The following is a 144,179-nucleotide window of genomic DNA, read 5'->3' on the forward strand; positions in this document are numbered from 1 at the left end:
GACAGACAGACAGATAGATAGATAGATAGATAGATAGATAGATAGATAGATAGATAGATAGATAGATAGATAGATAGATAGATAGATAGATAGATAGATAGATAGATAGATAATAATATAGATAGATTATAGAAATAGATAGATAAATAGATAAATAATTTGATATATATAGATAGATAGACGGACGGACGGACAGACAGACAGACAGAATAATGTGAAATAGCCTTCGCCGGAAGATCAATGTTTTCAGTTCAGATGACAGGTTGACGGTCTTACCGTAATAGCTAGTGTATACGCGCACCGCGAAATATAGGGGCGGCTAGTTTGACCGCTCATTTCGAGGTGGAGGCTGGCTTGACCGCAGTCCGCAGCCGATGTCGAACATAGTGACAGTGAATCGTGACACAGAGCTGTGCTTGGCCTATAAATTTGGCCTTTTGACTTTATTGTTAGGCAATCAGATTCACGCTGCAGTGTCTGTTGTGTCCCTCCAATGCTTTTGGTCTTGTTCTTGTTAACTTTATTGGTATGTTTTTCTTTCTTTCCTGATAACTCACCAACTGTGTTAACCTATATTGACACCAGTAATAATCAGCCTCTATTAATGTCTGTTCAGTTAAGGAGGAGAGAATGTCTCACTTTTTTGTTGTTGAGAAGTTTTAAGAAAGAAATTAAATTTAAGAGAGAAAATTGGAATATACATCTGTTATTTTATCATTAAAAATACTATTGGAGTTATTATTATTATTATTATTATTATTATTATGAATTCGTTTTTATTTTAATATTATCCAACTTAATTTGAATTTAGATAGTTTTAGTAATTTAGTTTGTTAGTTTTACTTTTGTTAGTTTAAAATATATGTATGTATATATATAGTTTTTATGTCAGTTTTAGTTTTAGTCATTTTAGTACATTAAGTACATTCATATTAAACCATATGAAAATAAGAAATGTCTGTATAAAACTTATAAAGTTTTATGAAATAAAGTTTTTTTTATATTACATTTTATTTCAATTTTTTGTTGTTTTGTGATTTTAGTTTTAGTTTACAATAATAACTCTGTCACACAGTGCATATTTTGTGGATTCATTATTTTCTGTGAGATAGACTGCATTGAATTAAAAACAGCAATCGCTACAAGATGGAATTGATGCGGCCCCCCCTGGAGCTGTGAGCCCCCCATCAGGGCCACCTTTTCACCCCATCACTGATTGCACAGCACACACACCCTTTATGTGGCTTCATCTCTTATCAAAATGTGGTATTTTACAGGATTCTCTTGTCCACTTTTACAACAAGGGATAGATGATATTTTAAGGTCAGAGTGACATGGTGGCTGAATGAATGACATTTAGAATATGTTTTCCCATTTTTCTCCATTTTCACTGAAAAGACTTCTCCCTGCCTCAGCTCAAAAAAAAAAAAAGAAAAAAAGAAGAAAACCTCATCTGGGAGATGAATGGCTACACCTGCCAGGCAGGCATTTTATATACACACACCAGCAGCTTTCACATAATTACACTGCAGCTGCCAGAGCACTGCTCTTACTCTCATTCACCTTGAGACAGAGCAGATCACACAGCACACACTCCACATGTATCGTCAACACACACATGATGCACATTCATGGAACCAGCTGCTTAGTTTCACTCACCTTGAGCTCAATCACACACAACTAGCTCTACTTTAAATATAATGTATGTGCAGAATTAACATTATTATTAATGTACAGGTTGAACTTAACTTTACAGTCTTAATGAGCAAAGTAAATGTATACACTCAGTAGACACTTTATTATTGCACATTACAGTTTTAATTCTTAATGTCACGGATTCAGCATGGTGTTTGAAATAAAGAGATTCTGCTATTCAAATTCATTTTGAATATTCAAAGGTGCTGTTTTCTGTGGAGGCCATTTAAGTTCACTGAACTCATTGTGTTGTTGTTATTGTGTATCAAGCAAGGAAAGTATGGGGCGCCGTTTGTAAAGAGGCTCACGCTGAAAATAACAGCAACATTTTGTCACATTTAGCTTCAAACAATGTTTAAAAAACTGGTATGAATTTTTGACGGTCACTTTTTACCACATTTACAATAATATTTGTCAACTTAGAGATATTTTAAATAGTTAAATCTAAATATTAAATGTTACACCTAAATGTTAAATGTTAAATGCTAAATCTAAATCTAAATGTTAAATCTAAATCTAAATGTTAAATCTAAATCTAAATCTAAATGTTAAATCTAAATCTAAATGTTAAATCTAAATATTAAATCTAAATCTAAATGTTAAATCTAAATGTTAAATCTAAATCTAAATGTTAAATCTAAATGTTAAATCTAAATGTTAAATCTAAATCTAAATCTAAATGTTGAATCTAAATATAAATGTTAAATCTAAATGTTAAATCTAAATCTAAATCTAAATGTTGAATCTAAATCTAAATGTTAAATCTAAATCTAAATGTTGAATCTAAATGTTTGGGTTGAAACTAAATATTTAACTAATATGCAAATTCAAAATGCCGGTAACAGGAAGTGCCAAAATAAAAGCTCGAGGTGGTCAGTGTGTGTTTATAGCATGGTTTATAGTGTCAAATAACGAATAAAAACCATCTCATCCGAGGAAATGGACTCTTGGACATAGATTATCGTGATAATAACTACCTAAAATAATAAACACGTTTGGAGAAACTGTATTTGAAGAGTTGGCTAGTGTCACTTTTATGAAAAGTGCGGGACTTATGACCTGTAGCCATAATAGCCAGCCACTAGGGGGCTCACTTTGACTGAATGTCATGTCATTACTCTCATCACGATACTCTACAGTTTCTCCAAACGTGTTTATTATTTTAGGAAGTTATTATCGTTATATTATAGTTATTATTATGAGATGGTTTTTATTCATTATTTGACACTATAAACCATGCTATAAACACACACTGACCACCTCGAGCTTTTATTTTGCCACTTCCGGCATTTTGAATTTGCATATTAGTTAAATATTTAGTTTCACCCAAAACATTTAGATTCAACATTTAGATTTAGATTCAACATTTAGATTTAGATTTAGATTTAACATTTAGATTTAGATTTAACATTTAACATTTAGATTTAGATTTAACATTTAGATTTAGATTTAACATTTAGATTTAGATTTAACATTTAGATTTAGATTTAGCATTTAGATTTAATATTTAACATTTAGGTGTAACATTTAATATTTAGATTTAACTATTTAAAATATCTCTAAGTTGACAAATATTGTTGTAAATGTGGTAAAAAGTGACCATCAAAAATTCATACCAGTTTTTTTAACATTGTTTGAAGCTAAATGTGACAAAATGTTGCTGTTATTTTCAGCGTGAGCCGCTTTACAAACGGCGCCCCATAGGAATGAAGTGTGCATTGCGATAGGCTGAGTTGTCCTGATGGACGTGGCCATTTGAGGATGACTGTGTTGAAAATGGATGCACATTGAAACAGCAATACGGGCATATGTGACATTTAAAGTTTAAAGTTTTTAAAGAAAAATAAAAAATGTGTCATAACAACACCCCACTGATTTGAATAGAGTGCTGCAGGAATTACATTTTTTGTAGGCTAGTTGTTGTTGTTGTTAGCCAAAACCTAAAAATAACTTTGGGTTCCATTGTCCTAAAGTCAAAGTGTGTTGCAGCCCGTTCTCATCCTAGGGCGTCATATATTGACGCTTTTGACATTTCGTCTACATCGAACGCTCATGGCACCCTTTAGCGTCAATTTGAGACGCAGATAGAAATGGGCCAGAAGGCGCCTCTTAGCGGTCTAATCGTAACCCTACACCAGACCTAAACCTACCCATAACCGAGCAATTTTTTTTAATGGGTTTTTGATTAAATGCCTGAATTTATACTTTATTGATTTAAAAAATGATGTTTTATTAACAAAGTTTGGGAGGAGCACGTTTAGATAATAGGCTACCCAATCAGTGCGAGAGGAGCAGACTTACGGACTTACAACATTTTTTCCAGCATCCCTCCTCCACTCCAACTCCTCACTCTCGATTATTCCTCTGGGTTCGGGCCAAATTATAGTACTTACAAATTATATGTAAGTGTGAACTCGTGAAAAGACTGACAGAGTTGTTGGTGGTGACACTGAAGCCATGATGCAACCGTGGTTTGCATAGCCAACGTTTAGCTTTTTAATTCTGGAGATTGCATTTAGGCTTCAAAATTCATAAAAGTTGTGTTAATTTTTGAAGATTATCATGATGAACAAAACGTGTTAGAATCATAAACTTTTGTAGGTCACAGAGCTTATTTTCTGTAATAATCTAAAAGCGTATGGAATGAACCTATTGAGTTTTTGTCGAGGGAACTATAGGGTAATGCTAACTTTCGGTTTGGCCTACAAAAATACATCATCACTGCAGCCCTCTGTTGTTATAAGGCGGGGTAAATTCATGAATTCATCTTCTCTTCATCAAATTTTGACTCTCATTTACATATTACATTCAAAATTGATATTGTCCAGCATTTGTGAGTCTGGTCATCAATTTCCTCACACCTTTCTTATTAACAATGTACTCAACCCATCTGCACTCAAGCTATGCATGCTGTAGCTATTTAGAGTAGCTGGATTATAGATATTTGTATTAACAAGCAGATGTAGGCTACTGAACAAGTCTATCTAATCAAATGGCTACTGAGTGTATTTAGAAATAAAGAAGAATACTGCCAGGGGAAGAGAGAGTAACACATATCTCTAACCTCCCAAAATATCCCAGCGTCCTCATTCCTCGTCATACCCAACACCATCTTGCCTTATTAAACTGATATGATAAAACGTGATATGTGAGGAAAATGGATTTTATTTTTCAGACGTGTAAATTGAATCATCTCAGATCCAGATGTTGGTCACACTGCATACAGAATTACCCAGTGAAGCGATATTTCTCCAGCCAATTGTCTGTGACAACAATTAAATTAAATTGATGTCAATCAATGGCTTGCACTACACTACACTCCCGCAGAGGAGCGAGTGTATTAACATAACATTGCGTTAACATCAATGGATCATTTGGTTTTATGTAACCACAGAGATAATGAGTATTTTAAGCATTCATATTAATTAAGTGATAAAGAGAAGATAAGACACCAGCTCTCTGCAGGTGTGTATGCTCTCATCAATACTGAGAGGAAGTGGCAGGAGAAATACTGTAAGTCCTTCTTTTCATGCATCATCTGAAATTAAAAAGCTATTAAGCGCCACATTTTCTTGAAAAATGCTTTTCATTTATCGTTTCAAACATTTAATTTATTCACAGTATCCATTTGTGGAATAATAATATTTTGCAGCAATTTCCTGCTGTCTTTCTGATGAGAGTGTGAAACTGGGCTTTATAGAATAGCTTTTCTGTGAGCTCAACCCACTCTGTGTTAATAATCTTAAAACATGCATTTTCACATTGAAAGCTCTCAGCAAGGGGTGCAACTGCAGAAAATGCTGATTCCATAAAGAGTACTTTTGCCCCCTAGTGGTGCTCATCTGTATGTGCGTCAGGTCAAGATTTGCTTATCAGAATGTGACAGTAACACCTGAAATCACATAGCCTGCATTGTGAGAAGAGGTCAACAGTCCTCAAGAGGAAACATCTTTACTAAAATGTATTTAATGAAAATCTAAAATGTGAGGGCTTGGTTTAGTGGAATGGGGGTAGAAAATATCACTAGCTAAGTATAAAAACGATAACTGTCAATAAAAAGTCCCCACTCTGATAGAAATCTCTTTTAAACCACATTGTAAAGTGGCCTGTTTTAGCATTTATTATTTTTTCGGCTCATTATATCACATTTGATCTCGTGCTGCATACTCAAAGGTTCAGGTTTTGTCATGTGCATGAATTTCATATATATAATATACAATTTAAATAGAGAAAGAGAGAGAGAGAGCCATCTGTTGGTCTTTGAAGATATATTTCCACTCCGTAGTGAATTTAGCATAATGTTAATATACCCTATAATAAAGCGTGAATGTGGGGTGCAAAATAACAAATTATAATGCATTTATTATTTCTTAAGAATATTTATTTACATTCTTAAACAGCAGATTCTGCTATAATATCACAATAACAGTGTGATAACCTTTTTAATCTTTGATACTTTCCTTATAAGTTTAATCATGTAAGGAACCATACAGAAGGAAGGTATTGAAGTATGTATAATGGACAGAGATCACATGATGAGATGAGAACATATAAAGTAACAGGCTGGGATGTAGATCTCATCACACTCTCCTGGAAACTTAGCTGATCACAGCTGGACTGGAAATAAACTGAAACAGATAAAAGTCATATAAGTGTATGTGTCATATAAGTAGTCATGTCAAGTGTATGATACTCTTAAAAAACAAAGGTCCATCTATTGGCATCGATGGTTCCATGAAGAACATCTAACATCCATGGATCCTTTTATTTAAGAACTTTTCACTAAAATGTTCTTTAGGGAACCAACAATGGTTCTTCTATGGCATTGTTTTGAAAACCCCCGTTTGGAACCTTTATTTTTAAGAGTGTTTCAACGATTCCTGATGCTGTTCTCTCACTTGAGCAGATAAATAAATTATTAAGCAGCATCATAAAATGAGGTGATATAGGAAATAGTTTCCTGACATATCAAAACACATTTGTGAATCTTACCATAGAAGCTTGAGGAAGGTAGCCAGCAAATTAAAAGACAGTATCAGCTGTCGTCTGTCTCAACCCCATTATTCTCTGTGTGTGAGATTTCATTGACATTGTCCTCTTCTTTGTCCGATGAGTCGCCTGATTCGGCTGATTTGGGTCTGTCTCCAGGTTTTTTGGATGAATCCACAACCTCAGTACCTTTACTTGAGTTGCACCCCATTGTAATATCCCAATATTCTTGTATTGAATATTTTGATGCTAAAAGACAACGATAAAACGTAGCGAAGTATCTCAGCAGATGTTGTCCAAAGGCAGTAAAGTGCTCTTTAGAAGTGCATCATATACAATCTCTGCCTAAGTAGTATGTCTCCTATAACAGTGTTGTGGAAGTCAGGGCTCTGGTTTCTATGACAACACAGTGAACTTCCTGTTGGCATTGGTGCAGGTACTGCAAACATACTTCAGCATGGTCACAATTAGCAGGGTTTGTTGATTTAGATTCCCGCAGACATTGTGTTTCACCTGCCAGGCAACGCGAGTTGACATTTAACCTGATGGCGTGTGAAGACATGGTTACTGATAAACACAGCAGGGCTGGTTGTCAGTCAGTGTCTGTCCATTGTAACAAATGAATGACAGGTTGAATAAGCAGGAAAAAGCCTCTTTCATTAATCTCTGTCCACAGGGTCAGAGCCTTATCTACACGACATATGACAACACTGACACACTGATTCATTTTAGAGGTGTTGAAACACTTCTTGTCGAAATGTTTATGATTCATTGATCACTATATAATGTTGAGATGCCCTAGAGCAGGGGTGTCCAAACCTACTTTTGGTGGGCTGTAGAGTTTTGCTCCAGCTTGCCTCAAAACACCTGCCTGGAAGTTAAGACCTTGATGAGCTGGTTCAGGTGTGTTTAAATGGAGTTGGAGCTAAACAGGACACCCCTTTAGGTAGCAGGACTGGACACCCCTAGAGAAATAGGCTGAGTTTAACATCCACTCGCAAACTTCCCTTGCACATCCCCTCGGGAGAATCCCCGTCGCCATTTCAAATGCATTCAACTTTGTCAAATGAATGAGGGAAGTTTATTTGTATCAATGGATTTTGACCGAAGTCTACTCATATGTACACTTCAGGCAGATTCAAAGACCATAATGTAACACTATTGTGAGGCCACAACAGGAACTCGCACGGAAGGCTCCATGGCAGATTCCAAGTGATAAAGGGCTTAGGGCAGAGGTGTCCAATCCTGCTCCTGGAGGGGCACTGTCTCCAACCCCAATTAAACACGCCTGAACCAGCTAATAAAGGTCTTAATAGGCATAATAGAAACTTCCAGGCAGGTGTGTTGGAGCTAAAGTCTGTATAGTGGCCCTCCAGGACCAAGTTTGGAAACCACTGGCTCAGGGTGTTCCATTTAAACACATTGCAAGGGATCTGACAGTAGCACTCGTCTAACGTTGTCTAAGCAATGACGTACATCTGAGTTAATGAGACAAAGGTACTCTGGGTTCGGGCCAAAATTCTGAGCTCGGAGTTCTCCCCTCGAACGGCATGCCAAATATGCATACCTTTTATTATCTGATTATTTGTAAGTGTTGACTCATGAAAAGGCAGTTTAGTAAAGCGATACTCTGATGCAGTTGAAAACATTCGCTAGAAGTAATCAAATGTAATCAGTTACATTAATAAAGTATTTGAAATAGTTACACTACTTATTACATTTTAAATAGGGTAACTTGTAACTTTCCCATCACCGTTGATTTGATATGAAGCTGCAAAGGGGAAAAATAAAACAATCAAGTAATTAGAAAATGTTTAACATCTGATTTTTCCTGTAGTAATCAACAACTTGATGCTTTCCCTTATAGTTGATGTACAACACACTGAATAGGTCAGCATATCATCATAATGGGCTGTTTGATTTCTGATGGGATTCGCAGAGATTCAGCTTTCTTGATTACAAACATCCTGAGGGAGAGAAACAACTGACAACAGTGCTGAAATCAGGACTGATCATGTTTCTGATTCATTTAATTTGTTTTCTTTGTACCATGTTTCACCTACAGGAAAGTAGCTTATGCCCTGCAAGCAACCCGGTCTGTAGTCATACATTCTTTCAATGTACTCCCACAATTCTGAAATATAACAATTTGCATACTTTTGCTTGATTAAAATGAACAAGCAGAAAAAAAAAATATTATATAATATTAATCCTCTTTCATCTGTTCTCAATTATTAGTAACATGTTGCTGAAAGTATTAAAGCACATCTAGTCAGTTGACATTTTACTTTTAGATAACACTACCTTCTGAATAGGATGATTAGATGTTATATAGGAAGCCCTTTAACTATATCATTATATTTATTTTAAGTTGTCCTTGTTTCGGTGTAATTATACTGAATAAGTACTGAGTAATATTAATTAACAACAATAATTAACAACACCTACAGTACTGGTTTGCTTTAGGGTTAGTTGCATGTATCTATGCATAATTTATAGTCGTCATTACTATAGTAACTACATGTAGCAAGGACACTGTAAAATAAATTGTTACCCATAATAGTCCATCACTTCAAACACACAGATTATATCAGTCCCATTCTGCGCTGTTGTTCCTAACAAGTGTCTTTTAATGTAATTCACTTGCTGTCAAATATTCAGTAACATGTTAGTTGATGTCCTTTAAAAACGCAATCAAACCAGCCCACTTTCATCACAGATTAATAAAAACATTTTTAGATGTTTTGATTTTAGACAGTTTAAGATTTTAATAACTGGTGCTTCAGCTCAAAACAAACAAATACATTTGACAAATTTCACATGAGACAAGATTTTTCTGTAGAGTCAGAATATGTTTAATAAAAATAATTAAACCTCAATTTCTTCTATAGAACTTCATAGAAAGTAATTCAATAAATTACAAACTTTTTAAGACATGTATCCTGCACTACAAGAAGCATTAATTGACTACACAGGCCACAACTTGCAAGTATTGCAACTGTCCAACCCAAAAAAAAAAAAAAAAAAAAAAAAAGAGGGGGCTTTAATTTCAAAATCTTACAAATATGAAACAGAATAAGCCATGAAAACAAATGAGTCGGTTTGTCAATTCAATCATTCACATAACTGAAAACAAACTTTTATTTGCAGTAGTGTATTTCTATTTCATTTGCTGTTGCATGGTGGATGCCATTGTCTTTGTGCCACAACGGCAAGTCTTGCCCTGATTCTGGTCAGTAGTCCATAATGCAACACATGAAATACAACCAAAATACTGAATTAATGTACACATGAAAAAGAAAGAAAGAAAACCAAGGTAAATGTCCAATTCTCAATAAACCTGCAATTCTTCTCAGAACATTATTCAGTTAAATGAGATGCTAACGCTGCAATGTCATAATAAGAGGAACTATATAGGTTTCATGTGCGGTTTTGGGAAGAAGTGGAAAGCAGCAATACCTGTACACAGTTTCAAAGTGCGTGGCTCAGCACGAACTAACTGGAAAGAGGAAGATCTGATGCCACAGTGGAGAGGAGAGGGCATTCAGAACATCTACTGAGGCAAAAATCACACTGAGAGAGATAAAAGTGAGGGCATCTGAGTGAAACCATGATGAATGTAATCATACATGCTTGGAAAGACCCATTAATATTACTGTGTTCACTAGTGAGACAGGCAAAGAGTTGCATTGTGCAGTGCATCCCGAAGAAATTTGCATCACAAATGGAAAACTTCAGAAGCCAAACCTGAATATGAACAAACGTGACGCAGCAGAGACTCGCGTGAATCAAATGAGCCTAACAGTCTAGAACAAGGGTACATCAGCACATGTAACAGAAAACAAATCACATACACACGTCCTGATTCAAAACGCCAATGAGGTTCATCGTGTTGGCCGAGGTGCTCGACTGCAATGAATCGTTCTATGAGGGACAGACACTGAAGTATGGCATAAGGACACTTCTAGATCAGTCATTTACATCTAACAGCAGCAAGGCGGCTATGTGGATCTGAACAATGGCGGACATATTTTATCAGACTAAAGGAACATGTAATTTTGACCTGTATAGTGTATTTAACCCTCGTATCAAATCTGAGGACTTTATGTGCCTAATAAAGTAACTGACATACTACTGCAAATACTTGAATTTCTCTCAATACTTTTACACGGATTACAAACATGGGTGATTTAGCAAGTGATGAACTAATGTGACAATACTGTAGCAGTCTGTGGAAAAAAAGAGGATATACGCACAGCTGTCTGTCGCGAGAAGGTTTGCATGTGAGGCCGACAGGACCTTGGACACATAGATTTTCATGCAAATTGAGGCAACAGTGTTCATAAGCACAGAACGCCACACACGCGCACGCACATGCGCGCACACACACACACACACACACACACACACACACACACACACACACACACAGTGCTGTCTGAACGCTAAAAGAAATGGATGAATATATGGATGTGAAGAAAGTGGTCTGTAATAAAAACTGTAATATTTGTTGGAAGCATGTTTCAGGCAGGGAGGAATGTGTCCCTAAAATAATGGAGTACAGCGTGTTGGCAAGGTGGATTTCCTGCACCCATGTGTTACATACAAAACTAAAATCTTTGGGTAAAAATAGCTGTATGAAAATAATTTAAAAGTAGGCAGGAAGGAAGGAAGGACAGACCATGGGCAGGAGGCAGAGTCCAGGACAGTAAACAGATGCAAAAAAATCGCAAAGAGGAGTGAATGAACAAGAACGTGTGTGATGAATGAATGAATGAATGAATGAATGAACAAATGCAGGGTCTCTACAGCTTCAGTGACATTCATAAGCTGCCTGTGTGTTATTGCTGTGGATCTGTAGGTATGCTCTGTGAAGTCTATGTGTTCAGGATCCTGCTCAAGTATTTACAAATGAAACCCAAACAGTCGATGTGTTTTTTCTCCCAAAAGAAAATATATTAATTATACAGCTCTGCAATGAGCAACAGCATCCTCATTTCTTTAATAAAATTAAATCCCGACATAGTTATAACAATAATGCCTTTTAGTTTTTGCTTCTTGTCTGTTGCAATTGTACATCATGGTGTAATACAATTTCACAAAGTTTTTTTTTTCGACATGCAAAACGTCTCTTCGAAACGACAATGTACCTAAACAAACACTGAAATCTCATTTCAGTTTCTCTAGAATCTCCGTTTTCCATTTTTTCCTCCGTTACACAACACTTTAGTTATTATATTTACATGGAAACAAAAAACATGATGTAGTAAATGCAGGATAATTCCTATATGTGTGTATATGTATACATTTCTAAGAGATGTATATAAATATATAATATTTATTTATACATGTATAAAGACTCAGTCTTCGTCGCTGGAATCGGAATCCTCGGATGACGAGGAGGAGCTGTCGGACTCGGAGGAGGACGACTCCGCCTTCGCTGAGCCTTCTGGACCACTGGTATCCTTCTTTTCGTCGGGCTCCTCCCCCTCATCGCTGTCTCTGTCCTCTGAGCGGCCGGGCCGCTGGACCGTGGCTTCAGAGGCAGCGGGTTGCAGCGGTGGGGTTGGCTGAGTGTTTGCAGCTTGCGGCTGGTTGGCCACAGGCAGGTTAAGGCCTGGAGTAAGAAGCATCCCTGGGTAGAGCATACTAGAGAGGAGAAGGGGGTTGAGGGCCAGTGAGTGGCCTGAAACAGAAGCACTTGTTTGATTCGAGTTTGTGGCCATCGAGGTGGTGGCTCTGGAGCTTTGACCCTCTGTCCTTTCCGCTTTGCCGTCCGGAATCAAAGTCTGAGCCGACGCTTTGTGCGTGGCGGACTCTCCGCCTTTCCTTTTTTTTCCGTCCTCCTCACCTGTCAAAGCTCCACCCGCCGCTTCCTGCGAGGGCTTTCCGAGGAGACCGCTCATCCCGAGGAGGTTCGGCAGGCCGGTCATTCCGGACAGCATCATTGGAAACATGGCGGCCATGTTGGTGGGGTCGTGAGGCAGTCCCATTAGGCCAGAGGTGAGTTGGAGAGACTGGAGACTCTGGAGGTTGTGCTGAAGAGCTTGAAGACTAGGCAGGTCCAGCCCAGTGAGGAGGCCGTTGGAAAGGAGTGGGTTGAGCCCCAGGGCGGCATTGGCACTGGCACTGGACATGGTGGCTGCTTTAGCCAGAGCGTTTTTGGGGCGTCGACCTCGCCGGCTCACCTCTTCAGGAACGATGGGGCCAGTCAAGATGCGGTCGAACATACTTTCAGGAAGGTAACCCTGAAAACACAAATGCATCTGTTATACAGCTAAGTAAAAACATCTATAAAGTTTTAGTTAATATATTGAGTTGGTACAGCAGCCCTGAACCGCAAAGTAAAAAACTTCTAGCATTTCGAGATTAAAGTTGAAATATTTCGAGATTGAAGTTACGAGAATAAAGTCTTCCGTAGAAGTTCTTATTTTTGTAAAAAAAAAAAAAATGCACTCGTGAAGTAGAACTGCTTTTGATGGATCGAAATATAATAGTAGCTTTTTACTTTTATCTGGGGTTTCAACAAAAAATTCTACAGGTGCTAATTTAACAACATGGCATTACCATTTGTTTTAGGACGCCTATAGACGAGCACGAAGACTTGAGTAGGTACCACAATCCTGGTCCAAACTTTGTGGTACGTTGACTCGAAGACTAAGTGTCTTCGTGCTCGACTATAGGCAACGCCATCTGGGCCGAGAACACTTAACAGTAACTGCACTGTCTCACTCTTCACCGTAAATCCTTTCTGGATACATTTTAAATGCATCATTCTGTATCCAATAATTTGGCCGGATCCCACGATTTCCTCAGATATAAAGTTGGATAACTCCATCCAGTCTGAAGAGTATTTTCGCCTGTAAAGTATATTCTGCCGCAGTATATATTTTGTAACATCCTAAAACAAATGGTAATGCAATGTTGTTAGCTTAGCACCTGTAGAATTTCCTTTTGTTGAAAGCCCAGATAAAAGTAAAAAGCAGTTTGACTTCACACACACACACACACACACACACACACACACACACACACACACACACACACACACACACACGGAACATCTACGGAAGACTTCTCAAAATTTAGACTTTGTTCTCAAAATATTACGACTTTATTCTCTAAAATTATAATTAAACTTATGTTGGGGCTGTCACTAGTGTTGTCACGATACTAGAATTTCTAACTTCGATACGATACCTTAAAAAATATCGATATTCGATACCATTTTCGATACCACGGAGAAAAAAACTGCCACAATATTAAGGGGGTATTTTTTTTATTTAAAGCTGAATATAACAAGTCTAGAACATGACAATGAGGTATATTTTACAAAAATGTCCTGCGTTCTATCTGTTAATATTTTTTTCATTGGACCAGAGCTAACATGAGCTATTGTATTTTTATTACCTACTGTTATCAAAGATTAAAATATACTGTAACAAATGGATTGTTTATCGGTCATAAATGCTGGTTAATACATTAACGTTATTTGATGAACAGATTTAAACACAAACGTGCGTGCATCACATGCAAAAACAATGCTCACTGGATCGACATGACCTAAGTCAAGTCACCTTTATTTATATAGTGCTTGACAAGATTGTGTCAAAGCACTTAACAGTATCAAATTGGAGGATAGAGTGTCAGTAATGTATAATAATAAGATTAAACATTCAATTTTCAGTTAAAGGCATTTCATTATTGAATTCAGAGATGTCATTGTCTAGCTCAGTTTAGTTTAATTATATCTGTGTAATCAAATTGATGATAATCGCTAATGAAGGCAAATTGCAGAATTAAATCATATTTTTTTGAATAAAGTTAAATAGGCACAAGTTAATTTACATTTGACCGCAGTTAAACTATTTACTTCTAAGATTCCTCAGTCAGATTATATTAACTTTAAGAATTACAGTGAAAAAACGAGACAACACACTCATAACAACAATAATAGGCCATCTTGGTTAATGTTTCAGAAAAATTCAAATGAGAAGTTACAGGGGAGTTACAGTTAGTTATAGGGGAATTCAGAAAGAGGTGACCCATTGATGCTGAGTAGCCTACAGTTACATGCTGCTAAATGGTCCCCCTGGAGCTTGTTCGTTAAGTCTGTTTTCACAATTTAAAAAAATGAGTGATGGGATATTGATAGCCAAACAATCTTTTGGGTGCCCGCAGCCCGCTTGCAGTGTGAAGCGCGTGTCCGCGCTATTCTCCGACATGCCCGCTCGCGGTGTGTTTTTAACACGTGTCCGCGCTATTCTCCGACATGCCCGCTCACGGTGTTCTTTATCAACCAAAGCCGGTCGCGAGAGCGCCGCACTCGCCATCTTTCCATACACTTCGCTTTTGCTATTTAACCAGAGCGAATGAGACGAGTGCGGTCACGTGTGGTGTTTGTCAACGCGCCTTTGGAGAGAAGTGAAAGTGACAGCTCGGCTAGTATGGGAATATCGATACTTTGGGACATTAGTATTGGTACCGTTCAGATATTTCAGTATCGATATTTATCGAAATATCGATATTTTTGACAACACTAGCTGTCACCATATCAGATTTCCAAAAAGAATAACGCGATAACAGTAATATCTATTGAAAAGAAACTTTGGATATTTTATGTTTTTTCTCTTTTTTGGCCAATGAATCACACTCAAAATAAGTTTAGGGAGAAAAACTATTGAAGATCTGTTGATAGGTAGTAGACTATGGTGTCTAACACCATGTTTTTTATTTTTTTGCGAAATCCCCCAAAAAATCACACATTTTTCCCCAACTTTTTCAGGTGCAGGCCTAGTTACTGGCCCTGGATATTTTCTTTTGTGTAGTTAATAGTATTATACATGTGTAGTGTGATATAAATATAAAAAAAATATATATCATGGTTAACAGAAATACCAGTATATTGTGACATGCTTAATATCTGTAAATGCACTGTATTTGGAATGGAAAATGTTTCTCTTTTTACTCACAGACTGTTTAACAACGTCAGCCCACTCTGGTGGGACGCCATACTCTGGATTCTCTTGCAGGAACCGGCTTAAATCTTTCAGAGGTGGAGCAAATGCACCACCAATCTGGAACAAAGAAAGAGGAAACAAGTATTACAAACAACACCCAGTAAAACAAAAAATGTGCACACAAAGTCTATAACTATCATAGACTCACCTTGCGAGCATTTCGCCTGTTGATAATCTGTACTCGCTCTTCTCCAGTCAGGCTGTTGATGTCAATTTTGTTGGGGTTTCTGCAGCGATGTCTCTTCTGTTTTGGTCTGCCATCTTGAAACTGCAGCTTGGTTGCACTCTGCAAAAGAAGTAATGATCAGAAACTTAAATCCATGGGTATTCTTACATACACAATTGATTTTTTACATTTCAAAAATTAAAAAAAAAAATTGGCCTATTTTATGACATTAAATTATTTTTAAAAATCCAGAGAATTATCTAGCATCTGGTATTTACAGGGATAAAAGCTCCCACATCTGCCACGAATCCCGGGTGCTCCTTCAGCCACTGGTCAAGATCTTTCCGTTTCGGAGCATCCTCTCCAGCTAGTCGAGTCCCATCTTTGAGGCTGATGACGGGAACGCGGCTCTCCGTATCGTGGGTACTGGGCCCCTGAGGTGTGCTCAGCCCAGGGGGAGCGGATGTACCTGCGACGCCACCACTCCAACCAGCAGGAACCTGCAAAAGTAGGGGGTGCATTTGCCTTATTGATACTAAAGAACGACAACTTTTTCTTGCTTTCTACATAAATAATTAAAATGTAAAAAAGCAAGTCGAACCTGCTCTGCCATCACAGAAGGCCTGTTTCTGTTCATGAACAGCAGGTCCATCCCCTCCACATTCTTCCGCCGTCCTCTCCTCCTCTTCACCACAGGCTGTCCATCAATCACTCCATTCAGTCGCATTTGCTCTGGCGGTACTGCAATACCACAAAGAACTTGCATTTCTAGTGTCCTCCAGAGTTGTACATTGTGTACAGTGTTATGCAGTTTGTGGGTAAATCAGGTATCTTGTATCAAGTATGTTAGGTTATATGTTACCTTGTGGATAGCTGTTCAGTGTTTTGGTGTAGTCCGCTAGGCTGGTATCAGATGCGTTCTGCAACTCTTGTAGCCGGGCTAAGTACTGCTGTTGGGCGAGAGGTCCCTCCTCACCCTCCAGGGGGCGCTTCAGAGGCAGGCCTTGCTTCTGGAAGGTCAGTTTAAGGCTGCCCTCCTGCTGCAGGTCACAGGCCAAAGGTCAGAGGTTAAGGACACATTGCTAATCAAGCAGTGTCCTATGAAGCCTATGATACTGGTATGAGACCAGTGAAGGTCTACTGAATAAACAAACCGTTTTTACAGATAAAAACACTCATGTGAGGTACTCAAATGACAAACGACATCAGACAGGTAGTTTTAATCAATATGTAAGTAATATAATTGTATCTCTAGTGGGTTGAGGCAACACAGGAACACAGAAAAGTTAAAGGAATTAAAGGTGATGTGTGTAATTTAATGCATGGGTTGAATCTATTTTAAAATGTAATTTATTTCTGTGATGAAAACCACATTTATTGTTTGAATTTCGTAAGAAAATTGACAGAATTTTAGAATTTGCAGTTGCACATGATAAAAGATTTAAGAAACCATATCATAACAGACTAAAATTGTGATATTAATATAGAGATAGACTCTGAACACAGTGAAAACATGGCATCGGAGAAGCGCTAATTAAACATCTGTTTCGGTCACTGATTTTGTCCCTTAAAAAAAAAAACATTTCGTTCCGAAACTGAAAATAGCTGTTTCGGCTGACAATTTTCGGTAGCCAAAATTTCGGTGCATCCCTATATAATATATGTAAAAAATATAGTAATATTATTAAATATAATAATATAATGAATATAATAAAACTAATAATTTGTTATAATTCAAAACTTAAATTTAATGATAAATGTCTGTTCGGATGTTTAATACAAAAATAAACATGGTCATATTATAGGCCTGATAACTGTACTGCATGGTAACATCTTGGTGCTTTATTATGTTTGTTTTAGCCAAACTTCTTGAAGTACTGAGGTACTGTGAAATTAATGTGGAAAAAATTTCCCTTTTGCTAGTTTCGCAGAAATTACACACTTCACCTTCAAAGCAAAGGACAGAGGCTAAGACTGATTTGTGTACTGGGTTTAGTTTAAATGGGAAAATGTTGCAACTTCAGTGTAGTAGATTTGAGTTGACCCCAGTGAAAGTCACAAGAATAGACCATTGGTCTCCAGGCAGGTATAGAAAGCAAACTTCTGAGAACAAAAACAGAAAATGAAACCAAAGCTGCAAAATTTTCAAAGCAAAGTCAAATGAAAGGAAGAAAGAAGCAAACAAATACTGGAAGAAAAGGGGGAAGACCAAACAATAAAAACAAACAAAACATGCCAAGCACTGCAATGACATTGCAGATTGGCATTTGTGGGGGAAAACTTAAAATAACATACGTTATTGATTTTGACTGAGAACTCCTTTTCTCTGTCTGCAACATGCTTCTTCACCTTTGAACCCTGAGGGGAGGCTGAGGGGTCTTCTGTGAGCGTGGTTGCGTTGTCCAGAAGTTTGGTGGTGTAGAAAGAAGTCACTGCATTGCCTTCATATGCACGACGAACCCCTGGCCATTTCCCCTTCAACACTGCCTGACATATACTGTCCAACCGGTTTATCATGACCCGGTCCTGCAATGAGAGGACAGAATTATTGTAAGGACATCACCAGCAAGGACTGTACTATAAGGTTAAAACTGTAAGATTATGGTGAGGTAGAGACACACATTATGTTCCAAAGTAGACTAATGTTTATATACAGTAGGTTTATCACTTTTTAATTAATGAAATTATACCGTTCTTACAGTGGAAGAGCCTAAACTAAGATACAACACTGACAGTGATGTGAAGATGTTGGCTTGGCCTGCTAACCTTTGGCCAGTAGGAGGCAGCAAGCATATATCCGCCCTGGAAAGGGTGGGGAGGGTTGGATATACCATTGGTCACATGACTGTCCTGCATGTCATCTTGTGTAGTGTTGAGTGAGGCAATGCTGTCTTCGTCAAAGCCTTTAACACCAGGTACTGCTGACGCTACCGGAATACAGACAGACCCATCAATGATATACAGGTCAAACACACTTTAAACATTATCCATTTTTACATTTTGCAAACTCAAACTCCACACTTCACATGAAAGTATTTCAAAAGGCTATGTTTGGAACTGCACACTTTCATATCATTATTTCTATTTTTGTAGCATGCATACTGTGCAAACACTCTGCAACAGAATACCCAGACAACCTACAACATTTGCAAAAATGTGCAATATACAACCAGGGCACACTGCACTGCGTACTGTTTAATACATAAGTGAGCTGACTCGACACCTGAATACTATTTGATACACAAGGGAGACACATATGTGCTAGCTCTCTAAAGCTGTGTGCTTATTACAATCATGTCTAGAGCCTGAAACCTCATCACCAATCAAGCATAGCTGAACCTAAGACACAAAATGCATCGTACATGGACTGGACTAGTGTAGCACAACTCAAAGATGCAATAAAATGCTTTACTTGTTAGGAGTGCTGAAGTAGTCCTATAGTTACTGCAGAGGCTGGGATAAAACTTAAGTTTATTAGAACACTTACCGTTCTTTGGTACCTCTTCGCTGTCACTGTCTTCTGAAGATGAGGATGAGGATGATGATGAAGACGAGGAGCCCGAAGAACAGGAGGAAGACGAGGACGAGGAACTGGATCCTGACCGCGATGAAGACGAGGATGAGGAAGAAGATCTCGATGAAGAACTTGACGAAGAGCTGGACGAGGAGCCATCCGAGTCTGATCCCGACCCCCTCCTGGCCTCCCTGCGGCTCCGCTTACTCAGCTTTTTCTGTTTTCGAGTAACTGAGTTCGGCGTGAGCGGTTTTGTTCTGGCCGCCACCATCCGACTCTCGCTCTCTCCCGCTCTGTTGACATTATCTTTCTCGTCCACTCCTGAAGGTGTGGGTGGTCTGATATAGGGTATCTCCATCTTGGGCTCTTGCTCTACACGCTCTTCTTCTCCCTCTGACATCAGCTCCTCCTTCAGTTCAGTTTGGTTTAGGAGTGGTGAAGCAGAAGCCTCTTTAGGCTGAATGTGTTGGAGGGGGGCCGGGATGTGACACTGTCCCAGCGAATGCGTCTGATTCTGGGCTTGGGCTTGTGATACAGTTCCCTTGTTCTGGCTGTAGTTCCTCTGGGCCGCCATAAAGCAGAGCTCTGGGTCACGGAGGATGTGGTAGTCTGTTCGACTGACTCCGTGCTTGGCCGCCCCAAGCAGAAGATCTCGATCGTGTGATCCTGTTTCCCACCACACTGGAAGATCCGGTCCAGGCTGGCACAGAGCGAGATGCTCATAAAGCTGCGGGTGACGCAACACCTGTTCTCTTATCTTCCGCAGCAATTCCACGCGGTATAGGGTACGGGACGCACGCTCCTCTGTGATTGGTTGAATAGCAAGAGAGGAGTCCACCATATCTGATGGAAGAGAAAACACAAACTGATGATGAAAGAGTACAAGCTAATGCATTGGGAGACTGGCGGAAAAGCAATGCAAGTGTGTGAGCATGTTTAGATGTTTGTGGCACTCACCTCCCTCTATAGCTGGTAGGCGGCAGACCCTCCTGCACATGGCAATAAAGGCACACAGGTACTTGTGAAGACTCTCATCAGTTTTCTTGTGCAGTCGAGCCATGGCTCTGAACTTGGTCCAGTCAAAACGGCCCAAATCCGGATCAAAAACTACCCCAAATGTTGAAACCACACGATAGAAATCGGCCTCCTCCCTCCGTGTCCACCTATTGAGAAATGGAAAAAAAAGGATACATTTTTAGAGTTATTGGCCCACAAACAGAATTTTTTTAGAAAAGATAATACATTTTACAAAGAGGTATGTTACAAATAGTTTCTTAACGGTAAACCTTTACACAAGTTTTTGTTGATTAACTCAGTTAAACAGCTGATTATACGAGGAGCCACCCACTTTATGTAAAATCAAATTCTAGGCCACATAATCTCATGTGGGTTTACATAATTTTAAACTGTTTTTTCAAGTGTCATTCATTTCTTTTTTTAAAGCAAGAAAAATTACTTATTTATCCTTAAGTTTAATTAGGATGGAAATTCCATATACGACTTTTAAAAATCTGCACAGATTTTAAAACATTAAGCATCTTACACTTGCCGACTTTGTTAATGGTTACAGAAAAAAGACATCATACACTAAATGACACAAATTTCCGAACACAACTGTGGCGAGCAGGACGAGGTCGAGGGCCGTGGGAGGACGGCGCGAGATCGGTGGCGTAATTGTGATGAGCTACACCTGTGAGACGCACCGGTCTCGCATCTCTCACGGAGGAGCGGAGGCATAAAGGAGGAGCGACGACAGTGAAGAGCGAGAGAGGACAGGCCTGATTTTTAGTTCATGTTTTGTTTCTGTTTGTGTCGCCAGCAGTCGTCCGTGAGGGGCTGCTGGCTTTTACTTTTATTATTGTATTTGTGTATTTTGTTATTAAATATTGTTGAATGTTCGCCGGTTCCCGCCTCCTTCTTCCCGTAACATCTAAACCTCGTTACACTGGTGCCGAAACCCGGGAAGAGGGAGGGACACGCTGTCGGAGAGCCCTCGCTGCTGGGAGGAATCGCGGTGCTGAGGAGGTCGGGCAGCACGAGGGAGCGTCGGCCGCCGATTGCTGCCCGAGGCGATGGTGCTGGAGCGATGGAAGATCTGGTGGGACAGAGAGCTCGACACCGTGCTCCTGGATCGAGGAGGGGTGGCTGCCGTCAAGAGGGAGCGGAGGAGTCGCTCCCGTTCGCCGTGGGCCGGAGCCTGTTGCCGTCGGCCATGATGGGGGCGGAGCAGGGAACGGGAAACTCGCTGCCGGCTGCCCTCGAGAGGAGTCACCGCCGGCCGCCAGGAGGCGGAAGGGCGTCGAGCCGTCCCCCAACGAATGTCCAGTACCATCGCATGGCACCGCGAGTGACTCTCAGCTGGTTGAGGACCGAGCGGCAGTGTGTCCGGGAACCGGATCAAGAATTTTTTTTTTCTCCTCTCTCCCCTCTCTCGTCTCTGTCGCTCCTCATGCTTCCGTCTCCTGTACTCTCGCCTCGTCTGTCCATACCCCCAGGTACCGCAGCCGCCGTGATCGGTCCCCCCGGGGAGGGGGGGAGGGGGAGTAGGCGCAGCCTCGGTGGTACCCCCCGGCCTGCGAGGGGCGATGGGGGTATGTGGCGAGCAGGACGAGGTCGAGGGCCGTGGGAGGACGGCGCGAGATCGGTGGCGTAATTGTGATGAGCTACACCTGTGAGACGCACCGGTCTCGCATCTCTCACGGAGGAGCGGAGGCATAAAGGAGGAGCGACGACAGTGAAGAGCGAGAGAGGACAGGCCTGATTTTTAGTTCATGTTTTGTTTCTGTTTGTGTCGCCAGCAGTCGTCCGTGAGGGGCTGCTGGCTTTTACTTTTATTATTGTATTTGTGTATTTTGTTATTAAATATTGTTGAATGTTCGCCGGTTCCCGCCTCCTTCTTCCCGTAACATCTAAACCTCGTTACAACAACAAACTCACACGGAAACATGCTCCTTGTTGCTGGAGCCGCACAACACATGAAAACAATACGTGTTCTAAAGTCGGCTCAAAATATCAAACATGTTTGATATCCTCTGACTAGATGGAATCAAAGTCTGAAGCAAAAAGTCTGTGCCCATCATACACTACATGATTTTTCTGTGAAATCTGTCAACTGCCGAAAATCTGCAGACTGGCTCTGACTAACCATTAAATAACTCACTATCACAACCTATATTTCTCATTAATTTAATTGGTTCAAACACCAGAATGAACTTTAGTTGAATCAGAAAATGTTATGATATTAGGATGTTTTCTAAAGCCTCTCACCGTTGTTGTCTTTCAATCTTAGCAGCAATTTTGGGATTGAGAGTGTCGCTGGCGGTGGGAGGCAGAGCGTAGAGGGCTGGGGTCGTAGCCTGCTGTGTCTGGTGGATTTGAAGTATCTGTCTGCTCTTGGTGAATCGCTGAGATGCGGTGATCAGACGCCGCAGTCGGGCCGTCAGCGTGGAGGGCGAGGGCCAGTACACCCCTGAGCCAGCACCCAGAGACCCACCTCCACTATCTAATACAGACCCTCCTTCTGCATGAACAGACAAACACACCACTGATGACTAACAATAACTTAATATTAACTCAAAACAAACCATGAGTTTATTAATAAAAGTGAATGGGAAACACTATAGTTTGTCTATACCTCCGCCTGTATCAGTGATGACCAGGTCTCCCGGGGAGGAAGCATCGTCCTAGAGGTAAGAACACATCTTAAGTCATAGTTTAATACTATAACACACACACGAAACACACTGAAAGCCCTTTAAAAATCCAGAATTTAACCAAAATTAAAACAAAAACAAATTAAATAAGAAATTCATAACTGCTGTAAATGTATGTGTTTCAGTATGAATTACTGTGTGTTACCATACACACCATGTGAGGTATTTCCAGAAACATTAGATGACATTTATAATATAATTACATATATAATAGAATTAAGCATTATATTTTATTATATTTATTAAACTGAATTATCTTTTCAATATATTTTTTGAAATCAAATTCAAATATTGATGTCAATTGTTTATAACATTATTTGAAAACATTTTGTAATACTGCATGGCTAAAATAAAATGTAAAAATAAGAAAAAATAAAAAAGAGAAAGTATGTCTAATCAGTTAGGAAAAAAAAAATTCTACACACCAGGGAACAAATAGGCTGTTATTTAGTGATTTTTTTTACTGAATTGAAACTGCATTCCTCTTCGTGTCATTCAAATCGAACATCCTATGGGGTGTGGCTTATTCAATTCAACTTATGAATTGTAAAATTTGCCCATCCCTGATGTCACACTAGTTCATATTATTTATGAGCTTGTGTGTGCGCTCGTGTGTGTAACAGCCTTATCAGGGCCAGTTCTCTTTCTTCCATTTGCGTACCTCCATATCGTCCTTTAGCAAAGCTGGAGCAGGCTTATACTCAGGGTCGTCCACATCCCTGCACACACACACACACACACACAAACACAGTTACAAACACCTCAGAGAGGCACTGCTGACAGAAACTGATAAAAGACTTCCTCTATCTGTATGAATGGAACACATGTTTGTGTCTCTTACCCATCCATAAAGTCATTTCCTCTCTGTTCAGCAGCGATGGCCTTCTCGTCTGGCCGCCCAACCCTTTCTAAGAAACACAGTGCTGGATCTGCACGAATAGTGTTGTACTTCTCATAACCTACGACACATACAGACATTAGTTAAAAGTGTGTATCCACAAATAAAGCCTTGTGCACATCAGAGCTGATCAGACTTACCGTGCTTATACACTCCTAATAGCAGACATTTGTCCGAGAGCATGTCCCACCACAGAGCAGGCATCTCTGAATGATCCGGCTCAGGAACCCAGATCTCGATCTCACTAACAGATAGCAAAGGAAACATATTCAACCAGTAGTTTTGCTATATGTTTTAGTCTACAGCTGTTTATTTCATTTTTCTATTTTGGAAAAGACCAAAATATAAGTCTAATATTGTCATTCACAGAAAATCTTCCCTTTTCATAGCTTTTCAGAGGTGTCAAGTAACGAAGTACAAATACTTCGTTACCTTACTTAAGTAGAAATTTGGGGTATCTATACTTTACTGTAGTAATTATTTTTCAGACGACTTTTTACTTCTACTCCTTACATTTTGACGCAATTATCTGTACTTTCTACTCCTTACATTTTAAAAATAGCCTCGTTACTCCTATTTAATTTCGGCTTGTCGTCGTAAAAAATAAAAATAAAAAAATTGGCCAATTACACAAACGGTTTAGACCTGACTCCCGAGAAATCGAGGCACATCAAATATTGATGAGAGAGAGAGAGAGAGAGAGAGAGAGAGAGAGAGAGAGAGAGAGAGAGAGAGAGAGAGAGAGAGATTTTTTTTCCTTACATTACTTTTACTTTTATACTTTAAGTAGTTTTGAAATAATTATTTTTTATACTTTTACTTGAGTAAAAAGCTTGAGTTGATACTTCAACTTCTACAGAAGTCTTTTTAAACCCTAGTATCTATACTTCTACCTGAGTAATGAATGTGAATACTTTTGACACCTCTGTAGCTTTTATACATATTTTGTGAAAAATGTTTTATGGTACTATGGTGCCTTTGTTGCAGTTCAACAGCTCCAGTCCTGAATAGTTAAAAGAGCATTCTGTACGTAAATGATGACACAGTTTTCATTTTTGGTGAACTGTTCCTTTAAATGCTGGTATTGATATTACATGCTAACATTCCTGAAGTTTCCTCAGCAGAACAGCAGATGGCGCTTTATTGTTTATCTTACTGACCAAACTGGCTTAAACTGACTAATACTGGAGTAGTTCAAGGAGCACCTACAGTACCGGTATTTATAATCCTAAAATCTAAAGGGATGCACAAGTAAAAGTCTTCTGAAACCTTGTACATTTTTAGATTTTGATCCATTTTATATGGTTCAAAATGAAATACAAATTACCAGCATGTAAAAAAAAACAATTAAAAGACTAATAACATTTGAATTTCTTACACTTTTCTACTCCCTCTCAAAAAATAAACTACTGGTACTGCTACTTTACCACTATTGGTACTACAAATGCAGAACACACTCCTGTTTATTTCCCAGACCAGTGAAGTAATAAGGTAAGAGGGTCCATGGCAATGTTTACCTGGCATCTATCCCATCCAGCACTTTTTGGCACTGTGCTCCAATCACCTCTTGTTTCAGATAGTACAGCATTCTGACCCTCAACAGCACCCTTCCAGACAAAGACACAGACACAGAGAGATTGAGGTCAAAGTGCACACGCACACAGAAACCCACAACACGTTCACCAGTAAATACAGTGTTCTCTTATGCATACAACTGTCAATTGCGTGAGTCTCACGCTGAATGAGTGAGAGTTGGCAGCCCTGCTCTCTCTGCTCAGTGTCGGTTATCCTATAGCCAAAATATCGCCATATAACAGAGGTAGATTTTTTTCTGGCCACCAGTTCAGTGTCCGTCTGCTCGGCATCCATCTTCACCTGTTCTTATTAGCGGTGTAGAAAATGGGCAAACAGCTCTCAGAGAGAATGGGTTGTCATGTCCACACATGCATTTATTTATTTAATAAAATCGCAGCATTTTGCGTCATATAATCGCATAGGATTGACGTACCATAGGATAGCGCAGCACTAGCTCAAGTGTACCGCTGAGTAAATATGAAACATTAATGTTATCTGAACATTAAGGTTAAATCCTAGGTTTCATAAACATTAAAAAATCTTACACATCCCAAACTTTTGAACTGTAGTGTAAATGTGCTTATGTGTACATACTGGTGTAACATGCACTGCCATGGCTGGTGTTCATGAGTGTTTTTCAGACACAAAGTGACCAGAAGTCATTCCTGTTTAATGCAAGTTGCTGTTTTTCAGAGGACATGAATGACAATGACAGTGAATGTTGGCAATGTAAATGTTCAAAAACCGTTCTTTCATGTGGATTACTCAGCATGACTTAGTTTTTCAGCTTGACTTAGGTTTTTAGAACTTTACATTCAAGCTTATTCATATGTGTCCACGTAATCACTGAAATGAGATATAATTCATCCTCTCTCATTCTAAAACTCACACTTTCACCCTAACATTAGTGGCATTCCAGGCCCAAGGGAAACTGCAGACGCATGCAAAGCTGACAGCTGTGTCCCAGGTCACCACACTGTGTGTGTGTGTGTGTTAAACAGGACAGCGAACTTAACAATGGGGAACTTTCTCCAATGGCAGAAAGCCCTGGATGCAAAACCAGCCTTACAGTAATAAACTCCCTCCACACACACATCCTGGTCCAGAACAGTCCAATTATCAAAGCACAAATTGTACAGCCTATTTATAACATGACATGATGTACAGTGTACATGATGTACATCCTCTGCTTTCTAGTGCATGAATTTACTGTACAAGCAACAAAAAGTGTTAACTTAGCACAGCCAGCCAGATTTACCACCAGTTTCGATCATGAGTTTAACAACTTAAGCAGTAAGAACTGTGTCCTGAAAATGACCTCTTATCTCCCACTCCCTAGGTGAAAAACCCCTGAACCAGTGTGTGAGAGTGGGCCAGTCAGTGTGTGCTTAAATGGGAGGTCCCCTTTTATCACTGCATCACACACTTCCTCCAGAGCAGCAGATTTCCATCTAATCAGGCTTTCACAAGGAGACAAGTTACTGTGTGGTTGAAAGTGGGCACTACTGTATATGCTAGATAGCCTAACGTTATTGGTTGGCGGCAAAAAGGCCATAACTTTTAAAAATGTTATCATAAATGGAATGTACTGATGGCAAAAAATAAATCAGGAATCAGTGATCTTGCTGCTAAACATGTTCTTGAATATAATTTGCAGCAGTCATCTTGTCTATGTCATAAATCATGATATAGACAAGATGGATGATTATGAATGCATGAAAACAAACTCATTCAAAATGCAATTTCTGATATGGTTTTTCATGCATCATCTATTTAAATTCGAAATGCCTGTAAGTGAGCAGAAATTAACCATATAGAACACTGAAATCACTCACAGTGATATTAATTCTCCTTCTGTCTTGCCAACACTTGACTACAGTATGTCACAGATGATGGATCTGTGAGCTTCAGTGTCTTCATGCCTTTGGTATGAAGTGCTATCATCATGAACATCACTGCTCATTTTTTTCTCAACTTTCATTGAAAACGAATGACTTCTGGTTGCTTTGTCATTGCACAATGCAGTATGTGTTAGTGCCCATTAACACTGCCAGCCATATGGCAGTGAATATTACATCAGATTGTGCAAAGAAGTGCATTTACAGTACTGTTTTTTTCAGCAAGGATGCATTAAACTGAAATTAGACAAATGCTCTTCTTTTGAAATTATCAGAGAATCCTGAAAAATATTTATCACCAAAAAATGAGGCAGTGTTTGTCACTGGTAATAATAGGAACGTTCATTTCATGAGCACCAAATCAGCTTATTAGAATCATATCTGAAGGATCATGTGACACTGAAGATTGTGCAATACTCACTTGTTGCAGTGGTGTTTCAGGTGTTTCTTGTACCCATCATCAGACAACATGTGTTCTGGGTTGTGTTTTCGGATCCACTCTGCCTTCTGGATGTCAAATGAGCTGGACTGAATCTTCATCTTCTTTCCTTTTCTGCCTCGCGGTACTGGAGTCGATAAACCTGCGCAAGTCACATTTAAAACTCTAAATGATGAGAGAATCATTATTCTCCTGACCTGATCAAAATGCAAAAGAGAATTGAATTCATAACACAGCTTCAGTCCTCATACCCAAATGGTTCTGAAGTTCCTTGGTCCTGCCGTCCTCCGTGGGAGCGATCAGATCCCACATGAAGCTCTTGATTTTGTCGTCTCCACGGTAATGAACGAGGCAGTACGCCAGGAGCGCCCTGCATATACACTCCACGTCACGCTCAGTCAGCTGTCGCTTAAAGCGGCCGTGAGTCAGAATGTCCTTCCAGCGGCCCCACCTATGACCATAGAAACAAATTCAATTTTAAAATATATTAAAATAGAAAACATTTGTTTTTAATTTATAATAATATTTCACAATATTACTGTTTTTACTGTATTTTTTATTAAATAAATGCAGCCTCGGAGAGCATATGAGACTTCGTTCTGTAAGAAAAATCTTACAGACCCCAAACTTTTGAACAGCAGTGTAGTTATTGTACTGCCATACACAATCACCAAAACCCATATCAGCAGACCACCAGCCATCACTCACCCATAAACCAACAGATTTTTCTCCACCCTGAAGCACTCTGTGCGGCCATAGCTGTTGAGGCGGTCATGTGGCCGGCGGAGTTTGGGTTTGTCATCTCCGCTGCTCTCCCCTTCAGAGAGCTCGGCTAGCTCGTCCTTAGTGGCGCTGAACGGCCGGGTCTGTTTCCTGACCCGAGGGGTGTCGATCACCAGACTGTTCTGTAGCAAAACCACATCAAAAGACACAAGTGAAAACAGAACCACTGATCCACCTTTGCAAAGAGCAGCGCTATGCATTTAAATAACGTCAACCGCCAAATCATTATGCACTCTTAAGTACAGCACTTACAACTAAAACACAAAAGAGCCCACAGAAAACAATGATTGAGTTATTTCACAAAGTACAATACATTAAACACCAAAATAGCTTTCCATTACTTGATTCCTTGTTTTTATTAACACAGATGTCAAGGCAAACCATTTTCAAAGTAATTCTGGCACTGGAGAGAATTTGCATACATATACACTTTGACCTGATCAGCCTGGTGGATGTGGGCTCCTCTACTCTACTGTGGAACTTTGAATTCATATGGAAGAGTTTGTGTATAACTTACTCTGCCATTGACAGTATCCATGTCAATCTCTGCTTTCTTGGCCCACTTGTCCCAGAAGTTGGGGTCATCTAGAGAGATGTCTGTTCTGTTCCCTGAAGCTACAAAACTGGCCTGTGGGCACAGAAAACATTATGTTAAACAATGTCTCTAAAATCACCCTTGCAGTTGAAAAAAGCAGATATGGAAGGTATAAGCACATACTGTATGCACACAAGAATTAAGGCTGCACAATATTGAGTAAAAAAATTAATAAAAATGATAATGTGATAAATACTGTGATATGAAAAAAATGTGAAATTACTTTTTATACAAATTATAATTCTAGAATGAATCTGGTCTTTTGGGGTGATTGGAGTGCATCTGCATAGAAAATAAAACATAAAAAAAAATTACTCTGAATACTTTTATTGACCTATTCAATATAACATAATCATAGTTTTTATGGTTTTATGGTATTATTAAATAAAAATATTAAACAAAATAATACATATTACTGTAATAATACTATTGTGCTGTAACTTAAAATAAAAATAGAGTATTTAACCTGTTAAGCTTCACCAGTGCGTCGGCGCACTGAAGCGTTTTTTATTTATTTAATTCAAAATTACTATCAGATTTAATGTTATACCTTGACAAACTATACATCATTAAAAAGATATAAGACTCAAGTTTCAGTATTTGACCACTATTGTATTCTGAGAAACTCATAGTGACAGTTATGTCTTAATTTGTGTCAGGAGTTATGAAATGAAAAAATGAGTCGATACCTTTAATATGAATTATGCGCGTCAGCCGCTCCCATTCATAAAAAACTCTGTGCTGTCGTCATGACAGCGATACACAAAACAACGTCCCTCAGGGCTTTAGCTCAAAAATGTGCAGATTTGGAGAAATATTGATAGATTCTTTTAGATTCACATCATATTTCTATAGACAGGAATAATATTTATTGAATTTATACCCAAATGCGTCAATGTAATCTTTATGAGCGTTTGGTATTCTAATTCACAGTGTTTTCAATTCATACCAATAGCCTGAGGGCGCTATATGCACAGTAATATAGTCCATATATGGCACATGAAGAAGAGCCATGATCATGTGACATTCCAGGAAGCCTCGAACACACACACAGCTAACAGAGATTGGCTGTAATCATGCAGATAAAAGATGTTTTGAAGACAATAAACATGATTGCAATGATATCTGATTTGCCTGTGTTCTTCAAGCCATGCCAGGTATTTTTATAATAATAGATTATATTTATAATGTAATGCTAATCTATATAGACTTCATCATTGTGCATAATACTATCAAATAATATATTTTCTGTCTGATTTTTTTATCTGAAGCTAAATTAGATCACAGAAGATTATTTAAAACATTCGGCTTGAGTTATAAAGTACGTTTTGAGCATAAATATGGTTTTAATCTCATATATTGTCGTGTATTGATGGTGTGCTAAGCTAACATGCTAGCTAGCCCTAACTGTTAGTCACATGACATGGTCTTGAAAAACATTTAACTAAATACAGAGTTTTGGGCTTATTATCTTCAGATTTTAAACAAAATGTTTAGACATGTGGCTTTAGCTGTAGTGCATTTCTAGATTGCTCCAGTGCCAATTTCAATTTTATTTTCATGAGGATGTTTCATAAAAAATAATTTCTAATAACTTTACAAAACTTTGAAGCTATTTATAACATTTTTTGTCATTACGACAATAATTAATTCTACATTTACAATAAACTGCCAGGTGTCAGCTTTCAAACGAGATCATACTTGTGCTTTTAGTACAAAGGGTTCATGAACTGTATCTGTTTTAGTTTGGGTATGTCATTTCTGGGGATTTTTCAAAAGTGGCGTTGCAGCTTAACAGGTTAATAAAAAAAATATTTTATAGAACAAAGGTAAAATTGCACTAATATTTGTCTGAATTTCTTCATTTTCAGATGTCCTTTTTAGTTAAATATGTGCAGCCTTAACAACTGAAAATTGCTTTTATAAGAGGAAATGTACGAAAAAAAATATGATCAATACTTTTAAACATATAATAAATAAAAGACAAAAGAAGAAAGTTGACCTTGGCAAAGGTGGAGCCCCGGCCCTCAGATTCAATAGTTATGGTCTTGGTTCTGCGTTGCAGGATTTGGTCAATGTCCTCTTCACAAAATTTAGCCCCCTCATCTTCCTCATCCATGATGGCACCGTAAGCTCCACGCCGTAGAAGGTCCTCAATTTCCTTCTTAGAGAGCTGCTGCTGCATCTGCTATAAAGATGAAGAAGGAAAGAGAATGAGGCCAATACAATATATATTTGACTAGTACAAAAAAACTGACTAGAATTGTCTTCAGCAGGGGTATTCAATTAAAGTTCCTCTATATTTCCTTCCCAGCGGATGTCCGGACGACACTGTTTTGGAACAGTTACACATTTCCATTGGGGAGGCCATGGTACTTTTTCAAGAAACAATTCTAAACAATCAAAATAGTAATCAAAGATGAGAATCTTGGGCCCCGAGCCAAAGCAGTGATGCCTACCAAATGTTACCAATATTTACCAAAAAATGTAAATATTTCTCCCAAGTGGGTATGAATATAAAAACGTTAGATCAGATGTTTTATTAGGCTATTATTATTTTTTCTTTTTACATTTAGACACCTTTGTGTATGGCACAAAGAAGGCCTTTGGACTGAGAAAACACACTAGGGGTGCAGGGTTTACCTCTTAAGAAAAGTAATGATCATTTTGCTCCAAGTAATAAACTACCAAAAATAAACAATGTACATAATCTACTAATCAAAACTCTCATCATGAGGACAAAAAGTTAACTTGTAATTTCAAAGTTTTCTGTCTTCCCTTGCCATTTCTAAATAACTTTCCAAATTATAATGTATATTTTATATTATGAAATGCTCTTAATAATGATAAATGTATGAAAAAAATAACTTGTTAACTTAACTTGTCACAAACCTGGTTTAATTAAATGACAGATAAAAATAATTGTTTTTGCTGCTCTTGTGGCACTTGAATGAACGGAAAGGGCTTGAATGAATCACGTTTGGCTCTAGACAAAAATATTAGTTGTAGCGGCAAAAGATCATTACCATAAACAGCCCTAAACACTTTTAGTGTGAACTGTTCCGTTGTTTTGAAGTGCTGCTCACTTAATCAGTAGAAACAGTAAAATGTCGCAATTACGTCCCGTGGTCCGGATAGAACCAAGCCATTTGAATACCACTGGGCCACAGCATCCATCATGCAAATCTCTATGTAGAAAACCACATCGGTTGACATTTGATGACTTACCCCTCCTCCTCCTAGACTGTTGTCCCGTCCACTCATGCTCTGAAGCACCGCTTTATCCAATCCCAGCTTCAGACTGGCTCTATCAAACATCTCTCGCTCATAAGAGTTGCGTGTGATAAGTCGATATACTTTAACAGCTTTATTCTGACCAATCCGGTGGCAGCGAGCCTGAGCCTGTGGAGCAAACAAGGGAAAAAAAAGAAAGTTGAGCCAACAGGAACATCTATGATGCTTTTTTTATTTTTAAGTGTGTGTGTGTGTGTGTGTATGTACCTGCAGGTCGTTCTGTGGGTTCCAGTCAGAGTCAAAGATGATACAGGTGTCAGCAGCTGTGAGGTTAATACCGAGCCCACCTGCTCGTGTACACAGCAGGAAGACGAATCGATCGGAGTCCGGCTTACTGAAGCGGTCAATTGCTGCTTGACGGAGGTTCCCACGTACACGCCCGTCTATCCGCTCATAGAGGTATCTGAAAAAGGTCAGTTTGACTTAGAAATTACAGATCAATGTACTTTATTGAGCACTTCCACACAGTAGGTGCACAAAAATCATACACCAGCATTCAAAAGTTTGAGGTTGGTAAGAGTTTTTTAATGTTTCTGAAATCTTATGCTTACCAAGGCTGAAAAATATAGTAGAAGCAGTAGTATTGTGAAACATTATTACAATATAAAATAACTGTTTTGTGTTTTAAAATGTAATTTATTCCTGTGATGGCAAAGTTGAATTTTCAGCAGTCTTCAGTGTCATATGATTCTTCTTCTGCTCAAGAATAATTTTGTTATTATTATCAATGTTAAAAACATTTGCGCTGCTTAATGTTTTTGTGAAAACCGTGATATGTTTCACTGAATAAAAGATCACTGAATAAAAATATTAATTTATAAAAAAAAACTATATTTACTATAATTTACAACTATAAATATTTATATTTACAATATAAATATACTATATAATATACTATATTTACAACTATAAATATATGTATCAACACATTCACATGATCCTCTATATTTCAGGTGTCATCCAAAACAACTTGCATATATTTTTTTGTCTTTACATAAGGAACTGAATTTGTTAACAGAATATTCCAGGTTCAATACAAGTTAAGCTATATCGCCAGCATCTCTGACATAATGTTTATCCAATAACAATGTGGCATCAGTACGTCCCTAGCTCACTCGTAAACCTCTTTCCTATCCCTAGTCATCCTTTCAGTGACTCTTTCTTTCATTCTTTCCACTCATGTCCTTGATCTCTTCCTCTCTTTTTATTAACAGTAACAATCTCCTATTTTTCCCTGTATCTTCCTGCTTTCTCTGACCCACTTTGGGCAGAGCTGTGCCTCTGGGACTGTGTGCCTGATGTGGGGTCCCTGGAGTGTCTGTGTCCTGCTGCACCCTAGCTGCATTGGCCAACATACACAACACTTTGTTCACAAATGGTACACTGTACACACTGTTAGACTGTCAAAGACAAGCTGAGGCAAGAGGAAAAATTAATGAGAATTTTTCCTTAGGAAATAAACTAATCCTAGCCACTGCATTGAACTGTCACGTAATACCGGTGGTGCTAAGGGGTTCAACAGCAAAGAGCTCTGTATACAGGCCTAGAGAGATAAGGAACACGTGAACACAACTCGAACTGGGGTAAGCAAACTGTGGCATTGAACTCCTGCCAAAAAAGCAGATTAGGCCACTTGTTAAACCTGCATATATAACCCTGTCAGCATCTAAAACAAATTCAGTAGGGTAGAACATCACAAAATGCAGTTAAACCCCATGAAGTTTGTGTGAACACAACGAGAGCCACAGCAATGAAATACACGTACCATACATTTTTTGTGCTTTATGATTATGTAAACTCTCTTGTTTTTGATTCCCACCTTCTCTGGATGAGGTAGTCTTCCAGGATGTCCAGGCAGCGCACCATCTGAGAGAAGATGAGTACTTTGTGTCCACCGGCCTTCATCTTGGGGAGCAGCTTGTCAATGAGAACGAGTTTACCTGCCGACTGAATCATAGCCTGCAGGTGGAAATCTACTGCTGTGGGGCTGTACACCTTGAAGTCCTCCAAGATCTTCTCCTCAGCCCCTGGAAGCAAAAGAGAGAGCGAGAGACTTCTTAGAACCTTGCCTATTGAAGGTGTGTTGGTTTTGACAGCAGTATGGTTCTGTGTGGTCGTACCTTTGATGAGGTAGGGATGGTTGCAGCATTTCCGCAGTTCCATCATGGTGTTGAGCAGGTTTGGGACATTGGCTTGGCCAGCTCCTTTAGCAAGGAACGAGAAGTTCTTCTCTAGTATGGCGCGGTAGTATTTCTTCTGGATGTTGGTGAGCTCCACTTCGATGATGGTCTCCTCTTTAGGGGCTAATTTCTTCTCCACGTCTTCCTTAAGACGACGCAGCATCATCGGTTTCAGGATGGCCTGGAGTTTCTGGACCTACATGCACACGCATATACAAATGGAGCAGAGTTAATATATACAGAACATACATATTAATTCATACACAGTAATATATAAAGTATGTACAAATGCAGCACCTGCTCCTCAGTCTTCAGGTCTCCAAATTCCTGCATGAAGGTGTTTTCAGAAGGGAAGCGGGTCGGCTCCAGGAAGTGCAGCAGACTAAAGAGTTCTTCTACCGTGTTTTGTAGGGGAGTGCCCGTCAACAACACCTTATGCTCCTACGGGACAAGAGGTCAACAGATATCAAGTTAAAAATTGGGGGGAAATGACATCTGTCATAAGGTGTAAATATGGGTGTAATATTGTCTCATTTGTACCAGACTCATAAGTTTGAAGCCCTCCAGTAGCTTGCAGTTCTTATTTTTGAGCCGATGGGCTTCATCAATGATGACACAGCGCCAGTCTATTGCATTAAGCTCTGGACAGCCTCCCAAAATCATCTCAAATGTTGTAATGACTGCCTGAAACCGGTATGCACCTCTTATCACACGACCCTGTTGGAGAGAGAGAGAGAGAGAGAGAGAGAGAGAGAGAGAGAGAGAGAGAGAGAGAGAGAGAAAGAGAGAGAAAGAGAGAGAGAGAGCGCAAAAGGGAGCATGGGAGAGATAATAAGTGCCTGTAAACATTTGCCACAGTTGTTTTTTGTGCTCCCTGAGGTTTTGTATGGTATGCCATTAAACAATTATTAGGGGTAAGTGATATGGCCAAAATCATATATCAGGGTTTGGGTATTTTTATATCATAGAAACAGTACATATCATGATACAGTTATTTTTGCAGGAAAATTAACAAAACTGCATAATATAATATTAACCATGTGGTTGTGTTTTAAAATTTCTACCAGCTGACACATTTCTAACATTTACATTTACTTTTTTTATATCAAGCATAACTATACATGGACATTCTCAGAGATACAATTAAATTTAGTTTGAAAAGGAATAAAATAACCATAATTGAGTTGTGGCTTGCTTTTTCCACCTCTATCTTTCTCTTTTACAAAACATGATACTACAAGATAACCAATTCAAAAGCCTTGAATTACAGTTAAGAGGTCTAGATCAATGTGGAGCTGGCCTTGTGTGTATGTGTATGTGTGTGTGTGTGTGTGCGTGTGTGTGTGTGTGTGTGTGTGTGTGTGTGTGTGTGTGTGTGTGTGTGTGCGCGCATGTGCGTGTGTGTGAAATCTCACCTGCGCGTCTCTGAAATACATCTCATACTGCTGCAGCATCTGTCTGCTGACCACACTGCCATGGTACACTATGACATTGAGGTGCGTCCAGGTTCTGAACTCTCTCTCCCAGTTAGTGATGGTAGAGAGAGGGGCGATGATGAGGAACGGCGTCTTTATCCCTGTGCGATAGATCTCTTCCAGAAACGTGATAGACTGGATGGTCTTTCCCAGACCCATCTCATCCGCCAGAATACAGTTACGCCTGAAAATTGAGACAGTTTTGTATTACATTTTTGCTTTTTTAATATTCCCACACACAATATACTAGGCTAACAAGACTATGTGTCAAATTCATTAGAAAATTTAAAAAAATTTAATAAATAAAATGAAAATAAACTGCAGAAAGCACAACATTAGACCTTCTTGATAGAGGTCCAGTAGAAATGGTGTGCTATGGCACACACACACACACAAACAACAAGCATTGTTCAGCATGTCAAAAACAAGGACTAAAAACAGAAAAGGCTGATAATATCTTTGAGTAACTCTTAAATGGCTTTCAAATTAGGTTTGTAAGTAGCTGTTGTACAAAAGCAATTTTAAGTCATTTAATTCATTTATCATTGCCATTGATGGTCTAAATGCTGTCCAAAGTCTGAATGGGAGGCTAGACTTCCACAACACAGCTATCCTGCCTATCTGCCATTCAGTTATCTAATCTAAACACACGTCTACAAATGAAAAGTACACCATATGCTGAAGTTCCACTCAGTAGTTTTAATGACATATATGAGGAAAGTTAAAGAAGAAAGATCTGTGTGCCAGGGCTGAGCTTTACTTACCTGTTGTACCAGTTGAAGAGAAGCCAGTTAACCCCCTCCAGCTGATAATCCCTGAGACAGTTTCCATTACAATACTCTCGCGATTGCTCCCGCTTCTTCCAGTGACTCGCTGGAGGACGCTCCTTAGATAAAGACAGCAAGGAAAATTCAGTAAACAGCATTTTAGCACCAAAAATTACTCACTATCCACCAGTGATGCACTTTAACAAGGCGCCATCTGCTTTGGTACACTAATTCACCATGCATATTTAAATACAGACACTATTGTTCTTTTCAGCCCAAACACATCTCCTTTCTATTTTTGGTGTCACGATATACTGGTATTGACGATAACCGTGATATTAAAAAAAATCAAATATCGTTATCGTGCTAATTAGGCTAAAATGAATAGTACACATATGATAATGTGATGTAAATTATCCAGCACCAGTAGCTGGTTGACATTCCAATGAATAGTAGGTGTCGGTATTGCACCTTAACGCTGATTGCGACCTTTCATAAAACACAAGCAGTCACAGCGCGCAGCTGGTACTGCCGCGTAAAAGCATGTCGTCGGATATGACAGACGAGACCCTCTACTCGCACTCCAAGGAGGTTAGCTCGCCAGTGTGGAAGATTTTTGGACTTCGCAAAAATGACTCTTTAATCACCCCAGTCTGCAGGACTTGTCGAACAGTGAGCACAATACCACAGACTTCACCCACCTCCTCCTCAGTTATCAAATCAAGTCATCTTTATTTATATAGAGCTTTTTACAATACAGATTGTTTCAAAGCAGCTTTACAGTGGTAACAGGAAAATAATGCAACAAAGTTTGTTTCGGCTCTACAGCAGATCTAGAAGAAAATAGTGTCATTGTCCAGCTTGAGTAAGTTCATTGTTGATTAATTTCCGTAGAAAAAATCATTAGTTTATTCGCCTTGCAATAAGTTATTCCAAAAATCATGGCAACGGATGTTGGTAGGTTTATGTTTATCCCAGCCACTGCACTAGCCATTATTTTTAAACGAAGGAGACGCAGACACGTTATCCAAGCATTAATGTCAAGGAAAGCCCCTTATACTTGGGAGCGGCACATGAGGTGTTTCTCCCTCCTATTTGCTTCAGGATCTTGATTAACTATGGCATTTCTTTGTTGTTTAGAATCCAGTATTCCCATAATTATTTTGTCTTTTATGAGTTTAATAAAGAACTCTGTCTGGTCTTCTGTCCAAACATACCACGCCTTCTTTAAAGAATGACTGACTTTTACATATGCCAAGTGACCTGAAAATGCGGGAAAATTTTCTTAAAAACAAGTTTCCATTGCAGTTTTGCGAAATATTCCTTTTTTGAATTGCCTGAAAAAACACCTCATGCAAAATATGGTACTTTTTGCGAAACTGACATGGTTCCATTATCCTGCTAACTGCTGTTGCATTTCTGTGTTTTATTATATGTATATCGCTCTGGGCTTTTAGTCCGAAAGTGTGCTCATTCAGATAAAAATGTATACGATAATCCATGTTTACTTCAAATATCTTTAGAGAGCAGTATTTTTTTTCTATTTTTACCCAAAATAGGACAATGTGATTGTGAGCATTATGCAGCGCTAAACTCTCACGTCATTTATGTTTCATTCATGCTCGACGCCGACGGGCACCCTCATGTAGAAAGTCAACAAGTGAGACTCATAGGAGTAATAAAACTTATGACGTTCCAGAAAATCCCTAATATGGACAATAACATCCAGTGATTGCTGTAGCTGAATAATACGCAGATAGAGACATTTTGACTGATTAAACATGAAGAGAATTAACACACCATTGTGACAGTATTTTGGTTTATCTGTGTTCTTCAAGCCATATTGGGTATGTTAAGGATAGTGTATATTTATAATGCAGTGCCAATTGACATAGCCTTTAGTTAAGACTGTATACAATACTATAAAATAATATCATTTCTTTTTAATTTCTATTTGACTGATAGCATTATTTATTTTTTCAAGATTTTTATAGATATCACGATATAGCGTTATTGTGAATTCTTTTGGCCATGTTAAACGTATAGTGAAAAATCTGATATTGTAACAGCCCTGCTTTCTATATTAATTAAAGTTGCTTATTATAGATGCTTCCCAAAAGAGAAGTTTGTGTACAATTAATACAATAATTCATCAAACAATGGAGAAGAGAGTTATAATCAGGCATCTATCTAGCTCAGCGCACTTCAAGCATAAATAAATATTTTAATATAATATAACACAATATAATAATGGTATAAGAGAGAGCAAAAGAGAGATGGTCTCACCACTCTGTTGGTGTGTGGTTTTGCTGCCTGCAGCTTTTTGAACTCTTCAATCTTACTCTGGTCCACGTCTTCATTCAGCTCCCATGTGCTGTCCTCGTATGGCAATGAGCACCATTTCACCAAATAATACACCACCGGCTACACATTCACACAAAAAGAAGGCTTTGAGACTTGCACCAAATGCCTGCCCAGATGAACAAACACACATACAATTTACAAAGCAAGCGCTACCTCTCCGGTGTCCTTGTCCTCACAGTATGAGACCTCGAGAACTCGGTCCACTTCTACATAGTCAGGATTGAATGGCTCCTCCTCAATCTTAAACAAACACACATACACATCATTAATAATTACGCATAAATCCTGTATGTCTCCCCAGTGATTATAATTGTCAGATGACTAAATGACATGGCATTTAACCTGCAAATCATCATACAAAAAATATTTTTTAGTGAGAACAGAGTGTTTGCTGAAGTTACAAACAAACACAGGCATCCTTACATCAGCAAAGAAGTGTGCTTTCTGCGCCTGTTTGATCTTGAAGCGCTTGATTTTCTGCTGGATCCTCTTGTCTTTCTCTAACTGCTGCTCCGTCGCCCACTCACAGTGAAGATACGAACTAGAACACACGCACGTTTACATAATTACTGAATGATCCTTACACACGCGCTAAATTATGCGTGATCAACACATGACTAAATTGCTCTCTGAGCTGCTCCTGGCTATTAGCAATATGAAAAAAACTATCTTTTACAGCTTGAAAGCTAACAGAGAGAACTGGAAAAGCTGACAAAATCAGTGCATAATTAACTTACTAGTTTTTGTATTTGACATAATACTCTTCAATTTCTACCATCACTCCAGGAGAAACCTGTTGAATGAAGAATAAAAATAATATTACAAACACACACACACACACACACACACACACACACACACACACACACACACACACACACACATATCCACACACACACACATAATGTCTGAAATCACATTAAAAATGTGTCTATATGTCTGTGTAAATCATATAGATCCTATTTACACCAGGTATTAATATCTATCGCGAGTGATCCTATGAAAAGTGGTCAGTGCTCATTTACAGGTAGTTGAAAATGAATGTGATTATATTGCACCTGCATCTAAGTGCTGTCTTAATGTGTCATGAAATCTACAAAAGTCCAATTAATATGCACAGAACATGTTTCAGTGACATAGATAACTTGCTTGGGATAAAAGCATTTGCTAAATGAATAAATAGATAATTTAAGTTTAATACAGATACTCAACTAAGGACCTGTTTACACCTGGTATTAAGATAAGTTTTGGTCAATCGGATCAGAAGTAGACGAAGGAGACACCATACCCTTTTACACCTGGTGTTTTAATCTGTCACTATTGTCCACTTCTGTCCTGATTTTTTCGAGGGGAGGGTCTATGAGCGGGTAAATAGTGGTCGACCGATGGCCGATGTAAAGCCGATATATAATATATATACTTTATATTTATTGAAATGAATATTTAATAAATTTGAAATAAAATCTTTGAAAATGAATAAAAAAAAAAAATCTCCAAATTAAACAGACTTACTTGATTCTGTATTACAGTATTTTTCACAAATAAAGAAATTGTTGGTAAAAATATGAATACAAACGTAAACATTGTAACCAACAGGGCACTCTGGTAAGTAATCTGGTAAGTTTGTGCGCACTGGGAATCATATTTTTTCAAACAAAGACAAGGTAAGAGCTTGTTTACACAGATCGCAGAACAGTGGAATGAGGAAAAATGCAAGGTCCTGAGTCGCGTTTTTTAAAAGTTGAGCTGATTTTAACTAGAGCACCACGCTTTTAGAATGGCGTGTCATGCGTGAGACGCTGCAAAAGACACAAGACACGGGCACAACGGTTATACACATCCGTCACCGTTTACATAGAAAAACAATGGAAAAGTAGCGCACTGGATTGGAAAAACGCGTTGTGTGAATGGCCCCTTATCGGCCGATATATATAAAAAACGGTCGACCACTAAGGGTAAATGCATTTTTTTTTCAGATCTTTCGATCTAATGGACAAAATAAGCTCTGGCAATTTAGATATGAACGCGCCAGGGGACACTGCAGCTTTCGTTTCTGCTCTAATGTGTGTTAGAAATCAAGAATGGTAAGAGAACATTGTGCTAGGAATGTTTTTCATCATAAAAACAAATTTGGGTTTCCAGCCGACAAAGTTTAAATCCCGTCTGGATAGCGTGCTTCCCATAATGTTTACGCATTAAGTCAGTAGGTGGAGAGTAGGGGGTCTTTTGTGGCTGTTGGAATGCATTCGACCACATGAGCCTTTACACTACGAAAGCAAACCGGTCGAATGCGTTTTTCGATTACCTCTGGAAATGGTCGAAAGTGGACAAGCTTAAAACATTTTGGACATTTTGAGAAAGAAAAAACACACTAAATAAAAGAGATTGAGGATTGTGGAACTCTTACCTCTTTTTTCACCACACGAGATGCCATGATTTTATCAACCACAGCAGCATCTTCCTCACTTGGGTTCTCCTATAAACCAAGATTAAGATTCATGAAGTTCATCATGAAGTTTCTTTATACATAATTCAAACACACAACATCTCTATCTATCTATCTATCTATCTATCTATCTATCTATCTATCTATCTATCTATCTATCTATCTATCTATCTATCTATCTATCTATCTATCTATCTATCTATCTATCTATCTATCTATCTATCTATCTATCTATCTATCTATCACACACACGAAAGGATGAACTGGCTTTACAATTGCTAAACATATCATATTATTATGTTCACGATCAGAGAACTGCTTGAGAATGCTGGGATACATCATGAGAAACGAGTCTCTGCTAACTGCGGTGTTCTCACCACAAACAGTTGAACTGCAGGCTGTTTGTGAGCGTTGGGATTGCTCTTCTTGGCTTTGACGATGACCTTCATTTCTTCATCAGACAGTCGAGCCTCACAATCATCTTCATACTTCTTCCTCTTGATCTTCCGGTTCGAACGGCGCTTCTATAAACACACATACGCAAGTGAGTGTGGTTTCAAGTGTATGTCTAGATTATTTCCTCAATGATCAGTGATATACACAAAAACATTCAAAGGTTTGGGGTCAGTGATATTTATGTTTTTGAAATAAGTCTCTTATGCTCATCAAGACTGCATTTATTTAACCAAAAATACAGTAAACCAGTACTGTGAAATACGGTGAAATATTATTACAATTTAAATATACTTTAAAATGTAATTTATTCCTGTCATGGCCATTACTCCAGTCTTCAGTGTCACATGATCCTTCAGAAATCATTCTAATATGCTGATTTTTTGCTCAAGAAACATATCTTCTTATTACAGCAATGTTGAAAACAGCTGTGCTGCTTAATATTTTTGTGTAAACTGTGATCCGTTTTTTGTCTTGGTTCGTGATGAATAATTTTAAAATATATATGTGCATGTGTGTATACACGTGCACACACACACCACATATTTTACCTAAATTCATAAATTTATACGAAAAATGCATACATTTATTAAGAATTTCAGAATAACTACACCTTTTTTCAAATAAATAAATAAATAAATAAATAAAAATCTATTTTCATTTCAGCACTTTTGATGAATGGCTAAACTATTTCTGATTTTGTCAACATTTGTGAGATTCAGTCAGTCAAAACAGTTTTGAGGTTAATTGATCTAATTTTGTGTCTCTGGAAAATTGTGATCTATGACAATGTATAATGTCGAGAAAAAAAAAATGTCTATTTGTTAATGAGGGGTTTGTGCAAACATCAATGTTTTTGGAGTAAAAGTTATAGTTTTTATTTTGAAGTAAAAAGATAAAATTAGACCCCTGGGGTCTAATTTGGCACAGAAGGCCACAAGTGGCATGTTGTTACTAGTGTTATTATTTTAAAATTTTATTATAATTAAAGGTTATTATTAAATATTTCCATGAATCATCACTTTCATTAAAACCTATAGGTTAATTGAGTAAAATCATTCAATTTGATTTCACAATGTTTCTATGACATATCTTCAATTAAAGTATGAGCAATTAAAAATGGAAATATGCCAGTACATAACTCATATAATAATTTTACCTTTCAGATAAATCTATTTTACTGGGATTCTACTTTGTCTGTCATCTGTTATTTAATTATTCAATTAAATTGTCCAAATAACATTTTAAATAGAATAGTTGATGTGTTTGTGTTGGGGGCTTTAGAGGTACCCCTCTTTTAATATTTTGTGCTATAATAACTAAATTAGCAAATGTTTCTATTTATTTCCTTTGATGACACATTGGCTGATGCATCATCAGCCTGCATATGCTAAACTTATATCTAAATATGTGACTGTTTAAAGGTAAATCCACATTGTCCTTAAGGGGGGCATTTTTCCTCATGTTGCCCTATTCTGAAAAATCTGATGTCATTAGGGGTGAATTTACCCCCGGAGGCTTCTTGGGATTTCAAAATATGTCATTTTGGGTGAACAAAAAGTGCGCATGCACTTCAGAGATGGCCATCAGGGGCCCTTTAATAAATTAGTATATATAGAGAGAGAGAGAGAGAGAGAGAGAGAGAGAGAGAGAGAGAGAGAGAGAGAGAGAGAGAGAGAGAGAGAGAGAGAGAGAGAGAGAGAGAGAGAGAGAGAGAGAGAGAGAGAGAGAGAGAGAGAGAGAGAGAGAGAGAGAGAGAGAGAGAGAGAGAGAGAGAGAGAGAGAGAGAGAGAGAAGAGAAGAGAGAGAGAGAGAGAGAGAGAGAGAGAGAGAGAGAGAGAGAGAGAGTCTGTCCTCCAAAATATAACATGACCTAAATGTGTATGAGTTAAAGTAAATGGATAGGATGAGAATATCTCAGGATGACCAAATAAAGAGCCACCCGCTCTGCCACGAGACCCCAGTGTTTCCCAAAATGCACATGGCTGCAGCTTTAACTCCAACAGCACAACTGAGTCATCAAAATCACACTGCTTTAATTAACACAGGGGGTATTTAAAGAGGATAATTATATCTGCAAGGGTGGATGGGTGGTATATCATGGATGAGAATGAGAGGTTCGTCATTTCAGAAGAAAGATAAGTAAATGAATTGAGGTACGGTACGGCAGTCATCGTAGTCTCTCTTGCTTTTGTACTGAACATACATATGCTGCAGGAAGCACCACTGCATTATGCAGTTTAAAGGAAGTCCAGCAACAATATGCATGTTTTGTGCTACTGTACCAGAATGATCACTTACAAATACTGTTCTTGTTAGATGTTTATATAAGACAACATAAAAGAGTCATCAATCGTATCAAGAATAGATCAAATCCAAAGCTCACCGAATCATCATCTTTAGAGGATCGTCGAGTTGGTCTGTCATCATCAGACAGCTCATCTGAGGAATCTGTCTTCTTTCGCTTCTTCTTTCCGAACTTTATAACGATTTTCCTGTAAAGGGGAGAACACATAAAGAGACTTGTTTTAACACTGTTTGTGTTTACCCACTGGAATTCATTTAGAACGAATTGGCTGCTTTGACCCACAAATGACCCACAAAATGGCTGCTTTGTTGACCGCATCAATCCATGAAAAAAAATATTTGATGCACTTAAATACTAGTTTATATTATATGATATTCCTTCACAAAGGTTCCCTTCCACAAAGTGGTTAGCGAAGGTCACTTTAAAGCTACACTGTGTAGGATTATCTCCCATCTAGCGGTGAAATTGTTTATGACCACCAACTGAATATTACTTTCTAGCCCCTCCCATTCCGAGGGCGTTTTAACTCCTACGGTGGCCGTATTATTTCAAATCTACCGGCAGTCGCGAGTAATCTCCCCCTCGCATTCGTCACGGTGCCACTGAGTGTGAAAACACGAAAGGCGAAGCTTGAATTTCCAGGTATGTCCCTCTTTGGCTAATGTATTTTCAAGATGGAGGCACAACATGACTGCCGCCATTCGAGCGACTCGCTCGTATGTATTCTAAATGGCAGATTCTACGTTTACGAGAATACTTGATTATTTGGTAGAAGTAATTACACATTAACGAGCACATATTTTGAAAGAACAGTGTTTTTTGCTAAGAATCAACTTAAAAAATGACACAGTGTAGCTTTAAAGGGTTAGTTCACCCAAAAATGAAAATTCTGTCAGTAATTACTCACCCTCATGTTGTTCCAACCGCGTAAGACCTTCGTTCATCTTCGGAACACAAATTAAGATATTTTTGATTAAATCTGAGAGTTGTCTCACTCCTCCATAGGCTTTCAGAGGGACCGAAACTTGCTGGCCCAGAAAAGTTATTAAAGAGATCGTTAATATAGTCCAAGTGACTCCAGTGGCTTAATCCTAAGTATATCAAGCGACGATAATACTTTTTGTGCGCAAAAACAAACAAAAACAACGACTTTATTCCACTATTCATTTCCTTCTCTCTGGGCCTCGTAGTGTTTTTGCGCTGCGCGTCTGTGTTGCACGTCATCACGCATCACACACATGACCCGCTTCGGCCAATTGTGAGCCTACGTGGTGACGTGTAACACAGACGCGCTACGCAAAAATACTACGTGAACCAACTAGAGGCCCAGAGAGAAGGAAATGAATAGTGGAATAAAGTCGTTATTTTTGTTTGTTTTTGCGCACAGAACGTATTCTCGTCGCTTGATAAACTCAAGATTGAGCCACTGTAGTCACTTGGACTATATTAACGATCTCTTTAATAACTTTTCTGGGCCAGCAAGTTTCGGTCCCTCTGAAAGCCTATGGAGAAGTGAGACAACTCTCAGATTTAATCAAAAATATCTTAATTTATGTTCCGAAGATGAACGAAGGTCTTACGCGGTTGGAACAACATGAGGGTGAGTAATTACTGACAGAATTTTCATTTTTGGGTGAACTAACCCTTTAAGGAAGCTATTTTGGCATTTGTAATCATGATTATGGATGGCAATGGCTCTGCATTTATTCTGAAACCTGAGGTAATCTACAGTATGTTTCCAAGAAGTTGTAAAACTATAAAGTCACTGTTTCATATGGTCACAAATAAAACAGACACCACACACACAAAGACTGGGCAACATAAACACACTCTCTCTCAGTGCTGTTATTGTTTATACCAACACATTTTGGTATTAAGCTTAAATTAAATTAAATCGAAATATTAGATAAATAAATTGAAACTTAGACCTGTCAACTAACTGAATTAAGGTTATGCGCTATAAAACGGGAAAAAAATAAGCTATATAGAAATATTACAAAAACCAAACAGAAATGCCAAAATAACATCAAATTTCTAAAACTTAAACTAAAATGAAAACTGAAAATATAAAAATAAAAGCTAATTTAAAATATTAATAAATACTATAATAGTATATAAATAATACCAAACACTGGTCTCTCTTAACTTCATTGTACATGTCATGTAACAAAGCCAACACTTCAGCATACACAAACATTTTCAGTCAAATGATTGTACAGTAGTGCTGGGCGCTATGACAAAAAAGATTCTGGCGGTTTTAAGGAATATTACAGTATTGTTTTCTTTTCATGACTTGACCGTTACATAGGTTTATTGTGGCTTATTTCACTGTCAGGAGTACATAAAATATAAAAACATTGTAACTTAAATTTTTTTTAAATAAATTATTAAATAATAAATTAAAAGTAATAAAATTCAATTTATACAAAAAATTTATAAAATCAATTTATAAAACTAACAATTTAGCTTACCCTTTCAAATGTAATAAATTTTACATTAACATCAAATATAATGTTTTATCAAATATTATTATTATTACTTTAAGAAGTACATTCTACTGTGCAATAGTAATATATTTCTTTTATGATTTCTTTAAGTTAGACTGAACTTTTTATTTTGGCAGGTTGTAATGAAGACATTTGAGTTTCTGTGTGTTTTAATAAACTATATTATTATTATTAATAATAATAATATTATAATTAAAATGATTAATTGAACAAGTACACTCTACTGTGCAATAGCTCTGTTATAATTTCTTCAAGTTAAACCAAACTTTTATCTTGAAGGGTTGTCATGAAGACCTTTGTGTTTCTGTGTGTATATGATATATAACGATATATAGTTTAATCAAGTGAAATGGTAAAATGCTCGTGAAGTGAACTTGCTCGCGAAGTGAAGCAGCTCTGCAGATCCTCCTTCCTGAAAACACCACGAGCGTCATGCTTGCTTCAGTATGAGTGTAGTAGCGCTCATTTACACAGCCGTGAAGAGCATGCAGACTTCAGTAGCTTATCATCAATACCTAATCTTATTGAGCTTTAATATTTACAGATACTAGTCCATATCGAGATTTGATTAATTTTACAGCCCTACTTTTATTCATCCAAAAATTCTGTTAAATTCCGCTCTATACATTAACTTCAGCTTGTGACTGGATTCCGTGATTCTGTCTGCATTTTCGGCATCATGGAAATCATAAAGCTCGGTATTTGCCATGTTAAAGAGACCTAGCTGCGTGGGTTATTTATTGTTGTTTTATAAGGTTATAACCATTAGTAAGAAGTAGTGTATGCAGTTAATAGAGGTCTCCTCTCAACATATCACTCGAAATATCGCTCTTCGTGGTCATTGGACAGACTGTTTCAGCTACGCACCAGTATGGCAGAATTTGAAAACATACATTACGCACGAGAAATTGAAACCAGAATTCTGCCCAGCACTAATTGTACAGAATTCTAATTCTTATGCTAGGCACTAATAACGGTTACACATCTGCAATCTCTCCTCAGTGCTGGGCACACAGCCCTGATAAACAGGAAATGATTCTCAGGACATAAGCTCTGTGCATCATTTGCTCTTTCACTCCTGTTCTCATTCTGGGTCCTCCTCTCTGGATGATGTTACACTTCACTAGTCTCCGGGACAACGTGACTTCCTGGTTGCCTAGCGACCTGATCAGAGTGAAGCTCGCGGCGTGGGTGGAAGCAGTAATGCTGTATCCTCTGAGTGACACACAAGCCCCACTCAGCAGCTGTGAAATGAGACTGAGAGCTGGACTTTACTGCGCTCTGCTCTTCTATGTGTGTGTGTGTGTGTGTGTGTGTATGGACAGAGCATGTGAAATCAAGAGGTAAGAAGGTTTAACAACCTAAACATCTTTCTTTTGCTCTCCTTTGTCGAGGGACCCAAAAATACACATGCACACACAGGGTCCAAAATCAACCACAAACTTTAAAAAAACACGACAGAATTTCTCTCTTATTTCTTATGATGCATCAGTTTTTAAAATCTATATGAATCAGAAGCAAACACATATACATGCTGCATACACACCTGCTCGACAGACAAAAGCGGAAGGTCTTTGGCACCAAACACAGAAGGCTGCATTAATATTTCAGGGTTGTAATCTAGGCTACATATACGCACACTAACTTATTATTTTCCCTAAAAACTCCTACCAACAAATGGTTGCACAAACATACCCATAAAAGGAGATTAAAATCATCATTGTGCCTGAAAAAAAAAAAAAAAAACTTTTTCATCTCTTACTTCTTTATTTCAATATATGTATAATGTAAACATCCAGTATCTGTTCATCTCCATCACACGCTCAGCATGTTACGAAACAACTAGTCTCCTTACATCACAATTAATTTGCAATGAATCACAGTACTATGATTGGATTAAAACTGCACTGAACGTGTGAGAGAGAATCTCAGTGAGACAGGGAAAGAGTGAATTTGCGGTATCAGTTTCAATCTGTCTTGCATGGTTCACTTTACTTTTATCCAATACTGCATCACCAACTCCACTTAGAAAAGTAAGTTTGAAAAGATATTAACAACCTGCTTCTTCCTTCATTGAACCAATGAACACACAGATATAGGACTGGGTTATATGGCCAAAAATATTATCACCATAAAATATTTAAGTCGATCAGTCAATATCGATAATTAATGTCAAATCTTTAATTCTTTCAAGTTTAGAGGCAGATTATTTTCTCCTGAGTGAAAGTTTTAGAAACCAGACCATTAATTGTGGTTTATCATCAGAACGTGACAAACACTTGCCAAATTCGTGAACATCTCACAAATCTGAAGTAGAATATTCAAAACATTTATAATGGTCCCTGTGGCACGGTTCAAATGAGTAGTGCTGTTTCATTCTGCTTTTGGTGCATAAGCATTACATCAAACATTTATTGAATTTTCGTATAATTGTATCAAGGAAAATTATATCACTGTATTTATCATTATTGTTTTATGTGTATATATATATATATATATATATATATATATATTCCCACAGAATTAGATTCTATTTGCGGTGGTGTGGTGTTTGGGGAGGGTGGGCTCTCACTCACACACACACACACACACACACACACACACACACACACACACACACACACACACACACACACACACACACACACACACACACACACACACACACACACACACACACACACACACACAAACCTGGAGATGGACACACTCACACAAACCTGGACCTGGAGATGGACACACACACACACACACTCAAACTCACACACACAAACTTACTGACACACTCAAACACAGGCTCACACACTCAAGCACAGGCTCACACACACTCACACATTCAAAAAGACTCACACACACAGATTCAAACACAGACACACACTCAAACACAGACTCAGACACACACACACCTGGAGATTTAGGTGGACAAAAAACAACACACACCAACCTGAACCTGGAGATAATAATAATAATGTCTAGTCTGGTGGCTGTGATACGTTATATATACTGTAAACCTACCAACGTCCGTTGCCATGATTTTTTGAATGACTGATCGAGAGAGGAAAAAATTACGTTTTAGTCGCATAACATCGGTTAATGGAAACGCTGTCATTTCACAATAGTTGTTTATCGATATTTAGAAAAAAAAAAAGAAAAAAAAAAAATCGCAAAAGTTTTGCACGAATCTGTAATGGAAACGCGACAGCGCTTAAAGGTGGTATCAGTGATTTCAGGCCCAAAAATATTTTTATCACATTCATCTAATCTTTCCTAACGATCCGCTGGCTGCCCGCCCCATAAGCATGCCGTCAAAAAAACGCGTCTCTGTAGGCAGCCTAGGCTCTGAGATCTGCACACAAAAACAATTGGTTTAGCCAAACACTCAAAACCAAAACAAATAGTGTTCCAACCAATCACAGACAGGGGTGGGTGTTGTGAGGTTTTGAGCCAGCTTTTTCTTCAGCTCTGACTTCGCGTGCAGCCATGCACGAGCACAAAACCTCACAACACCCTCCCCCTGTCGGTGATTGGTTGGAACACTATTTGTTTTGGTTTTGAGTGTTTGGCTAAACCATTTGTTTTTGTGTGCAGATCTCAGAGCCTAGGCTGCCCACAGAGACGCAGTTTTTTGACGGCATGCTTATGGGGCGGGCAGCCAGCGGATCGTTAGGAAAGATTAGATGAATGTGATAAAATATTTTTGGGCCTGAAATCACTGATACCACCTTTAACATAGACTAACTTCTCAGAGTTATGTTGAGCAACAGTGTTCATTACTAACCATTCAACTCCGCATTGATTCTGGAATCTTCGCTGGGGGACTAAACATTAAGCACCAGCAACAATCCGTCCTCTAACTAACGCATGCTCATGTTTTGATTCAGATGGGGCTAGTCGTGCCTCCGTTGTCAGTTTGTGAGAGAGAGAGAGAGAGCAAGCAGCACGCAGCTCTACAATAAAATACAATTTTACCCATATTAAATAGTTAAAAAATCTGAATCAATCCGTGGCGGTCAGCGTTGATATCGTGGCGGGCCGCCACAAATTAATGAATGTATGGGAAACCCTGATATATATATATATATATACACATATAACAATAAAAGTACTGAAGCAATAGCATGAGGGGGAAAATACAATATATGACTGTATATCAACACAGCCATAACCTGCAGACTGTTCAGTTATAAATACGGTTGTGTGACTGACTGCAGTCTCTCCTTAAGAGTCTGAGATCACATGGTCTGCATTAATGGCTGTAGTGTGCAGTTTGGTGCAAAGGAGGTCAGTATGTTTCAGTATATTATCTGGATGTTTTGGGAATACTCTTCTGTTTATAGTTAGAGCCCGACCAAATCCAACCTTGGAAAAGATGTGTGTCAGTGTGTGTGTTAGTCTTTTTGGTTACAGGTTAAGGAACAAATGGCATTATTGGAGATTTACTAAGTTGTTGTTCTGGACATGCTGGCGCTCAGCAACCCAAATCTGCGACCTGGAAGGTCACGACGTGCCTAACTTCTGTGTCCGAGTGTCAGCTGCGTAATCGATAGGAGATATGCTTCAGTCTATATGTATATGTGTGGAAAACTACTGTTTATCTATTTCTAAGCCAATGAGAATCATTCAACCTGAAGCAAAGACGTAGCTTAGACCTTGGTGAAGGGTATAATTGCTGTGATCCTTGTAACTGTAAACAGGGCAGCCTACAAACTCCTTGTGAGTCTTGAAGCAGACTTCTGCTGATGAAACTACAAACTATCTTCAGTAAAACTTTTCTTTAATTTATTATAATTCTGACTCTTGTCTTAATTAATGATTTCTGGTTCTGTGTCTTTGACTGTAAATCCCCTTACAAAACCCATAGAAGTAACAGTTAAGGTTATTATTTTCTTGAATTAAGTGGTTTGTTGTAACTGTCTGCAGATTTTTTTATTTATTTTTTAAAGAACGGTTTGTGAGTCTTTACCCACAACCCACAGCTTGAATGACTACAACCTCAAACCTTGATGTGGAACAATTTTCAATGGCCATGCCCCAAATTACATACTTGATCTGGACTTGCGGTCTTGTGCCCTTCATTTATACGTTCAAGAAGCCAATGAGACTGTAGGGTGTCCAATTGTCATTTTATGATTCAGAAGAGGTTTTTTTTTTTTACAGATGATTTTTTTTTACCCACTGCATTCTCAATGAGGCCTTTTGTGACGTCTGAACTGAAGTGTTCTCCGCAGAACTCTACTACACCAGAATCTACGCAACAACTCATATTGACCAGTGATAGCAGACAGGAGATATGTGGTGGAGGATAAAAATATGTCAGAAAAGAAGCATTCAAATAAGGAGTTAATTTTGATCCTAATAATAGATTCTCTCTGACCAATCAGTGATCTGCAGTGTTTACACGTCACATTTTAGAATCGGTACGGCTCGTTTAGAACCTCAACAGAGGTGGTACTATTTAAGCGAGCCGTACCGAGCCATACCATGCAGTGGAAAAGTGCCAAAGTGAGCTGTACCGAACCGTACCATGCAGTGGAAAAGTGCCAAAGTGAGCTGTACCGAACCCTACCATGCAGTGGAAAAGTTGGATAATTGAGTTCTAGTGCGTCTTGTTGATCTTAAACGCACAAATACACACATAATTATGTCAAAATATCTTTGTAAACAGTCGATTTTGCCTTAAGTGAACATAAACAGTTGAGAAAGAAAACATGTGTAACAGTATATTTGATCCTGCATGTCATTTTAAAGTGACAGCAGCCTAATAAACCTGCTGTCATCAGTACTGTTAATCAAAGAACAAAAGAAAAAGGACTGAATCACTTTTTTTCTTTTTAAAAAGGATTAATATATACTTTATTTATAAATAGAAATCTATGCAGTGTTATTTTACATTTGATTGCAATTTCTGTACCTGCATTTTGTTCAGTTGTATTTATCTGTGCTATTGCTAATTTATTTATTTGTTCTTATTTTATTACTATTTACTTGTCTTTAATAATGTTTGAAATTTATATTAGTTAGTCCAGTTGTTTTTGCTGTGGTATTTTTGTTAAAACCATAGGAACATTTTATTGTTCTTTAGGCTGCTGATTTCTGTTCATGGAAAAAGACACAGACTAGCCTAAATATGTTTGAAATAAATGTTTGACTAAATGTTTCCACCTTACTGGGATTGAAACTGGGAATCAGAATTGATATTAAATAAATATTAATATTCAAATAATACCTAACACTAATTAATTAAGTATGTTTCAATATAAAATATTGATATGTTTATAATAAATGTTAACAGCTTGCTATGTGAGAATACTATACCAGAAGCTTGCATAGCACAGATTTGATCAGAAATATTTAGGCAGTAGGAGTACTTTAAAAAAAAAAACATTTTTTTTTTTTTTTTTTTTTTTACATTTTATTATCTTTACTGTAAAAAGGTTAACCATGTGTATAATTGGTTCTAATCTTTTTTCCAGAGATTAATTACTTTTATTTAATTTTTTTTTCTTGGTAATGTTTTGCTGTCATAAAAAAAGGCAGGTCGTCACACTGAACATTTATTGTTAGAGATATTTAGAATATTTGTTTTAGAAAAAATGTTAACAAAAAAAAAAAAAAAACCCTGACAGAACAGTTTCCTGCACAATGTTGTAACTTGCATAATTCCTAATTTCCGTATGGTCAAGACACTACTACCTACAACATAACACTCAACCCTTAATACATGCCACTCACTTAGAGCAGAGCGGCAACAACGTAACACATTAGCCTGTCAGCAGAATAATGCTAGATTACAACACCCCGTTCACACTTGTGCTGCAAACCAAGCTTAATAAAAGCTTGCCAAACCAGAGAGGTAACTTTGAGTACTGAACAGGTAGAAGACGACCACTTAGTCTATTGGCAATCCAATATATAAAACTGCCCCTCTCATTTTGGAGTATCTGCAAACCGCCCATAAAAAACATCTGCTTCCCTCTGTCAGGTGTGGTAAATAATGTAATCTGTACAACAGAGGTGACTGAGCCGAGAAACTGTGTTAAACAAGCAAAGGAATTACCCAGTGAGGGGTTGAGTCTGAACATACATATGTCCGGTTCGTCTTGCCTTTACTGCTGAAGTATTTGGGTCAGTCAGACTGCTAATCCATTAAGCACGATGAACAAGTCATAAAAGAAATTCAACATACCACTTTTACAAGCACAGCAGGAATGTGTGTTTCAACATTTTCACGCTAGATTTGTAATCTCAGCAATGGACCATAATAGAGCATGTGGCCTTCTTAAGAACAAAGCAGCATCTAGACTGAACCTTAGAGCTGGAAAAGCCAAACAATATGGTGGAACATAGTTTGCTGAGGCCTTCACATAATGCACATGACCTAGAAATCTCATGTCACGTTCTTCCATTCAGTCCTCCATTAATGCAGATCAGATGACATCATGATGTCATAAAGCTCTGCATATTCGGTTCAGACTTATGATCTATTCATACTCTCCAGAAGAGGCTGTCTGTGTGAGCACTGCTGTTACGTGTGAGGTACATTTTGTAAAGGAATCATTAACCACAACACAAAATGGGACAGTATATTTAACACATGCTTGTTCCTTTGCCATATTTGTGGGTTACAAACATTTTTCATGCAACCCTCAAATTAGGGCTTTTCAAACTGGGGTCCGGGGACCCCCTTAGGTGGCATCAAAGGGGTAGAAGGCGGTTTGATTAAGACAAAAAAACACTATTTATTGTGAAAATGAATGAATATTTTTCAGATAAAAATACAACCATTTATTGAGGCTTTGGTACAATTACAACATGAAAGCCAATATTTTCTATAAAAAAATAACAATAACATAACATTATTTTTTGCAGACAGTATGAATAAGTTTTGAAATATATGGACTCCTTTATATTTTTTAAAGTGGGTCCTTTGCATCATATTGGGAGTCTTTGGCATTAACAATTAAAAAATTCCTACCTTAGATTACTGATTTAATAGAAACTGGTTCTGGATCAGAATTCATCCCTACTGATCTCAGTTTTTTCATACTAGTGAACAAAAGTCTTAAAATATTATTTAAAAATGGCCCCTATATTAGTCTCGGAAGAACTGCTAGGGCAGAATTTCTCATTTCTCATACAGTTTGGGGTTATTAAAAGGGGTCCTTGGTTCAAAATAGTTTGCTAGAAGGTTCTGTTACTGGTAAGATATGGTTAAAACAAACACTCGCCATGCATGATCTGAGCTTCTAGGTCCAAATACTTCCTAACAGCTAAAGACAGAATCATCAGCATGACATTAAAAGAAAATATATCTGTAAACATCTAATGGAACGTTGGCACTTTTGTAAGGCTAAATTTTCTTGAACTTACAGAGTTAATATTTTACAGAGAATTTTGCTGAGCTTGCCATCTTTGCAGTGGTAGAATGTTGTACCCGCCAGAGACTATTGTTGGGTTTCCAGCTAAAGTTGTGCTCAAAAAAACCTGACAGGAAATTCTTGATATGCGCATTAACTCTCAACATTTGCATAAAAGTCTATGCGTTAGCCTGAAGTGGATTTTTTCTAGTTTTGCACAAGTGGAAGGGCACATTAAGGTGAAAGAAATGGCTGACATGCAAATGACGTGTTTTGGCGACTTAGGCATGTTTTCACACTTTCTCAAAACATGGCATAGGAGGAGTGAATTTTTTGAATTGCTTTTAGTCAAGAGATGGCCCCTCTCAAATATTGTTCACAAATCTGTCTAAATCTGTGTTAATGAGCACTTCTCCTTTGCTGAGATAATCCATCCACCTCACAGGTGTGGCATATCAAGATGCTGATTAGACAGCATGATTATTGGACAGGTGTAACTTAGGCTGGCCACAATAAAAGGCCACTCTAAAATGTGCAGTTTTACTGTATTGGGGGGGTCTGAAAACCAGTCAGTATCTGGTGTGACCACTAGTGTTGTAACGGTACCAAAATTTCAGTATTCGGTACCAATACCAGTGAAAATCCCCGGTTCTCGGTACCAATTTTGGTACCAAAGCTTAATTTAGATTAAATTTACATAATTATATTAAAGTGTATATCACAGTTAGATAGAAACTGTAGTATTAAAAACACTTTACAATAAGATTCCATTTGTTAGATAACATTAGATAAAATGACCTAACAATAAACAATAGTTATATACTGTCGCAATTATTCTCCTTTAGGGGTTCATTTAAAAATACATTTTTAAAATCAAAAGTTAACATTATTTCTGTTAACATTATTTAATGCACAATGAATGAAGTGAACAAACATGACCAATCAAGTGTTTGTATTAAATAACATTCACAAACATTAATTAATGTAAAAATATATTGTTCACTCAATGTGTTATGTTAGATAACACATTAAGTGATGTTAATGAATGGTATCTTATTGTAGCGTTACCAAACTATACAGGAGATAAAACGTGTTTTATGACTTGACTGTACTTTTATTTAATCCAAAACTGCATTCATATTTAATTTTAAAAGGGCTTTTTAAACCTGCTAGGAGTTATCCAGCCAAGAATAAGCCTAGAACTGCTTTTCTGATGGGCTGATATTAATGACGGCTTTTTATTTCTCATCTCCATAAATATATCTAGTAGTAAAGCTAATGCAAGGGCTAGAAATCAATTAATTCTTTGCTAATACTTCCTCGTCATCATGGAGAGCGCAGTTCGCACTGCTTTCTCCTTTCCACAAGCGCTTGTTCTCCCGTGGCGTCTGTTGTTGCTATGCATCCATAGGCGCGCATGGAAAAACGAGCGTGCCGCTTCTATTATGAGCGCGCTTGCCGCGCGCCATTTGAAATAACGTATCTGCACGCGCAAAAACATCAGCACCACATCAGCAGCACCGCCAGTCTTTTATGAAGCACTTTTATGAAGAGGACGCAACTGCACGCGCTTCGGGCATGCACGCGCATCAAGTACCAGGTTTGAGAAAACCTGGTACCGTGACGTTTAAAAAAATTTAGTACCGACTTGGTACTGAAGTACCGGGTCTTTTGACAACACTAGTGACCACCATTTGCCTCACGCAGTGCAACACATCTCCTTCGCATAGAGTTGATCAGGTTGTTGATTGTGGCCTGTGGAATGTTGGTCCACTCCTCTTCGATGGCTGTGTGAAGTTGCTGGATATTGGCAGGACCTGGAACACGCTGTCGTATACGCCGATCCAGAACATCCCAAATATGCTCAAACGGGTGACATGTCTGGTGAGTATGCTGGCCGTGCAAGAACTGGGATGTTTTCAGCTTCCAAGAATTGTGTACAGATCCTTGCAACATGGGGCCGTGCATTATCATGCTGGAACATGAGGTGATGGTCGTGGATGAATGTCACTACAATGGGCCTCAGGATCTTGTCACGGTATCTCTGTGCATTCAAAATGCCATCAATAAAATGCACCTGTGTTCGTTGTCCATAGCATACGCCTGCCCATACCATAACCCCACCGCCACCATGGGCCACTCGATCCACAACGTTGACATCAGCAAACCGCTCACCCACACGACGCCATACACGCTGTCTGCCATCTGCCCTGTACAGCGAAAACCAGGATTCATCCGTGAAGAGAACACCTCTCCAAAGTGCCAGATGCCATCGAATGTGAGTATTTGCCCATTCAAGTCGGTTACGACGGCAAACAGTCGTTGTTGAGAGCTTGATGAGGACGACGAGCATGCAGATGAGCTTCCCTGAGACGGTTTCTTTGGTTATGCAAACCGATTGTTGCAGCAGCTGTCCGGGTGGCTGGTCTCAGACAATCTTGGAGGTGAAGATGCTGGATGTGGAGGTCCTGGGCTGGTGTGGTTGCACGTGGTCTGCGGTTGTGAGGCTGGTTGGATGTACTTCCAAATTCTCTGAAACACCTTTGGAGACGGCTTATGGTAGAGAAATGAACATTTAATTCACGGGCAAAAGCTCTGGTGGACATTCCGGCAGTCAGCATGCCAATTACACACTCCCTCAAAACTTGCGCCATCTGTGGCATTGTTCTGTGTGATAAAACTGCACATTTTAGAGTGGCCTTTTATTGTGGCCAGCCTAAGGCACAACTTTGCAATAATCATGCTGTCTAATCAGCATCTTGATATGCCACACCTGTGAGGTGGATGGATTATCTCGGCAAAGGAGAAGTGCTCACTAACACAGATTTAGACAGATTTGTGAACAATATTTGAGAGAAATAGGCCTTTTGTGTACATAGAAAAAGACTTAGATCTTTGAGTTCAGCTCATGAAAAATGGGGGCAAAAACAAAACTGTTGTGTTTATAATTTTGTTCAGTGTAGAATATAAGTAAATTAGATTATTATTATTATTTTTTTAAATCTTAATTTGAATATAGTTGGATAGAATGAAATATTTGCTTTTTGGCCCTTCATAGTAAAACGTTCAGGCGTCTCTGCTTTAGTCAACAAATGCTCTTAAAACTGAGAAACATCAATGCCCTTTACTCTTAACTATATTCACAATTAGGGGTGTAACGGTTCACAAAATTCACAGTTCACAATACGACACAGTGGTGTCACGGTTCGGTATGTTTTCGATACAGCAAAAAGAAAGAAATGCCCGAGAAATTTCTTTAATTTTAATTTTGTATTTATTTATTAAAACTAACATCATAAAGTATGATCTTTTTTTTACTTTGATCAATGATGGAGCTATGACCCATCTTCTGGGGTGTCGTCTCAGCAGCATATAAAACAAAAACAGCTCCTTATATAAAAAATTTATGTAATAGTGTAGTAGTTATAAACAAATACAAAGAAAATAACAATTTTGCTTTTATATGGAACTCAGTTCTCAGTGTTTTTACTCAATTTTTATTTTTTTTTTCTTCAGAAAGATGAGTGTCCACTAAATGCTGTGGGGATAATCTGTAGCGTGTGTGTTTCTCCTTGTTTTCGTCTATTTCCGTTTATTGACACACTGGGGTGATGTTGGCGTTTGATCTACGGTTAATAGCGGAGACATTTGAATGCTTCTCACTAGATCTCGTAGCGATGTTATTAGTTCAGTGGCGAATTCAAATGCTCTCTTTATTCGATTTCTTAGCGCTGTGCCACTGGTCCAAACTCATAAACGGTCAGTAGGGCAGTTTTGTTCCGCTTTCATATCATTCGGTTTGTAATGTGTACCAAACCGAAAGCCTCGTACCGAACGGTTCAATACGAATACGTGTATCGTTACACCGCTATTCACAATATTGCACAGCCTCTCATGCCTTGCAAGGGTCGGCCAACCTTTTTGTCATGAAGTGCCATTTTTAAGTTTCCAAGTTAATCACTGTGCCACAACACCCCCTTCTCTTTCGGTCTTTTCATGATTGGATGGCTATCCGATCAGAGAAAACACGAGAAGTGACCAGGTAAGCATGAACAGAGTTTCCACATGCATCACAGTTATTTCGATGTGTGTGGAATGTTTAATAAGGACTCAGTATACTTGGTTGAATATCTCAGAAATTTGCAGCGATTAACCCTCCGCGTCCCAGTGTTGGCATGCGCACAATAAGTTGCTGACCCCTGCCTTAGTGCTTAATTAAACAGCTAACAGCATTTAATATGACATTCAATGCTCCTCACACTCTGATAAAGCGCTGCATCTTTAAGAGAGCTTGACTCTCATCTGTTTTAGACTTGGCACACAAAAACAACTTAAGAAAGACCACGTGTAAGCAGGAAAACCTCTTTAACTTGCAGTAATTAGCTGCATGGCTAACAACACGCAGGTGAAGTTACAGAGATGTTCTTGGATGAATTGAAGAAGTCATCACAAATCATGACGGACACATCTGTATGACATTTCCCCTCCCACTCCCAGACAAAGAAACAAATTAATGAAAATGTGGGAGGATGTCACAGTGGTCTTACCCAATTTTAGCCTTTTGTTTGGGCTTTGATGACGCCACAATCCGGGCCTTCTTGGAACTCTTATTCTTGCCTCTGGATTTGGAGGAACCTGCCCTGTGACTGCGGTGCTGCGACGACGAAGACGGAAAGCATTCGGGACTCATGACGCGTGGAATATTTTTCTCTCCCCTCTCTCGTGCTTTGGCGATGGCCTCCGAGATAATTCGATTGGCCTTCTGTTGTTTATCGTCCGAAAGAGATGACTCCATCTGCTGCTGCTGCTGTTGCTGCTGTTGCTGATGCTTCAGCACCCTCTTCTCAGACACGGATACGTACGAGGATGATGAAGAGGAAGAAGAGGAGCTGTTTTTCACTGGAGGGCTGAGTACCCGTGGCTGGCTGCTGGGACCATTAGTGTTCTTAGGAGGCTGTGAGAAAAGAGAGGGGAAAAAGATGTTACCATCCAACCATGATATTAATGTTCTCCATAAGACTAGCTTTGTCTAGAATTGTTGTGTAGGCAGGACTGTACAGGAAACCAATAGATAAGTTTCTATTTCAGTATTCTGTAATTCCATATGCTAAACCCATGATGAACAATAAACTATTTAAGATAACCATGATGCCATGTAGACTAGTCTTCCGGTCAATTTGAGAGCGCTATTCGACATGAAACAGGATGATGAGCTGAGTTCCATGAACAGCCATAACATTACTCCTCTAGTCATGACCTAGAAAACTTGGACTTGAGCGGATGTAAATACTTTAATAGGTTTCTTATTAAGGGGGACAAAGTCAGTACAGTGAAACAGCTACTCTGCACGTAAGATTAAAGGTTCTGTAAGTGATTTAAGATGTTTCGCTAACTTCCACCATTATGTTAACTTCAAGCACACAACCTCTCTCCAAAACCCAGACCTCCAAAGAGATGCCAGACAAAAATTATTCACAAGCAGGGTATTAAATTAACGACCTACCAACCAAATGCTAGTAGTTTTACAGACAGTGGTAGGTAATTTTGCAATTGAACGCTTGTTTGTTTATAATATAGGCTATGCTGTGAAGGCAAAGCTCTACAGGTTCCTTTTGATAATGTCTGATTTAAAAAATTGGGCTCAAAACAAAAAATATAATAACAGTGTCAATGAAAAGATAACTGAGATCTTAAAGTCGCAATGTAATGAAAGTAGAGATAAATCTTTTCTTTTTTTTTTCATATTGTGACGTACATCACAGCAGTGCAGCGGATTAACAAAAAAGAAAAAAAATGTTGGGCAGGGACTTGATTCTTTTCATCAGTTGTTGATTGAATGGAGGCAGGATCTGAATGCGGATAAGAAAGGGCTGGGGTTTAAGCAGGCTAAATGATTGGAGAAGTCCAGCATACGTCACAAGAGAAAAGTCTGTAGTTTCACTGGAAGATCCAGTTATGATGTTTTGATTAAAAATTATAGGCTCAAAAAAAAAAAAAGGAAAAAAGAAAATGAAATGTATGCATTTCATTCAAAGTAAGACTAATAACATGAATTTGGAAAATAGATAGGTGAATTTCCATTTCATGCTGATTTTAATTAAATTAAAAGAAACCAGGGATTGTGTTAGTCCAAAAAAACAAAAACAAAAATTTTTTTTTGCACATTTTATATAGGCCTATATATGTCATATATTTTGAACTGGGAATTTCACCAGCCTTTGTGCCTGGAAGGCAAAAAAATTAATTTCATACCTTGTTGACAGGCTAATAACATTTCTGATTGGGTAGTTTACTGATTGCTAAAACATGTCTCGCTCCCCTGATTCTTTTTTGCAGTTACAGTGTCTAGGGCTGTTACTATGACAGGTGTGATTTCTCACTACACCTTTTACAGTGAAGCCTGTCAGGTAGTAGAGGCACTTTATGTGCTTACAGCTCAAATACCGTTCAAGAGTTTGGGGTCTTTCTTTACCCAGCTCAATATAGGTTGAGAATTTAATAAGCACACTAGGCATTTCATGACCTCGCCAGCAGACTAAACATACAGTAAGAGGAGGTCCAAGATAAAAATCCTTGGAGATCCTTTCTCAATCTGATAGTAGCTGAAGCAATGCAGCATGGTAAGCCTGAGTCCACCCACACATACTGGATGACAACATGGGAAATCCTCCATCTTTGAACTGCTGCATCATCATTGTTCCTAAAGCCTGGGTTTCATAATATTCACTGCTCTCCAATCACGTGGCCAACCAGCTATAGAGGAAGATAAAGGAAAGATTTGGACAACTGCACAGGCAAACGCAGAACACCACGAGGGCTGCACACTCATGCACGTATTTATAACTTTATCACCAATTTAAGCATTTAAATATGATAGATATTATTTGTAAACATTCAGAATAGAGGTGTTAATAAGTCACAGTTCATCAGAACGGCATCACCCACTTATCAAAGGTCAAGAATTGAAACAGTCAACCTGAGAGACAGTTTTTTTCACACTATCCACCCTCACCCCATGAAATAAAAAGACAGACATGTATAATTCACCGCACGATCATATAACAGGCCGAGACATGCCAACTTTTATTATTCATGCCCATTTCGCTGACTCTCTAATTCCTTAAATTCTCACACTTTTTCTCACCAGGAAAGCAGATAAAGTGAGTTTGAACCCCATAAAGAAGGAGAACAAGATCTTATCTTTTACTTTATTAGGTTTTATTTTGCACACTTGCTCTTTATAAACAGGACACACGTCCAAAGCAATGTTCCAGTCATGCCAATAAAGCTTTGTTGACTCTCAAAAAAAGAGATACATAAAATGGGATCACCCGGCCTGCGCTTTCCTGATGGCTAAATAAAAGGGAATTATCTGGAAAGAGTGAAACAAAAGAAAGAGTGGGGGAGGGTTATAAACACTAACTCATTCGGTGGCTAAACATGAGCCGGAGAGCAGAGTGAGAGAGACTGAGCTCTCCTGAAATATTCACACTAATCCGTTCGAGGCATGAAGGGGTAAATCAACAGGAATGGAGACAAGGAGAAAAGCTATAGGGGAAAGGCGGGAGGGCGTATGTGAGAAAATGAGTAATAGAGAGAATATGACGTGAGCGAGCAAGAGAGAGAGAGCGAGTGAGGGGAAAATGCAGCAAGCCATGAGCACTGCAGCTATGTTACACATCTATAAATAACTGAAATTACAGGCTGCCAGCGCTGCAGCAATTTCAATCTCTCTCCTCTCTCCAGGTCATCAACGTCTCCGCTTATAATGAAACCATATTGAAACAGAAACGTGCATGCGGCGCTGCCACACAAAGCCTGATGCGCACACGTATGTGGCACATCCCACGGCCCTGAAAACGAAACAGGAAGAAGAGCAGACAAGGCACCAAAAGCTAGCTAACACAGCATTCCCTGTTAGCATGCAAGCTAGAAAATAAGAAATGGAGAGAAGCAGTTAGCACAAGATGGCGGCGATTGTGTAGCCTGCCGCATGAGCCTGTAGCTGTTCAGTTCCTGCTGGCCCCCTCCCCCACCTCCACCCTTCCCTCCCCCTCCTCCTCCACCCCATATACAAACACATGCTCGCTCTCTCACTCACTCACTCACTCACTCACCCGTCCTCTCGGTCTCTTCACCGTAGACATGTTTTTTTCTTTTCTTCTTTCCCCCCTCTTCCCTCTCTCCAATCGCCAACAAAAGCCTTGCCCTTTCGCCGTTTTTTTTCTCTCTCTCTCTCTTGCACACTCCCTCCTCCCTTCTCTCTCTCTCTCCCTCTCTCTCTCTCTCTCTCTCTCTCTCTCTCGCTCACTTTCCCTCTCTCCCTTCCTCCCCCAGCAGGTCCGTGGCTGAAGAAGCCCTGTTCACCTCCTCCTCCTCCCCTGGCCGGGCTGCATGGAGCCGCGCTTCACGGAAAACGAGGGAATGAGGAAGAGACTGATGAAGCAGCCACGCTGGTCCGGGATTCTCTCATTCTGCTGTGCTCAGCTGGGCTCTGTCTATTCTTTTCCCTCCCTCTCTTGCTCTCTCTTTCTCATCGATTCCCTCCAACTGTCCGTCCGAGAACAACTGCACTCGATCTCTCCCGGCCGTCGTTTTCTCGTCCACTCTCTTGCGTTCACACACACGCATAGACCGACAAGACTTCTCGTTCCTCTTTCTCCTTTCACATACCAGATGAAGGTAGGATTGCTAACACAAAAGGTTTTTTGTACTGGCTCAGTTGGACGCTCCGTAGCTTGTTTTCCTTATTTCCACTTGTTTTCTTTCCTTCCTTTTCCCTTGTTCCCCTCCCCTGTCTCAGGCTGGGGTGTGTGCGGTGAGCAGGAGACGCAGACGCAGCAGCGAGAAATGAAAGCACAAAGCAGCAAAACGCATCAGCATGAATATTAGAGATGTCGTTAAAATCCGGACTCGTTTTTCACTCTCTCTCTCCCTTGCTCGCTCACTCTCTCTCTCTCCCTCTTTAGCTCATTGTGAAACAGGAGGTCCAGCAGAGGGTGCTAGCTGTTATTACATTAACTTTCACAACTTAACCCTAAAAATACTGAATTTCTTTACTTGCTGAATCCAACCAGGCATACAAAAAATTAACAACAGCAAGTGTTCAAGAAAATTAATACACTACACATGCATTCAACAGATAATTTGTGACAAAACAGCTTTGTTTTGATCCAAACAAGTAAAATAAGTCACAATTATAATTTTAAATGCATCATAATCATGTCAGCACTACAATCATCAGATTCACACACACAGGCAGGTGGCATGAGTTCATGTGCTGCTGGATCGACTAACAGGAAGTGACAACAGATACTCAAAGGGAAATGAGGTCGTGTCCTCACTTTCCCAAAGTGTAATAGATTGGCCATGTGCAACTGTGCACATGCACTGCAAAAAACCCACTTGTGCCCACACATACACACACAGCAAAAATGAAAGCAAGTGTTTGCACTATGAAAAAATAGAGAGGAGTAAAATGAGTAAAATGTTTATGCCCCCACCCCAATCTGAAATCACACACAAAAGTGGGTCAGCTTAGCATAAGAATCTTACAGGGTAGCAGAGAGATTAGCTTTGGCAAGGCCTAGCCTTGGGACTGGAGTAAGATCAACTTTTACAAGGCTAAATAAAGTAAACGCAATACAAGAGACCTGAAAGTCATTTAATAACACTCCTTCTCACTAGGTGGCACATAGCTGCGGCATGTGCAGATTTCTCCTCTGGTAGTATAGCCTACTAGGTGCAATACTATGAAGCCCTAAAAGGGACATGATGGTGGAAAAAAAACATGAGATGGGAGGAAAAAGTCAATGCTTTTGCGTTCTCTCGCAAATGTTTTGCGCTAGCCCGATAAACTTTGTTTGTTTGAACAAAATGTTTCGAATTCAAAGTTTCTCTGCGGAACGCAAACCGCTAACGAGAGAACACAAAAGCACTGACAAATAATTTCTTCCATCTCATACTTTTTTCCTTCACTCATATTTTTCTTGTACCACCATGTGCGTTTAAGGGCTCCGTAAAATACAATGTTCTGTAACAGGCTTTGTGTGACAGAGAGAGATAACAAAACAGAGAGAGAGATAACAAGGCCTTGAAGTTTGGACTCATGGAAACAATTCAAACGAATGCTTCAATACACAGTTCATGCGATCATCTACTTACATGCAAAAAATAAAATGAAATTAATAAATAGAAATAATAATAAAATAAATAATATAATTAAATATGCTTGCAATTTGTGAAGAGGATGTGGTAATGTGAAAATGCTATTTCTACATTTCTAAAAGATTTATAGGATGTGTTTGGTACTTAATTTTATGTGCAACCTGTATTTGTACAGGCAGCCAAGAAAGAATAACTTAGAAGATGAAGAAAGCAAAGGAAAGAGTGTGCTTGTATGTACCGTAGGGAGGAAAAAGAGAGATATGCACATGTTCTGAAGGTCACATGGCACAAACCACCTCTACGCCATGGCAACCAAATGGTTAATATGTAAATAAGATGAAATAGCATCACCAAGATAAAGGGAGGAGTTCAGCTCCACAGAGAAAGAAAGAGAGGGAGAGAGAAAGAGAAAGAGTTACATAATAACCAAGTTAATGAAAGAATACAAGCTTGATTGTCTAGGTATTCTTTTTGTAACTGATCTAGTAAAAAATGTAACTTCTCCCTCTCTACAAATCAATGCTCTAACTGCAGTAATGAAAGTAATAATGACATTTTTTGAAACCTGGAAAACTGCAGCAGTGCATCAGTGATGACTTGGACCCATAAGCCCACAGTAAGTAGGGTCTGCATTAGCACTATTGTGGTACTGACCACACCAAACATACAGTAGTGGCCAAAAGTGATGTATGGAGGGTAAATTTGTTTTTAATGACCCTACAAGTTTGATTAAACCATCAAAATACGAGGAAAATGTTTTATATATTTTTTTAAATATGTTAGATTTGAGGAAAGAAGATATTTATCTGACAAAATTATTTGGCCAAATAGACAAACTACAACTACGGGTTATATTTTACTATGCAAAAATAAACAGGAAAAGCATACACTGACTACAACATAATCAGTTATTAATATTTATGTTTTTAATTTTAGTTATTAATAGTCATGCTGCCATGACTACCCTTCCAGGCTCACTATTGGCTAATTCAGAGGTTGAGGGCGGACATTTTTGGTTTGACATCATCATTGTAGTCCTTAGTTTGCAACATTTAAGGCCTGGGTATAGTTAATTTTCCCCATTCCGCTCCGTCTCATGCACAGTTGAGCATGTAGGCCTTTCAAATTATAGCCTACACCTTTGGCCGTGAGAGCGGAAAAAGACGAGTTTGGTGCGTGCGCACTATCTAGTGGACTTTGTCTAGCACTTTTCAAGCGCTCAAGTCACTTGAGCCGCACATGCGATGACACACGGACAGAGCATGGAATGCGGACGACCGAAGTATAGTTTGGGCTTTATGTGCCACCTCAGTTAAGTCAAAACTGAAGCCTATTCTTAAGAGCATTTTGAAGTTTTATACATATGGCCCCAGATATAAAAGTCATGTAAAGACTAAAATTTCATACTCTTATAAGGCAGGCCTAAATGGAATCAGTGCATGTAGAAGGCTGCATTTCATGTGTGTTTATTAAACAGGATGTATAATTAAATTACATCTATACCAATAAAAATGTAGTTATCTTAGCTGTCAGCTAAATTACTTCCGACATTCTTAAAAAAAAAAAAAAACAGTTTTAACCAAACTAATTTTTTTTAACCATCATAGAGTGAAAGTTTATCATTTTGTCTTGCCAATTTACACATTCATATGATTTTAAACCCCAAAAAAGAGGCGAAAATCGGGACTGGCGCGCTGTTATCTGTGCATACTGCCGCACGCAAAGAGAGAGAAAGAGGCAAGTTTCACACAGCGCTGGAACACCAAATTGATTCCTCTTTCACATTTACTTGCGCTTGAACAGACACATACACACAGAATTATGTTAACATACCTGTCTCAGCAAGTATTCTCTTGGTTATGTCATAAGTCAGTGTTTCTCAAACTCGGTCCTGGAGGGCCACTGTCCTGCACAGTTTAGCTCCAACCCTGATCAAACACACCTGAGAAAGCTAATCAATGTCTTCAGGATCACTAGAAACTCACAGCTAGGTGTGTTTGATCAGGGTTGGAGCTAAACTGTGCAGGACAGTGGCCCTCCAGGACCGAGTTTGAGAAACCCTGTCATAAGTGAACAGTTGAGAAAGTTAATCCTTGCTGAACAAAGTAATAAATATCTTAAAATATCTTACTGACCCCAAACTCACAGAGTACATTGAACTTGAACACTAAACATTGAACGGACCTTCAAAGCTCCAAAGCCTAACCATGAAAATATCATAGACTTGAGTGGAGTGGGTCCTTTTAGATTAGGCCAATAAGCAACCACCCAGAACACCCTCAAACCCAGATGGCAACATCCTACAAATACTCAGAACACCTTAGCATCTACATAGCAACACACTGACAACCACCCACAAAACACCCGCATCATGGAGGTAAGTAACATTTGCACAGACAAGAATAATGTAAAAATCTATGTTTAAGTCAGTTCCTTTTCCTGCTGTTAATGAACTCCATCTTAAGTTTAACAAAAGCACTTTTATAAAAACCTTACTTAGATATCACATTTTCACACACTTATGCTTTATTAAAGTTCTCTCACTTTGATCTGAGCTTTTATAACAGTCTAACACTGTAATGATATCCCTGCCCATAACCTAAAATCTGTGTCCTGCTTAGGTGAAAATGAATTACACTGTCAGGACCAGAGAGAGAGTTTAGAGTCCATAATTAGGACTAGACCTGCAGACTAATGTGGAGTACAGCGGATAGAGCTGGAGGGAAGGAGGGAAAGAGAGGATTAATGAGGGAAGGCCTGATGTGTAGCATTGGTTTCCTGAACCCATTAAACACGACGGCTATTAATGACCCACACAGAACACACCACAAACCCCCTCTAAAACACACACAGGGAGAGAGAGAGAGCGAGAGAGAGAGAGAGAGAGAGAGAGAGAGAGAGAGAGAGAGAGAGAGAGAGAGAGAGAGAGAGAGAGAGAGAGAGAGAGAGAGAGAGAGAGAGAGAGAGAGAGAGAGAGAGAGAGAGAGAGAGAGAGAGAGAGAGAGAGAGAGAGAGAGAGAGAGAGAGAAAGAGAGAGGGAGAGACTTTTAACCCCCTTTTATTACAGAATATTCAGGGTTTAACTAAACCTTACATAGATTTAAAAAAGTAATTTAAAACACAAACATACAATAATAAATAGCACAAAAAAACAAGCAAGACAATAGCACAATTAAATATAAATTTGCAAAGCACCATCAAAATCAGATTCACATATGCACTGGTTTACTCCAAGCGGCAACATTCTGATCTGAAAAATGAAGCCTACCCGGAAGTACGAAAAACTGCAATACATCGAAAATCCGCTAGAGGGAGGTCCCAAAAGGGAGCAAATGTCCATAGCCCCCATGTTAAAATGTCCGTTTTCACAATATAAATTCATGTTTTTACAGGTTGGTCCCATGGACTTTTATTGTATTTTTTGATAGGTTCCGAGTGCCTGACAACTGTGAGGGGGGTGCATTTTTTTCTAACTCGTTAGTTTAGATCGTATTTAGATATAAAATGTATGACAATAAGGGCGTGGTTAACTTTGATTGACAGCTTGATTGACAGCTGACAAGGCAGCGCCACAGAGAATGACAACATAAGAAGCGCCATTTTTTAATACAGTTGACATATAATACTACTGTTTCTGTATCATGAAATGTAGTTTTAAGAGTTTTTCAGGCGAGAATGTAGTTGTTTAAAGCTCAAATCTGTGGTTTATTTAAAGATTTATGAAAATTTTATCCAGTTGATCCAGCGATGACCGGGCGCTCAGCGTTCATGTTTCCCGCCTGGAGCAGCCTTTTCTCGGCTCGTCGTTATGAGGTTTGCCGCCAATGCCGCGGACTCTGGCGTCTCTGTAGTGGTTAAACATGAGATATAATTCGTCTTGTGTATATCTAACGGGCAATTTTTGGTCTCGTGAATCTATAATTTTTTCCCTGGGCAAGAGGGGAAGTTTTGGCTGAGGGGAAGTTTCATAACTTTATAAGCTATTTAACTTTACCGTTGTATGGTTAGACTAGAGCGCTGACTTTGTATGTTTGACTGAATTGTTTGCTTTATTTGTATAGCTTCTTGTACCTTTTACTTATAACGTTACTTTTATAATGGCTAATATTGATAAAACTGAAATTTAACAAAAAGAGACTGGGTTGAGTTTTGTCATTTTAATACAACGAAGATGATCTGTAATGTTGTTTACTGCAACATCTGTTGTTTAGTACAAATGCACATATTGCCTGGACCATAAAATGTTTAATATTTTTATATTATATTTAAAATGAAAAGAGGCAGGTTTGTGTTTTATATTTTGTTTTTTCATAAATAGGCAAACGTTATGTGCAGTTGAATATAATCAATATGCGTTGCCTGAACCACATTTGTGTGGCTATAATGTTTAAGATTTCTTTAAATTAAAACGAAAAGAGTTAGTATGGTGTTTTATAACATATTTCGTTGCCTAAAATATACACAGAGATAACCGGAGTAGCAGAGCGAGCTGAGTGACTTGGCTGCGTTAGAAGGTGGGCGGGGTTAGGATTTCCCAAGATTTTCCAAGATGGTGCATGGTTTACTCCCCAAATGTGATTGAAAGTCTCCAGGTCTTTAACCAAGTTATAGTATGCATATTCCACCTTTAATCTAGTTGAAAGAAAACAGTCAGAGTTATAGAGGAAGAAAGAGAGCAAAAATAAAGAGAGAGAGAGAGAGAGAGAGAGAGAGAGAGAGAGAGAGAGAGAGAGAGAGAGAGAGAGAGAGAGAGAGAGAGAGAGAGAGAGAGAGAGAGAGAGAGAGAGAGAGAGAGAGAGACACACACGTTTCCTACACGTATTTGCTTTCACACTTTCTTCAGAGCATAAATAGTCTCAAAGACATAATGGCCACATGCAAACAAATCTATCATAATCCTTTACCCATGTAAATCTGTAACCAATGAATATATTTTTTTTTTTGCAAAATATATTTTAATATGAATGATAACTACATCATTACATATCAAGCAGGTCATGCACTCAAATCTGAAAATGCGCTTCAAATTTGTTCCAGTTTTTTTTTTATTGTGATTTGAGCTAAAGAAGTCAAATCTATGATACCAAAACCAAACAATAGCTGAGGTACAAAGCATTTTGGCCAATATACAACATGTTTTTGCAGCATTGATTATTGTAGCCATTTGCAGACATGTTTGTTGCACGTGTGACCGCAATGGCCAATCAGAAATGTAAGTTAGTCAGAATACGCTCAATACACCACAGTGTGTTCTGCATGATGCCTGCACACTTGCTTTTCACTCAGTCACTGAGCGTGAACTGAAGTGATATCAGCTTCATTGGATCTTTTTTCTGTATAACTTTGCTCACTTACTGTAAATAACCTATTGCAAATTTGAATACATTTTATTTTTATTTTAAGTAAACACTGCAAAGTTTTGCAGACTCAATCTGACACTGCAATGTTTGACACTGTGATAACCATAGCATCAGATAGGACAAAACAAAAAAACAAAAAAAAAACAGCCAATTGTTCTGTTATCTGTAATGTTTCTTTGTTTTTCATTTTATTACTAACTTTTCACTTAATCTTTTTAATGCAATTATTTAATTAAACAATATTTGAAGGCTACATACTAATGTTTTAATGTTTTATTTACTTATAATTATTGATGGTGTAAGTCATTTATTTATTTACTATTTTTATTTTCAAATAATAATGATAAAAAAAACATAATAAAATAGATACAATTTTGCTATGGTACCAAAGTTAGAACCGAGTACCATGAAATTTTACTGGTATTGGTACCAACTACTAAATTTTGGTATCATCATGACAACACTAATTCAGAGTTTGGTTGGGTGACCTAATCTGTCTCAGAGGATTACTATCAACCCCAGCCTCAGTCTACACCCTAACTCACTATAGGGTTCTTCAGAACAAAAAGAAAGAAAGAAAGAAAGAAAGAAAGAAAGAAAGAAAGAAAGAAAGAAAGAAAGAAAGAAAGAAAGAAAGAAAGAAAGAAAGAAAGAAAGAAAGAAAGAAAGAAAGAAAGAAAGAAAGAAAGAAAGAAAGAAAGAAAGAAAGAAAGAAAGAAAGAAAGAAAGAAAGAAAGAAAGAAAGAAAGAAAGAAAGAAAGAAAATATACATTACACAAATAAATTAGGCTGCAACGTAATAACTGCTAGTGATAGACACATAAATCAGACAGACAGACAGACAGACAGACAGATAGACAGATAGACAGATAGATAGATAGATAGATAGATAGATAGATAGATAGATAGATAGATAGATAGATAGATAGATAGATAGATAGATAGATAGATAGATAGATAGATAGATAGATAGATAGGGAATGAATCGTAAGTTTTGTAGGCCATGAGGAACCCAGGGAAAGAGATACATGCCGGGGGGAAGAGCAAGAGAGCACACAGCGGGTAGCCTCCACTAGACCTTTACACTTCTTTCATTATTTAGAGCAAAAGGGAAAGACTGAGAAAACAAAACACACCATCAGACACAGATGCAAACATCACTCAAAACACACTGAACACCATTCACAAAAATGCAAATTCTCAAATCAAAGTACACACACACAAAGAGGAAGAACCTGCACAATTAGTTTGCCACTCTTGCATGTGACCAGAGAAAAAAGTCTGGAGGGCCGTAAATGACACAGTGTTCACCAGTGTAATATATTGTTAGCTAACTGCGTGATTTGTATATATATTTCTGAAATGTATAACTTGGACGCAGTCACCTCTGATAACAGATCAATCTAAACTGTAATGTAGACGCATTTATTTTCTGTAAAGCTGCTTTGAAACGATATGTATTGTGAAAAGCGCTAAACAAATAAATGTGAATTGAATTGAACGTGAACTCTACGTATCTTTATAGACCCCTACATATTTTTATGCAATTTATAATTCATATTTATCATCATCGAATGATTTCCAATCACTTAAATAGGGCCCTATGAAATCGGTTTTATTTTCCCCAAATTCTGTGTATTGCCATTTATTGGTTTAATTAAATGTTTATAATAAAAAAAGCATGTCTACAAAAAAAAAATTAAATTCCAACCAGCAAAGCAAAGGAACACTCCCTTTATAATAAATGAAGCTGATGTCACTTTATTCTTGCTATAATCATAAAATATGCACAATGAATCCTTTACATTTTCTGGATTCCTATTTAATGGTTTAAATGTTAATAATCAAAAAGCATGTCTAAACAAAAAATTAAAATTAAACTTAATTTTATTTCACCACAGTAAGACATTAACATGTGGAAACTGTACTGAAAAGCACAGCAAAATAGAGCGAATCATTAGAGGAAATTTATGTAGATACAATTTAAAAAAAATTCTATCACTGAGGTAACAGCACTTTTTAAATGAGAAAAAAACTGATGAACTGCCTAACTTCTACCTGAGGCTCCTTTTCATCTATTGACCAATCATAAACCTGCAGCCCTGCAATTCTCGGCCAATCAGAAACTCGCAAATCAATGGCCATCTCCAGACCAAAAACAAATAAACCAACAGTAACCAAATCAAACACTTCTCCTCCAAACAGCAAACAGTGCAGCTGTAGAAAGCTGAAACGAACATTTTCCAACTCAAAGACGACGTCCCACACCTGTTAAGCTCCCTGCATGTCATGTGTGTGTGTGTGTGTGTGTGTGTGTGTGTGAAGGGTTAAACTGCTCAGGCAGGAGATCAGACAGTGTCATTGCCCTGAACTCCTGACATTCCTCTAACCCCCCCTCGCGAGAGCTGAGAAAATGGCCGGCTAGCTCACAGACACACACACACACAAATACCAAAGTCTAAGCGTGCTAATTTTCAGTAGACTGAAGTGAACTCTGCATACATACCACACACCTACAAACACATGCATAGTGAGGAAAGTAAAGTAAAAGAGGGCTTGAGAGATTGAGACCTACTGTGTAGTTTGGCCTGGCAAACTTCCCACATGCTTTTTTCCCCTTATGACTCGACTAACCCCTCCCTCTTCTCAACGTCCTTCCTTTTCTGTCCTCCCTCCCCTTCCGCTGTGCAGCAAAGACCGCCTATCTATAGAAATGCTACCAGAAACACTTCCTGTTTACCTTTAACCCCTCATGTCCCTCCCCAGATCTGTGAACCTCACGGCTTTTCTCCTGACGTCATTCGTCATTTGATTCTGACCCTAGATTAGAGCTTGAGGGAGAAACAGAGCTGTCAGACTGGTTGAATGAGCAAACGTCTGTCTGTCTGAGTCGGCTGGTGGCAGACTTACAAAAACGAATTCACATGCATGTGCATGTGCATGAACCACTTATACACACAGATGGGGAGCACAAACACACAGACATGCAGTGGGAGGTAATCAGGAATCAGGTTACTGTGCTGGTTGGAGACTCTGCCTGACAGACCGGCCCAGTTATATAAACCTCACAGATGCAGAGTCAGGAAGCAACAAAGCAAGTTGGCCACACACAGGCATGCACTCACACAAAGAGGCGGATGCGCACACACACAGAGACCGGTTTTACTCACACAGCGCATTCACGCAGCACATGGTAGAAAGCAGACAAGCAAGCAAACATATACACACCTTACCTCACAAACTTTAACCATTTTCATTCAGGCATTAAGACACCTGCATCTTTTACTAATTTATTTTTCTCTTAAACATACAGAAACAGAGTACAAATGCTAAGTGAATACCTTTAAATAAATACATACATTTATGTCAAATATATATTCCCTAAATGACAATGATTCGGCTATGTCTATTAAACCTTCAAATCTGCAGTCATGCTGCCGCTGACCCAGAGAGAGCAGTAGTCATCACGTACAGGTAACTGTCAACAATCTTTTCAAACACACAATTGAATGAATCATTGCTGAATAGGGATGTAACGGTACACAAACATGACCGTTCGGTACGTACCTCGGTTTTGAAGTCACAGTTCGGTATGGGTTAAGTAGGTACAGCAGGGGGGAGAAAATTGCTTTTTTTTTATTAAACTTTTTTTTTAACAAATCTGTATATGTGCATAAATAAATTCTATTATAATTAAAATGTTCTTAAGGATAAAAAATAGCTTAGCTAATGTTGTAAACTATATGGGGAGCCCTTAATTACACATTATAATATTAAAGGTTACAATTAACAACAAAGCCCAAATTATTCATTTTAGTTGCTATTTATTATTAGATATAATAATCAACACTCACATAAAATAAAAACATGTACTGTAAATTGCATATAGAGGGTTTTCACAACACGTCATCAATCCGGAATTCGGCCATATTGGAGGCACTGAACGTAAACAATGCCACTGAACTGAATGGAGTCACAAATTTGGCTGATTATTGCTGCTGAAAAATGGTCGTGTTTTGGTCTGTACTAATCGGTCGCACCGGGAAAAACATTTGGAGTTCTATAGACTGTCAAAAGTTAAAGAGAAGAGTGCAAAAAACTGAGGCGTTTGTGGTTGAGAGAGGCACAGTATCAGCTCATCAACCACAAGTGTAAATGAAGCGTTGACTATGGCTAAAATGTTGACGTAAAGTAGTTCACTATGGCTACGTTCACACTGTCAGTCCAAATCCGAATATTTTTGTATCGGATTGGAATCTGATCTAAAATGATGTCCACACTGTGTATCGCAACTGTTCAGATCGATTTGTGTGTCCATGCAGCTCTTTCGTTTTCCGGAATATCTGCATTGATTTCTATGGCAACGACGTTAAGTTGATGGAGGGGTTTGCATTTGCAATAGAGATGTTGTCTTATTTAAATTTTACAACATGGAAATGTGTAGCCGCCGTGCTGGACTACTGTGTCTTGAGCCTGCTGCAGAACTGTAGGAGGCTGGTATGCACAGCTTTTTTCCACGCTCTTGTCTCCGCCGGTTTCAAAATTAAAAAATAAAAAATTTCTACTCGTCCGACACTTTGCAACAACACAGCCTTGTTTCGGCGGTGACTTTCAGCATGTTCCCTATAACAACATCTGACGTTCACATTTTGCGTGCCGTGAGAAAGTCACATAATCCACGCAAAATCTGATCAGAGCGTTCAGACTGAAGCGGAATTCCTGAATAGGATTTCATGAAACGGATTTCATGAGATTTTTTTGCTGTTCATGTTAGCTAATTCTGATCAGATTTCAATCGGATATGGACAAAATGTCCATATGTCGGGATAAGAAATAGAAGGAAGAATTGTCGGGTCGTCAGTCCATGACTAAGAAGCTAGCTCGTTCGGATCTTTACCACATATTAACTTTAGTTTGGGAAATAGGAATAGGAAAATACAAGTATTAGATTGAGACTCAATATTTAATCTCTCGGATCGGATTGGGCACACAAAAAAAATGATCGGGACATCCGTATTAAAGGGATAATTCTATCATTGATGGACCCCATTGACTTCCATAGTATGGGAAAAGATGGAAGTCAATGGGATCAATAAACTGTTTTTGATTACCAACATTCTTCAAATATCTTCTTTTGTGCTTAGCAGAAGAAAGAAATTCATACAGGATTGGAACAAGTTGAGGGTGAGTAAATGATGACAGAATTAAAAATTTTGGGTGAGCTATCCCTACACAAATAAACAGACAAATATTTCTGCCATCAGTGGAGAAAGATCCTCGTATAGCCAGATTAAGCAGTTACAGCATCTACCAACAGGGGCTAAATGGGCTATGTTAATACTCATTTAAAATGCGAAGACGACATTTAGATAAAACCACAAAAGTACAGTAAAAACAGAAAATTTAATTTCAAGAGTCAGAGAAAGAATAAAAAAAAAAATGATAATGGAAAAAAGATTAAAAAAGCGGATCCATCATCTGGATCGCATCCAGACAGTAGGTTAGGGGGTTTGTGTGTGCATGTGAGTGATGTGGATTGGTATTTGCATCTATGTTGCTGAATGTTCATTCTGCACAAAGCAGCAACACAAAGGGGCTCTGTTCATGCCGTCAGCCGGTCTCGCTCGCTCTCTCGGGCCCTCACACTATCACACCACCCTGTAACACTGTGGCCACTGCTGCTCTACCCTGTCACTCATTCCAAACCATTTTTGTTGATTCCTAAACTGTCAGATCAAATGGTAATTTATTTATTTAATTCAAACATTAAATCTCAATCATTTTCAATCCTGATCAACAAAGCTGCTTTCATATCACTAGAGGGGTTCATTAGAATGAGAAGGTATGATATGACATTTCCCATAGACTGATGTGGAATACATGATCTTGTATTTTCTACAAACATAAGGTAAACTCCCCCTCTACTGCAACTAAACTGACATCCAAGGTGAAGGCAAGTTTCAATACTGAAACACCAAACTCTCGTGGTCCAGAGACTCAGGACATTAAAGCACAAACTCGAGACCCTCAGGGAGAGAGAAGGTTGAGTGCATCTCTCTCTTTTACCCTGGGACTGCCTCACATTATACATCTGTTGGCTTTCCACAGCCCAGTGCACATGAATGGCTCATCTCTCTCTCTCTCTCTCTCTCTCTCTCTCTCTCTCTCTCTCAGACACACACACAAATGTGTCTACAAGACACACTCACTACAGGAAGTCACACAATATGAACTCTGATACACATCCTGCCTCTGCTTTAATTAAGGATCTGTGAGGACAGGCAGATTGACTAAAGGGGAACATAACAATCCATCTTGACTGACTTTGCTTTCAGTACCTTTATAAAGTCTAGTTAATTTGTAACATATTCTAAAACAGTAGATTGATGCACCAATACATTATAATTGTTTTTATGTTATGGCCGATAACCATAAAAGGCCAATATTAAAATGTAATAGTATTTTGTCTAAATAAATCAAAATTAAAACACAATATAAATAAATCACATTTAGCAGAGTGCTATTAATTAGCATTTTTAAAGATTACGTGTAAGTGATTGACAGCAAAGGTAATCTAAATGTAAAAATGGTAAATAGAATGCACAATTAAATATAGGCTATAAGGCTAGTCTGCAAATCCAACTAGTGCTGGGCGATAAAATTATAACGATAATTAGCCTATCACAATATAATTTTCCTCTATAGAATCATACACCCGGAGCAATGCGGCGCCAGGCGCGACGCAAGTGTTTTTTGCTAGTTTCAGCCCGACGCAGTTATCATTTTCATGTCCAATGGTGCAATAAAATCAACTAAAAGTCGATGGTACAATATTTTTTAGTTATTTAAAGAGCGCGTTAGGAATGTGTGCCTATAAGCGGGTCCACAACGCGCATACATTCTGCTTAGCTTATTACACACACAGGGACGCGCAGCAGCACACAAACTAGCCAAATATTAAAAATAAAAGGATTAAAATGTAAAACCTCGCTTTAACCTCAATGCTTTAACCTTGTACACGAGCAGATCCGTTTCCTCTGGAGACGTGTTCAGTCTTTCCACTATCAAATTCCGCCATGTAAATGGCGAATCCGCCATGGCGCGAGTGCAACTGGCATTTAAAGGGAATGGGAGATGAGACTCTGATTGCTTTATTGCACGTAAAGCCCAATACACAAATACTATGGACGATCAAATTTTACCCTATAAAATGTTACCCTCTAAAAATGAGGTTGTTAAATTTTTTACAGATGCTGTTTTTGTTAATGAACATAAATTTACATCTGCATCCCAACTTAAGCAACTGCTACTGTCACTCCACTCAGGCTACTGTTAAATGTGCATTTCTAAGAGACAAAACATGTAGGCTAATATTAATTTGAGAAATGTTCACCTGTTTGGCACGTTTTTTTTACTGATGATAAAACCACAATTAACTGTCTCTGATTTCTACAACTTCCACTCAGGAGCAAAAATCTGCCTTTAAATTCGAAAGAAATACATATTTGACATTTATTGTAATAATTATCGATATCGACTGATTCTCATGATAATTTTTTTGGCCATATCGCCCAGCCCTACATGAAACTTTAACAATACTGATAAAAACGATTATATTGGCCTGCCAATAATCAATATGGTACAATGAACTACAATCCATCTATTGACAAACAAAGAGGAGACTCCAGTTTGCATTTCTCCTCATGGAAAAACAAGAGCACTGGCAAATCAGAATCTGTATTTGGGTATGCGTATTTGTGAGCGCAAGTCTGACTGCGAGAGCACTCCATGTGCCTGGTAGAACTGGTGGAGAGAGTTCACGATATGTGCGTGTGTGTGTGTGTGTGTGTGTGTGTGTGTGTGTGTGAGAGAGAGAGAGAGAGAGAGAGAGAGAGAGAGAGAGAGAGAGAGAGAGAGAGAGAGAGAGAGAGAGAGAGAGAGAGAGAGAGAGAGAGAGAGAGAGAGAGAGAGAGAGTGTGGCAGCTGAATCACTGAGCCTCAACTCCCTGTGTCAGCAGCAAAGAGCTGAGGGGAAAGACTGATGCTCATGCATCACAACAGAGAGAGTGAGACAGAAAAAGAGACAGACAGATAGTGAGAGAGAGAGAGAAAGAGTTGACACTGCCAGGCAGTATTGCTGAAAGAACTGCCTGCTGCTTGCGATCACAGTCTAGACAGTACTCCTGCTCTCTTCTCTCTCTCTCTCATTCTCCATTTCCCTCAGGAAACCTCATTATCAACATCTCCCTTCTGCCTGCACTCACACACAAACACTAATCTCACATCAACACACACATTCAGAAAAACCACAAGCCAGACCCACTCTAGTCAGTCAGAGTGCACCTCCCACTATCCTATGGTTGGCCTGACCCACATCTTGTTATAGCCTTAAGTACGCTTAGCCCCAGTAAGTCCTAAACACCACTGCAACTCTTAATCGGCTGCTACAGTACCTGTCTAAAGGCCCTTGACAGGAGGAGTGGTGAATTATTATTTAATGCCAGTCTGTCTTGACCTCTCTCTTCCTGTACAGTTGAACACTACAATGTAGCCTGTTGTCAAAGTAAGCCATTGTCTGCTTGGCAGCATTCCAGCAATAATTCATCTCTCATCCATATCATTAACTTGTATAGTTCCTGTGTTGATAAACACCAACAACGACTACAAAAACCCTGTTGCAAATCATTCACATCCACTCAAAATAAGCCAAGCAGAGCTGATAACTGAAACTGAGAGCTCATAGCTGTAATCTCTGACACACTCCATCATCCCAGCACTGAACCTTTAAAGCCATCAAACAAAATAAGATACATTTGGGAAAGAGCTGAGAACTGCTTCTCTCACCTGTACATTGTATGTCATTGGCACATCCTCCATGCCTTCCTGCTCCTTCACTTCCTCTTCTCGGTCATTCCCTAGTCCTACATTTATCCAAGAGTGATTGGAGTTCTCTTCCTGGTCTAGTGCTTCCAGCTGGGGCAACAGCTCATCGCCCATAAGGTCAGAAGCTTCACCCAGATCATCAAGTCTTTGATCAGGTTGCTCTCCAAGCAAGACCTCCTCCAGAGCCTGAAGCCCATTAATGCTGCTTACGCTCTGGTTCGCAACCAAAGATCCAGGCACATCACAGGTCCTTCGCTCTGCCGTAGAGAACGGACGGTTTGCAGAGAATGAGTTCAGGCCATCTGAGAATACCTCAGAGGAGCTGAAGGGATTCTGGTCTGATTTGGAGCTACGTATGGGGCACTGTTGTGCTGGACTGCCCGGTATTCGGACTTGTTGCTGCTGATGTTCCATTCCGGAATTAGACAAGAAAGGACAACCAGTATCCAACAGGTTTGAAGCTGATGATGAGATGACCATAGAAGAGGTTGTAATAGATACTGGGGCAGAGGAGTAAGACTGGGTTTCATTTACTACAGGGGGAACATAACGAGCAGTGGGATAGGACGAAGCATGGCTAACCGAGTCAGCTGGGAAAGAATGGGTTGCAGGGGAAGACTGGACAGGGAAGGCCAGGTCATTGTCTTCCAACCTTGGACCTGTATTAAAACCTTGGACCCCTTGTGCCACCTGAAAGCCACTGTGTTGAGAAGACACAGGCCTCATTGAGGCCTCAAGATACGGTTTGGATTGTGAATGACCACTCGGGGCAACTGCAGGGTGAAAGGGACTACCCTCTACACTGAGCACTGAGTTATGGTGGCGCTGCTGGGAATGATTTGGGGGGACATTGCCCTCATAGTAAAAATTGAGATGTTCCTGATAGGTCTTGTGAATTTCATGCAAGCCCTGATGGGTATGTTGGTGTGGAAGCTGCAGCTGGTTTGAGATTGGGTGTTGATTGAGACTGTGCTGTCTCTGCTGAAGATGTTGATGACTGTACTGCTGATGTTGAGCTTGATGCTGTTGAAACTGTTGTTGCTGTTGAAATTGTTTATGTTGAAGTTGTTGATGAAGTTGTTGGTGGTGTTGATGGTGCTGATGGTAGTTATTCCCTTTTTGATCATGGTTTCCCCACATGGGGCTGTTGTGAAGAAACAGTCCATTGGTCTGGGGCACTTGGTTCATAGTATGCCCTTGAAATGGTTGCTGCTGTGGCATAAATGCTCTTCCATCATTGCTCCCAACTTCTGGACCAGGAAAGGACTGTTCCATTGAGGTCTGTGCCTTCACAGTGTCAAAATGCCCCACAGGTTGACTGTAGGGTATCCCGTGTTGGATGGTAGAAGATCTGGACCCTGCATCCACCTGAAGATTATCCAAACTAGGACCCAGGTGAAGTTCATCATCCAAGGACACTGACCCAGGGGTAAACCCTGGATCATCCTGGACTAGGCTGTCAAGCCCTCCCCCAAATATGTTAGGGTCATCAAAGAAGTCCATGATGGGATCAGTCATTGTATGAGTTCAGTGCATGAAGTGTCTGCCCCCTCAGCGGCCCCTACGACAGGACTGCTGAATGCAACAGGGAGCTAAAGACTGTCAGAGTTTGCTGAACCACTGTGTGTCCATCACCAAGAAGGGCAACAGTCTAGAAAAAGATAAACAAAATTACACAACTTTAGATGCAAAACACTTAATATGGAATTCAGATCTATTTCAATAACCTTCTACCAAATCATTAATTGAGCACATTTTAAAAGAGGTTTTGAATCCAAAAACATCATTCATACCACATAATTGCATCACAGTTAGCTTGGCTAATACAAGTCGAATTTGACATACTGTATTCAGAACGCAAGACTTCAGGTATTACTGCTTTTAACATACAAACACAGAGTTCAGTTCAAAACAGGATTTGCAAAATTGAATTTGCCACACAGTCCAGTTGAATTGGAATGACAGGAAGTGGAATGGAATGAACTGAACTGAAATTCAAAGAAATTCAACAGGTAATGGCATTCTTCAAAAAACAAAGACCTTGATTAAGCTAGTTCAAATGTGTTTAAATGGAATGCAGTAATTCTAAGACAAGTCAGACTGACATCTCAGATGTATTCTAGCCATATAACAGATAACTATATGGTCAGGCGACGTATGCAGAAACAAAAGGGCACTGTGAATGCTAGCATTTGTTTTTGGGACATGTACGATTATCAACACAGAATATTATAATGTACTGTGTTGTATACTTTTTATCATCATTTATATAAGAATGTTTACACACTGATCAGTTTTATTTGCTTATAAGTGATGGTTTATCATTATCCTTGGGTGCCGCAACGATCATATGAGGTAATACACCCACATCTCAACATAGTCAGACTTTCCAAGTAGGAAGTTCACCATCAAGTGGTGTTCTGTTGAATTTACCCAAGTAAGAAACAGAGAATTCCAAACTGCCGAAATGTAATGGAATGCTCCATAAACTTTGCAGGAAGATGGACCTTTAGCAGTAGCACTGAGCATATACTTTAAGTACAAATCCATTGTTACATCACTCTATAACAAGATACAGTACCGCATTAATGCTCTTCTAAAATGCCCATGTCCTTAAGTAAGACTCTGGCAATAAACTCTTCCAGAACACCCTGAGGCCTGAGAGAGGTGAAAGGGGAAGGAATGTCTAGGGAACATTTGGCACCATTAGTGGAGCTCGGAAACAGGCATTACAACAAGCACAGCAGCTGAAGAGCTTTCAACACCAGACAAAAACCAGGTGCTTCACACTCCCCTCAGACTTCCCTCAGTTATGGATGAAAGAGAGTGAGTGGGAACTGCATAATTCTTTGTCAAGCCCTGGTCAGGAGAACGGCAGGAGCTGTGTGGGACATACAGACAGCTCATTCCATTTCATGCACGCATGCACACACACACAACCGGACAGAGAGGGTGAGAGAGAAACAGGCTGTCCTGACCAACACCGGCTGTGGAGGAGGTCAGTCACGACCTGATGACTCACAACACACACGGATAAACAAAATGGCAGTGCACAGAAACCAAGACATGGTCCAGAACTACAATACCATTTTGTGGTTTCATCCTTTATCCCACTATACCTACAATAATTATTTAGTCGAAACATAGGGAAGCATAACACTTTAAAGTGTTGCTCCACATCTTGACTATGATATATTTTTTTTGCCATCTGAAATAGACTGTAACAGCTATTTTATATTGATTTTAATTTTTAAAAAAGCAAGGCAGAAAACACATGGAGGGCCAGTCCTATGGGTGGTAGATTTCAAAGAAGAAAAAAGCAACTCAAACATGAGTCTTATCTCATAACAACCAAAAACTCACAGCTCTGTGTAGGGATTTTCAATCATAAATGCAGCCGCATCTGCGTCTGTCACCAGTGTTCAAAATTACAAGGCGGTCCATTATCTAGGGCTGGCTTTAGTGAACTGTTTTGCAAGTAGTACACACCTGTCTCAAACCAGGAAGCATTCGGGCAGGAACACTGTAATTAAGGCTTACTGTCTTTTCAAGTCATCTGGGAGAAACTGATATGATATCAGACTATATCATATTATATAAGAGAGGCACCTACATAAATCACTTTGTTTCTTAAATATTTAAGTCTGGAATATAAGGATGGGACTGGAAAAATTACAGTATGATTACTGCTGCCTTGATTAAGGAATTGTGAAAAGTGTTGATTACACAATTCCATTTAAATCTACCGCAGTTTTAAATTTACAATATGTTTAGAACCAAAGTGTAAAGAATCAGTGGCAATTTACAATTATCATTGCAACTATGGATACACAGATCTGATATTCAGTATAAGTATCGGGTCCGATACTGAAATTTTTGCTGGATCGGGTATCGGTCAGATGAAACCGATACAAATCCATACGCACCTAAACTGTGCATATGCATGGTTGTTACTGTTAACAATGTTTAAAACTGCTAAAATGTTTAGATTTTATAAAATTACTGTGCACCAAATATTTTTTTTCTAGAAATATGTTTGCTGCTGATTTTTTTTTTTTTTTGTTGTTGTTGTTCTCTATAATAAAGGTCTATATATTTAGTGGATTGTGTTTAACACATAAAATATTGATCATCAGTTGACTTGCGCTGAAATTCAAGGCTCAAACAATGAGACTGTGTAAACATGTAATGAGTCTCAGCTCAGTTATTACAATGGATTTAGACTAGAGTATTACCACATTGCTTTCCTCCTAGAGTTGTCACGATATCGAAATAATACGTTTTCTACAAAACATGACTAAAATATCTCAATACCAATACAGAGCCGATACCACAGTCGAAACCTAAAACAACAGGAAAAGTAATTGAATAATAGATGATAGAACATGCAACTTTGTTTTATTTATTAATTTAAACAAGATGAGATTGAGGTGTTTGAAACATTAATAAAAGGATCAAGTCAAATTTAAGTTATTACTGCCCGCAACTGCCTCATCAAAAAAAAAAGTTTGCTTGTCACAAAATAAATCGCACTCATTTGAGGGCATGAGCATTATATAGGCTTATTATTTTATCTATCACATTTATTAAATTGTTTCACTCACTGACAATCACTGTATTTTTTTATTTTTATGACTGGACCTATATAGGTTTTTTGGTGGCTTATTTTACTATCAGGAGTACAAAGAATATAAAAACATTGAACAGTCAAATACAAATTTACTTTAATAAATGGTGGTAATTAAGTAAATTTATCAAACTAACAATTTTAGTTTATGTTTTAAAACATAGGCCTATTCAAATGAAAATGTAATAATAAGGCGTTAAAGAGTTTTTCCATCTTTTCCACCTCACTTTTAAGTCGCTTATGAATGCCCGTGTGGCCGTGCGCATTTTACTTTCGGTTGAAATTAGCAGCAATTCAGGGGCGGCAATTGCTTGAATGGTAGGTTGATTATTATTCTTAATGAAAAACAACAACAAAACAGTACAATGACACACTCGCTTATATTAAACAGAACCTTTATTAACAAAACGAATAAGACGACTTAAAAACGAATAAGCATGGCATACACCATGCATTGTTGTGTGCTTGAAGGTGTAGGCCTATGTTTAAATTAGAAGTGTTACCTCTGGATGCTGCCACCTTAATCATGCAAAGTTTACAGATTGCCTCATTAATGTTTACATAATCTCTTTTACATTTAGTTTTTACACCAAATCTGTATTTAACCACCATCGTCTTGTCAGTCAGCTCGCCTCACTCTTTCTGCTGATCTGCTTTGAGCAGACATGTTCAGTTTTTAATTGTAGGCTACAGTCTGTCCTCTAACTGAACTAAATTATTTTCATTACCATAAAGATCAAAACGATGGTGGGGGCAGTGCCGCGGTGGGCAAGTGATGTAATCGGTGTGTGGCTGAACACCATGTAACACCGTTAAGTTAACCGAGTATCGCAGCAAGCCTGTTTTGAAGGGTTGTTGAGAAGACCTTTGTGTTTCTGTGTGTATATGATATATAACGATAGTTTAATCAAATGAAATGGTGAAATGCTCGTGAAGTGAACTTAGAGCAGCTCTGTTTCCGTTTCCGGATTCCGTGATTCTGTCGGGGCTCTACGTGGGATATGCCATGTTAAAGAGAGGAAGTTGACTGGGTTGTTTATTGTGATATAAAGTTATTACCATTAGTAAGAAGAAGGGTATGCAGTTAATAAAGGTCTCCTCTCAATGCACACTACATAGCACTCTTCATGGCTGTCGAATAGATGCAGCGATTGTTTCAGACAGCTACGCACTGGTATGGCGGTATTTGAAAAATACATATCATACACGAAAATTGAAACTGGTATGTTGACCCCGTAAAGTGCCTAGGCCAGTACTAAAAGGAATTAATACTTTTATCCATCAAGGACACACTAAACTGACCAAAAGTGACAGTAAATACATTTATAATGTTACAAAAGATTTATTTTAAAAAAATGCTGTTCTTTTGAACTTTCTATCTTGAAAAAAATGAATCATGCTTTCCACAAAAATTAAGCACAAAATTTCCACAAAAATTAAGCACCAATTGTTTTCAACTTAATAATAATATTAACAAATGATTTTTGAGCACCAAATCAGCATATTAGAATGATTTCTGAAGGATCATGTGACACTGAAGACTGAAGTAATGATGCTGAAAATTCAGCTTTGCCACCACAGGAATAAATGACATTTTAATATTAAAATAGAAAAAAATATTTTAAATTGTAATAGTATTTCACAATTGATATAATGTATAAAATAGCTATTTATTCAGGAACACGGTTCTCATTTCATTTTTGGTGTGTAGATTACTGCATATTGCATTGAATATTGCATGCAGTGCCATACAGAAAATATTTATTTTAATATAAATTCTATTAATTAAGATTAATATTTGTGACTTTTATTAATAGGCTATTCGTGCAGCTGGAGTAGCAATGGCTTACCGGTGGTTCTTATGAAACATTGTGGCACAGACACAACAGACCCGAAAAGATTTATGTAAACACTCATTGCCAAACTTCCAAGCCCAGATAGCTTACCAGTTTTGATCAGACTCTTTGGCTGTGAGGACGGATTTATATCCGCTGGCTTCATAGGATAAGCATCAGGCCAGAAACATTTCTTGTGAGAAGAAAGGCAAGAAGTGTCTTCAGGAAACAGCATCAGTCCACAGCTGAAAGACACACTGATAAGAGCCCTGCCGTCTCAGGCCATTAGCCGCGCACTATCTGTACAAGCAAAAACACGTGCAACTTCCTACTACTGAAAAACACTGTGACCCCCTCCCCCAGCACACACTCTTCAAAGATTAGATCTTACACAAGTCTCTTTCATAGAGTAACCTACAATGTCCCATTCAATTTACATTTTTGCAATATGCCTACAGCCCTGGTTCATGAAAAAGTCACTAACATGAGTCAATGATGTGATGCAATGCATTTAAAAAAGCGAATCCACTGGCTTTTGTAGTGTCAGTGAGAGAGTGTGACTTCAACAAGATGAGGCAAGGTTGAGTGTCAGCGCTGCTGGTCTTGGACAGCACAATTTCCGTTGTGAAATTGTCCTGTGACAGCAGCCAAGTCATATATGCTGAATTGTGACTCATCTAAAGAGCAGGTATTGTAGAGGTTGCCTGGTGCAAGAGACCCGAGAACAGTTTCAGAGCTGTATTTGACTATGGTCAGGGTTTTTTCTGGATGAGCGAAGCTGATCCTGGACCACCCCTATCAAGTAACCTCTTTTTTTAGTGATTCATTTTCCCACAGCACAGCATGCTTTAACCAACATGACAGGTGGCGAGTGAAGTTTCAACGACTTCCACATCAAAAGTGGAACTGGAGGAAGCTACGACTTTGTCTTTTCTGCAATTTCTTGCACCTGATCCCTGTAGGAACAACAATAGTCAACAATATTGACTGATATGATTAAGCTGCTAAATGGCTTGTTATGGCTGACAGACGGTAAATTGCGAGGGGGAAGAAATGCTACAAGTTAATTGAAGCATTACAACATTATATTGTATAGTATGAAAAATGGATATTTATTATGAAATTTGCTAAAGATTACATTTAACTGTTATTAAATAGTGTTTTTAAGTTTAAGGGCATGTTTGATGACGGCAAAGGTGAATGGAAGACTACAGTAATTAGGATTTTAGCTTTCCCGTTTGCTCCAATTGCAAAAAAAAAAAATATATAGAGATTGATTATGGCAGTCAGAATAGAAAAAGATATCTTTTTCTCTCTTGTAGCAGTTAATTGGTATTTATTTATTTAATGCCAAGGTAATATAACACAAAGGGTGTTATAAATATTCATTAAATTTTGAAAAGTAAATAAAACTTCAGGTACCCTAGATCTTCCAGCATGAGAATAAGGCTAGTCTTAGACTAACTTTATTTATACAAAAAAAACAAACAAAAAAAAAAAAAAAAAATATATATATATATATATATATATATATATATATATATATATATATATATATATATATATATATATATATATATATTCTAAGCTTAATCTGCATGTAATGGCCATTCAGGTTTTGCAGATGCAACTCGTGATCGTTACATTATGTTAAGCAAACCTTTCTCTATTTTTAGCATATTTCTAAACGGAAATATGGACCAGTGCAATCTTATGTAAGACTGGACAAATAATGAACCAGCTTTAATTGTGGAATGACAAAAGCCACTCTTTAAAAGACAAGCAGAAAGAAACAGCTGCTTGCCGGTGCACAACATGGCAGCATAGGGAATAATACTATCATAAAATTCACGTTTTCTGATGCAGAAAAGTCTAAACAGTATACTCATGTACCAACCACTGACAATGCACCGGTTGCAGTTCTTAGTTGATGTGCAAAATGAATCAATGAATGTAAAGCTGGCTATGAACAAGACTTTCTCTAGAACTAAAGGAAATGTACTTCAGTTATCTTCTATCATGACTCATGATACTCAGAGATGATTTTTCAAGCAGAGGAAAATATATGTGGGCTCAAATTATACTGTCCCTGCTGGAGCTTCCATTGACTCATCACTGAACGCCATTTTGCTTCCTGGTGTAGGCTAAGTTCAACAGTACTTCAGATGGAGATGGGTGTCAAGCATAGACTGTAAAAAAATAGGTGTCAAGGACAAGCACAAGGTATAGCCTATATTTCCTTTTATGTGAGCACTTATGGGCAGTCACTTATGGGCAGACACACCAAAGTGGTTTAGGGGTCATTCACACGCAGGATACTTTCTTGTGTCCGTCTGGTTTTTGAATTGTTTTCTACATCAAGAGCACTAGACAGACAATGCATTTGAAATGCTGTGTCAAGTCAAAAGCAACACTTCATTGTACACGGTCTAGTTTTTTTTTTTTTTTACATGGAAGATTAGGCTACTTCCTGTGTAAACAACCCCTTACAGTGCATTCAAGGTGGTCTATCTGAACATATTAAAGGCTAAATGGAAGCAACACCAGTACCAGCCATTTGTAAGCTTACTTAAATTGGAACGAAAGTCCACAATATAGGCTAGCGGCTTAGTAATTATTACTAGCTAGTTTGTAACTAACTCTGTAGTACTATATTTGGTTGCACCATTTGTTCTTAAGGCAGAACGTAGCTAGTAGGTCCTAAGCTCTCCGTAAGATAATGCGTAGTCGCATATGACATTTACCCTCAATGATCCAATAGCAGACTTTAAATACATGAGCAGAAGTTACGTTTAAATGTGTGAGTTTCCATTAAATAAATACGATAAATAAATACGATGCTAATATTACGAATAACATAACAGATATTTTATATGTAAATAACATTCAGAAACTTTTATTTGAAATTAATGAGGATCAATAATTAAATAAATGCTGATACAAAAAACATAAGAAATCATATTTATTTACTATAACTGATTTCATTTGACATGCAAAACACTGACCAATGCACACAGAGGTGTGCTGTTTAGGATGCTTTAGATCCGCTAAAACAGTGATTTATTCATGCATCATGTTCTCTCTCTCTTAAAATGTAAGCAAGTGTAGCCTAAATGTCTACTGATACAGTTCAGTCAGTCTGCCATTTTATTCCATACATTAGGCTACTCCTGATCAGAAGCTTCAGTGAATATTTAGCTTAGGCTATATGTAGAGTAGTTCAGCTTTATCAAAGTTTAATGGTGCAACGCAAAAATATTTAGTAGTGCACAAGCTGTAACTTAGTGACCCTATACGTCAAAACTAGACAAAGTTGTAACCAGCCACAAAGTGCCAGCAGCATCTCGGTTCAGATTTCACTATCTTTTACTAACCTGTACTAGTGAAGTCTCTGATTCGAAAATATAGAGCTGAATTTAATAATGAATATTTGCAGACTTTGATCGCTACCTCTATAACTAAGGTGAGTTATATAGACTAAAAGCATGTGGCAGAAATAAACAAAGTGTTGGAGAGAAGAATAGGCTATCTAACTGAGCTCTGGAGGTCCCATAAACAAAAAAGTGCAATAGTACAACCAGGTTTTCTGTACATGTGCATGAGGATCCTTCAATTAGGGGAATATATTATTAGAGCTTTAATACATGTTTCTTTACTCCCACCTTCTACCTCCCCTTAAAAAACTACTTTTTAAAACAATGTCATTATAACTCCAATTAAGGATGTTTTTTTTTTTTTTGTTTTTTTTTTACAATTTTTACATTATGATCTGCCATTACAAAATCAGTCAGTATTTGAGAATTTGAATTCATAAAGAAACAATTTTGTTTTTATAAGATCATGAACCATCCATCTCTAACAGAAGTTGTTGTTAGCAATTGTTGAAATCACCATCATAAAAAATAAATCAATAAAAATCCAGACCATCAAATATAGCCAACTAAAAAATTCACTTGAAGGTTGATCACCGTCATGATCAAATCTTTACTCCAGTAAAAATGAATCAAAATAAATTTTGACTATGATTCACAAAGCTGTCAAAAGTGACTCTAACTGAGGAATCCCTCTATACAGTAGGCTACTTTGAGCGTAGGTCAGAAAACTCTTAATGTTACTGATATTTTCTTCTAATGGTCGAGCCTGTAATCCCACCTCTGTCTTCGCAGATTACCTGTGTGAATCTACACTCCATTACAGATGAAATCAGTGTACCATCCAGAACATCACCTGGAAAGCGCGTTTCAGCCTTGTCACCGGAGCATTTCCAATTTTAAACGTGTGTCCTCTTCAAGTTTGTCAAGACAGCGAAGGAACATGATAATCCTTGATATACAAACTGTTCGTTTTCCTGTTACGTTCGTCGGGAGACAGCAATTGGTCTACTTTCTGGAGTGTGCTCGGTCGCTGTTAGTTCAGAACCACCGTTTGCTGCCTGTCCGTGTCGTGCTTTTCACGTGGAGCTCATATCGTGACAGTCTACCTAAGTTCAGGTGCTACGGGTGTTTCCATCCAGACTGGGATTCCCTTCAGGCAGCTGAACGTCTCTCTCTCTCTCTCTCTCTCTCTCTCTCTCTCTCTCTCTCTCTCTCTCTCTCTCTCTCTCTCTCTCTCTCTCTCTCTCATCCGAACTGACAGCCACCTGAGTTTCAGCACTGTCGCACTCTATAACCATCTACAGTATCTTTAGTCTAGGAGAGGAAACAAATAAACGAACTTACCCAAACGAAACCAAATCCTCCGGCGACAGCGCGATCATTTACGGAGGAATAAAATAGCGAAGTTTTGGCGTAGTTAATATCGCGGCTGGGCGACCTCAGCGGTTCCAGCGCTGCTGACGTAGGATGATGATAAAACGTTCATTTGCATATGTGTTAAGTCCTCTTTGATTGGTTAGCGTTGAATTCATTTCTTTTGAATAACTGGGACGTCCGTTTTGAGTCCTCGGGTTGAGTTTTAGCAAAGGTCAATATAATGTCCTTAAAATGTTACTCGTAATCTATAACATGATTGTACAGTACCAAAACATGAAGTTAGAGAGTTGAAACAACAAGATGGCCGTGCCGGGAAGTCAGCCAATCAGAGATGGTTTTACATCGATTGTGAATCAGCCTATGGTAGTGGAAGCAGTGGGAGGAGAGAAACTGAGAAAAGTTGCTGTCGGTCCCTCTGATATTTGATCACCTCTGGTGGATCTTTTGGGAACTGTCTCTTGTAAACACTGACATGACAAATACAGCAGAAACTGGAGCATGTCAAATGCAAAAGGAGTATAATCAAAATTACTCTTTACCCAGCGCCAGTTTATCACAGCATGATTTTAAAAATGCGGAGAGTTTGAGGTACCACAGTTCACTTTTCACATCAAAATAGAATAATATAAACCTATATATAGACACACACATTATATACAGACCTACATAAATATATATAAGAGTCACTCTCAATCTGTCTGTCTATAAAGTCTATAAAAAAACAGTCTTCATGTTATTTACTACACTTCAGCTTGTGATTCTTATTAAGTGGGGGTCATTTTTTAGGATTCTTTACCCAATCTAAGTCTCTGAGGCCCTGACACCTTGCACCTCTGGAGACTCCAGGTAGGTTGCAGTTCTGTAAAATGGTGGCGCTGGAGACTTAAGGGTTCCTGATGGTTTCACACTTTTCTTCTCCACCTGTTTTTGTCTGACCCTGCTGACCCAATGAGTATTTCACTTTCCAATGGTCATGCCTTAACTGCAATTTCTAGTATTGAATTAGTATTGCATCCTTCTCATGGGGATTTAATCATTTTTGACCTTTAAGTCCTCTTTTTTGGCTTATTTTATCTGTAAAAGAAAACGTGCCTAATTATGCACACCTGAATAGAAAGCGTTTTTCATTTCCAGCCTTCATGAACAAATATATATCACTTATAAATGATTAAAAAAAAATTAATGCTTGTGTTTATTAATTAATGTGTTTTTTGAATTGGTAAAAATGTGCCTGGAAAAAAAATATGATCAGAAAATCAACGTGCCTAATAGTTCTGCACGCACTGTACACACACACACACATATATATATATATATATATATATACATACATACACAGTGCATGTGTGATCCATGCAGAACTAAATTATATTATCTTGATTTATAATGTATTCTCCATAAATGGAGGAAAACATTTTATTGCAAATATCAACACTAAAATGTATTCCCACCAAATACAATATCAGACCAGTTTCATTCTTAATGCATTTATTGGCTTTTAACAGATTAAAAAAAAAATATATAAGTACATTACTTACACAGCTGAGCTGACATCAGTATTCTTACTGAAACTGCCCCAAAAAAAAAAAAAAAAAAAAAAAAAAAAAAAAAAAAAAATCGGAAAGCATTGTAAAACAGCCACAAAAAAAAAAAAAACTAAAAAATGTCAACCATCGTAAATTTCTAGATAAATAAATGAGCTATGGACTCTATTATTGAGGCCATTCATTTAATCGAACTGCTCCACTATTTACACATCAAACCCATTTAGATCAAACCATTAGGACACAATAAAAGTGAATTACTAAAAAAAAAAAAAGGATTAACTTAGTCTTACTGAATAGTATTTGTCTTGCTCTGTACTTTACATTAAAACCATTTCATACACAGGATATTATACACACAAAAAAAAAAACCTCAACCCAAATACATCAAGACGCAAAAAAAGAGAAAAAAAGCATTCTGTCCCAGTCTGCTAGTGTACGTTTCACATTAAGACTAACCAAGTTTGTGGGGAAAGGAAAACCAAAGGAAACTATCAAATCTATCAAATTATTTGTTAGGAAACCAAGTTCATCATTTAGAAGATCATCACCTACACAAATAAGTGAGGTGGTTTGTTGTGCCTGAAAACATGTGCAAGTAACATTATTGGCTAGAACCATCTCTGTGCCATCTGTGCGTTCAAGCCTCAGCATTGAAATGAACGAGTGGGGTCTTTAGTTCTATACTGGGAACATGTCTATAGTTCTGAACCCATTAAAGCAGTTTAAAATGATTTTCTTTTAAAGCTGAGCAAGGGTTTTGCAAATGAAGATGAAGTTCATAGAACTGCATCAGAATTCTATACATGTGGTTCGGCGCAGCCACAGTAGCATAGCGCCCCTCCTGGTGGACAGACAGAAGCACTGAAGATTCACGTCTGAAGGGGGTTGTCTTCTTTGCTGAAAGGCTGAGTGGAACCAGGCTTCACCCAAGACAGCCCAGACACTGGCAATCCTTTGTTATAATCATCTGGTCGCCGCTATAACAACAAGAAAAGGCCATTGGTCACAAACACAGAGGCTGTAATTCATATTTTCACAATAATTCACATTTTAACCAACCCACAAGTACGTAGAACAAGACAACAGGATATATGAGCGGAAATAGTGTTCCACACACACACACACAAGCTACTGAATTAAAATGAGGCATGCATTAGATACCAGGAAGAAGCCAGCTTTTACTTGGTTGTGAGGAGCAGTCAGGGGAGCGTCACACACTCACTTTATGTGCAAACATCTTCTCTTTTGCCTCTTCATGCACCGCTGGATTCCACGGAGAGAAGCTGCAGAGAGAAAACGCAAATATTAGATACAGAAAAACAAATGAGATGAGGTCCAGTCTGATGACTCAATGCTGAACTTTTAACCTCACTGGACAACAAAACTCCTGGTTTCATTTTCACGAATGACTTCAGGTTTCAAACAGTACGGCTGCAATTGCACTGCAAGGCTTATTAGATCTTTTGATCATATCCAATTTTTTTTTTTTCTAGCCCTTTTTACACTCACTAAAGACATGACTCATATCTGATATCTGCTTTTACATGAATCCCTGTACAAACTAGAATGAATTCCATTGGTAGTGATCGCTTTAGATTTTTTTCTGCTGTTAGTTTAATTGCTTCAAAATCTTGGGCTGCCCACTATTAATCAACTAAACGTTAGTCGACGAGAAGAGGTGTAGTCGACCAAATTTGTATTAGTTGGCTAGTCGCAGAAAAAAAAAACTCGACAGGAAGTGATGAAGTCGTACAGTCTGTGACGGACAGATCATTACCTAACATAGTCTACTTTTTATTGCGTAGACACAAAAAAAAAAAATAATAATAATTGTGCTTTTGTAAAATAAAGAAAACACACAGGAAACGATTTCTGCCGTCTCGCTCTCCGTGAACTGGAGTATGTCAAAAATGAACCGACACTCAGCGTATAGGCTACTTGCCTCACAGAGTGGGAAATATTTTTATAGGAAGCTTGAAATGCCTACTTTTAAATGAAACAATTCAAATCGAAAATAAATACTCTGATTATGTAATCCATATGAAAGGTGCGTTCACTATAATGCGGAGATGGCGAGTCAGCATCGTCAACTTCATCTTTGCAGCCGACACAGACTCAGAAAACAGTAGTTTATTAATAAACAATTAAAATGTCTCCTTGCTATTTTTTCACCAACACATTCATAATCATTGCTTTCGCCAGTGCTTTGCGGCAAGCTTTTGTGCGCTTGAGTGCAAGGCATATATTTCACCCCCCCGGTATATATTAAAATAGTTAAATTAATATAAACGTGCGATTATGTATAAAAATTCATGGGCCAGAGTCTCACAACAAGTTTCTGTGTGTGTGCAATAACTTGCCTATATATATAACGTTTTCACTTCAAAAGAAGTGAGTTTTAACGAGCGCATACAGGAACGCTGGCTGCATAATACAACAAAGAAAAGCCTCGCTTTGTCCCTCACCTTGTGGTAGCTTGGAGTTCCAATTTAGACATAGGTCGGATGTCCAGATATCAGATATACATCCGAAACCACATTTGATAGAGGCTCTGAATGGATGTGAAATATCTTGTGCAGATTTTTTTTTGTTTACATGTGCGCAACAATATCAAATATGTCTCAAATAATAAAAACATAGCCTAAGAGACCATAATTATGGAGGAAAACTCCACAACACAACATCTGAGTGTTGTACTTGCCTTATTGCATAAGGGTCATCGATCTTGGGCTGATCGAACAGGTGACTATTGCATAGCTTGACACTGTCTACCACCTTGCTTTTGTAGAGCTGGATGTCTTTTTCATACCTGCACAGACAGCATTGATATTAATAAGTAAAAGCAGTCAAGAGTACAGGACTTCAAAACAATCTTATAACTACTGGGAGGCACAGCTAAGAGGAAATGAATGCAGGGGGAAAAAAAGCTAAACAAGCTTTCATCTTGAAGTGTGAAGCCAAGTCTGAGGTTGGACTAAGCTTGTAAACACCATATGTCTTTAGATGCACAGGAAGTCAAAATAAGCTCAGACTAACATAGGCAATGCCCAAACACGAAAGAAAGAGAGATTGTGGTAACTTCATTTCACTGTAAAGCAGAAGCAAATTCAGTGGCTGACTCTCTTATCTAGTGACTGTCACAAGTGTTAGTGCTCGGAAGAGTTCAAACTGTGGGGACTACAAAAATGATACAGAATCCACCACTCACAGCACAGCAGCCTCTGGGTTGAGCGGATCCATGGTGTTGATCTTATAGAAGATTGTGCGGGCGTACATAAGAACCTGCCAGATATGGTTGTGGTTTCGTCTGCAAAATCAGAGAAATATACATAAATAAAATCCTTTCCCCATAGTCACAAAAAAAAATTTGCCAAAATAACCTTGAGCCCCTTTAGACTATGGCATCTCCATGAAGGCAAAAATGATAAATGTCTATATAAATATTATTTTCACCTTATTTTTATTCATTACTAAGCACCTTACTTTAATAAAAATGTTATTAGTTAGTTAATTAGGTTTTTTTTCCCCTTGTCGTTACTTATTTTGTCTATAATGCTTTAGAAATATTATATGTAGACACAATCATGCCAATGAAGTACTTTAAACAATTGAAAATGACGGCAGGGCTTTATTTCTTTATTTTTAAACAGACCTCCATTTGGTGAAAGCTCTTCTCACATCCAGCTCGCCAGAGACCGGGTCCACAAGTGGGTGGAAAACTGGGGTGTCGAAAACAACCCTCTGAAAGAACACGCATAAATGCAACAGAAAAGAAAAATATATTAGCTCTTCTGATGACTGCAAACTGAGAGGACAAATAGAAACGGCCATAGTGAAAAATTCACAATTAATTGTTCAAAAGGTTTCGGAACCCTCTGGATCATTTTTTCCAGAAATTCATGATTACTGAATAAGCTCATCTATATTCTGTTATATCCAATAGACTTTCCATGACTTAAGTATTTATTCATTTATATGACTTTTTCAAACCTGGAATAAGAAACTCATTGAGCAAGTAATTGAAACGTAAATAAAATAAACACACCTCTGCTGACTTGATAAAGTTGGGCAGGGCTAAAAGGGGCTGGGGGGACACAACAACTCTAACTCTAGTGGAACCTCAAACCTTCTGGAAAACATCATAGAGTAGCTCCACCAGGCTCAATCGTGAATTAAGTGCTGCACACATTTTTTTCTTTAAATAGTACAGCATTTTCTTTATTAAAAAAAACACGATGCTTGTAAAGGCTAATGTTTTATGTATTTGAGGAGCGGAGGGTCTTATTCTGGTATTTGCCTTCTAGTCATATCCAATTCAGCCTGTGCATAGCACTTCATCTTTTGTAACACAACATTTTGGCTAAGTGTATTAAACGGCAGGAAAATCTGAGTGCCCACATAGCTACAATAAACTTTGTAACCTGCAAGTTGATAAATGTAATGCGATCCACTTACTGCCTCAACAAAACAAATCTCCAACATTCGCTGGAAAATATTGATAATATAACACGCAAGTTTCTGACCATACATAAAGCCACGCTACTAACTTTAATAAAAAAAAAATACTGTTTTTTTTTTATTCATTTCCTGAATAGTAGCAGTTCTACACTAACCTGCAATTTTTGCTGGTTTAAAACACACAACCACATTGGATTTTACCTGCCATTCATTTTCAAAACTACCGAGATCCAAAAGCTAATGCTAGCACACTGTTACTGCGACTTACCTTAGATGACTTGACAGCTGAGCGAGGGCATTTCACTCGCATTGGATGTATCAACGTTACATTTGCATAGGCCGTACTATTTGAATTCAAGATTGGTTGACTGCCAAATTAAAATATTAAACAGAACAATGAAATAACATTATGTTGTTAATTTTAAATTGTTCAGAACAGTTAAACTTGATTTTGTTTTCATTTGTTCCTGTAAAAATTGTGTTCGTTTCTGTTTTGTTTTTGTTCCTTGACCCTGTTCAGAGCCAAGGCAGCCAGTAATGTTCTGTTCCTAGACACACCCTGATGTCATCACATCATCAGATACAGAATTAAGATTGAAGCATTTCAACATTCCATTTGCCATTAAAACAATGAATAAAGACTACAGCAAGGTCTGACTTTACTATGGTTAGCTTAGGCAATAAATTAGCCTGCAGAGGTGGAATCTGGTGTCTTTCTAGAAACCAAATTATATAGAAAAGCTGTTTATCAGGTGTTTTTTTTTTTTTTTTTACAGACCTATAGCCTACATGACAAACAAAACATTGCAAATGTAGTCAATTGTAACCAGCTGATGGAAAATAATCTAATGTGCATTTTAAAAATGTAAACAATCTGTATAAGGTAACTAGAATTATTCACAGAGCAGATGAAATTCCTAAAATCATTTATCATTAACTAATTAATCTTCTCTTTTCTTAAAAAACATGTAGTACATGTTGGTAGATAACATGTTACGATACAAGTCACCAACAAACATGTTTTCGTAAACTTAAAACCTGTCTGTCATTGGTAATGTTATTATTTTAATGTTTATCTAAAAAATTAAAAATAAAATAAAGTGCACAGCGCTAATTTTATTTGTTGTGTGTCAGTTTTTGATATAGAACTTGGTGAAATGATTTCACTGTGTGTATCAGTACTTTTTAAACATTTCCAGCACATAATATTGATCATTTTGATCACTTTTACCATGATATGTAATTGTCATACCATTTCATCTCTACATCACAACAAGTCATGGATTGAATGAACACAAGTAGCAGTGCCCTGGTCATGTTACGGCAAAAGATTCAGTGGAAAGAGTAAAAAGAGTAAAGTGTATACTGTACTTACAGGACAGTCTCCATCTGGGTAGTTATCAGGAATGTAGACGGTGAACTTAAAAACACCATCTTGGTACAAGCCATGTCGAATGAAAATCACACCAAACCACACTGCAACAAAAAAATAGACATTGATGTATATTTGACAGTGCAAATCAGCAATACAGCAATCACTTTAACTCTTCAGCTCAGTTATTGGACATTAATAATTCCACACATTATCCATTTGATACAAAAACACAATGACTAACGCTGCCTTCCATTCAAAAACAAATTTCCACCAATCCCAGCTTTTTTTTTTGCATGTGAGAACATATTGCATTTTATTTCCTTGAATGTGTGCATTTATCATTAATCACGCCAGCATATTCACGTGACAATGCATCCTCATCATGACATAGTTGTAGGATTCCACACAAGGTTCCAAGTAGAAGTTAACTGACTGCACATTCTGTTGCACTTTTCCAGGCAGGAAGTTGGAAATTCTTTTGGAGTTGAATGGAATGCAGCATAAGAACATTCTGCGTTAGAGTGGAGGAAGACATTCTTACTCAGTGCTGATCTGTATGAAGGCTGTACATAGATACCAGGGAGCTTCTGCTTGATCACCAATGTGCTGCAACAGAGACATGGTCACAATTGTCCATTTCAGCAATACACCTAAAAATCTAAATATTGCATAACCTAAAGATGTTGCTACACAACTCCAGGGAAAATCAGAATAACAAATGTGAATAACAGGTGTGATGCATATTCTTAGATGGTTAAGTTACATTAACATAAAATCTTGTTCTATCTTGGGTATGTTTTGGGATGTTTTATAGTCACAGCTTCATTTAAATTAACACTACTAAGTCACAACTATTACAGCCCAAAACCTAGAGGAAGCCTGTGGATCCGATCTCCTGTACAATTGGAATTAGACAAAAAGTGTGCACATCCAGCAGGCAAAAACCTCAACGAGGGTTTCAGCAAAAATACAGTAAAATTGCAAAATATTTTTACAAATAAAAATAGAAAGAAACTTTCCTGTTTCAATATATTTTAAAATGAAATTTATTCTTGTAATGCTAAAGCTGAATTTTCAGCATCATTACTCCAGTATTCAGTGTCACATGATCCTTCAGAAATCATTCTAACATGCTGATTTGGTGCTCAAGTAACATTTCTTATTATTATTTTTATAATCAATGTTGAAAACATTGAAAAACATTTTTGAAGGATCACGTGACACTAAAGACTGGAGTAATGACGCTGGAAATTCAGCTTTGTCATCATAGGAACAAATTAAATTTTTAAATGTATTCAAATTGAAATATTATTACAATTTAAAATAATTGTTTTCTCAGTATTACTGTTTTTACTGTATTTTTTATTAAATAAAAGCAGCCTTGGTGAGCAGAAGAGACTTTATGTAAAAAAAAAAGTAACGTTTCCAAACTTTTGACAGGTACTGTAAGTCTGTCCAATGAAGGTCACTTTTGGGGAGAACAAGCAATAATTTATTTTTCTATTTATGGAGCTGTGGTGTGACAACTTCCTCATGTACAATTATCAACGAAAGTCAATGAATAAGAACGGGGCATCACTCACAACTCAGCAAGCAGCGAGTACTCCAGGTAGAAAGGGCCGTACGAGGCGTGGGTGCCATTGGCAGACTGTGTTGAGGAGGCTGGAGAGGCAGCTTTAGTGATGGGGATGGCATTCTTCGGGATGGAGGGAAGCTGTTTCTTACCAAACGAAGGACGAGCTGGACTGGCTCTCTGCTCCCCTGGACCACTCTGCTCTTCAGCGTCAGATCTCTGCACACACATGCACCAAATGAAACTTAGTTTTTTTACTCTTCCCTTTTGTTTGCAAGTGTTGATGTTTTAAACATTTGTAATTCCCAGGGGCAAATTTCTCTAGTACTCAACCTGCCTAATAACGTTACTGTTCTAGGCCATTTCTTCAAAGAAATACATTTTCACTGCAGTAAATGTTCTAGTTAATGAAACAAGCAGTTATACTTTTTAACTGTAAAACAGTTATTAGAATCAGAGAATGAGCTTTTTAACAAACAAAAAAAGACAATATCATATTTAATTTTCTTTTGAATTTGAGTGAAATGTGATCTTGATAAGTCAACTCATGCTATTCACCCATTATAAACACTACAAATCCATATCACTGAACTCAGAATTGGAGAAACCCTTTGAAAGTTTGTTTCTTTTTTCTTAATTTTTCTTTTTTAAACTTTTTTCTTAATGATTATGCGTTAATCTACCAATAAGCATGATCTAGCACTGTTAGACTCGCCTAATACATTTTACCTTATTTGAATCCATTATGCAGAATTTCTCTTAGCACAGAGAGAAAAAAAACCCTGCAGACTCCATCTGGGCCTCACTATAATTCAAGAGACGAAAGTAAATATCAGACACCAGAAATTCACAAGCAGTAGGGGCTAAATGGAAACTAACACAGCAAGCGGATACAGCACATAGCCTCTAATAAAGCCAACGACAACAAGTTACAGCTGAATAATCATAGAACAGAGTCAAAATACACCTCTCAAAGAAGTTACAAACAGCTAGTCTAATTGTCTGTCTACCATAAATCAATGAGACAAAGCAGTTGGGTCATGAGTCAGCATCTGTTAAGAAACAGCTGAATTTAACGTCTTTATGACAGCTGTGACGCCACGCCACACCAAAGTTAGGACGACAACACCTCTGTAGTTTGAAACAAACAAACTGTTACTTCTTTTCTAAGTTAAAAGCATTAATTGACTGCAATTCTCAGACTTCAGCAAGAGTTTAAAACAACCATAACTTCAAAACTGTTCAATGTTTCTTTAGGAGAGTGAGCCACTAGCCTAAAAACGTCCTCCACCACCACAAAAGCTTGTGACTTTAGAGAGGCTGATCTGTGCGAAATCACCTTTAAACCCTGAGCCTCCCACGTGAGTTCCTTATTGAAGTCACCTGTTGTAAACCAGTCCATTCCTCTTAGTCTGTGCAATAGACTTCAGGTAAAGGACATTGGGATATGCTGCATAACAATGCCAGGCAGTACTCAAGATTGATAAAAAAAAAATTATATATATATATATGCCCACTAAATTCATATATTTGCATCACATGTAAAAAGTACTGGCATTTCCAAGACATAGAGGTGGACTGCCTAGAGTTCTGCTACAAGACCAGAGCTCGACAGGTCCCGAAAAACGTAAAAAATTTGGGTCGGTTCAGGTTTGAAAAAATTTAACTAAAACGCACTCTCTCGGTCACAACACGGCAGACAGGTTCGGGCCGGATTAAGGCCTCAAATTTAACAGCACCGGTCGGGTCAGGCAGGATCAAGTCAAGCGTTCTCAGGTACGGGCCAGGTTCTGGCTTAAATTTAAAGCCTGTTCAGACCTTTAGGACTGCCATACTTTACCTTACGACCAGCGTTTGTCGACATGCTCCAGAATGGGTTCATTACTCATTGAGCTCTTGATGGGTGTATACTTGTCCACTTTTTGGTGGCATCCGAAGAATTCGCTGTGAGAGAAAGAGAAAGAGAAAGAGAGAGAGAGAGAGAGAGAGAGAAAGTGCTGATGAGAGCCTGAATATTTGAAGAACACAATGGGCAACCTGATGCTGTATGGCAGCTGGTGGCAATCCAATCCCCAATAACCATGTTATGGCCGGTGCTAGTGAGAACTTCAGTAAGCTACAGTATAATGCGGGGGTTTTCAATCTTTTAGATCAGATGCCATGGACCCCCAAATATGATCATCCTCATGCAAGGGACCAGCATCCTAACAGTGAGCGATATAAAGACCCAATTTATACTGTGAACAATCAATATTAGAAATGTGTGTAAAATATTATTTAGAAAATTACATTACTCATTTTTTTACTCCCTATAGTACTTTAAGACTTATTACTTAATGTTGTATTTATTTATTCTAATTAAACAATTTTTACTTATTTCACTTATCACTTAGAGCCAGATCTAGCAGGGTCTTAAGAAACAAACATTAACCTAAACTAAAAATACATAGCTGCTATACAATTATAACCAAGGTGAGTGAAATTTCAGTTGTAACATGACAGATGTCAACGCCTGGCACACAGGAAGAACCGCCTTAACTAGAAACAAGAGCTCTGACTCATAAGACAGTTGCCTTCATGTTTACCTGACACCCACTGCAGACAGCTTTGTTTCATGACATGTACACTTTAGCGTTTAATAAAGTGTTCTCTAGGTGAGAACACAGTTTTTAAAGCAGGGTTTAAGGTACTGACACGGTAACTGGACTAGACTAGCCTTCATTTAGCAAAACCTCCGTAACAAACGGGCTTCCACTTACCTGCGACAAATACTGTCACCTGGTTGAAGACATGTCACACAGTAACTTGTCTAGATGTTAAATAGTTTGAGAGTGTTTTTTAATGCCGCACCGTTAACCAAATCTCCGACGACACTGTTATCCGAATAATCTCAGACAAATACTGAACACACACCTCTAACTAACTTGACAGGAAAAGGCGGGACATAAACACAACTGAGGGGCAGTGATTGGATTTCATTGTGATTGACAAGCTCTTCACCCTATCAAATATTAAATACAGAAATCCACAAGGTTAAATGTCTCCAGGTTAACGTTTAGACAGCAAATATTAGGTACATACCGATCATTTTAGATCATTTAAAGTCTAGGAATGGCATCTGCCGCAAAGTGTCGGAAAGTTGTTTTAAATCAGCTGACAAAATACCTCCTGTGTTGTTACCTCGAGTTGTGAGCTGAGCGCATGAACGGACGCGATTTGTAAATTGATCTTACAGTATATACATTGCGTATCTCCGTTAAACTTTCATAAACATTTCTACATTACACTGGACTTTGAGAAACTTACCGTGCTTAAACTCAGGACATTTCACACGTTTTTAAAACACGTAGTTTCCACCCTCCCAGTTGACTGCACGGAATGGATTCGCGTTCTGTCATTGGCTTATAGAGACGCACGGTAGATTCTATTGGTGCTTTTCCCTGAATATCATATCAGACCAAGGTAATAAGCTAGGATTGGTTCCTGTAATCGTGGTTTAATGTGAATTTATAAAACAGATTCTTGGGTAGCTTTATTAATACATAATAAGAGGTCAATTAATTACGAGCCTCAGTGAACCTTTTAAAGTTAACCATTACTTTAATTTAATATACATTACTTGTTATAATAATAGGATGTCTAATAGTTTTCTTTATATAGTTTTATAAAACAATACTTCAAATATTCGTCTTTTGCTTTTCGCCTTTAAAAAAAAAAAAAAATAAGAAAGTTTCCACATCCAGGGTTTTAGAATAAGGCAAAGAAGGAAATACGTGTTCAACATACATTGGTATTGGCAAGAGATGTTTTGCAATGCCCCCTTTAGGACAACAGAGGGAGTCAAATACTCAGAATTAAAGTAAATCAACAATCTCCCCAAAAAACTGCCTAATTTAATCCTCTCTAAATAGGCACATACTAGGCTTTTACTTTGAAAAGTAGTCGTGTCCTTCTGGCAAAACTGTCATTGATGCTGTCACTACATGGTCACAACTTTTTTTATAGACAATTTCATGGTGGCCTACTGCAGTAACTTATGAGTTTTCCTGTTTACGTCTGGAGTAATTGCACTGTAAAATTTGGCACCTGCTTGATTGATTGATTGATTTCTTGAGGGATATGCCTAATAATAATTTATGAGGAACAAAGAGGAAAAAAAGAAAAAAGTAATTTACCGCTTCACCGATTTACCTAATTGAGGGAAATTACATTGTCCAGGACTGAAAGTGGAAGTTAATTATTGACTTAATTATTGTTTCATTATCTGATTCCATTTTGTTTTTCAACACAGTCTGTTAATATAAGTAATTGGCCTGTGGTTTCTTGATGCAGCCAGCCCAGTAAACAAAGCAAGGTCACTGACTCACTGACAGAATGATTTTGACTGGATCCCAGTGGCATTTCTAAAATGTAAATGTTGGACATGAAAAAGGTGATTTCACTCAGCCTCAAATGCTAATACCCTCTGGACTACCTGACCTGGAAGTGTTAATAATGTTAACAGCATAGAAAATGACATAATTTGGCACAATCTGATTTCAAACTTCATGCATTTTTTAATATATTCTGCTATAAAATAGTTTAATAATTGTGTGGTACTATCTCTCATGGGTTGTAATGTCTGAGCTCATAATGAGGTCTGTCAGAGAGAGGTCAACAGAGCAAAAATTCAGCACATAGATGTTATTTAGTCTTTTTGTGCTTCCATTTAGACCTTAACATGAGTAGAAATACCTGTTTAAAATGCTTTTTGAGAAGACCTCGAGAAGACTTTAAAGTAATGGATTTCTAACAGGCTTTGCCGGAGCCTTGCACAAAGTTTTGCTTCCTGAGACGAAAAAAGCAAATCTAATGAGTGGTTGGGTTATTGTTTCGGCCCTTTTTTGTTATAGTATTGATTAATGTATCAAACTTCCTACAAAACAGACACTCGGTAGGCCATTGTGTTCATACTGCAGATGAAAAATATCCAGTGCTCATCCTCTCCATCACTCTGTGTCTCCTCTGAGACACCAAAGGCCTGCTTATTCTGATCTGCAATTTGGTTTAAATGACAGTTAAAAATTGCAATTGGCAGCCCCCCAGTGAAATATGCCACGACAGCAAAAGCCATAAAGCAGGCAGAACGAATGACTTCACGTCTAGATAATAAGTAATAACAATGTTAGTTTGAATAAGAAAAGCCAGAGCTGGATTCAGATGCAATATTCATTGGAATATGCACAACTGGGGAAAGGAAAGAGGAGGGGAAAAAACATCAACCGAGTCCCACACACAGCAATAGTCTTGTCTTATCCCTTAGGCTATGGCCCGGCTAGCACCTCAATGCAGCAATTATTTGCTATAATGACTGCAGTTCAAATAAGCCTGGAGATTTTATTAAACCAAATGAGGAAATCTTCAGTGTATTATCACCTTGTGATTGACAGTGACAAGTGTTGGGCCAGCTCAGATGTGAGTGTGATGAAGAAGCTCTCGGCAAAGCTCTCAATAATGTTCCCCCTGATAAAGTTGCCTATTGAACTCCAGCGAGAATAGAGAGCAGAAGAACTGCACGCATATTAATTCTCATTGTCAAGAGGTGGTTAAGGGAGCAAGGGCAGACGGAGAAGCGAATAATCTGGCAGGGCTGGAAGTCCCTTACACTGCCTGGCTGGCATTTTACTGCACTAATGAAAAGGAGATCTATTGTGCCCGATCATGTGCATAGATTTTACTATATGATAGTAATAATGAAAGAGAAATATTCATATTAAAAGCAAAGGTCATTCACATAGTAGACTAAGCTTTCCTAAGCTGCAACCTTTACAGGAACAGACAACCTGTGATGCAGATGAAAAGGAAAGAGGAGGGAGAAAAAGAAAGAGAAAGAAAAGGAGAGTGTTGTGTCTTAGTATGGACAAAGGGGGGAGACACTGTACTGTTCTTCAGCTGTGGTCAAACACAACCAACACCTCCTGTATAAGGGATTTATTTTGAGATAATGACCATTATTCCACCTTACACATGTTTGGGTTTTAATTATTTTATAATCTTACTCATTACACATGCATGGCATCAGTTGCGTTTGAATGACATGAGAGAGGGCGAATCTGCAGTGTGATACTACAAACAGGAAAGTAGCATGTTTCGTTAAAGTCACCATGCAAGCGAAATCAGTGATTCTTATTTGGGGGGGGGGGGTATATTGCAGTATTTATTGCAAATGATTTGTCCGTGCACGTCATTATTTTATTTTTTAATAATGTTTAAGGCTCAAGGAAGAAGGAGGCGGGAACCGTTGAACGTTCAATGTACAGTTTTAATCATGAAACATACAAACAACAAAACGAAAGTAAAGATAAACAAATGAACATAATGAAACACAACATAAATGAGCATAACTGTCGTCACTCCTGTTTTATCCTTCCAGAGCTCCTCCGTAGGACTCGAGACCAGTGTAGCCCGCAGGTAATTAACACTCGAGACACCGGCCTCGCTCTGTTCCCACAGCTCTCGGCTTTGCCCTACTTGCCACATACCCTCATCGTCTTTCGCAGGCCGGGGGGCATCCACGAGACTACGCTCTACGGCTGCAGCACCTGTGGGTAAAGTCAGACAAGCCAAGAGAAAAAATAAAATAAAATCTGGGTCTGGGTCCGGTTCCCAAAACACACTAGGTGAACAACTCTGCGATGCCTGGCATTGGCACTGGATACCCCTCGGTGGATGGCCCTCTGACTCTTCCGCCCCCTGTTGGACATTGATGGTTCCTCCGGCTTCAGGCACCCGACTGGAGTCCCCCGTACCCTGCTCCTCCCCATCATGGCAGACTGCAGCTGGCTCTGGCCTCAGGAAAACTGTGGCGACTCCTCCGTCCCCTCTCGAATGGCAGCAGCCCTCCCACAACCCAGGGGGACAGCAGCTGGTTCGTCCATCCCCCGGAAAGTCACTCCAGCCCACCACCTTAGCATCCATGGCGGCAGACTCTGCTCGATGGCACTGCAGATTTCCCATAACGACGAGGGCTCTTTGGCTGCATTTACACTTGGCATAAACATTCGACCTGTGTCCGGATATTGTCCACATACACACTGAAAAGAGAAGTGTAAACACGCTTCTATCGGAATGTTATCCGATCAGCATGTCCGGGTTCGGAGGTAGTCGAGGACGCCCACTGTCATTATTCCCCCTCCTCTCTCCAGGAATTGCTGCAAGTAGTTGTCAAGTCAAGTCAAGTCAAGTATAGCACTTTTCACAATACAGATTGTATCAAAGCAGCTTCACAGTATTAAATTAAAATAATACAACAAGGTTTGTTTCTAGTGGAATTTATTGATTGATAAATTAAATATACCCAAAATATCCCCCCCAAAATATATAGTTGTGTGGGTTTGCGATTCAGTCGAGTGTGAAGTACATCGCAAATATACTGAAATGTTTGCCTTTGCACCCGAAAGTTGCAGAACCATTCATTTTCTGTAAAGAACGCACATTTTTCCCACCGCAACTGGCAACGTTCTCGGACCCATATGTTTCTCTATACCGTTTCCATTATGGCATCTATCCACATTAGTACTTGCAGCCTCTTCATCTTTCTCATTTTGCAAGATTTGTAAAATGTCCCCCAACTGAAAACTGTTTTTAAAAGAAAACCCACCACTTCAGGTCAACTTTGCACCGGAGCCATCTTTTTTTTTTTTCGTGGGAATGCGAAATCCGTTCTGTAATCCAGATACAGAAGCCACTTGATGTGGACAAGTGTAAACGAACCGTGTCCTGATTGGCTTATGATCCGATCTGCTTGATTGGATCACTGTGATCGCATGTTAATGCCAAGTGTAAACGCAGCCTTTGACAGCACGTTCTTCCTTTCTCCCGGGTTTTCGGCACAAATGTAACAAAGTTCGTTGATAAGGGAAGGAGGAGGCAGGAACTGGCAAATGTTAAACATAACTTTTAATGACAAAATAAACAAACAACAAAGTGAAAGTAAAACGACAGCCCCTCACGGACGACTTCTACGTAAACTAAAACAAAACAACAACATAAAGTCCAGGTCTGGTCCTCTCTCATCCTTCACTGTCATCACTTCATCCTTCTGGAGCTCCTCCGTGAGACTCGAGACCGGTGTGGCGCGCAGGTGATGTTCATTAGCACCTGCTCCACCGGCCCCGCTTCGCACGGCTCTCGGTCTCGCCCTGCTTGCCACATTTTTTTATTTATTTATGTGCCCTCAAAATATTTAATCAAAATAAATTCTCATCAATCTTGCAATGACATCTCTTCTCTGATGACATGCCTCTCAACGTGAGGGCGGGACAACCTGTCATTCACATGAAATCACAGATTTCAAACCACAACCATCCTGCAAACCACATAGCAAACCACAACCATCCTGATACATTCAAGTCTCGGTGGACAAAATCAAGTCCCACCCTACATTTTTTCTTGTTTGAGAAGTTGTTTCAATAGGTCACAATAGCAAAGAAAATTTACATTTCATTTCAGACTCACAAAACAGTTAAAATTCTTAAAAAATGTGACTGGGAGTGCTGCACTCTAGTCAAGCCAGTCGCAGTGAATGTGTGCACGCTTATTATACAAGCAGCGCAAAATATGGCCTTTGAGGTGTTTTCTATTGAGTTGATCAGCGAGTTTTCCAATAATATAATCCTGCCGTTCTTGAGGCTTCAGTTTTAGCATAGCCGTCCGAGGAAAACATTTCTAGGACCCAAGTTTTTTTGTGACAGCGCCACAGAGTCAACACAACTCTATCAGCAGAGACAAAATCTGTAGCAAACAGGTGTAAAGACCAGGACCAACAAAAACTATTCCGTTTTTAATTTTTATTGTCTTTGTACCTTACTTTTAACTTGTGAAGCTTTATGAAATGGCTAATGAAACAGAAGTCTGGCACATAAACAGAATATAGTTTACTTCTGCATTGAAAAATAAGTTCTCTCTCCAAGAAAACCAAAAAAACTGAACTTCTTAGAATTTATTTTGATACATTTCTTAACGTCTTTCCGAAGAACATTTTTGTTCGTTTGTGAATTGAAATCTAATCGATAATTGAATATAATGAAATGAAATATAATCAAATTGTGTGCACTCAGCATGAATGATATGTGTTATATTTCACTATTGTTAGTTAGGTATATCTCAACACATCAACACAGAATAACATTATAACTATGAAACTAGTGTCTTCACAACCAGGTTTAATCAAGTATATAGGCAAACTCACTTTTAATAACCAATGGACATACAATATGAAGAATACTCTCTTTAGGCTGGATGCTCTCGTCGTTCTTTTTTTAGACTCGGGCAGAGTTGCTTTGAAAGACAGTGCACACATTATTGTCTGCAGTATGTGAATGAGCAAGTAAGTAATGTGGGCTCTATGTCCGCATATGCATCACACACGCCACCATTTATTAGAGCCGTGCACTAAGTACAGGCCATGTTATTGGATTTGAGTACCAACTCCCAGACACGTTCTCTGGCTCTGGATATATATTAAGATGAAGCAATCTCATTTAATAACACCCAAACTAATAAAAGGCAGAGAAGATTGGAAATTAAATTTATGAATATTGCTCAGCAGCAGGGGTTAGCCCAAAAAGGCAGGCTTGAGCTGTCAGTCTTGAGGCAGATGAGTTCTTATGAGGTTCAGACAGGCTCCTAGAGAAGCATCGAGACACTCTGGCACAACCTTCAAAAGCAGGAACGGAGAAAGCTGAGGTCTCAGTGTCACCATATTAAACAGGAGTGAATTAGACATCTGAACATATGCTCCTTGTGTAAATTCACAAAAGTCTGTGTATGCTATGGATAGATCACTTCACATGTCATGTTAAGCTTTATTTATGCCTATGACATACTCTGTGGCATATTTCATCAGCAGAAGATCTATCCATCCATCCATCCATCCATCCATCATTATTATTTTCACCATGCTGTGCACTGGTGTGAGTTTTCTTCCAGGTCCGGGTAGCTGGTGCTCGTGTCCTGCGGTAGCAGAGTGACTGTCGCTGCCGCTGATTGGCTGCAGGCACATCGATCAGCGCATTCATCTTCCGCAGCCGCTGCACTTCCCAAACCAACAAACCACCATCAACAGATGCAGCCGCGCGATTGATTAGCGAGCGAGTCTCTTCGGAAACATATTTATTTATGTGTGTATGTAGATAACTTAGACGTCCATTACTGTGATTACCTTTGAGAGTTGGTGGAACAACAGATGCTCAAGGACAGCTCATTCAATATTACTTAGCGAGAGCACCTGTCTACACTGTGAACGAGAGGATATAGGCTACAACAAAGCACTTTAATTCATTCGTCGTTAATATTTGCCATTCTTAATCAATAACTAAATGTCGTAAGTAACCTACTCTGGGAGTTATAATTAATCGGGGGAAATATTGTTTCTAAACTAGTAATATTGAACGTAAATATTATGACTGGAAGGAAAAGCTTCTGGACACCAGAGGGCGCTCTAATACAACATTTATTATTTTCACAGATCGTGGGTAGATCATGTCTCAAGCTCTAAACACAGCATTCTACACAGCTACGACTTTACTTTTTTCGAATACTAAACTAAGCATCACTATAGTGAAAACCAGTTTACAACCATGTGCACTCGTAATTATGATAATACTATTTCTTAATCTATTAGTATCACAGTTTTTTTTTTTTTGGTCAGGTCCTTGACATGATTTCAAGAGATACATATTTAAAGCATTTTTTCACAGACTCATTCTCTTGCAATTTTATTAAGGATTTGCCACAGTAGCATAACCCAGCAATATCAACATTATTATTATTATTTTAGCTCATAATATGCAAGGTAGAGGTCTTGGTAGGATTAGGATTACGTGATTTGTAAAGATGGGGCAACGGAAGAATGAAGGCATTTAGAATTGCACTAGGCCTACTCAAAAAAAGCTAAATGACTCGTATTTCGTACATTCGTAAATACGAATAAAAATGTCAAAGTTATGTGATGTGAATACATAGTCTCACAGTTGCATCTAAATGATATTTTATATTAGCCTACATTAGGCTATAGGCTACTATGTCTATATACACATGCTATTTTTTTAACTAAGCACTTATTTTATTGTTCTAAAGTTAGATAAGCAACTGCACCAAATATCTTACACTTTACTATTAGCTTCATCCGCAGACTTCTGTTAAAACACAAGCAAAAGCATAAGTCATAACACAAAATGAAATGAAAAGTTTAAGTAAAACAATTTGCATTGGGATTGGCTTAAATGTTAATTCGTTCCCAAACTAAGCCCCTAACAATCTACTCTCTTCCATTTTTTCCCTCTGATTATTTTTTTCCACACGGATGCGCCCATTCATTAAACTAAAATTATAAACATAAAGGATATCTCGGTATTAATATTTCCTCTTTTTGTTAAAGCTCAATCAACCATAATGTCCTAATTTTTCTCTCCGAACCTCATTTCGCATTATCTCGCTAACCAAAGATGGGTGTCCCAAAAGGGATTTATTTCATTTATCGGGATTATTGAATTAAATTAAACTAGACACTTAACGCAGTAGGGGAACGGCGAGCCAGTCTACTTAAAGCTGCACTTAAGTGTGATTTAGGCAAAGGCAGTCGACATCTAGGCTATTTGAGAGGCATCTGCAGTCAACTGCTTTTGCCTAAATCACACATTTGAAGAACAGTGAGCTGAAGGTGCGTTCGGTTTTACGCGATTATTTTTGTTACACCATAGGCAACACAGTCTGCCACTAACGTATTTTGAACAAGGAAAAAAAAAAATGCTAGGCCTAGTTAGTAAAAGTATGCCTATTTACGTTTTGCAGAAGCATTTACAAATATTCTAAACTGAAATTATTTGTCTATTCATAAAACAAGAGGATTAAAAATAGTAGGCTAGCCTAATGACATTCAGCATTTCTGGGCCACTTCCTCGGAGCTGCCAAGCTGCTTAGCAAATTTGAAAACAAAATTAAGTCTTAATGAATTAAAAGCCGTTTTTGTATTCACGGACAGAAACACACGATCTTTTTCGCCTGCAGTAATTCAGTAGGTTTTCAGCAGGTGGCAGCCTTTCTCCATCATTGCCTCCGTGTGTCTCTCCTGGGCTGAACTTCTAAACCCCATCTCTGTGATGTTGCTTTCCCAAGCCTCGGAGCTCATGCCTGTGAAACGCACTCCCTATTAAAATGATTTTAAAAGGCAGCACCACGGTTATAACCATCATCTCCCCAAAGCTGGTGCCACACACAACACCATGTGGCGGCTGCCGCAAACAAAGGCATGGCACTTTCCTCTCCGATCGCCACGGTTACACAGCCCCAATCCTGCCAGAGGCAATTACAGCCCTAACCAAGTGTGAGGTCTGAGAGAACCAATCACTGCTAATAAGATCAAGACCTAATGCCATACCACCCTCCAACACCTCTCTCTCTCTCTGGTGTGTTGGTCAAGACAAAAGCAGATTGGCATTTCACACACTGGAGAGAAATGGTTATTTTTAGGCTAGGCCTAGGCTACTCTATATTTGCACGAAATATTGAAGGGCTGTTTATGCTCATGCTGTCAGTTTACCATTATGATTTTGCTGCTTGTAATATGCTAGCATGGGCTCTTCACACCCTATGTCAAATGTAGTTCAAGTGCTCAAATTCAAATTAAATTTTGATTCAGCACTATGGGCCATTTAGACATGTGGCAGGTTATTCCCTGTATTTTCATATGGTGCGGCCAGTGAAGTCTGATTCCCGAGCCCGACTCTTCCTGTTCTTTATGAGTCAATCAAAAACACACAGGCTGGACCCGAAAACTTAGGCAGCTGACTTGCTGCCTCGCTGCTATAGGCAATGACTCTGCAGGCAGTGTTTGCGCATGGAGGTAGGCTACTTCATGACTTCTGAAAACTGTTTAATAATCTACAGCAAAATAGAGAAATAAACAAATATTTAATTACTACAGTACTAATTTCTAGAAAGGACATCAGAAGTGGAAAGCGGTGGTCAAAAACATACATTTACACACAAACTGACCAGCAACAGCAACTTTCAGATGCCATCTTTATATGTTAGCTCAACTGTCACAGAATGAAAAGCACAGGATTGTGGGATATCAAAATCAGCAAAGGATACATCTATGTGTTCAAGAATCGACTAGATGAAGGTATCTCAGGAGACAGGAATTGCACTGGACTCAGACATGCCTTGATGCCTTTCTAGGAATGTGTCCTCTGAAGGCAGCATTTTTAAGTTTTCGGATGCAGCCACAGCGTGACCAGTTTGGTCAGATTCCCAAGCAAATGACTTTTATGAGCTGGTTCTTTTTAGGGAATCAAAAACAACGCGGCCAGTGAAGTCCGATTTCCAAGCTTGGCTCTTCCGGTCTTTTTATAGGGAATCAAAAACACAGCGTGACCAGTTTACTTAGATTCTCAAGCTAATGACCTTTACGAGACTTTTGTTTTAGTGAATAAAATTTCACTAGTCGCACTGTAGTGTTGATTCACTTAAAAAAAAGTCTCATAAAGTCATTTGCTTGGGAATCTGACTCATGCTGTGTTTTTGATTCCCTATAAAAAGACAGCAAGAGCCTAGCTTGGGAATCGGACTTCACTGGTTGCATTGCATGTTTTTGATTCACTAAAAAGAACCAGCTCAAAAGCTATTCGCTCAGGAATCTGTATGTTTTTGATTCACTATAAAAGGACCGGACCGGTACTGAAACACAAGTCAATAATTATGTTATTGTCCACTCCATGAACAAAGAACTGATATTGTATTACCTGTATATAAAGATGTGCATGGCATTATCAGTGGCATTTACAAAAATGACGCAATGAATGAAATACCAAATTTTACTTTCATTAAGAAAATGATCCCAGTATAAAAAACTTTGTTCACTATTTTCCTCAGCATCTCGGTGAGATATCAATATTGAATTCAGACTTTGTTATATTCAAGGATAGAATTAGACTACGGTGTCAACTATAAGGCAGTCTGCAACCAAACTCAGCACGTGTCAGCTTTCAGGTGCTGGTGTTGAATACTGGGTACAGAACGGACACCTGAGACATCAGCGGTGTGCTAGTGTCCCTAAACAACCCTGAACAAGTTCAGGTCCTGCTGCTATCATCTCCCATCACCTGCTACAGGAATCTCTCCGTACATCTCTTCTTTCAAAAGACAGAGAGACAGCCGATGAAAGAAAAACAAAGGAAGTACTCTTAGATCGGCGTGTTAATGAAGGCCTTACTCTAACCTGGTGCTTGGGGAGACTAGGACATTAGTGACAATGGGAAATCGGAACATCTGTGAGCTGATGCAATGGATGAATATGTATAAGGTCCTCTCTCTCTCCATCTCCCTCTCTTCCCCCCCGGTGGCCTCGCACACCCGTGGTTCTGCTCAGGGAGGCCGCGTTTCACGTGTGTAGCATCGCTGTCGCTCTGGCAGCTTGCTAAATAATTTGTGCTCTGTTAGTGGGGTCATTGGATAGAGAAGCTGAACTCTGAATAATTTATCCGCAGATACAATCTGAGCTGCCCTCTCTCATATCCTTCAGCTTTCAGACGGCCGGCTGCGCTCGCGCTCGCACACAAACCTGTTACCGCTAACACATTCATTTAGATGGAAATAAGCACAGACTAAATGGGAAATACAGGGCTGGCGGACTTTGTCCTGATTGTGACCCAGAGGATCTGTAGGAATCTTATCGTCGTCCATAAACACAGAAAAATTTGCCTGTGGATGGAAAGGAGACAAAAGGCAGCGTATGCCAATGGGTTTTGTATACCTACCTAATTGCTTTTCATTATTGAACAGACAATGGGAACCTGAGGAGAGGGATGAAAGGAGTACAGTTGTTCTTGTTAGGGTATAAATGTACTGCAGTGATGTGGCTGTGTCTCAGATGTGCTGAAACAAATAGCGAATCGCACCTGATGGCTTGTCGTGCCTCCCGCAGAATATTAATGAGAGCATCCTTCGTTACAGTGAGATCAGACACTTGGACAGAAAGAAATGCACACCTGGACACCACACACACACTTGAATACTGAACACTGAGCAGATGAACCTCCTGCAGAGCTTTTTGTCAAAGAATCAAGGCTTTTGGCTCCTGGAACAGAGCACAGTGTTGTGTGGTGGCGCTCACTTTCTCGATGACCTGGGTTGCTTGCAGAAGTGTTTTCCTATTCATTTTCTCCACAGGAACTAAATTCAACAAGCCAGATCTGAGATGAATCTCAACATTAAAACAGTTGATTCATAAGCAAAAAGAGCTTATAAACGAGTGAGCTACTAATACTGTGAAGCTTTGCGAAAGATTTCCATGATAACAGTGGCTTCTTTGTGTGTGAGTGAGTTTTTTTGTTTCATTGATACAATGTTATTAATAAGGGGAAACATTTTTTTTTATTTTATTTTTTTTACAAAATAACATTTTTAAATTTCATTCTGAACTTTTAATCCTAAAGGGAATATAAGATTAAAATATGAAAATCTCAAACTGACTTGCATATAAACATACAAGGCCAGTTCACACCAAGGGCTATAACTATGACTAACTATAACTATAACAATAACATTTGCATTTAGTCAACATTTAGCAGACGCATTCATCCAAAGCGACTTACAAATGAGGAATACAGCTGTACAGAATATAACTGTACAGTTTTAATTATGGTTCTAATTCTATGAGAATAGAGATGTCCACACAACTATAACTATGACGAAACAGTGATATAACTACAGCACACCCACTTATAATAAACATAATGTTATTGTCTGTTGGTGTGGATGCTAATACAATTATCGTTATAGTTGTCTATAACGTTAGTTATCATTCTTGGTGTGGATAGATTGTGTTTACAATGTCAAAACAGTCTAATGTGTTCATTTTAATGCACAGCCAACTAACAAGACATACACTCAAAGCCTAAAACCTAATCTTACTGAAAACCCTAACACTACTCTTTTACCGCTTTACAAGCACAAGTTTTTCTAGTTTTTATTTTTCTATACACAGAGAAGGACCTCACAACAGTTCTGGTGAACCACTGGCGGAATGATCAGCCAATTACCATAGAAAATCCCCAACAGACAATTGTGAGAAGGGAAGAGAGAGACAAAAAGCAGAAAAGAGGCTAGTCATCAGATAACCGCACTATGTTGGACGTGTCTCTCCCTATCAGAGCTTACCAGTGTGGCAGGCAGACTTGACTGGTTCTCACCACAAGAGAACTTTAAACTGGGGACATCCTGTTTGCTGCGAACAACAACTACAAATGACATAATTACACTAAGCCAATGCAAATCACTCAGTGTATTACTATCCCTTGTAGTGCTGCAAATTTTGCCTAAACACTTCACAAGTACTACATTTCCGTGGCTAAGAGCTGCGGACTGTGTGCGTGTGAATGACAGTCTCTTGTACAGAATGTCCCTGTTGCTTCCCATCTGAAAAACAAAATTACAGTATATTCCAACAAAGCCATAATGTGCTAATTTTACCCAGCCTACAAAGATGATTTTTTTTCAATAAGCCCAATTAGTGTGAAAGGCCTGACCCTCCACCCCTTACACTGGCTGTAATGAATTGTCAGCTAATCCATCCCATCCCCTAGACATTAGTTGACTGGAAGCATAAGCTAATATGAGCAGTATAGCCTCATTTTCCAGATCTGTGCTCACATCGCACACCTCTCACTTAACGCTCAAAGTCAGATGTGCCACGAGCCACAGCTTTAATATATCATGCAAAATTAGGTCAGTTTTAATAAGGCACGCATCCAAATGAATGCTCCACATGTGCTGCAAGGATGGACGTTTTAATAGAGGTAAGGTGTGTGAAATAAAATGTGCGTCTTCTGAACTGGAAAACGAAGGCTGTTTTTAGCAATGGGTGGAGAGAGGAGGGAAAAAAAGTAAGGATAGATACAGAGTTGAAAATGCTCCATAAATCATGACGTTTTACCTCAAACCAGTCTGCACATGAAAAATGTACGTTTACGGGAATAACTCTGACTGCGAACAATGCAGCAGTGTGTTTGAGTGGGAGAGTGTTTGTGTGGCAGATCTGGAAGCACTTTGCATCCAGCTTTTCTTTTGTCTCAGTCTGGACAACTGTCCTTTGAAAGCTGCTCGCATAATCATAAATTCAAAGTGCTTTTGGATGACGATCTTGTCAACACATTCTCATAAAGAAACATCTCTCTGGAGACTTTTATCATTCTTGTGCTGTATGACGCAGCATTCGTCTCATTCCAGAGGTTTCCATCATTAACCAAGCCTAAACCAATAGAGCTAAAATAGTTTAGAAGTTTTTCCAGAATGTCTGAGATGCACTTTTCCATATAATGAAAGTGGACTTTTTCACTTTTTTGATTGATATTTACTTTCTTGCTTGAAAAATTACAAAAGTACCAAAGGAATTACAGTAGTCTATTCTACATGTTCAATACATTTCGACACAAGTCTTCTGAAGACAAACAATAGTTTTGTGTATTTTTTTTTCCAATAATATGTTAAACTCAGACACTGCTGACTATTTCTCATATATTTATTTGTTTTGATTTATGTACAGATTCTTTTTTTTTCTGTTTGTTTGCACCTATAATCACATAATGGCGCACAGCTGTTATCATTGAATCTGTTGATCATTAAATTACCACTTATACTGTACATCTACTGTAGTTATGTGGATAAATGTCCTTCAGTGTGATATGCTATTCCAAAACTATCAACAGAAGTAGTCTATTAAAACACGAGACAGAGCATGCTATTTCTAAAACACTATTTTCACAATATAAATAAATGAATTTAAGAAACTGTGAATTGGAATAAGTTGAGGCTCTGAGCAAAACGAGCTAATCTCCCTCACGCCTATTTCAGACCACTGCATTTAATTGATAGCTGTTGCATACATGAAAGAAAACACGAGATTTAATTGGCATAAAACATACATTAGCATTTTTAAAAGCTGGATTAAAACCTTAATCCGAGCATATTTACAGACAGCTCTTCTTGCGGAGAGATGGTCTCTGGTTAAATGCCCCTAATGGAGAATTACCGACTGCCACACTGAAAGACACACACAGGGATAAAAATAAGTTTTTCCAAAAATGAAAGCCTGCACTTAAATGCCTTAATCTGCATTTTGAAAAAGCAGATTATGTGTAAAGGATGTCCAACTGACATGTTGAACATCTAGGACATGTTGGTTTTTACGTCGATATATCAGGCTTATAAAATACAGCAAGGTCCATTGAGACATAACCATAACAAGAGCACAAAGGCACACACATCATATTCCTTGCTAAACTTCATGTTACGTCACAGAGAACATGACATTAGCTATCAAAAACAAGTGACAGGTCAGAGCCATAATTTTGTGGTCTTAAAAAACAAACAAAACAAAAAAACAGTGACAGGTAATCCACCTAAAAATGACAATAATGAGTCAAGTAGGCTACTCCATTTACAACCTGTTAAAACAAAGGCGATGCAGGAGCTGTTAGGTTGGTTTGAAATCACACACATTTGAGAGTCACCTGTGTGTTAATATTAATATCATCTCCTCTCATCTCTCTGTACATCACTCATCAGACAAGGGTTTGCACTCAAGTCAGTGTAGGAATATTTTATTACATGGATTGTTAAAATCAGAACACTGTTCAGAATTAATAAACAACAGACTATATTGCTCTAAGAGGGAGAAATCCTCTTATTTTTTTATTAGCTGGTGTTATTGGAGGATCATGATTATTTTAGTAAGATTGTTCTGGTGAGGTATTTTAAAGTAAAGATCCATTAGACAGAGAGGTTTCTCCTGTCCTTTCGCCATTATCAGAATCGCACATCTCTAAAAAAAACTAAATTTTAACTTGATGTTTTTGACTGGTACTGAAAACATCTGTGCACACACATCAAACCTATAATGACATGTGCTCACACACCTCTGCAGAGTGCACACACACACACACACACACACACACACACACACACACACACACACACACACAGTTGAGCACAAAAAGGGTCTACTGAGACAAGTGCTCTTATCCACCTAGTCCACACATGCTTTCATTTTGTGAAGCAATAAGAGATGCAAAAATATTTTTTTTAGATGAAGAGGAGCTTGTTCATCTCATTCTGTCAATCACAAGATTGCAGGATCTAAATGTTTGAGACCACTAGTGAAAAGTAGTTTTTTTATTTAATCAACCCCCCCCCCCCCCCATTACAAATTATCCAGCATAAACCAGCATGAATTCCATGTGGGTCCTGACTGGTTTAGGTTCAAACTGGTATAGTGCTATTATTGGACCAGCACAGTCATGCTGTTCTCAAGCAAGGGTATGTTTACACTAAAAGATTTTCCTTTGAGTTTTTCACGTACAGGCAACAGCGTTGTCAAAACGATCCCTATTAACAAGGATTCGTGAAAACGACTAAAAACACTGTATTATGCTGCCAGGCCTAGTTGCATGTCACTTTGTAAAGAAACACTAAAGTATATGGACTGAATACATAATATGCATGCGCATGACCGTTTTCACAAATTCACGTTCTTGTATGGAGACGTTAACGCTATCGTTTTTAGAAACTTGCACTTTGAAACCCTTTTTTTTTTGGGTCCCCAAAACGCATAAAAAGTTTCCTGTATTTAGTTGAAAACGATGTCGTGTAAACGACCCCTTTGCTGGTGTAGCTGGTACACCATCACTTCCCATGCTAGGGACCAACAAACCAGCAACCAGCATCCTATGATGGTCCCATCAAGCAAAACCTTCTGGTGACCAGCAATAGTGGATTTTTCATCAGGGTATGAACTCCACAATTTTACGTAAAACCTGATGGTCATGTTCTCCAGCATGATTTGAAATGATCTAAAGAGCTTCAATAGAGAGCCTAAGTCCCTCCCCTCCGCTTCCGGCTCATGGGACCTTACTTCGGAAAAAATATGTATGGTAGTCAATGGCGAGAGACAACTTATCTTTTTATTCCGTCTGATCTGTGCCCTGAATTACACATATGATGTTTGTCAATTTAAAAGATAATTATGAAAGTCAAGAAAGTCGCAGTTTGTCATAAAACAGAAGAGTAACATTTAGCTTTATGTGAAAATCGCTCAATGAACTACATCTCTCGTCTCGCACTATGTACGTCACAAGATCCGTTGCTCGTGTGTCTGGTACAAAACACTCAGGCATGACGGCGTAACGTTACGATTATAAGGTAAGACTATAGAAAAAATGACAGACGTTAGCTTCAGTAAAGTTAGCTTCATTCATTGAGAGAAAAGGTATGACGTCACATGTGCGCCTTTTGGGTTTGTAGTCTCTGTAATTACATATTTTCACAGTCTTATACCTCAACAGTTTTACATCAAACTGCGACTTTCTTGACTTTAAAATGTATCTTTTAAATTGATAAACATCATATGTGTAATTCAGGGCACAATTCAAACGAGATCAACATATTTGTTGTCTCGCGCCATTGACTACCATACAATATTTTTCCGAAGTAAGGTCTCATGGTGGTCTACCGGAAGGGGAGGGACTTAGGCTCTCTATGGAGGTCAAATGAAAATCTTGTAAAATTGCAGAAATGGTTGATCAGTGTGGTAACACTTTTGGACCCTATACTTTTGTCATGATTTCCCATCATCCCCCCTGGCACCTAATCATGCACACTTGGAACTTAATTGACACTTCGCAGGGAGCTTGACTGACAGGTGATCTAACCAATCATACTTCGCCATCCGCCATTTTATCCGACAAAGCAGTCAGGAGAGAAAGTAGATTAACAAGGGAGGATTTGAACTTGAAAAACGGAGTGTACTGACGTCTTTCAGTGGTTAAAACAACATTCCTTCTTATGTTTGTTCATGTTTATTTGAGGCTATAAATTAACTAGAAGGAAGAGATGATCGGTTCACGAGCAGCTTTAACTGATGCTCTACAGCGATCTGTCACGACACATTAAAGAGCCACAAAACGGTATTTATTGTTTAAATTTATTTAAAAAAATGACCAAATTTGAAAGGTGAGACTTTGTTTAATATGTTTAATATCAAACGTAACCGAAAAGTAACCTGGTCTGTCTGTCAGCGTGTTGTCAGTCTCCTCTCTGCTCCGCAATGTATTTTTCACTGCGTGAGAACATGATGGCGTGAGAACGGCGTAGCTTGTCGGACATAGCGACCATAGATATCATATAAAGGCTAGATGTCTTAAGGCGGAGTCACTTCCGGCATCACCGGCGGCCATCTTACTACAGGGCTCTGTGAATTAAGATGAGTGATCAGCATGCACACAAATCCTCTTATCTCGGTGAAATCTTGACGGATTTACAAACGGTTTGGTTTCTTACAAACGTCATTACCGTGGCTATAATTCTTTCATATGGAAGTCCATTTGTATAATTTTTCATATGTATGCAGTTTCATAGCTACATCTCTGACGTTTATAACAAACCAAACCGTTTGAAAATCGGTAGAAAATTGAGCAAGTTATGGTTATTTAAAAGTACATGCACCATGTTACGAGTGAGCGAGCACCCTGTCGTAAGATGGCCGCCGTGTGCGGACGTCGACCTCCATTGGCCAGCAGCGCGGACGAGACATCTAGCCATTATATGATATCTATGATAGCGACACTAACTAAGGGGGGCGGGTCTTTGCGAACGGTCAATTAGCCCTCATTACTAGAGCACACACACTCCTTCAGACATTGTTTGACCTCATCTGACTGATGCTAAAGACCTGCTTTATGTTCCTGACTACCTTGCTAGCTACTGCTGTTACCTCATCCAAGTCGTCTTCCAGTCATCCCTCGTCTGTTTGAGTTTTAGTGCATCACGTGATCAACTGCTAAATTCAAATGTGCTTTCGCGCTTTGGCTGGCGCTGAGTCAGAGACAGGCGCACTCAGAGCTGTCATATATAGAGCCTAAGTCCCTCCCCTTCCGGTCGACCACCATGGAACCTTATTTCGGAAAAATATTGTATGGTAGTCAATGGCGAGAGACAACAAATATTTTGATCTCGTTTGAATTGTGCCCTGATTTACACATATGATGTTTGTCAATTTAAAAGATACATTTTAAAGTCAAGAAAGTCGCAGCTTGATGTAAAACTGCTGAGGTATAAGAGTGTGAAAATACGTAATTACAAAGACTACAAACCCAGAAGGCACACATGCGACGTCATACCTTTTCTCTCAATGAATGAAGCTAACTTTACTGAAGCTAACGTCTGTCATTTTTTCTATAGTCTTACATTATAATCGTAACGTTACGCTGTCATGCCTGAGTGTTTTGAGCCAGAATACACACATACGAGCAACGGATCTTGTGACGTACATAGTGCGAGACGAGAGATGTAGTTCATTGAGCGATTTTCACATAAAACTAAACGTTACTCTTCTGTTTTATGACAAACTGCGACTTTCTTGACTTTCATAATTACCTTTTAAATTGACAAACATCATATGTGTAGTTCAGGGCACAGATCAGACGGAATAAAAAGATAAGTTATCTCTCGCCATTGACTTCCATACATATTTTTTTCCGAAATAAGGTCCCATGAGCCGGAAGCGGAGGGGCGGGACTTAGGCTCTCTATATCACAACTTTTCAGCGATTTCAACCACATAATGTTTATTTTAGGTTTCAGACATATAAATTCATATATAGTACTAAAAAACCAATACATTTAGAGTTTGTAAAATACACACTGATGTTTATGGAAGAGGCAATAATAATCCCGGGGGGGGGGGGGGGGGGGGGGTGTTTGGGGGTATTGAACTGTGTGATATTGAACTATAATATGCTTGCAATATTGGATTATAAAATGAAGATCATGAGTGCTTTTCAGTTTTCATAAATGGAATTGACACAAGCAATGGTATGCATCACCACACCCCAGCAGCACCTTCACCTTCATTCAAACACGCGAAGAACACAGTTAACCTTCTTCCAAAGTATCAGCAAAGATAACATCACTCCTCAGTCCATAAATCACTGATATCCAGCCTCTCCCATATCTCTCTCTAACTTTCTGAACTTTTTCTGTGTCTAACAACTACTGGAATCAAAATCTGCTCTGAATTTGTGAAAACAAAAATACAGATAAAGGAACATTTTCACCCAGGGGCTGAATAGTGGTTTCATATTTGAAACAACATCCAAAAGTTATTTTTCGTTCCAGATTTCTAGAGTTGTTGTGTATGTGTGTGAATAATTATGGTTATCTGCTCTGTCTGATGTGCATTAGTGGCTTGAGCGTTGGCCAATGCAGTTGGACAGACCAAAGGATAAAATTCATAGTGAGGCGATTGTATTTTGACATGGCTTGGCAGAGAGTACCGGCCTTTAGTGACGATAAAGCTCAATTGCTTTGAACAAACTGATAGGAATCATTTAAAGCTGCAAAGACATAAAGTTAAGTGGAATCCAAATTGAAATAATTCTCCTCAAATAATCCCGATGTCTATCTGGAGGGGAGATGCTGTTTAAAAGAATAAAAGCAGTTTATAATGCCAACAGTAATATGGAAAACAGCGCAGATGGCAAAATGAAAAACAGACCATCTAACAACAAAAAGAGATGAAATCTAAACAAGAATGGGGTTAATGTACAGTCAGTCATTATCACAAAATAATCTTTTATATTATCTTACAGCTTCCGCTAAGAAACAAAACAATCATATTAATACTGAAGTCTTCTCAGATCATTATCACATACAGTTAATAAATGATGCAAGATGGCAGCAGTTGCGTTGTAAAAGAAAAAGAGAGCACAAGTCCATAGAGATACTAGAGACATAAAAATAGTGCTGGTTTCATTTTTTTTCAGAAATTTTGTTGGCAAAAAGGGTCATTTGTTTTACTGTCAATAGTGATGTATGAAGCACCACTCACACAGAAATCACTTTCAAGCCAAGTACATTTCTGTTGGTCAACGCGGTGAATTCACATGACCATCTTGAACCCGTTGCGAAATCTGAGTGGGGAAATCTTTCCTCCCCGCGTGAAATTCCCAATTGCATGGATTCCTATAGAAAATGACTGGATTTCACCCGCAAAAATTAGCAGAACAGTGATAAATGTAACCACACCTTTATTCTGATGAGCGGAATTCATAATTTACTATTAGGTAACACTTTATTTTAAGGTGATGTAGGCCTAGTTACACGTTACTACAAGTACTTACTATGGTAATAACAGTAAATGATGCAAATTCTGTTTGCTGTTGTTGAATTTTGATTTCAAAATATTTCATTATTAGTGTATATCCAAGATAATATATGTAGACCTTAAAATAAACAATCAACATGGGCTTGGCAGACCTTGAGGCACCACTGATGCTCATAGTCATTCTCATAGTTATTCAAACAGAGGAAAAGCACACAGTTAATGTGACTTGCTGTACTGAATGTGTATATGAGTGTGTGTTTGTATTTTAATGCATGGCTAGGGCGATATCGCGTATTCTTTCATCATTTCACATTACCCATGAGCCATCTCTTGCTCGCAGACAGACACAGGTAAATAAGGCCCAGCTCTTGTCACTGATCCGCATTCCAAATCAACGCTAATCATCATCATTGTCTTCATCATCATTACCATAATCATTATCCCTGTCATTTCTGCCACTATACAAACTAGATTTCTCTTCTCTCGCTACCCAGCCGCTAATCTCCATATTCATAATGGGGACGGATCTTCTAATGATGTGTGTGAATATTCCTGAAGGCAGTGTGGATAACTGAGACTAGCAGCGCTGACAGCGTGGTCTGGTCGTATCCTGCTCGCATCTCAGGTGTGAGTCCTTCATTTAGCACCGATTACCGTGACGCCCAGCTTATGCATGTCACTTCCTTTACTCTTCACAATTTAACCAAGACTGAGGCTGTTGCCATGGCCGTGAGCCCCGGTGGCGAATCAGGCGGTACGCTTCCGACTACCCGGCCTCCCGTCACCTCGTCTGTGAGGCTGCACTTGTCAGGCGTGTGAAAATCACCCGACCGGGCCTTCAAGGATCCGGCGCGTGTGCATGCTGCTGCATGAACTGACGCCTGCTATGTCCAATTAAATTCTGGAGTGCTGTGACGAGCGCTGTAACTACACATATAGACTCCTGGGCACGTACACACTTTGTGTCACTATCTGAGTAGGTTATTGGTCTGTTTCCTGATTCAGAGTGTGCGACATTCATTCCCTTTCCTTTAGCAGGAGCCGTCACTCCTGTCTGCTGAGTTAGTGGCAGTGGGAACATGTATCTCCTCTACCATTACACCCTGTGTTCCGTCCTGAAAGATGTGATGGCCAAGGCCTTTGTGTATCTATCAGTGTCATCCTCAGCAAAAGTGACTTGTCTGTGATTAAAACTCACCCAAGTATGAGGCAACGATGGCCCTAGCTAGACTAGTGGACTGATGGCCAAGCTTGAACCAGAGGAACTGTCTTGAAACCAAGTATTCTCTCAAAATCTGATGTTTTCAGAGATAAAATTAAATTTAGAGTTCAGAGTTGGCATGAAATTTTATTTCACCGTATTTTCTAAACAATTAACAACCAATGAATAAAGTCCTACTTTTTTCCTTTTCGATTATCCATTTAACTTGGATGTATGTCACAATACAGAAGATCTGACACTATTTCCTTTGCATCTAGCTTTTGAATCCATGTCATTTTTCACTGGAAATCTTTATATCCACTCACTAGTGCATTCATGAGAGAAGTAGAAATGTTTATTCTGAATAAATGGTTATTTTGAGGTGGATCTTTTAAATGAATATTTATGCATTTAGACAATGTTTTTATCCAAAGTGACTTACAATAGAGGAGCATAAGAAATTAGTCAAGGATACAACAGTATTTGCAGTATACAATGTCAAGTTTATTTGAAACCTAAGGTTGTAAAATTAATCAGTTGATCTAGTTCATAAAACCAGTCTTAATTAAGTGAACGTACAAAATGACGACACTTTAAAGGAATACTTCACTCAAGAAAATAATATTTGGTATTTGGACAGCCCCAGTCCTCATTCTCATTCATTATATTGAAAACACTGGTCAGAATATTCTATTAAATATTTACCTTTTGTGAAGTGAGAAAGTCATACAGGTTTGAAACAGCAAGAGGGTGAGTAAATAATGACATAATTTGAAATTTTAGGGCGAACGATCCCTTCAATATTTTAATATATATAGTTCGTAACCTTGTGTAACATGTCTGACCTTGTTGCATGAGACGGTCTTGTTTTGATTTTTTGTCGTTTTGTTTTTAGCAGTTGAATGATAGCCATCTAGCACAGCCACTGAAAATGTGGTCAGATCTTCATGGAACCGAATGGTAAACCATTTAATTCTGATGCTGGGACTGTAGTATTTATTGTTCGAAAATTGTTTTCATTTGCAAACCCACATTCCTGCAGGCCCGTTTAGTGACCTGCTCTTTAAATGGGTTTTCTCTCATTCCCCTGCCACACACTGAGCCGTTTCTCTGCCATCCCTGTACACAGAAACCCCAATACAAAGGGGAATGTTGGACGTTTTTCAGTGGTTTGTTGTGTGTGTAGTCACGGTGGCCTGTCTAGCTTTCATCATGCAAGGATCTCCATGACAATGATGTCATCACAAGGTTAAGTCTAGCACATGAAAGCGATCGAGGCCTGCGCTCACCGAGGATTTGTGGGCAAAATCATTTTCTTAATCGTGGAATACATAGACATAAACTCTGCATTTCAGGCTTCACCTGGTTATAGTTTGTTAAACAACGCAAGAGCAGATGAGTGTAACGCCAGCATACAATACAATGTAGATGCCGCCTGTTTCAAAAGCAAATGATTTTTGTGATACTTAAACATAAACTTGCATAAACAGCCTGAAGGCAGCTAAGAATCAACCTCTCAACTAAAGCCGCTCACTGATTCAGCATCACGGACCGAATGCGTGATATGTTTTACAGCACGGTGATAAAAAAAAAAAAGTCACCATGTCAAATGTCAGTGGAGTTCACGGCAGAGCAGAGACTGCTGAATCTGGTTTGCCAGGAAGCTTGTGTTTATAAAGCTACTTATGTTAATCAAACTTTTATATATCTTTGCGTTGTTTTCACTTTGAAACAGAACAGATTTCCCCGCCTTTAATTTTCCTGTCCCTCATATCAGAGGAAAGCAGAGGGTGTGCGATCATCCCGGCTGTACCCTTCTCAGACATGTGTTACGTGAGGATAACAAGTCGTGTTTCTAAAGAGCTCGCTTTTAAGCCGCAATCCACTCTCAGATGAACAGGAAGAAGGAGGAAAAAAGAAAGAGAGAGGGGGAGAGACAAAGGAAGGCACTTTCAAGCTTTGCATTTTAGTACAGGAAACCGATTTAGCAGAGCTGTGATTCCTGTCTTTTCTGCATCTCCATTCTCTCCATTTTTTATTCTCAAAACAGAGCGTGAACCTAAATCTCATGTTTTAAAGATTCTTTGATGGGAAAGTGTAAATATTTCAATAAGAGGCTGTTTTATTATTCAGGATGTTCGCAGGTGTTTTAACATCCACCGACCGATGCTTTCCAGACCCACCCACCCACACACACACACACACACACACACACACACACACACACACACACACACACACACACACACACACACACACACACACACTCATACTAACTCTATCTCTCTCTCTCTCTCTCTCTCACACACACACACACACACGTAACCTGCTGCAGCCAGCAATATTACACGGATTAGCATAATATATGAAATATTTAGTGTATTCTTCTCTTCTTTCCAGTCCTAAAATCTAATAAATCAAATGACTGCCAAATGACATTAAAAAGACAGGCAGTGTGAGAGAGAAAGCTTTTCATATTCAAATATAGGTCAGGGGAAATACAGAAAAGGAAAAGGTTACTTGATTTAGCACACAACCCTGCATGACTGACCTATAGTGAAAAGAGCCACAGAGAGAAAGAAAATGACTATGAAAGAAAAAGAGATTGAGAGAAACATAATGTTGTTGTGTTGTTCCAAACCTGTGTGACTTTCTTATTTTTGTGGAACACAAAACTTTTAAAAAAAGTTTATTTATTTCAAAGAATGTGCTGATTGTGATTATATGTGCAATTCAAATAAATTGGAACTGGAGTTCAACCCTAAAAGCTGACACAAACTGATCATATAATTATATTAAAAATGGTCCAAGCCACTCATGTGCAATAGTTCAAGACCACTTAAGCTTTGTGTGATGAACAAACCGAAATTGAAATTAAATCTCCTCCTGCAACTGGATCAAAGAGTCCAATTCATGAATGAATAATTTTATGTTTATCTGCTCAAATGAACTATTTGTAAAAAAAAAAAAAAAAAAAAAAAGACTAATGATAACATTAGGGTGAATAAGTTTTTTAAATAAGTTTAAATATCCCCCTTTTGATTCCCTGAAAAATAAGCAAGATTTGTAATCACTGTATAATACATTAAATTGATATTGAAAACTCTAATAAGTCAGGACCATGAAATTCTAATGGAGTCTCCAAAGTTGTTTTTTTAACCGACTTTTTATTCTCACATTTATGAGACTTTTTGAGTGTTAATTAGTGAGCCACTAGGCTCTGGAGGGAGAAGAACAGACATCATCTTGAATCATCCTGACAGGACGGCATGGCCCAATTACAGCGACGCTCTGTTTCACTTTGATGTGGCAGAAAGAGAGATAGATTGGGGTGAATCACTTAGAGACACATGCACACACACACACACACACACACGTTATGGTAATGATGTGATTTAGCCCCGATGCTAAACTCTATGTAGCACCTTTAAAAACGATGCTAATGCTAATTACGCCACTCTAGCGGAGAGGAAAAGGCGGGGGTGAGCTACTATTTTTCCCAAATGAAGAGGCTCTTGTGTACATTGTCAAGAAAATGAGACAAAGTGACTTTTCGCTTATCGGGGTTTAATTATACATGGGGTGAAGTGGGAAAAAGGTTACGGGGCGGAGTTTCCCGCTTTTACATCGAACCTGTTGGGTGTCTTCCATTAATTAGAGCTTTGGAGAGAATAAAGACAGTGGAAGATGAGAGGTGAGGGAGAGAGGGAAGACGAGAAGGAGAGATAGACTGGTCTACAAGGAAAGCTTGATATTATCAGGCTGTAATTAAGTTGTCACTTCAATTAGGGCGGCTCAAATTAGAATTGTCTTGGGTTGCAGCGCTGAGCGATGTCTGTTTGGTTAATTAGTCTGGTGAGTAGCCAGAACATTGCACACACACACACATCATCAAGCGGGGTCGTTTACGGTCTCAGCTGACTGGTTTATTGTCAAGCATCAGGCAAACACGCTGGAGAACACATACAACCCTCTACAGAATAATGTCGATTGAAGGTCAAGCGCAATCCATCTGTTATTAGTGAATAAACCTGTAGTGGAGCGATACGTGGATGTCAGATTTACTGAGCTCGTCCCGAGGGCTGGTGAGAACACTGAATAAATAATCAAGTGAATGTAGAAAGCAAATAAGGGACTCTATTAGTCTTTTAATGTGTAGTTATGGGAATGCTTTAATCCGGTAAGCTTTACGGAAACCAGGACTGATTAAAGCAAAATTACACTGAGGCATTAACTGAGCACTCATTTCAGATAAACTGACAGATCAACTGTTTCAGCAAGAATAATGAATATTTGATTTTGTTTTAACAAACTTTTCTTTGATATGGTTCAGTTAAGTAACTTTCCTGCTTTTAATGTAAATCATTGGTCAGCATATCATTAGAATGGTTGATAATTATGAGAGCAATTAGGGGTGTGAGATTGGAACATGGTGTTTTTTTGTTTGTTTTTTATTGGCCATGGAGACTGTTAAAGTCTTTTAAAGAAAATTTCAAACCCATTTAACATGTTCTTCAGTGGCACACAACAGGGGATTTTTCTTTGAAGAATATCTCATTTCAGGATAATGAAAGTGAATGGTGTCTTGGGCTATATCGAGTCAAAAAAATCATAAAAGCACCATCAAATTTGAAGTAGAGAGATTGAATTTTAAATTATTATTCACTGAAAATCTTGACATTCACCATGGCTTTACTTCATGAGTTCACGAGAGTTCATAGGAGAAGAATGAATCAATGAATCAGTTTTTCCAGTTCATAAAAGTGGTCTGAATGATTTGTTCACAAATTGGTCTGATTCAGTTCTCGAGTTCAACTCACTGACTCAATAATCCAGTTACAGCCCACTGGAGAGGAAGATTGTCGGCAGTATTATCATTTGGCTTCAGAAGATTTGGAATATAGTGCACATATTCGAGTCATATGGACATTATTTGAAAATTTTCCGTTTGTGTTCCACAGAGGAAATAAAAGTCATACAGATTTGGAACAACATGAAGGTAAATACATAATGATAGTAAACAATAATCTTTTGGTGAATTGGCCCTTCAACACAGTAAAACAAATTATAGTCCTTCGATTGTGATTATCTTCTTTTTATTTCACTTTTCATTTTATCTGTCCTTCTCTCTCTTACTAGCCTATAAACACTGATGTGGGCTATATCTCATCAGTCTGCTCTGCCCTCTTCTTTTATGGTTTATCCATCACTTGGTGTCCATGGCTTTGCTTCATACTCACAATGAGATGGATTACAACTACACTTGAAGATGCTCTTGTAAAAGGCCGGCCCACAGCATTCCTGATGCTTACTGCTGTCTGTAGATTAAGATCACTTTATCGACAGCTGTCGTAGCACATGCTGGATGGTCCTGAGCTGTTAAAAGAAAAACAACTGGGTCAAGAGCACTACAGTGCGTGGACAGAACTAAACAGAACATAACTATGGTGAAAAAAAAAACAATTAGCAATGTACTCATAGACTCAGTCTGACAGTGTTTACAACACAAAGCACAAAGGACAGCCAACAACTACAATGATGCAATGTTTTATCCCAGGGTGGATCTTTGGACTCTGCTGACCATAGCCATCCATTTAGCTAAGCACACATTATAAGGAATAAAAAGAGAGAGAGATTCATACCCTTGAGGTCAGTAAAGATGGAGGGTTTGGCTGGAGGCAGCAGGCTTTGCGGTGAGAGAAAACATGTGAAAGTATGTTTAATACGGTATCTCTCACAGTTTGTTTCCTCTGTGTTATGGACCTAATCCTGTGGTTCCTAGTCCCTGAAAGAGTCCACACCACAAATCTAAGTTTAAAGTAAAGGCTTTCTATGGATGCATATGGCGAGGAGGGAAGATGTCTCTCTCTGTGTGTGTGCGTGTGTGTGTGTGTGTAGCCTACCCTCCACTTGTAAATAAAAAATAATTAAACAAATGTTTAAATTATTAATGAAACATTGTCATTTAGACAATCAGCCTAATGATATTGGCAAATAGCTGAAAATAGTGATCAATTCAGTTTAGTGAAGGATTCGTCAGAGTGATTCAAACTGATAACTCATTTTTTTAAACTATTTATTGGAAAAAGTGATTCATAAGATTAATTTGTTTGGGATTCAGACTACACTGGTCACACTATATGCTGCTTATTTATTATTTAATATATATATATGTACACTCACCTAAAGGATTATTAGGAACACCTGTTCAATTTCTCATTAATGCAATTATCTAATCAACCAATCACATGGCAGTTGCTTCAATGCATTTAGGGGTGTGGTCCTGGTCAAGACAATCTCCTGAACTCCAAACTGAATGTCAGAATGGGAAAGAAAGGTGATTTAAGCAATTTTGAGCGTGGCATGGTTGTTGGTGCCAGACGGCAACTTTATGAACACTTTATGAGGCAAGGGTGTAGAGCAGGGTTTCACAAACTCGGTCCTGGAGGGCAACTGTCCTGCACAGTTTAGCTCCAACCCTGATCAAACACACCTAGCTGTGAGTTTCTAGTGATCCTGAAGACATTGATTAGCTTTCTTAGGTGTGTTTGATCAGGGTTGGAGCTAAACTGTGCAGGACAGTGGCCCTCCAGGACCGAGTTTGTGAAACCCTGCTCTACACCCTTGCCTCATAAAGTGTAGGCAGATCTATGAAAGGTCCACAAGCCGGGACTCGAACTCGGGGTGCCTGAAGCGCAACTGTGCTATATGTCGACGTGCTGCCCACGAGGCCATTGGCGCCGACCATAAATGTAAATTTTCAAAGAAAACATTATTTTCTTTTCACGAAACGTCATCTGGGGCCCTGTCCATCTCTTAAACTGCAGAAAATTCACTACTCATAACAAGTTCAGATTCTAACTGGCCATAGCCAACAATAACATTATCAAACTTTTTGCCATTTTATTACCTCTGTGTTTGAACATGTGTTTACTACAGATCCACTGGATGTTCGTGTCATTCTGAACGATGAGAATGAGGCCCATTTCAGCCACCAGCCTCTAATAAAACCAGGTTGAAATACACAGGATGCTTAACAGGACAAATTTGAACTGTACAGTTAGACTGTTGGATGACAGTGGGGTAGGTCAGGAGGTGAACTAATAGTGCCTGACAAACACCAAATGATACAACTCAACAAAATGCCAAGCTATCAAAGGACCAATGTGATTTTGGGGAGAGTGAGACATGCAGAAAATGCAGCCAAGAGATTTTTACAGTTGCTGAGCAAAATAAGTACGTCTCTCTCGCCTTTGCTAAAGTTATTATGTGGCAGAGAGTAGGATCCAAACTTTCATAGAAACACATTGTTAAATGTTTGGCCAATAAATGTTAAAGACTGAAAACAACGAGGCAAACACAGAGGAGTTGGAAGAAGACAGAATGCAGGACGAATGACGGCCAATTTCGGTATAATGCTCTTTGTCTCCAACATATGTAAGCTCTAACCCATCCACACATGGTTGCATTCTTTTCACAAACCTACACGTTCACGTGTGATGTGCCATTTTAACTCTTGGGTGGTCACGTCAAAGGATGATTTGTGTTGGCCATTTTAGATGACATCACAGTGAATTGCATTAATCATCAGGGAAATACATGGTTTATCTCTTCATATCAGGGACGCCTGCCCACTTTACCTCTCCTAATAAATCCCATATGGGACTGAAAGCTGCCTCATCTGAACTGAGCTCTGGCATTCAGCGTCTACGGCCAGGAAATGGCATAGGCAGAGAGGCGTGTAAACACTCTCTTGAGAAATAACAGCAGTTGCAAAGACCTGATCAACTTCACCAGGACCCATTTAACTCCAATGCTAGCTTTAAGTGATTTTTTACTGTCACAAGCCATTGAATAAAGATCTCGGCTCACAAATAGTCTGGAGTCAGTTTATTAGTATGAAGTTGTGATCGGGGATCTGGGTATTATTAAGACCGACATTGCCGTTTTGAAATGACAAAGCATCTCTGCTATGGCGAGGCATTCAAAAAAGAACAGCAAAATTGCTACCACAAACATTCTGATAAATTACATTTATATGTCACTGAGCTTCAGCGTTTGCTGACACCCTAATGTTTTAACAGATCTGCCGACGCAATGTGTTTTCATTATGGTACTTGCGCTAACAGAGCAGAAAGCTAATTAAAAGCACAGCGACCTTTAGTAAAGTCGTACAGAAGTGTAAGAGCAAAGAGATGCATGAAGAAAAAGGTTTAAAGATCTTCCATGAACTCAGGGTCGAGGTCAAAACATTCAACACATTGTGACTAGCAATGAGTTTTAAAAACTGCATGTGATACTGTGAATGATTAGTGCATGCAGAGGTGAGAAAGCTGAGCTTTAGGGGCATTTCAGTTCTGTGGTCCACTTTGACAAACGAAAAGTTCATAAAAGGTTTTTGACTTTGTCACCTCACAGAGCAGAACCACAGAACTGAAATGCCCCTAAAGCGCAGCTCTGAGTGCTTGGCAGAAGTCTAAAGAACATTAAAATTTTATCATGAAAGCGCAAGAGTTTCTAGAGAGGCTAATAGCTTAATTAGCCCATTAGAAATAATAGAAGGCAGAAAAAAATGGGGCCGCCAAATTATGACAAACCGGCAATAACTTTTTAACCCTGCAGATTCTTAAAAAATATGCAGCTCATTAACTGAAAGCGTAATAGGCTAATTTCCTATTTTGCAGACAAGGTTTATTCGTTTTTATTAAAGATGGGGTGTGGCCGACAGACAGCACATAAAATTATATTTTGTTTCCTTTTATGCACTCAGATATGTAGACATCCCATTACTGTAAAGTCCCATTAAACTTTAATTAAAGAAATACAGTTACGTTTTACAATAAAGGAACACGTTAAAAATAGTTTGACCTTTCTGTGCCCTGCAGCCACATTTCTCTTAAATATTATTTTGGATTAAAGGATAAGAGATTTTTTAGTAAGGTCTGGGCATGGTTACTCTTGGCCTAGTGTTTTAGAATGTGGTTTTGCAGAATAGCAATCCTCTGGGTATTAAGAGTGCATGTGATCATTAAACAAGGTCTATAAAACACATCTCAAATGGCCACGGCTGGACAAATGACCTCTCGGTGACTGCAGTGTAACGGCAGCAAGAAAAATCTCAAAACCAAACTAATTCAGGACCATTTTGCGGTGTTGTTTGTCAGACATGTAAATACCAAAAATGAACACAAATGCTTTTATGTCTTAATTTATCAAAAAACATAAATGTGTATGTGTGGGACAGACCACAATTTAAGTTATTTTTCATAAAAAAATAAATAAAAAATAAAATAAAAAAAACTTACTCCAGTAGGTGGCGACAAGCAAGTTATTAAACTGTTCATTCAACTGACTGGTTCAACACACCAATTCATTGTTTAATTTAGAAACAAAAAAGGGCTGCATCCGAAATCGCATAGGTGCTTCTTTTGTATACTTAGTTACTAGTATAGTTCTAGTTTTGTATAGTTACTTTTACAGTCACAAGGTCCTATAGTATGAATGTGTTTAGCCTATACTATGAACGTAATACAGAAATACTATTCATCATATTGACATATGACCTACCGTCATAAGTTGCATCGCATCATTTCCATTCACAAATCCTCTCACGAGATTTTCAGTCTATTAATACAGTTTTGGTTAGTCCGTCACGCAATGTTATTGTGCGGCTTCAGATAATTCATTAATAGATTTTCATTGTGTTTTTTGTCCAAGGTTGACAGTTCAAATCTCCTTCCATTTTGGTTGTATATGGAAAAGAGCATCATAAACATTGAGTAGAAAATATCCTTTTGTGCTCCATGGAAGAATTTGTTCGGGTTTGGAACAACATGAGGGTTAGTAAATAATGACAGCATTTTCATTTTTGGATGAACAAGCCCTTTAATGTAAAGGCCACATTTATTTTTACAACGATTTTCCAGATTGTGGTTCCAGACTGCGGTGTGTTGTAGCTTACATTAGCTTCGTCGTTGTTCTTTGATGGAAACCTCTGCCCTTTCTCACACTATGTATACGGTCATATGGCCTTAACTAGAGGCGGCCTCCATCTGACCGGTGCTTCACACCACTAAAAAGTTGTCACACCTAAATAAGAGAGATCAAAGCTCTCCACTGCCTTAGACACAACCAGAAAGCTGCACCTGCCAGGCCGACCCTGACCCGTCACAGATACAACCTGTCCAGCATTTAGCTCTGACTCACACACTAATCCAAACTTTGAGCCCATTCTTCCTGTATTTATTATTCACAGGGGGTCGTGTGTCAATTATCATGAGGGATCTAACACGGTTTGACTGTCACATCGCTGCTTTTCTGGTTGTTTTGAGGTTGTAAAACCACAGTTTTATGTATTTGTTTGTTTGTTTGTTGTCATGTTTAGTCATGAAAAGCCACAGGCAAAAAAAAAAGTAATGCCAAAAAAAGAGGAAAAACTGTGAGAGACAGGGAAAGGGTTCTGCCATCTCCACACTGCCAAGCCATAACCACCAAGGCTTAATTGTGATGAGGTTTCCACTTGTTAAACAACAGCTTTGGCTGGTGACAGAAACAGCTTTTCATAGGACAAACATGCTCGCAGCCCACAGTTCTCCGCTCTCCTCACTGAGCATGCCTAGAGAGCTGTTCTGGGGACTGTCATTAGCAAATTCCACAGAGGCAAGCAAGATGATTAAATGCTGACTGCAACGAGGCAGCAACTTCTGTGCCATGAAAACAGTCACAAAAAATGAGGGCTGTAAATTTCTTTAGGCAATCGCATGGCAACAAATAAGCAAACAGGGGTGAAAAAAATCCCTGTGAGGAAGAGAAAAGGGAGAACACTATTCTCCGTTGTTGATTAATTAAGGGATATTTGGGATTATTGAGCTTTCAGGATCTAGAGGTTCAGTGACATCTGTTAGATCCCTGTTCCAGTCTTCCACTTCATCCTTGGAAAATAACAACACATTCTAACTTAAGTATGCACACCCAGTTGAACTAAACCTTTTTAGTCCAGATTGATTTGGGGAAATGTCATGGCAGATCACGTTAATGCTCCACTCTCGTTCTTTTCTCATTTGCTTCTTCTTTCCTCTCATTAATGCAAATAAAATAGTAAAAGATATTCCACCAACAAAACATGACATTGGAGGGCCTTTTAACAAATTGTTAACTAGTCAGTCTAAGTCTCAAATACCAAATAAAGTCAGTCACACATACCAAATATATATATATATATACACATATATATATATATATGTGTGTATATATATATATATATATATATATATATATATATATATATATATATATATATATATATATATATATATATATATATATATATATATATATAATAAAATACAGGAAATATTGATATTGAGATCTTACCCATTATATTACCTTAAAGGCATAGTTCACCCAAAAATGAAAATTCTGTCATCATTTCCTCACCCTCAAGTTGTTCCAAACCTGAATGGATTTCTTTCTTCTGCTGAACACATAAGAAAATATTTTGTAGAATGTGGGTAACCAAACAGTTGACTGTAGTCATTGACTTCCATAGTTTTTTTTCTTTTTTTTCTCCATGCTATGGAAGTCAATGACTACCATCAACTGTTTGGTTGAGTAAATTATACAATTTTTGGGCAAACTTTTTTGGGCGAACTATCTCTTTAAAGCTTCTGCTAAGAAAAAAACAAGTAGTTTATTACAATGTACAAAAACAATGAGTAGTAACAAGATGAATACTGCAACAATATAACAGTTATTTTAATGGGCCAACTTAAGTCCTCTGAGGTAATTTTTTACTGGCCCTATTAAATAATTCACATACTTCCTGAAAGTGGGTGGAGCTATTTTGGAAAAATGTGCATGTCATGATTCTCTGATTGGTGGAGATCTCATTGCAGAATTATGGGTAATGTCGTTTTTCACTTTTACACCATTATTTTAATATGTTGAAATAATGCAGGCTGATGGTTTAAAAAAAAAAGAAAAAAAACTATTAACAACCCCGTGATTTAATGATTTATAAGTTGTAACAGCGTTTGTTGATAAGGGAAGAAGGATGCGGGAACTGCCGAACATTTCACAAACTTTTAATCATATAAAATAAACAAACAACAACGAAAGTAAAAGCAGCAGCCCCTCATGGACGACTGCCGCACACACATAAACAAAACAACGTAAAATAGTCCAGGCCTGGTCCTCTCTTGTCCTTCACTGTCGTCGCTTCCAAAGCTCCTCCGTGAGAGATACGAGACAGGTGCAGCACGCAGTCAGTCACGCCACCGGCTTCGCCCTGTTCTCACTGCCCTCGGCCTCGTACTGCTTGCCACATAAGGTATGGTTAAAAATCAGTTTAGCATGTTTTAAATAAATTACATTATAAATTAAGTCATACTGTGGTGAATTTTAGATAAACAGTTATTTTTTTCCTTGATAGAAATAAATCAATGTATAAATACATTTAATAACTGATAAAAAAAAAATAAGCTTCAAATTTACAAAAGATGTGTAGCATACTTGGGGAAAATAAGATTGGTATCATAAAACAGACATTTTAATGGTTTGGTTTTTGGTAACAGCTTTGTGGCATTATGTTATTGATATTTTTCTGGCAATGAATAAAAGACACAGCAGAGAGGGAGATCGGGGGCGGAGGGGGTAGAGAAAGAGACGCAGGTCACACTTGAAAAAACACAGATGTTTTTATCAGAAATGAGTCAGTGTATGAAGTAAGAGCTTATCAGTCAAAAAGCTGTGACTGCCAGATGCAACTGTTTCAAGACAAAACCATTTGTTTTATGAGCACACTAAAAATGATGAGAGCAGGCCTCAGTTAGTGTCAACCACTGGTCAGATTAGCATTCAAAAGCTTTATCAGACCTAAGTGCCCTGAGACGCTTCATTACTCAGAGAGACATGAACATTTTTTTCCCACATAACATATATCATCTATAATTATATCAGTATAGTGTGTTTTAAGTAATATACACAAAGTCTCCCTGCAGGATTTTTGTGTAAGTATTCTTGGAGCTCAGTAGTAAATTGCATGATAATATTTCTGTTAGTCCATTTTACTTAAATCATGGATAAAAAAAAAAATAAAAAATAAAAAAAGTAACTGCCACCAGGTCTGTTTTTACATTCTTTGAAATGTGAAGGAAAAAAAACTTAAATATAGCAAATATAACAGGTTTTGTGGTGCATAATGCAAAGTTAATTATTTATCTAAGGCATTAGATTTCATTTTCACAGTCGGTCAGACCTCATGCAAGGCATAGTATGCAACCACAGTGAGTTTTGCAAGCATGGAAACATTTTCATCTGTGGTTGTTTATGATAATTCATAGTCATACAATCATAATTCCATCACACATGTTGCAAGAGTATTTTTCCTTAAAAGGTTTCATAAGAGTCTGAACAATCTAAGGTCTTCACTTCTAAACCTCATAGAGGGAAAATATTTATAAAAGCATTAATATGTCTGTTATATCCCAATTATGAAAAAGAAATAAGAGAATAATATGTGATATGGAAAGCAAGTTACATATGCATGTCCATATTCAGAATACAGTTGCAGAAAAAGGGAGACATCTGGGAAGACTGGGAGCTTGAAGTATATAGTGTTTTTAATTGATTATTAAATATTCTTAATATATGCCCCAATTAGCCCGAAAACACTGTATAAAAACAGGAAACTTTACAGAGAAGATTATATATACTTGTGGTTTAATTGCGGTGAAGAGCTTGCAAGCCTATGATCCCTTATGATCCATGAGTCTCTTTTTTTACAGTGTGGACAAACTATTGGACAAATTATTATTTGAAATATGCATAACAATAATATCACAAAACATTGGAAGAATTTACCATATTTTCAAATTTGCAATCACAGATGTTTTTTTTTATTTATTTTTTTTTTTATCTGTGAGTCAGGGTTTAGAATTGTATATTTTATTCATGTTTTACTTTAAGAACAATCTAAGACAAAAACAGTAATTTTCACTGACATCAAACTGATTTTCTAATTGAAAAAATATATAATTTATATTCATAAGGATACATATTGATACTGTTTTTTTACTTTTCAGTTTTCAGTTTTTATTAAACATGCCATTCCCTCACCTGATTCACCATTATCTACTGTTGGCTGGATGGGATTTATTGAGCATTTAATGGTGATGATTATTTGAGCTTAAAACTGCAAACTCTCCCATAATTCTGTAGAGTTATGGAGAATTGTGAAAAGGATGGATAGGAGGGATGAAAAAAAAATGGGGAATGTTGCACTCCAGGTGAGCATGTTAATCTCCTAACTGATCTAGGACCAGTTTCCTATGGCCTGATCTGAGACATTATGAGACTACACAGCTATTAGGTCAATGGCAGGGAGACACTTCTACCGAAACCAAATGTTAGGCACGGAAATGTGTGAGGTGTTAGAGCAGGGTGAAAAGCAGCCGTCTAACGTCTCACATGCTCATGTTGGTGCACATAGAGGATGGCTGAATGGCCGCCAGATGTATCTAGGAAGGAAGGCAAAGACACAAAGGCAACCGAGTTGAAACTTTTCAAAACTCACGGCAGCGTGTGTGTGTGCACACACAAGCACGTCTTAATGAGTCTCAGTCACATCAAAGCCAAATTACACCCGATAAAACCTGTCTCGCACTTCGGTCTAATACAGTGAGCAAGAGAGATCTGATACCAGAACAAAAACCACACAGACAAAAGCTAGCCATGTGCTAACCATTACCGAGCCGCTCTTTTCTTCCCTGCTCTGATGGAAGCAACATGTATAAAACAAGAGAGACATAATCTAAGCTGCGGCAGCGAGGAAAAGATCTCAACATCAAAGACGCAGCGTGCATTACCAAAATGTATGCCTTTACCCTACTTGTGTCTTTATTGCTTTTTCAGATTTTTACATTTGTTAGATCATTCCGGGAATGAAGTGTACAGGCTACACCGCACCGATACTGACAGCTGTTAGCAGACACGACTGGTCCTGTCGCGGTGGCAGAGAGTGAGAGAGAGAGACAGAGCTGAGTTGCTCAAAATGGACGAGTGTGGTGCTTAGTGAGGATGTGACGACTCGCTGACAGAGCACATGGACGAGGAGGGAATGTTCCGGCATGTCAAAATCAAGTTCGCAAAGATGTGAACTAGGCCATAAAACAATGCCGGAGACGAATGGGAAAAACAGAGAGCGCGCGCGAGAGAAAGAGAGACCACAACTGCTTTCAGTCTGTGCTTGTGGCTAAGTGACACCATGTTTGCTAGTGTGCCTCTGTTGTGTTCTAGGGTTTCTACAAAGCCAAAACAAAAACAGACAACAGGCACACCAGTGCCCCATGCTTGTAAGTGTGGCATGAGGCCTTGTAAGAGGCTGAAAGAGATAATAAGCAGCAGTCTGCAAGACCGACAGCTCTGCGTTTGGTTTAGCTTCATTTTTGTCTAGACTACTGGCCAAAAATATGAAAAAAAAAAAAAAAACTTGTGAATGTGTTATTTTTAAAATACCATTTTAAAATGGTTTAAATTAAGAAAACACTGTAAAAAAAAAAGAAAAAAAACACTGGGCTGAGTATCTACTGTTCAAAAGTTTGGGGTCAGTGACCGCAGTTAAATGTGCACCAATAATGTGATAAAAAAAAAAAACAATAACCAGAGTAAGATTTTTATTTTTATTAATACTTTTATTCAGCAAGGATGCATTAAATTGATCCGAAGTGACAGTAAAGACTTGTAATGCTAAATTTTCTATTCCGCAAAAAATCCTGAAAAAAATGTATCACAATTTATACAAAAATATACTAAAATCCAAACTAAAATATACTAAAATACAAACAAAATGGTTATAATATTTCATAATAAGGCTGTTTTTACTGTCATTTTGTTCAAATAAATGCAGCTTTGGTGAGCATAATAAAAAAAAAAATTAAAAGAAATCTTGCCAATCTCAATCTTTATTAATAAATCTCCAGCGACCATTGAGATTTAAGCCTGGGTCACATGTCTGAAGGCCCTGCAGATACACATATCAAAACATAAAACGCTCTCAAATTAATTTTTATTTTAAAATTTGTGTTGCTAATTTATTAAATTCAAAATAAAATAAAATTCAAATTGGCGAGAAAAAAAACAAGTCTATTTTTTTTTTTTACTTTTCCTAATGATTTTTAAGGTATAGTAATGTGTCAGTAATTAAGATCAGGGCTTGTAGTTTTGAACCTTGCTGCACCATTGTGCCCAAGACACTAAACAACAGGTTGCTGTAGAAGGATTGTCTCTGTAATAAATGTACTGTACTTTAAATAAAAGTCACCCCTCCATCATCCCTGTCAAAAAGTTTTATGTACAAATAAAGTCCACATGAAAACAAATTGGGCTTTATTATTTTCGGATGAACTGAGTCTCACTTGCTTTCTAAGGGGAAATTGACGTGTATGTGTTTGATATACTGTAACTTCAGGCTCTTGCCTTACTCTCTCTCTCTCGGTCGGCCTGCAACACAGCTGGTTTGGTCTCTCAGGTTTCTGCCTTTAAAGTTCTTGATCCAGCAGGATGCGAATCACACCTGCGAACAGAAATAGTGAAAGATGAATAAAGAAAAAAAAAAAAAAGGAAGTAACGCCTGCCTTACCTTGATTTCATTTCTCTCTGTCACTCCATTTCCAAAACTCTTTCTTTCTTCTTTATGAGGTGGGATGAGTTTCCGGCATAGACCCGTAGAAATATACCGAGTATACCTCACTCACCATATTATCGTCTCTGTACCCGTCTTATAACAGATGGATGTTGTGCTATGGGGCACGAACAGGTGAGTAGGTGAAATGAGTTTAGAAAGAGAACGAGAGAGCAACAGTATGAATTTTTTCTTTTTTTTTTTTGGTCACACTTAATGAAAGAAATAATCAGGACCGGACCAGAGGGCAATGCCAATAGGCAGATGATGTCTGAAAAAACCATAAGACATCAGATCATCTTGATAAGAAACAATGCTTTGTCTCTCTCTCTCTCCTACTGAGTTTAAAGTGGATCCATGTGACGCTGGACTGGACACATCTGGAGCTGAATGCCATGACATTGTGTGTGTGTTTGCTCTGTTGCTCAGCCCCTTATTAGAGAGCACATTTAGCTTCTTTGTTCATGAATATAATTATCCGTTTTTAACTTATGCAACAGAGCAGTAGCCAAGCCAAATGACAAACAGACCACAGCCATAAATTAAGATTTTTTAATGATTTTCACTCCCATAATGTTTGCCACTTACTTTGTGCTGCAAACTGCAGTGCTATTTATTTTCTTTCCATCATGTTTCTCTCTCTCTCTTTCTCTCACTGTCTCACTCTCTCTCTCATTTAACAATAAGTTTCCAAGCAACAAAACAAATGTGCCATATGTGGAATGGTTTTGCTCTGTGCATTGTAGTTTCACTGCTAAACACATTGAGAGTAAGTGCACTAAATGATACTGAGAGTTTATGAGGATATAAAAAAAGTTCAGAGTTTGTGTGTGTGTGTGTGTGTGTGTGTGTGTGTGTGTGTGTGTGTGTGTGTGTGTGTGTGTGTGTGTGTGTGTGTGTGTGTGTGTGTGTGTGTGTGTGTGTGTGTGTGTGTACAAAGTGGTAGGACAATGTTTTACAAAGTTTTTTTATTTTTACACAATAACACACAAAAACAATCAGCAAAACTTCTCACCAATGTCCCTTCCCTGTGGACCATTATTAGATTGATACATTTTTTTTATTCTAACAGGTATGGCACACACACACACCACACACAGACACACACACACACACACACACACACACACACACACACACACACACACACACACACACACACACACACACACACACACACACACACACTCCTGTAAAAGTGCATATCTTGTGGTGAATTCTGATTTACAAACAGCCAGATGTGGAATCAGGCGCAGCTTCTCTGACTTGTTCATGGTGTGTTTATTTTGACAGTCACCAGTGACGGCCAGAGATGCTGCTTGTTATTCAGAGTTGGTTGAGAGCAGATCCAATAACAAAACACATTCGGTTTATAAAAATAGAAATAGAATCCACAGACTGCTTAAAACTTTGCGGTCTGAAGAAATGAAAGAAAAACAACTCATATAAGCCCATTATAACCTCGCTGTCTCTCTGTTTCTGGGAAATGCTCTGATTTAGTGCTTAACACACACAAATGTGTAAATTAGGCTTATGTGTTCATACATCCGTCAAATATCATAAGGGTTCAAGCGTTTTCTTTTCTCCACATAGCATAAAAATGCTTCCTGCTCGCCGCACATATGCGGTGGATAACAATAAGATTGCTTTAAATGCATGCCAATGCTCACCACTATGAAAAAAAAAAAGACTAAAAACAGCTTTAAAACCAAACTAAAACCAGGCTGAAATCAAACCTAAACACAAACCTAAGAAAATCAGATCCCCTCCTACAGATACACAGCCACATTCACTCACTTAGTGTGCAAAATACATTGGGGTTTGGCTTTTTTTCCATATGATAATCTCTATTCCCCAATGGTTCACTTCCAGCAGGCAAATCTATATGTGTCTTCTTCATTATGACCAAATCCTCTTCAGCTTTAACACACTTGTCAGTGCAGAAGCAGCTGGATAGAAGATAAAACAGCTTGAACTAACCCGAGTTCCAGCTGCTGAGGTATTATTACTAAATTAACCACACCGTGTATCTGTTAATTGCTTTCTGCATACTGTGCTTTTCAAAAGCCCTAATGTTTACGCAGTTTAAA

At 38.4% G+C, this 144,179-nt stretch overlaps 2 protein-coding genes across 17 annotated transcripts; both read right to left on the reverse strand.

Annotated features, from left to right (window-relative positions):
* Window positions 1-11,667: 11,667 nt before the first annotated feature.
* chd9 (chromodomain helicase DNA binding protein 9) lies at window positions 11,668-91,139 on the reverse strand. 11 transcript variants are annotated; one of them, XM_081358979.1, is made up of 39 exons: window positions 91,027-91,139; window positions 79,808-81,497; window positions 59,984-60,390; window positions 44,651-44,759; window positions 42,189-42,335; window positions 41,773-41,841; window positions 40,103-40,158; window positions 39,789-39,906; window positions 39,519-39,605; window positions 39,288-39,425; window positions 36,999-37,120; window positions 36,175-36,418; window positions 35,300-35,476; window positions 35,057-35,200; window positions 34,700-34,955; window positions 34,399-34,606; window positions 32,787-32,982; window positions 32,514-32,687; window positions 31,288-31,473; window positions 29,208-29,318; window positions 28,616-28,812; window positions 28,159-28,358; window positions 27,890-28,049; window positions 25,513-25,602; window positions 24,136-24,239; window positions 23,939-24,056; window positions 23,759-23,816; window positions 23,019-23,067; window positions 22,652-22,904; window positions 20,342-20,547; window positions 19,358-20,227; window positions 18,637-18,791; window positions 18,166-18,396; window positions 16,733-16,910; window positions 16,472-16,611; window positions 16,149-16,370; window positions 15,853-15,990; window positions 15,657-15,761; window positions 11,668-12,932 (listed from the first exon to the last, which is right to left on the reverse strand). In XM_081358979.1, exons 2-39 carry the CDS (start codon window positions 81,362-81,364, stop codon window positions 12,045-12,047), a joined length of 8,868 nt encoding a protein of 2,955 aa, XP_081215105.1. In that variant the 5' UTR covers window positions 81,365-81,497; window positions 91,027-91,139; the 3' UTR covers window positions 11,668-12,044. The 11 variants fall into 11 exon arrangements, with proteins under 11 accessions (XP_081215105.1, XP_081215108.1, XP_081215107.1 ...); XM_081358982.1 differs by having other exon boundaries at window positions 16,733-16,907; window positions 18,220-18,396; window positions 18,637-18,797; XM_081358981.1 differs by having other exon boundaries at window positions 18,220-18,396; window positions 18,637-18,797.
* Window positions 91,140-92,533: 1,394 nt separating this feature from the next.
* aktip (akt interacting protein) lies at window positions 92,534-103,411 on the reverse strand. 6 transcript variants are annotated; one of them, XM_081349033.1, is made up of 11 exons: window positions 103,319-103,405; window positions 101,853-101,956; window positions 100,742-100,817; window positions 100,023-100,231; window positions 98,981-99,045; window positions 98,440-98,540; window positions 96,259-96,347; window positions 95,815-95,913; window positions 95,308-95,415; window positions 93,829-93,889; window positions 92,534-93,583 (listed from the first exon to the last, which is right to left on the reverse strand). In XM_081349033.1, exons 3-11 carry the CDS (start codon window positions 100,754-100,756, stop codon window positions 93,476-93,478), a joined length of 855 nt encoding a protein of 284 aa, XP_081205159.1. In that variant the 5' UTR covers window positions 100,757-100,817; window positions 101,853-101,956; window positions 103,319-103,405; the 3' UTR covers window positions 92,534-93,475. The 6 variants fall into 6 exon arrangements, with proteins under 6 accessions (XP_081205159.1, XP_081205160.1, XP_081205158.1 ...); XM_081349034.1 differs by lacking the exon at window positions 103,319-103,405 and adding an exon at window positions 102,772-102,929; XM_081349036.1 differs by having other exon boundaries at window positions 92,665-93,583; window positions 93,789-93,889.
* Between the last annotated feature and the right edge of the window lie 40,768 nt (window positions 103,412-144,179).

Source organism: Scardinius erythrophthalmus (assembly GCF_964197995.2).
Source record: "Scardinius erythrophthalmus genome assembly, chromosome: 2".
NCBI lineage: Eukaryota > Metazoa > Chordata > Actinopteri > Cypriniformes > Leuciscidae > Scardinius > Scardinius erythrophthalmus.

Bases quoted from the DNA above. Each gene is read 5' to 3' on its own strand.
- chd9 (XM_081358975.1), bottom strand. From the start codon at position 81,364: ATGACTGATCCCATCATGGACTTCTTTGATGACCCTAACATATTTGGG. The intron at 44,760-59,983 runs GTAAGACCACTG...TCCCCTTTACAG, and splicing joins AAACAAAAGGCTAAAATTGG to GAAAATCGTTATAAAGTTCG. The intron at 18,798-19,357 runs GTAAGTGTTCTA...GTATTCCGGTAG, and splicing joins CGAAGAGGTACCAAAGAACG to CGTCAGCAGTACCTGGTGTT.
- aktip (XM_081349032.1), bottom strand. From the start codon at position 101,894: ATGAACCCATTCTGGAGCATGTCGACAAACGCTGGTCGTAAG. The intron at 100,232-101,852 runs GTAAAGTATGGC...ATGTGTGTGCAG, and splicing joins CGACAAACGCTGGTCGTAAG to AGATCTGACGCTGAAGAGCA. The intron at 95,416-95,814 runs GTGAGTGGTGGA...CTGTCTGTGCAG, and splicing joins AACCCAGAGGCTGCTGTGCT to GTATGAAAAAGACATCCAGC.